This window comes from Ostrea edulis, chromosome 1 (genome assembly GCF_947568905.1).
Source record: "Ostrea edulis chromosome 1, xbOstEdul1.1, whole genome shotgun sequence".
Classification (NCBI taxonomy): domain Eukaryota; kingdom Metazoa; phylum Mollusca; class Bivalvia; order Ostreida; family Ostreidae; genus Ostrea; species Ostrea edulis.
This window is the reverse complement of record NC_079164.1, coordinates 83,027,519-83,171,697: the sequence shown is the minus strand read 5'-3', so window position 1 is coordinate 83,171,697 and position 144,179 is coordinate 83,027,519. Positions and strand designations below refer to the sequence as shown.

Here is a 144,179-nt window from a genome sequence, read left to right as displayed (position 1 = left end):
TGCTACAGCAAAATATATTCTTTCCTTGACTGTAATTTTTGGGTAAAATCTTGCTTTTTTTAATATAATTGTTAAAGATTGAAATTTTAAGAAGAAAACCCACATTTTGTCATACGTTTGAGTCTACCAATAAAAAATTGAAGTTAGGATTTATTTTAAAAACTGCTAAACAAATATTGATCTTATAAATTTAAAAATAAAACATCCAAATGCACAACTAAACTTTTTTGCACCAAAATTTATTTTCCCTTGCCGAATTTTGGGCTGAAATCTTCATTTTCCAACAAAAATCGTTAAAAACTGGATTTTGGAAGAAAATACTTTTTCCTGTCTATTAGGAATATATGAGTTACCACATGAAGAATTATACATTAAAATAAACTGTTAACACAAAAAAGTGCCCCTTCAAAAATGGTCTGTAAAAGATGACCTACATTTTTGCAGTTACTCCCCTTACATCGGAAGTTGGAGGCGCGCTTACCATTCCGGTCCTATATTTCACATAAATACATGTAGTATTTTAAAACAAACAGTGTATAGTAAAGCTTACGTTACCAAATTCTTTATTAAGCTGAGTTTAACAGTTTGTACTACATCTATGACGAAACAAGTTTCAGTTTCTTCGATTTTATATAAAGATATCTTTAATACGTGCACTTCGTCAAGTTCTAGAGTTTGGGAAAGAGGGAGGAGGGGTATAGCCGTATTTGATGTTTATTTCTATCCAAATTATTGTGCAATTAATACCGAAAATTTCAGGAGTTATCTGTTTTAAAAACAATGGACACATAAAATTAAAAGCAAAATGAATCAGGCACGCAGCATCGTAAAAAAAAAGGGGGGGGGGTGAAGATAATTTCACAATATTGCCTGAAAATTGACAAGTAAATTTTAATCCAAAGTTATAAAAATCCTTGATGGTGTGTGGTGGTGGTGGTGCGAGGGGGGGGGGGGTAAGGTTGTTCTCTCAGTTCAATTTTACACTTCCACTGTGTACAGTTTACGAGAATGCTATTTTAAGGGGAAAAAAGAGGAGGGAGGGCAACCAATCTGTCGAAAAATCGACCTCTGTACGTAAAAATTTATCAACTTTGCATGTAATGAGAAAAGGTGTAGAGCCATTGCTACGTGCCTGATAATTATATAAGTGATCATTTGAGTAATTGCAGTACAGTTCAGTCCATGTTTTTACAAGTACAACGGCTAGTGTCACAGTTTGCCTTGCATTTACAGCGAAAAACGTTCAAAAGTTTATCTGGCGCGACTTGTAATTTAGTTTTAACGGATACAAGAATTGCTGAAAAGTGATAAGCCCCAATTCAAAGGATCCAAATTAATCATTTCTTTAGTCCACTCTATGATTTAAAAAATAATTCTTGCAGTGCCCCTTTTCTGCAGCTGTAGTTAGTAGTTTATAGTGGCAATGACTGAACTTATAAAAATGATATTGTGTTAGATAATACTTCACAAAGCAAATCTCCTATAATTGTCTCTATGGTATTCCATCGTACAAAGTCGATATGACATCGACACCAGAATATATCTTTTTGCTCTATGAAATCCTCATATAGGAAGGTGAAGATAACGAACAGTGATCCATCTCGTAACTCGTATAAGCAATACAAAATAGAGAGGTGGGCAAACACGGACCCCTGGATATACCAGAAGTGGGATCAGGTGCCTATGGGCTATAAGGAGTAAGCACCCCCTGTTGACCGGTTACACCCGCCGTGAGCTCTATATCTTAATAAGGCAAACGGAGTTACCCTTATTCAATATCATTGTGCCAAAAACGGCCTAACAATCTATATGAAACAAGTCAGACAGATTTGACCCAATGATAGGTTGTATTGGCAAAGTAGATTGTTATAACGAACATATAATCGTGAAATGCTGACTTTAAACGAAACAGTTGAAACCCTTCACCATCAACTTGTTTGTCAGTAGCCTGCCTCCATTTAAAAACTAATCATATACAGAATTTCTTCGCGATTTGTCTACATTTTGACTATACAGGACCCGTTCCGATGCCGAACATTCTTGACGTTGTGTCGCATCCTGTGAATGCATGTAGAAAGGCAAGGATTGACAAACTTCGTTTCCTAAAAAGACGTCTGGTTTTAACGATATTCTTCACTTAGGGGCAAGATCAAAAAGTCAATGTCTCACAAAAAACTAAGTTCACATAGTTTTCACCAAGAACACCCCCTCCCCCTTTAAAACTTAATATGACAAATGTTGAAACTACATATTTAATCGAATAACAAGAAAAGGAACGTATGAGTATACCTTTTCTACTGTTTATTCACAAATGAAAGTGTACATTAAATCTATTAAATGTTCATTAATATGTTTTAAATATTATGTGGTATTCAACAGTCGCTTGTCTTTTTCCTTTTTCCACTAAAGTGTAATCGATGTCGGATGACAGAAACTTACGGGAGTTTTTATCCCCCCTAACTAATTGAATTTAAATTTTCATCCGACATTGATTTCGTCCCTTAGGGCAGTTATGTTTATTTCAGAGTTCGTTGCTATTTCTGTGCTTTATATATAGAAATTTCAAACACAATGTGCATTTTGTATGATCCTCTAAAATTTACGATAAATAACTGTATCCCATTTCCATTGTCAATGATCGTTTGCCAGCATGGCGAGAATTCCATCGTCATCGAAAACAAGTTTTGTCTTGAATAAATGGCCGGGCGGTCTAGCGCGCTGTTCGCATGCTGCTAGGAGATGTGGTTCCGCAGGTCGTGAGCCCAAGACTAATTAGAAAGAGTAACTACTCGATTTTACACCAAATCATGATACTATGCGCAAGTGTTTATCATTTATATTATCAATGTTTTATTATCATTATTATTACCCATGAATGATTCCCCAAACCTGAATTTGAAAAAGAAAAGCAAAAATACTTTACTTACTTAGTTTTATAAAAGTTTTTAATACAAAGCGCTTGCTCAAATGATGAAGATACAAAATAACTGAAACTTTTAACCCATATGGCTTTCCATACTTTCTTTTTTAACAACCGTAATCCCCCCTTGTAAATTGACACTAATTCTTTAAGATTTCATTTATAATTGATATTTCATAACTTTTAAAGTAAATATTGTGTTTTATAATTAAAATTAATTCAGTAGAGGGTCAAACAAAATATTTTGAAGTTTTATTCGCGAAAGTTCCCCGGGATTGGAGCCGGCAAAGAATATGAGATGCTGAGCAATATTGTATGTATATAGAAGGTCTTAAAATCACCTTTTTAATACAACTGTTTAGCTGTTTAATCGCGTTTTTTATTACATGCACTTTAGATCGTCGTGTATAACTTTATTCCGATGACTGTCACAGTTAAGTTACTCCCCTTTACGTGTACGGCGTGCCGTAAACACCACAAAATATCGATGGTTTACTAAAACATTTAAGTCTAAATTTGAAATATTTCCCATTGTCCGATTTTGTCCGATTTTTTGTATGTTGTTAATCACGCTTTTGTTTATTAAATTCCATCGAGTTTGTTTCTGTTGCAATTACTTTGAGGTGATTTGGAAGATTGACTAGACTACAAGGATAAGAGCTATGCATGAGGGAGATAATCCTTAATTTTGAAATGAATTTCTAAATTTTATAACAGCAATTAAATATACATCCGTATTTTCAAGCTAATAACGAAGTACTTAGCTACTGGGCTGTAGAGACCCTCGGGGACCGTATAAATTTTACATTCAAACACTCAATGGTGTTGTAAAAATGTATATTGCTATAGTGAACTATTTTGAGTTACGAGTAGCGTTAAGCAAGGCGAAAATCTTTCCCTTACACTTTGTAATATATTTATAGATATCTTTTACTCAAGATTTGCAAATTATAACACAATCATGCCAGAACTTTACAATTTTGAGGTTAGTCATTATTTTTGCAGATGATCTCATTCTCCTCTCCACCACACAAGAGGTTTCAAACCTCAATAAACTGTCTTTCAGATTATTGCATTAAAGAAAAAAAATTGCTGACGTTGTATGGTCAAAGAACAAACCACAATTGCATGATTTGGCCCTGTCAATCATTGAAAATCAAACTTTTTAGTTATGAAATAAAACTTTGGCAATATTTTGATAAGACATCATACTATCGAAACAGGAAACAGCCAGAACGTAATTATATGCATTGAAACCAAATGCAATATGGCTGCATTACCCATTTTGAAAATAATTTCTAGACTTTATTCAACAAACCTTTATGGGCGTCATCCTTGAACAACAATGAAATTATATATAAAGTTATATGACTATCTTAGAAATATTTTGTATCAGTTTTGTGTTGGTTCACGAGTGGCGCCATGCTTTATTTGAACCGTTCTTAGCAAAAAAGACCCTTATCTTCTCCAACAATGTTTTTATTTTTAAACACGTCATAATGAAAAAACTCTAGGTCATATTTTACATACCTGTAAAGAAAAAAGTCATGATTACCAATCAGAGTTGGTTGTCACCTTTGATTGACTATAATATTTTAACGACAATGAACATTGCTCAAATATTTTGAGGGATATTCTCTGTAGTTCACACTTTAGCACTAAAATACATAAGCGCCCTTTTTGCTAGGAACGGCTCATTTCAAGATTGTTTATATTATAAAACTTACAAAGCTTTATGGATTATAATTGTAAATGGTGGATTATGTCGTATAGTTTGAAATTATGATTGAATTTTTGTTATAATTGAAATTAAACAGTATTCAAAGTTAATATAGAGTATTATATAATGATATTTCGAATTTGCGTTGAGTTCCGATGGACGGAAATAGGGAATTTGCAATGATAGAAATAGATCGTCATGTAAACAAAAGCACTGTGATGTCAAACTTAAGAAAAAAGATTATAATGGGTCATTTTGAAGAACAAGCTGGAAAATTTTGAGACTTTGGAATGGTAAGTAGATTTCTTATCAGGAAAAACAAAAGATACTAGGCCTAACTGAATGCAATACATTTTAGAGTTACAAGTAGGCCTAAATAATCATAAGTATAACGTCAGGCGTACTCTTATCGTCCGCTGCTTACCCAGTTTATTATGCACACACATACAGCCAGGCCTATACCTGATGATGTATAAATGTAATAAAACACACAAATTGCGTGGCTTGAAAATATATATAATTATATTTAGATTGTTGACTTTCTTGCTTTTGAAGAGTTACCGCTCTTAGAAACACCAATCGGTAACTCTCATATATATTGATCTATATTTAGAATTAACCATCAAGAATATAAAATTATTTAGACCTATATATATATATATATATATATATATATATATATATATATATATATATATATATATATACGTATATATGTACACATATACATGTATATTCCCGATAAGAGAAAGAAACCCTTTTCGTAGACAAAAAGATCACTGGATCAGGGACCTAGGTACTGCATTTTCATACGGATGCAATGGTAATGTATACGATGTTGGAAATTTGACTAGTCCACAAGGAAATAACGTGGATGTGATGAGACATTTCCCAATACTCAAAGACAGAAACATAGTCATGGAAATCGTTCATATAAAAGACGAAGTATAAATGATCTCATGTTTGATTCACTTTTACATTGCATCAACAGACAATTAGGTACATCATGTTCGCACAAAAGTCTACTCTGTTCCATTGAGAGTTTTACATACGTTATTGCAAGAAGTCACAGCTAGTCTATACTTGGATTTTTCAACACCTGAATATAGACTGAACTCTATGATAATGGATGTTGCCAATCACATATTCTTTCAACCACCAATAGTCATGGATGATATTCCTTCCAAATCGTGCCGCCAGTTCCTTAAGCTCAAATTTACAAACAAAGGAATAGATGCCGACAACATTATTAGTCATAAAAAAGTTCAATCGTGTATTCCAACCTATTTCAAGTTCAAGTCTACACCCAGTATTTCCTGCAAATATACCTCTACTATTGCATCCAAACTCTTCAATTATAAACCAACTTTGTAGTTCCTAGATATAGACCATATTATACTTAATCCACCTACGTGTTCTTGTTCTTCATTTTCTTTCAACTATAATTCAGCTGGACATGTCATTACTGGTGATGTTGATATAGTTGAAAATGAGGACCTCAAATCACTTATTCTTAAGGTCCTAAATATAGAGAACCTCAGTCTTTCAATTGGCGACAGAACTTCATTTCTATTATGAGTTCTGGCGAGGATTATGCCAGACGATGGGCTAAATATGAAGGAGAACTTGATACATTGTATTCAGAATGGATCAAAAGTATAAGAGGGATATTAAAAACCCCCATTAGATTGATTTATTGAATGATTTTTTCCGCCACACTAAGCAATTTTTCAGTTACTAGTATCTGGTGGCGCCCAGTCTTTCTTGGTGGAAGAGAGAACCCAGAAACAATGTACCTGGGAAGAGACCACCGATCTTCCGAAAGTAAACTGGGAAACTTTCTCACTTACCGGCGCGAGTGGGATTCGAACCGGCGCCGACCAGATGTGAGAGACCGTGTGATTTTGACATATGCAAACAAAGGTACATACCATCTATCCTTCTGTATTTAGTAAACCAGAAGTGATAAAAGAATTAAAAAGGTTAGATGAGGAATATGTTTTGGTTCCAGCTGACAAAGCTAGTAACAACATTGTCTTTGTTTGTAAGGCTGATTATTACAACTGTATTTTAAAGGAACTTGACATTACTTCCACTTTTGGTAATCGAACCTATACTCCAACTACCCTTTCAAAAGACGAAATCCTTCAAAACCATGCTTCAGTTTTAGACACATTTAATACCCCAGTCAATGCGTCGGAGAAATATGAGTTACCGAACCTATACTGGATTCCTAAACTTCATAAAAACCCTAACAAACAAGATACACTGCAGGATCCAGTAAATGTTCTACCAAGCCCCTATCTTTGCTCCTTACGGAACTATTTACAGCTGTGAAGGAGAAACTTCAGACACACTGTATGACTACAGAAGTGGTGTAAATCGAATGTGGATTCTAAAAAATCTAAAGAACTTTTAGTAAACTTGAAATCACAAGTTTTCTCATATCAACAACATCAAAACTTATGACTTTTTAACTCTTTACACGACCATTCCTCACGATAAATTAAAGACTAGACTTTAGACATCATTGACAGTTGCTTCTTCCACTAAATGGAAAACGCAAATATTCCTATCTAGTGATCAGTCAACCCAAAAATTACTTTGGTAAACGCCATTCTGATTCCATGCACAAGTACTCTGTTGAAATAAAAATATTCTGGAGTTCCTTGTTGACAATATCTTCAATGTCTCTGGTGATTAGGTCTTCCAACTATCTGTTGGAATCCCTATGGACACGAATTGTGCTCCTTTGTTGGCTGATCTGTTTTTATTTTTCCTATGAAGCAGAATTTATTGACTACGGATAACTCCGTTTACCTAATCAAGATATAGGGGTCACGGCGGGTGTGACCGGTCGACAAGGAATGCTTACTCTTCCTGAGCACCTGATACCACCTTGCTTAGGTATATCATGGGGTTCGTGTTTGCCCAACTCTCTGCTTTGTATTGCTTGTGGGAGTTATGAAATTGATCAGTTTGTTATATTCGCCTTTCAGATGTAAGCCGATACCCACCTGCAGGGTAACTATTACTGTCGATACAATTATTAAAGGTGAAGATAAGGAACAGTGATCAATCTCATAACTTCTATAAGCAATACAAAATAGAAAGTTGGGCAAAGAGGAACCTCTGGACACACCATTAAGTTGATAAACAGTCTTCATGTTTTCCCTCATAACAATTATTGCCACAATGCTTATAACTGTGAACTATCCTTGGTATTTACCAAATATTACGGAAATAATGACCACCATAGATCACAGAAGTAGACCATAAAAGGTAAGGTCTGCGCACTTGTTTTCATGAAGATATGCGTCTAGGCTAATCCGTGTACCACCGTAAAATTGTGGTTAAAAGAATGAACAGTTTGCTGCTGAGCTATTAAATACAAAACATTTACTTACTTTGTAATTTGATAAGTATGTCCAGTCAAACAATTAGGGTTAATGCTTCACTTCGTTTGCCTCAAAATGTGCACAAAACAAATGCAGACAATGTTCGCTTAGATCCAAAATTTGAGAAAAGGAAATTACTCCTTCAATTAACTTTTCATTTAAAACTGTATATTACTCTTTGAATATCTAAAATTCAAGGAAAACCATTTTAAAGTTCTATGCATCCTTGTCAATGTAGCTCATGTTAGAAGGTTATGTGAATTTTGACATGGATGCTTTGAATTGCGCACCAAAAGTAAAGTGGTATAATCATATTTAACTAATGTAATATGCAATACTACTTTTCTAAATCCGCATTTGATTAACACCACTTCTGACATATGTAGTGGCACAGCAAGTTTGAAGTCTCTCCTTCACAAATTTCGGAATTCGTTATTTCAAATTGAATTCGTTATTGGAAAATTTGAAATCCTTTATTACAAAGTTTACAAATTCGTTATAACGAATTTCATCCGTTATAACGAATTTTAATGTTTGAAATAACGAATTAAAATCGAAATAACGAATTCTGATAATCGTTTTTTCCAATTAAAAATGTATTTTTGATAGGTCCTAAATGGGCTTCCGTCCCTATGAATTATATAGGTACTGTGAGAACAACATTTTCCTGCTACGAATTAAGACTATGAAATTGATGCGTAGTTTGAGAATAACATTTTTCTGCTTGGAAATAAGACTCTTATGGTTTCAAATAAAACAACAGTTTTGTTAATTTGTTGAATATTACATGAGAAATATCGCGTAGTCTGACAGGTGTTACGCGGGACACAAATTGATCTCTATAACTTCTTAAGTTGTATACCAATTCAACTCTTCCCCAAAACAATGCGGTGGACATGTCTATGGAGCACTTTTGGTTTACTCTTTCCAGCAGCTCTGGTACCTTTTGTGTTAAGCGATGATAACGGCTATTTTCTGGCATCATTATACAAATCTTTGCTTGAAGGTAACTACACATCAGCAATCCGGCCTCATTGTAGCGAAACGGCAGTGAATGTAACAGTCGATGTAGGACTTCGAGAAATAGTAGACCTGTCAGAGAAACAGGAAACCATCAAACTGAAAATCTGGGTTCGCCTCCAGTGGGAAGACTGCAATCTCACGTGGAATACTTCAGACTTCGGTGGAATTTCTAAAATGGTTGTTCCATACGACAAAATATGGATCCCAGATGTGACTTTGCTCGAGGGTATTAATGAGATTGCAAATATGCCAGATATGAAACAATATAGGGCTTTGATATCAAATCTTGGTGAAGTTCATTATCAGTTCCCAACAACAGTGCTAATGTCATGCGGGATGAACATCGCCAAGTTTCCATTTGACTATCAAATATGTACATTGACGTTTGGTTCCTGGATACATACAAAAAGCGAAATAGATATGTTCAGTAAATCTGAAACTGGAGACCTCACTTCCTTCATTGTCGACCAAGAATGGATTGTGGTAAGTCTACAGGCAGCCAAGATTACTGAATTGTTCAATTGCTGTGATGAACCATTCTCTAGTATTTTGTATAAACTGGTGATCAAACGCAAAGCCACTTTCTACATAATCACGATGATTCTGCCTTTCTTTGCCCTCACCATGTTATCTATTGCTGGTTTTGTTTTGCCACTGAACTCCCATGAGAAGATCGCATTCCATATGGACATTGTTTTGACAGTAACTGTGTTTCTGCTGTTGATTCATGACACACTTCCATCCTCCTCCGAATTCTTCCCAACAATTGGAATTTACTTCTCCATCACCCTTCTGTTGATGTGTGTGTCGTGTGTCATGTCTGCCATAGTTCTTTATCTGTTTTACCATGATCGCAGTGATGAGGATGTGCCAGATTGGGTGAGATTATATTTAGCTAAGGGACTGCAACAAAAACCTGTGAATAGCGGGAACACAGAAGCAACAAACAATGTCCCCGAGAACAACGAGGAGGAAGAAAGGAATAGAGCGATGCCAGAATGGATGAGGATATTTCTTGTTCAGGGTGAAGGTGAGAAAGAAGTTCTAGATCAAAATATAATGACTACTGATAAATCCAAAAAGTGGGAAAAGTTAGCCTACCGCCTAGATCGGTTCTTTGCTGTTTTCTACATCTTTGTCACGATCCTCAACACCACCGCCTTTCTCATTGTGCTTAGTCAGAATGATGAACCATAAATGTGTTAAATAGTAGAGTTCATGGAAAATTCAATACAGGATCATTGTGTTTACATATTGGAGATGAATTACATTGACAGAGAGTATAAATTATGTGGGTCTTTTTTGTCCTTTTTCCTTCTGTGACAAGAATGACAAAAGACCTATGATCCACAGTGCTCATTTACAGATACTAATACTTTGAACACTCTGGCTCCAAGGTCATGGTTTGAACAAACTCAATTCCATAACACATGAGGATATTTGCATGCTAATTTCACAAACTCCATCCTTATCGTTTTTAAATATATTGCTAAATCATGGTTCGTAGAGCCCAGCATAACAGTAAAAGCACTTAAATTGCAGAAATATCAAGTACTTTAAGCACTTTCAGATATTACATACAGAATATTTAAGAAATGAACATCACTTTTGAGCTGTTCATGGTCAGTGAGAAGAAAAAATCTCTCGCTGTGACCTTCAATTCGACTTTTAGATATATCGATGACGTTTTGTCTATTAACAATGATAGCTTTCATTCATATGTCGATTTGATATATCCCTGTGAGCTCGAAATAAAGGACACCACAGAGTCGTCCACTTCTGCTTCATACTTAGATATGCTATTGAAAGTAGACATTAACGGCAAACTAACAACTCAACTGTATGACAAACGAGATGATTTCAGCTTCTCCATCGTCAACTTCCCACATTTATGTAGCAATATTCCATTATCACCTGCATATAGTGTTTATATATCTCAACTGATTCGATATGCAAGAGCTTGTTCTGGGTATAGTCAGTTTTTAAATCGAGGTAAACTACTGACAAATAAGTTGATGGTAGAGGGGTTTCAACAGTGAATGAAAGTTATTGTTGATATACAAAATGTCATCGATATATCGAAATGTCGAATTGAAGGCCACAGCAAGAGATTTATTCTTCTCACGTAGAAGTTTTGTTTAATAAACTCTACTTCATATGAATATAGAAACATGTCAGCTAAAAAAGGAGCACAATTCGTGCCTATGGGAATTCCAACAGACTGTTGGAAGACCTGATCACCAAAGACCACGAAGATGTTGTCAATGAGAAACTTTAGCATACTTTTTATTTCAACTTCAGAGTACTTGTGCGTGGAATCAGAGTGGTGTTTATTAAAATAATTTTTGACTGACTGATCACTAGATATGAATATTTCTGTTTTCCATTTTTGTTGAAGAAGCAACTGTCTATGATGTCAAAAAGTCTAGTCTTTAATTTATCGTGAGAAATGGTCGTGTATAATGTTGAAAAGTCATAGGTTTTAACGTTATTGATTTGGGGAAAATTCTGCGATTATAATTAATATAAATATTGCTGCTATTCATATTTTCATTGATGTTTTAAAAGGAAGTCAGCCATCATGACGATGCAGTGTACTTCTTTAATATATTTCTACTTGCAAAATTACTATTTAAACCGTATGTGTGCATACTTTCATTTTAGAGCCTGTTGTTTCAGAAGATTTTGAAAGATATTTCAACAAGTGGACTACCGTATATCATTGTAATGGGAAGCATAAGAAAAGGGTCTGTTTCTGACATTATTATCTAATTCCAAAGTTCCAACTATTTCAAAAAAGGTCAACAAACTCAAACTTAATCTATAACCCATTAATATGAATTTCCTATCTTGTTTTAGATTACACACATTGATTAACCGGGGGTATTCGTAAGACCGTCAATTCAAAGTCTAAAACTCTCGAGAAAAGGTCGACAAAACCCAAACTCAAACTCGATCTGTAATCCACAACGGCTCTGAAATTTATGAGACAGTAATTCAAGAATACAACAATTTGATGCCTCATCCCTGCGCAGTTTTGGTGCGCAGTAAATCGAAGGTCTTTGTAAGGGCTGGATCTGTAGCTCTCTGTTTTGTCACAATATTTTCTGATAGAGCTACAATTCATCAGCTATAGTATTACATACCACGGTAATGAAATGAGAAAGATCCAAACGAATATCATCATGTCTATTGATCATCCGTCTCTTTTATCCCTGTAACGACAAAGATTTTAAGCACCCGGCATCCAGCAAAAAGTAACCGCTCCCGTGCCAAAAAGTAAGGGGGCATTTGAACTTGAGTTTCACTACATCCAAGACACCCCAAAATTAAAATGTCTGCCGTTCAAGTTTCCTTACTTTCAATCTATAACAACTGATTAAAATTCCTTTAAAAATGTGGTTTTTAAAATTGATGCTATTGCCGTTAATATCTACTTTCAATTATCGCGTTATAAATCCTTTGTGTGTATATATTGTCTTTATAATATGGATATATCACAGTTCACATTTTATCTTGTGTCAATATTGTTTGATATGTTTTGTTAAAGGTAGTGTTTAAATGATCAATTGATTCGACAAGGAATATATATAAAAATTCTACAATTATAATAAAGGGTCTTGTTCTTGATTTGACCATATTTATGTACCCTATACCCAAGAATGCTTTCTTGGCAAGTTAAGTTGGAAATGACTTATGGATTATGAGAATTAAATAGATAAAGTGTACAGGACACGAAACATCTAACGACTGACCAAGAAATCCCAAAAACATTTTGGTCAGAAAGGAAAGACAAGCCAACCGAAAACAACGTATCCTGAAAATGTTTCGTAAAATCTTTCAACAGAACAGGGTACATAGGTGATTTAATTGCGAGAAGAAAATGGCGAATACTGAAAACGATAGAGGTTTATCTTTAACAGATTGCTAGAAATCTTAGTCATTATTTTTACAAAGGAAAGCATGCTTTTGCGCAAAATAACGAATGGTTTTTGCGATTATGGAGGTTCGTAAACAACAATTCATGGATATGTATATTGATCAATATTTGACAGTAACAAGCATTTGCTGTTTCATTGTATTTTGCTTCTCAATAAAAAGATGGAGTTTTCAAATGGACATACAAACTAATATGAGTGATTGTGAACTCTGTCAGCAGATCTTGTTATGCACAGTTGCGGCAAATAGGCCACATCAGAACATATTTAACAACAGAAGCAACTAAATCTCTTGTGAACTCCCGAGTTACATCAAAGTTAGATTACTGTAACGCTCTCCTGGTCGGTGTTCCAAAGAAAGTCCTGAGCAGGCTCCAACATATTCAGAACACTGCCGCACGTCTCATATTCCGGACCTCTCGTTACAACCATATCACTCCAATACTAAGAGAACTACACTGGTTACCTGTGCAGTATAGGACACAATATAAGATACTTACAAAGCCTTACATGATGAGTGCCTAACTTATATCAAACAATTACTAGAGGTATATAAGCCTACCCGAAATCTTAGGTCTATAAAACAATCAGTCACCCTAGTTGTTCCAAAAAGTCGAATCGTAATGTACGAGGATCGGTACGGTGTTTCAGAACAATTGCTTCAAAACTGTGGAATGCCCTTCCAGAACATGTAAGGGACTGTAGAACACTGCGTGCTTTCAAGAAGTCACTGAAAAAACATTTTTTTCATCAATATTTCCAGGACTAGTTTTTATCATTTCAGTCATTTGTGTTTGCTGTTTCAGCGCATTATCTGTTTTGACTGTGTATCTTAGTTCTCGAGTACCATTTTGTGATGTTTTATTTTAAAAAAAAGAATTCTATGATTTTATGTATTATACCTGAGACATTATATGCTGTATGCGCGTGTGTGTATTTCATTATTATTATTTTAATACGCCCTGAAACTGATGTTTATTCTTATCTAGCATATTTATGGTATCTTGTGTTTTCATGTTTTATATTTACAGTCGGGATAGGTACAGCTACAGACTGTTTACATGTGATAATGCATTTTAAATCATTGCTTTTTGATGTTTTATTTTCTATGTATTATGAGTATAACATTCTGTTGTAAGGTATATATGCATTGTAAAGCATCCCTGAGCGTACATAGTGTATGAAAAGGGTGCTATATAAATATGGTATTATTAAAATTAATCTGCTAACACAATGTAAATATGAGGGATATTGTGAATGATAATTCATCAGGTTGTTTACAATGGGTGATATAAGAGCAATGGAAAGGTGGGATGATGTGCAGAATTGCTCCTCCACCGAGCTACCTTGACAGAAGGTGTTTCAAATGAGAACTAGTTCTAATTGTAACGGGGACCGTTACAGATGTTCCCCAAACCTCCCCCAATTAAAAAGTGATGTCCTTGTGAATCTATAGGAAAAAATCATTTTATTTTAGCCTTTAATTACATGTAGTACGTTCAATATGGTCATTTCAGTACCAAGAAATGAAAGAAAGCGTTGCATGTGCATACACGCGCACGCGTGTATGATTCCGAATTTTTGTTGATGTCGTTCAACAGGCATTTGTATCATATACCCACAGTATGAATTTCATAACGTTTCCACCAAATATAAGGAAGTTATAGCGATTTTAAAATCGTCCAATCAGAAATCAGCACACGTGCATGCACGTGCTGAGCAGTAATTCTAACCACAGCAATTTGTAAGGAGTACCAAGATACATCTAAACCCCTAATATGAATAGAATTTGATGAAAAACAAAAAAGTTATCGTCCTTTAAAAATTGAACATTTAAAAAACGTTGAACGCGCATGCGCGTGTGCGTTGACATTTTTTGTTACACCAACATATAGATACACATATTGTCTACGTATGCTGTGAATATCATCTCATTCGCTTCATAAATAAGATAGTTACAAACGTTTTAGCATTATCCAATCAAAATGAAGCGCACGTGCATGCGCGTGCAAATTGGTAATTTTGACCATGTAAATCAGTTAAGGGTCTCAATATCTACCTATGATATGAATTTCAAGCCATTTCAATGAACAACAAAAAAGTTAGACTGATTCCAAAGTTAGCGTACAAATTTTGTAATGCGCGTGCACGCGCATGCGTGCGCGTGCTGGCAAAATAACTATTATTTTTCATATGTACAAATGATATACTATCATCCTATTTAGGTTTTATATCGCTTCCTTCAATATTCTGATTTTCCATTTTTTGTACCAAAATTGCAATGCACGTGCGCGCGCGTGCATGCACGTGCAAACAAAATGACTATCACTATGCACATCTACAAACGCTATACTATCATCCTGGAAAGTTTCATATCGATCCCTTTTGTAGTTTCTGAGAACACTACCGGACAAAAAAGTACCGGAGAAAAAGAATAATAATAATAATAAGAAGAAGAAACAGAGTAAAAACAATATGTTCCCAAACTTTGTTTGGGGAACATAATTAGATAATTAAGAGTGAAAATACCATATACAATATTAATGTTCTAAACTTGGTAGAGCAAACTATCAATTCTTATTACAACACTGCATGGAAAGACATAACCAACACTAATTCCGCTTTTACCGATTTCAAGTTTCCTCAACTAGTTGTACATTTAGCACTTCATCTACAGAAATGAAATTAGTTAGCTTCATCGCTAATTTGTGGACTATTGTACCAAAATTGATATCGAACAAGATTGGTAAAGTCAGTAACCATCGACTAGTTATTTAAAACAAAAGAAAAGTTGGCTACTGCTAGTCAGCTTCTTGAACCAGGAAAAGTTAGCTACTAGTAGCCAGTTACTTAAAGTAAGAAACGTTACCTAAAAGTAGCCAGTCACTACAAGATGAAAAGGTTATAATTACTGTTAGCTAGCTACCACATGAATGTTACTAGGTTTGAATATAATCATTTAGATGGTATTACATACGACTAAATAGTCATTGCAAACACGATGCTGAATTTTCCCCAGATACTTAACCTTTGCAATGGAAAATACGAATAAAAGTTTCTAGCTGAGTGTTTCTTTTAAAAATAATGTGGATTGAATTCAGTCTATAAATTTTGATTCGAGATACCCTGAAATTTCAAAACTTGTGCGAACACAATAGGGAACTATGTGTTAAATATCCAACTAATCTATAAATATACACATGACAAGACGTGATATTGGGTATCGCAATATACCATCAATTTTCGGATATTGCGCTGAAGAAAATTACCCACTTATACATTTTGATTCAAAACACCATGCAATTTTTGTGTGTGTGAATACCTCAAGGACATCTTGAGTTTTTTTCATATACATATAACTAATCTACATCTATACATGTGATGAGAAGTAATGTTTGGTATCTTGATATGCCATCAATTTACAGATACCATTAACAAAGATATCATCTATTAATATCTTTTGATTCAAGGTACCCTGTTACACGTATTAAAACATTAACGTTAATGGAATAAGGAAGTATATGTTTGTATTAGATATCTAATTTACGAATAAGCGCATGGCAAGGATTGATATTTGATAAAAAAAATGTATATGCCATGAACTATCAGATATCTCGTTTAAGGAAATCAGCTACTTACACATTTCGATTCAAAGTACTGTACAAGGTTTTAAGTTAACACCCACACATTTTGCCTGTATCTTCATCAATTTTAAGTCGCCTGTCAATCAAACATTTAAAAATAGATCTCATGTGGAGTGACATCTGCAGAAACTGTGGTCTAGAGCTACCCAAGAGAGGTATTTTGATAACAATAACAGGCAGTACCTAAATGTATTCTTTGGATCTTGAGGAAGTCCTGTATTCTAGAGTTTCCATAGCATTAACCTGTCCGCAACGGCTATTTTCTCGTAATTCAATTGTTTTTAAAAGACCCCTGAACAATGCTATTTTAATGTAATTCTAATCATCCCTCTATATAAAAGTATTATAAATTACACAATCAGAAATCAAACAATAATTTGCACATTAATTTCTAAAACTTGTAACTTATTGAAATAATTTATGTCATCAATTTATGATACTTCCATATTGATAACAGAAATTATTCATCGAGTGAATGACTAAGAGAGAGAGAGAGAGAGAGAGAGAGAGAGAGAGAGAGAGAGAGAGAGAAAGAAAGAGAGAGAGAGAGAGAGAGAGAGAGAGAGAGAGAGAGAGAGAGAGGGGTGTAGACCGTATGTCAGCTACCCTTAGGACTATAGTACGGTTTTTTCTGTCGCTCTGTCAGAAATTTTAATTTGGTTCATAACGTATGAATGGTGAGTGATAGGGGTCTCATACTAATATGCAAATTCCTTATTTTCGTACCAACTTTTTTAACCAGGTGTGCTTGGTGCTTAACCTACAGGTGCATTTAAGAAAACCTATTTTATACATCCTGGACTATTTCAAGTAATGTTTTCATAATTGCACATATATTCCTTGTGGACCGCCGCGGTGGCCGAGAGGTTAGAGCGTTCGCCCCGCATGCGGTAGGCCGGGGTTTGAATCCCGGCCGCGACAGACCCAAGTCGTTATTTAAAACGAGTAGTGATAGTTTCATCGCCAAATGCTCGGCATCAGGTGTGAATAGTGTGAATGTCACGGGTCCTCGGAGATGACCTTAAAAACGGATGTCCCGTGTCACAGTAGCTGTGGCACGCTAAAGAACGCTCATTGCTCAATGGCCGTAAGCGCCGAACATAGGCCTAAATTTGAAGCCCTTCACCGGTCTTGGTGACGTTAAGCAAGATACAATCAATTAATCAATATTCCTTGTGGTAAGACCTTAACATTTCATTATAAATGGTCATAGATCATGCATAAAATGTTAAGGGCTTACCACAGGAGAAGATGAACGTAGAAATGGAATAGATCATGGTATTACATCAAAGGTATTGCCATAAGGAATTTATATCCAAAGTATGGAAGCTCTACCTTAAATAGTTAATAAGATATTTGATGGTTTAGGCTTTCTTAGAAATAGGAGGAACTCGAATGATGACCTTCACCTTCTCCAGAAAAATGTTATGTTAGCCATAATGATGTTGAGACATCTTCTGAGAATTCATTTGTGGTTATGACGTGGTCCTTTGAGCCGAAGTTGTGGCCATAATGTGTGAACAAAATTAAGATTACATCAGATGAAAATCAACAGAGCCAAGGTGAGTTAGATGAGCAATGTGACCCATTGACCTCTTGTTTTATAGTAGTAGTGAATGGTAGGAATGTGAGCTTGAACTAAAGAAGTGAACGCATGCTATGAAGGATGAACCATAAAACAAGCCTAATCAATGATATAGGAATTTATTGTTTGGGCAAAAGAGAAATGTTCAGATAGTATTATGTTACACCTGACGAGAATTTTAAACAATTTTGAAGACAACTCCAGCTGCCACCCCCTGAAGTATCAGCGAAGCAAAATATGTGGCCCGTAAAATGTCTTCAAGCTTTTCTCAGCAAGTTTCGAAGTGACATTGACCTTTTGACCCCAAAAGCAATAAACTTGATAATAAAGCTACAAATTTAATTCAATTAGTGACAACTAGCAGTTAAATTAATTGGAGGCCACCAGATAGTAAATAGCGATCGCAAGTTAAAATAAGTAGCGATCACCATAGAAATCAATATCAATTATCTATCCTTTCACTTGCCGCCTTTCTTACAAAATACATAGTGTACTGTAGAATCATTTAAATTCGTGGGGGCCAATTTTCGTGGATTGCTGATTTTTTTACGGGTTCGTGGGGACGTAATTTCGTGAATTTATATATTTGTAAGATTATTGTATGCTAGTTGTCTTTATTCTTTGAGAATGAAAATTCGTGGCTGAAGGGAACCCACGAATTCCACGAAAATTGAGCCACCACGAATTCTAATGATTCTACAGTTGTTGGATTGATTGATTGTTTTGCTGTTTTCCGCCACAGTCAACAATTTGTCAGTTATCTGGTGGCGCCCATTATATTTTATCGGTGGAAGAGAGAATGTTCAAGTTCAGGTGAGCTAAACAATACTTCCGGGTATCCCAGAGCTCTTCTTTACATGACATCGAGTACATCTTAGTATTCTCTGCCTCGATCAATGGATATATTGTCACTGTCTCCTCTCATTTATTAGAAATGGGGACTCGAAATTTATCCCGACCCCCGGGAGCCACCGGGTGGTTACCACTATAGCCCCAATCTGAAAGCGGTAAATGATAGTCCTAGGGATCATCTGTCTTGTCTTGATGTTCCTTCCGCCTTGTCTTCAAAGACAAATGCTCTGAAAGCAGTCTTAAAACCCCCTTTTCATTACGAGATTCGAAAAATGTGAAAGTTCAGGTGAGTTAAACAATACTTCCGGGTATCTCAGAGTTCTTCTTTACATGCCATCGAGTACCTCTTAGCATTCTCTACCTCAATCAATGGATATATTGTTCCTGTCTCCTCTCCTAGAATAGGTATAGAGACTCGAAATTTGTCCGGACCCCCGAAAGCCACTGGGTGGTACCACTACAGCCCCAAACTGAAAGCGGTAAATGATAGTCCTAGGGGTCCTCTACTTTGCCTTGATGTTCCTTCAGCCTTGTCTTCAAAGATTAATGCTCTGAAAGCATTCATAAAACCTCCTTTTTCATTACGAGATACAAAAGAATGTCCAAGTTCAGGTGAGCTAAACAATAATTCCGGGTATCTCAGAGCTCTTCTTTACATGGCATCGAGTACCCCATAGAATTCTCTACCTTAGTCAATGGATACATTGTCCCTTTCTACCCTCATGGAATAGAAATAGAAATGTCCCGACCCCCGGGAGCCACCGGGTGGTACCACTACAGCCCCAAACTGAAAGTGGTGAATGAATGCTGTAGGGGTCCTTTACCTTGCCTTGATGGAACATCAAGCCTTGTCTTCAAAGATTACAGCTCTAAAAGCAGTCATAAAACTCGTGTTATACTGTTTTTAGTAGGTCATGCGCAATGTCAAAATCGGGTTAGCTAATCCACAATTTTTGATAACAGTCGCCGGATGGAAGTATTATTCACCAGATATTACAGAGAAAGTGTTTGTTTCATTATCTAGTTCTTTTTCAATTACACCACTTGCTCAAGATTTCTTTTGTTGATTTGTTTTGTTAAAAAGCAATGGTTATCACTCTTCAGGTGAACTAATTTACAGAAAATGTTTTTGAATGCAGTATGATTTCAAATGGATTGCCACATGAAAATAGGATCAGTCTTGAGATAATAAAGCACCCTACATCATACAGTTTTCCCTATCATATCAATCTATTCATAGGTATTGAATAACTAAGATCGTAATAATCGGGTGAGCTAAATTATCGATGTGCATTTACTTTCGTGCATGGAAGGAGATTTTTCAAAAAGATCAGAAAATGAAAAGTGTGGTCAATTTTATTTCCTTGCATCCTTTCATTACAAACTACTGATATAAATTCATTTCACCATTGATGTACAATCTCTCATGTGAGCTAAGTTGCCCACGAGTGTTGCGATTGACATTTATTAATTCAAAACATGAATTAAATTAAAATTTTCCTTTAAAATAAGTTTCAAATTAAATATTTTTCTCAGTCCATTGATGATTTTCCTTAGTGGCCGCTAGCTTCTACGTGCTTATTGGCTGCTGGTTGGTGGCTGCTAGCTTCAGCCTGGTTTCATAGCACTGTGGAAAAACACTGGATGCAGGAAAAATGTGCGACTGGACATCGCTTTATATAGCAACTCGTTATTCCAACCCAATCACCCCTTACCATGAAATTGATGTGCCTCACAGGATAATAAAAATTACGGGCTATTGCATTGAAACAAAATAATCTCAAAAATGATAATGACAGTGGAATATCTTATTCTGGAATTCATGGAGTTTCGAAAATTCTGACAGCTGTTTATCAGAATTCAAAGTACTGGTCCGTGTTTGCCCAACTCTCTATTTTCATTGCTTGAAGGAGTTTGATCACTGTTCGTTATCTTCACTTTTCAAAGCATAGAGATCAAATAAAATTAAAGATTAATTCGTATATAGGACAAATATGATTATTTAAGGTTGGTTGAATTGTTTAACGTCCCTTTCGAGATGGAGACGTCACCACTGCAGGTAAAGTGCTGCAAAATTTGGCCTATGCTCGGCTTTTGTGGCATTTGAGCAGAGAAGGATTTTATCGTGGCATGCCTACTGTGACACGGGGCCTCAGTTTTTACGGTCTCATCCAAAGGACCAACCCATTTAGTCGCCTCTTACAAGAAAGGGGTTCTGAGGATTTATATATTAAGGAATAAATATCTAGCTTTGCTGATTATGCAAATTACACCATCTTTGGATTGTTTTATACTCTCATAATATAGACAAATTGGATATCTATTTATTGAAAAAATGATATGCATGTTAAGTTGAAACGTCATTGATAAATGAAACGGCGAAACAGCAAAGGTTTATTGCAAATAAAACATAGGGCAGTGTAAATATTTATGATCGTGTAAAGCTATTGCAAAAGTGATCCATATAAAAAAAACAGAAGTTTTAGAGACTGATAAACTCATAAAGTCTGATCGTAGGGTTTTCGGAAGTTACTTTATTTCCTTTAACCCCCCCCCCTCAAAAAAACCCAAGTGTGATCTAAGCTATTCAGAAACAACGTTATCAACACTATTACAGAAAACCAATGTGCAATATTACCGATGTAGTGGGAACACCATAATTCATTAGAACCATATAACAAATAAAATTGTGCATGGTGGCGTTATAGAGCCAGACTTCCCCCATAGTGAGACTCCCCCCCCCCCCGGAAGTATGGCTCTAGAGTGAGCCTTCCCCCTGGTAGTCTCTCTCTAGAGTGAGCCTCCCCTCCCCAGCAGAATTGCTCTAGAATAAACTTTACCCCAAGGGGGGAAGACTCAGTCTAGAGCCATAACACCCTCTTGAAGTCTCGCTCTAGAGGGACATCCCCGCTTTCATACCCTCCTGCGAAAACTATGAAATAAATTTTAGTTTATCGGACAGTGAATTACCTACCTACATATCTACCTACCTACTTCCCTGAAGTTGTACAAGTTTAAAAGCATAACCGATATTTGTACGTAGATGAGAAGACACATAAATTCGAAATTTCCTCATTTCATTTTTCAAACTTTTAAAACTAACCAAGGCATAAGTATTGTGTGGGTTAAAATTCAAGGTCTATGGGTCAAACAAAATGACTTACCGATTCTAATGTGTTTTATTCACTGTTTTCTTCTCTTAAGTTTAAAGAACGACTTTAGAAGGTATGCTACACCAGAGAAATTTGATATGGATGAAAAGTGGAGGATATGTTTAACAATATTTTGAAATTGTAAACTTCAAATTTACTTTATTTAGTCAAAAAATGCAGTTTTAGTAGAAATCAATATGAGAAAAATTTAAAACCCATGCTGGACTCGAACACACGATCTACAGTTCAGCAGTCGACGTGCTTTTTCTCTCTCTTTTATTGCAGTCGAAGTGCTAACCTACTGAGGTACTCATCTAGGTGGGAATCCTTTAAATGATTAGACAAATATTGCTGATATTTATATTTTCACCCATGTTTTAAAAGGAAGTAAGTCGACGATGTAGAGTACTTCCTTAAGCAAAACCATTTAATGCCTGCTGAAATAGGTCCGGTTTTGTAGAATGAGCCTTCCTCCATAATGAGACTTCCCCCGGAAGCCTGGCTCTAGAGTGAACCTTCTCCCTGGGGGATATTCTCGCTAAAACGCGATTATCCCTCTCTAGCGAGAGTAAATATATCCCGTACAACCGAGAAAAACATCCATGGAGTACATCTCTTCGTGTTTCATATGAAAAGAAGAAAAAGTGCTAAAATGTCTGGTACTTCTACAAATATATTGATCAAAACAAAAACACTCACGATGTGCATTGGATTTCAGACTGCATCCCTCTTATGCAGCAACTTTGATATGCAATTTCTTAACTATGTTGTTAATTTCATAGATAAAAATCGCATCATGTTGAATGTGTGTCGCACATATTCAGCGTGGCATGGGATTTGCCATTATTTTCAATAAAGACGACAAAACACCTGTTTATGGTAATGTTTATTTCTCGCTAAATCGCGTTTGAGCGAGAATATCTCGCTATAGGGGAAGTGTTCCCAACCTGCTAAAGTGAGTCTTCCCCCTGAGGATAAGGTTTATTCTAGAGCAAGTCTGCGGGGGGGGGGGGGGGGGGGGGGCTCACACTAGACTACCGGGCTAGAGGGAGACTACCGGGGGCAAGGCTCACTCTAAAACCAGACTTCCGCGGGGGGTGGGGGGGGGCCTGGCTCTGGGGGGAAGTCTGGCTCTATAGTAAGTCTTCCCCCCAGGGTGTAAGGCTCACGTACTCTAGAGGGGGGGGGGGGGTCTGGCTCTATAACATCGGCTCTGTAAAGGCCTTCAAGACCGCTCTACAGAACCCGCACCAGTAATATCACCATCGGCTCTCTCTCTCTCTCTCTCTCTCTCTCTCTCTCTCTCTCTCTCTCTCTCTCGTTGTATAAAAGTCAAGCATTAGACAAAATACACAACTATGTCGATGCTAAACCTGTAGCTTTCATCACTATATGTTAGTAATATCTTGTACATTTGTGGCGAAAAATAAGGCAAGCCTCCTGGCACCTCTAAACCCGTCACTGCAACATACACTGTATACTGGTATGTACATATCTCTTAATTTATCAGTAGAGACACACACACTTCGTCTTCTATCCACTTACTGGACTTCACCCAGAAAATTTCAATCTTTGATTAAATATTTATTTCGTTACATTTTTGGGTATCTCAACTTGGAATCCCACCACATGTTCTTCATTTTCAGATTTTATAGATGAATCGAAACATGAAAGATGGCAATTTAAGGAGGGGAATATAGTGGATTAGAATATATTAACCGTGCATATCGGCCGTGAGAGGTTGGTGGTTAAAACGCCTGACTAGTATTGCAGGGATCAGGGTTAGATTCCCAGTACAGCTATAATTTTTTCTTCTTTCCTATTACATTTGGTGATGTGTTTACCTTTGGACTTGAGGTGAAAGTCTTGCCAGGGACAAGATAACTCGGTTGTATTTTCAAGGTATCTCCAGCTATAATTTTCTCCTTTACTGTTATAGTAATCATAGACAAATTGTATGACACTGTGCTGAACAAGATTACTTTTATAAAAGCAAAGATTAATGCTTCTGAAAAACTTTGAAATCTTGAATTTTATGGGGAACCCAGAAAAGCTGATCTCATACAAAGTCCTTTCATTTTTACTTCCAAGAGAAATAGGTATGCAAGTCACAATTAAAAGATATGAAAAACCTGAACATTTTGAAACTCCACAGTAATTTAATAGTGATGAATAGCTGTGATGATAACATTTTCCTGCTTGGAAATAAGACTATGAAATCTATGAAAGTATGAGAATAAGATGTTTTTGACTGGAAATATGACACTTTTAATGTCATATAACCGTCCTCTCATTTTACTTTAGGAATGTTCAATTTTTTTTAAGTTCAGTAAGTAAGCACAAGGCATGAAATAAAAGAAGAAAAATCACGATTTCTGTTAACTTGCTGAAGAGAACACGAGTGTCCCCTTGTCTGACGGGTGTAAAGCGGGAAAGAAATTGATCTTTATAACATATATAGTTAAATGCCAATTCATCTATTCCCAAGAAGAATGTGGTGGAAATTTCTTTGGAGCACTTTTGGTTTACTCTTTCCAGCAGCTCTGGGATCCGTTGTATCAAGTGATTATAATGGCTATTTTCTGGCATCATTATACAAAAGCTTGCTTGAAGGGAACTACACATCAGCAATCCAGCGTCATTGTAGCGTAAAGGCAGTGAATGTAACAATCGATGTAGGACTTCGAGAAATAGTAGACCTGTCAGAGAAACACGAAACCATCAAACTGAAAATCTGGGTTCGACTCAACTGGGAAGACTGCAATCTCACGTGGAATACTTCAGACTTCGGTGGAATTTCTAAAATGGTAGTTCCATACGACAAAATATGGATCCCAGATGTGACTTTCCTCGAAGGCACCAACGAGGCAAATATGCCAGATATGAAACAATATAGGTCCTTGATAACAAATATTGGTGAAGTTTATTATCAGTTCCCAACAACAGTGCACATGTCATGTGGAATGAACATTGCCAAGTTTCCATTTGATTATCAAATGTGCACAATAACCTTTGCTCCCTGGATACATACACACAGTGAAATAGATATGTTCAGTAAATCTGACACTGGGGATCTCACTTACTTCATTGACGACCAAGAATGGATTTTGGTAAGTCTACAGGCAGCCAAGTTTACTGAATTGTACAATTGCTGTGACGAACCATTCTCTAGCAATTCGTATAAACTGGTGATCAAACGCAAAGCCACTTTCTACATAATCATGATGATCCTGCCTTTCTTTGCCCTCACCATATTATCTATTGCTGGTTTTCTTTTGCCAACGATATCTCACGAGAAGGTCACATTCCATATGAACATTCTTTTGGCAGTAACCGTGTTTCTGCTGTTGATTCAGGACACGTTTCCATCCTCCTCCGAATTCTTCCCAACGATTGGAATCTACTTCACCATCACCCTTCTGTTGACGTGCTTGTCGTGTGTCATGTCTGCCATAGTTCTTTATTTGTTTTACCATGATCTTTGCGGCAAGCAGATGCCAGAATGGGTGAGGAAATTTTCTTACAGATACTTGGCCGCCTTATGTTCATAAAATCAAAAAAACTATTACATGTTAAATCTCACGCAAACTGTCAACAAGACACGGATCAGGAGACTTCTAAAGACGAATTGAAGAAGAGGAGGATTGTCAAAGAAACAGATTTCAAGCTCTCCGATGAGAACTGGGTGAAAGAACTGGGCGAAGTTCCACTACGAGGCCAAAACAGAATGATTAGCGAGTGGAAACTGTTGGCCTACACTTTACTGTTTTCTACATATATGTACATCCTTGTCACAACCCTCAACACTGCTACTTTTATTATTATGCTTAATCAGAATGAACCATAAATGTGTTAGATAGTAGAGTTAATGGAAAAATGTGTTTACATATATGAATGGTGAAACAGTGATCTATCTCATAACTATTACAAGCAATACAGAATAGATAGTTGGGCAAACACGAACCCCTGGATAAACCAGAGGTGAGATCAGGTGCTTAGGAGGAGTAAGCATCCCATGTCGACCGGTCACACCCGCCGTGAGCCCTATATCTTGATTAGGTAAACGGAGTTACCCGCAGTCAAAATGAGTGTGCCAAGAATGGCCTAACAATCGGTATGAAACACGTCAGACATCATTTGACAAAATGTTAGGTTAAAATCAGACCCTATACTCATTATCATTTATCGTTGTTGATTTTAACTGAGACTGGGTTAAAGTGATATCGGTAACTGCAGTTACGGACATCCAAAAAATGGATGACGCTAACTCAGCTTAAAGTCATTATCGTTGATTTTGTCATCATTAATAATTATTCTCTCGTTCTTTATGTTTTCATTGATGTGTCATTGGATATAGAAATAAATCACACATCAGCTTTTTTATACATTGATCCCTAATTGAAGAAATCCACTGTACAAAAATACGAGGTCATGAGTAAATTTTAAAATGATAAGAAAACCTAAATTTATACATAGGTCATTGTTATAGTCATAGATCATAGTCCCCCTAATCCGACACACATTTTTTTTTATTTTAAAAAAGTTATTGAATGACGAAGTGTGACGAAACTGCAGACTGAACTTTATAGAAACCCGTGCTAACATTACTTGTATTTTTTAATGTATCGGAAGGGGTATGTTGCCGGTCAATTTGTGTAAAATTCTTGACAAGCAATAAGATAAAAACAAAAAATGGTGCTTGAATTGTCCTATTAGGAAAACCTTAAATTGTGTACATGTGTGTGTGTTAGTTTTCATCCGCTCTGAAAACTGTCTCATTTCCCCCTTCCGACTTCAATTTTTTAAATCGTGCAGTGGGTAAGTCGCTACAAGGATAAATTCTTAACTTTCAACCTTTCATATTACACACTCTCCGATTCTACGTGCCTGTAATCAATATTTAAGGATGTAATACCTCGGTGTCAAATACAACTAGTTCTTGAATAAAAGACTAATATTAATTTTTGCAAAAATGACTTCAACGATTTGCATTTTAGTTGCTTCTATTCATATACGCTATCGATTATCAAAATATTTCTATATGAAATCATTTTTAATTTAGGTGTATTGAATAATGAAAGCAACATCGAGAGAGAGAGAAAGAGAGAACATCGGTAATTATTGATTATAATATACATCCATGTATGCAGACACGAGAAGTTTAAAAAGTTCAGTATAAATCTTGAAAGTACAATTTCTTTGTGATTAATTATCCATCCCCTTTCATTCAATAATTCTTTTTATTTCCCAATTTGTTTTCTTTACATGTTAAATTTTTCGGCTGGTCCGGGTTAGAATTAATGAAGGAGTCCCCCCTTCTACTGTAAAACGATGTTACGTGCTTAGCTGTTTATCTCCCTCTCAGTCAAAATTAAAATAAATACAAGCTATACTACAATTTCATTGGATTTACTGGATAATTTTTCGATTTAACCTTTATAATATGTTTATGCAAGCGGACTATCTAGACATTTTTCCCATCTTCGCTGACCAAGATTATTCGTCCATGAAGGCACAGTTGACCCAAAACCCATTGCTAGCGGAGATGAGATGAATTTTACCCCCGTATTATGTTATAATTGACCAAAACCTAGTACGTTTATTTTACAACTTTCATTCAGAAGACGGGCAAGATTGTGAGTCACTGAATAAACGAGAAAACGTCTTCATTTTTAATTTAATCGTTGTCAACTCTATACTTTGTGATATTTCAAGACTACATGTAAACATGTATATAGCAGATCTAAATCATCTATTTCTAATTACAATGGAAACCATACGTTAAAGAAACCCCATTGCTTATGGTACACATTTCTTTGAGCTGCTATTTATCAAATTGAAATTACTGGCAAGTGATTGTCGTTGTTCATGACCTTTCTTTTAGTTGGTAAACTTGTGTTGCACGTGCAGTAGAACAATGTACCGATGAGTTTTGGGAATAACACAGGTGTTTGTACACAGGATGTCGAGAATTTTGGCGTTTCATAAAATTAATCTATCATATGTGCTAGAATACGTGTTCTATGTTATGACTTAAATTAAAGCCACTACCATTGGTTACTATTTTTATCGTTCAACCTGTAAAACAGGTATTCAAGCAAAGCACGATCTTCCTCATTCGAAGGCTTTTCTTTGCCGCATTTACACCCCTCTCCCACACACAGTTTGCACAAAGTTACGATGCTTCTGCTAATATGTATTACAGATGAAGTTGAAATGAAAACTAATATGTTTGTACGTTTAATAAATGCGAGCATATAAGCGCTTCTTTGTCCTAACATGTATGTTGTTATATTGTAAATAATTTGTTTGTTTGAGTGGAACGAATTAGAATATAAAAGGTGTGAACGTCTGCAGGGAAGTCTGATAAGTAATGTATTTGGATACGTTTTGCATTTGATTTATATCTCACATTATGTATGTATGTGCAGACGAATTGTGGAATCTTATCATGTTTGTGATATACAGTGAGATATTGAATATCGGAATCGTTATTCTGACTTTTATTACAAGACGCAGAAATACAGAATTGATATGTACAGTGAAACTCTGATATAGCAAATTTCTGTGGACACTCTATAAAAATTCGCTATAAGCGTAATTCGCAATACACTTATAGCGAATTCATAATTTAAATATAACGAATTCGTTATAAAACTGATTTGTTCTACATGTATATCATTTGTACAAGAAAGCACCAATCGATATAATTGTGTTTGTATTGTCTCTAAGAGAAAGTAAGCCAATGTATTTTCGAAAAGAAATATTTTTATACAAAAACTATACACACTGATTTATTTATGATAATTTTTCTTGATGGATTATTAAGTCACGCAAGAACATGTCGACAGACAATATCAACAAAATTATGTGCAATACATACAAACAGTCTATCGCAGTGGTCATTTACTTGTTGCTTTACACAAATAAAGGAGTGCACGATAAAATAAATGCAATCTAACTTCAATTTTAATTAACGAGAATAGTAAACAATACGAACAATATATTTGCTAAAAGTATGTGTAACTATTGTTTTGCGCTAACAACCTCTTTTGAAAAAAAATACAAACAAACATTTCGTAATAAATGTAGGTCCTTTACCAAATTCGCTATAAAAGGTGATTTTTACGTTCATTTTTAATTCAAGGGGAATAGAAATTTACTTCGTTATGTCCGTAAATTCACTTTATCCGTGTTCGTTATAAACGCAGATTTTAATATAGAATATATAAAGAATTTGCCGGGGAAATCAATTTTACTTCGCTATAGCCGCAATTTCGCTATATCCGTGTTTACTATATTCGAGTTTTACTGTACAAAGAAGTTGCTATAAATTAATGAGCTTATATGTGATGAAAATTATCCATAAATCATATATAACCAATTAAGGAAACCCTCCCAGAGCTTCAATTTGAATTGACCGCCTAGAACAACATTCTGATTGGCTAAAATGGACGCCAATGGCGCCGATAAATGCAGTCTGAAATACAAGATATAAAATTATCCATAGCTCATTCAGTTCTCCGTCAATATGAATGACACGTTGTATTTACAGGCATGAACTATCATCCTAGAGGTGTTTTGTTTTTATAATACATTGGTGTTTTCGGTACTTTTTTTGGTGTTTTCAGGAATTATCTGGTGTTTCCGGTAATTCCACGGACCCGTTATATTGGCAAATTAGATCGTTATAATGCGAAATGCCGATTTGAAACAACACTGTTGAAACCCCTGCACCATCAACTTGTTTGTTAGTCGCCTGCCTCGATTTTACAACTGACCATACGCAGAACAAGCTCTTGCGTGTCGAATCAGTTGAGAGATATAAACACCTTATGCAGGTGATAATGGAACATTGTTACAAAAATATGGAAAGTTGACGATGGAGAAACTAAAATCATCTCGTTTGTCATAAAGTTGAGTTGTTAGTTTGCTGTTAATATCTACTTTCAATAAAATATCTAAGTATGAAGCAGAAGTGGACGACTCTGTGGTATCCTTTATTTCGAGGTCACTGGGATATATCAAATCGACATATGAATGAAATTTATTGTTATTAATCATCTAAATGTGGAATTGATGGCCACAGCAAGAGAATTTTCCTTCTCACGCAGAAGTTTTTGAATACATTCTGCTTCATAGGAATATAAAAATAGGTCAGCTAACAAAGAAGTACAATTTGTGAACAAGGGAATTCCAACAGACTGTTGGAAGACCTGATCACTAAAGAGCACGAAAATATTGTCAATGAGGAACTCCAGCATATTTTGTATTTCAACTCAGGGTATTGGTGCGTGGAACATCTTATGTTTGGTAGAAAAGACAAAACAAATAATTACTGTACCATTTATCCCATTGGTGCCTGAGTCAGGTATATTGCACTATAATATAACCTTTATGTAAACAATGGAGGGAATTCGAACCATGAATAAATATTTCTGCCTGATCTATGCATACTTCTCTGTGTCTTCGCTCATAGAGACACTACCAGATACTGCACAACACATACCCATTGGGGATAATTTAAATAAAAAGCATAGAGTTTCATAGATGAATTGAATTTGGAAGGTGCAAAATTGGAGTATATAGAAAGGAAAGTTCAATAAAACATTGTCGGCAATTAGATTTTGGAACATCATTTTTAACAGATGACATCTACTGTTAAATCTGTTTTGAAATGATCTTCTGAAAACCAGCTTGGTATAATACCTCCAAAACAAAAGAAATGATTATTTCATTCGAAAGAGAACCAGATTCTGATTAACTGAACATGAATGGTACAGAAGTAGAGCGTGTGTCCGTGAGTAAACTACTTGGAGTTGTAATAAATGAAGACCTGAAATGGGGACCACACGTGAAATACTTCACAGAAAAGGCCTCAAAGCGTTTATTCTACCTACGCCAACTAAAATACTCTGGATAACGCGAGGGTGACCTTCTTCGAGTTTATAAGTCCCTTATAAGACCGATTGGTGAATACTCATGCCTAGTGTGGTCCACACGCCTCACATCTACTCTATCAGATCAAATCGAATCCATCCAAAAGTGTGCTCACAAGACCATACGACCATTAGACTCCTATCAAAAAGCTTTGAAATATACCCGACTTGAAAACCTATCTGATAGACGCAAAAATATCTTTTTAAAAATGTTCAAGGATATGGAAGACCCATCCCATCCACTCCACTGCCTCCTTCCTGACATTCGCGAAAACCTATATAATTTAAGAAACTCCACAAAGTATTATATACCAAAATTCAAAACAAACCGTTACAAGAATAGTTTTGTACCCTGGTGTATACTAAACCAAAGACATACGTAAACATACAGTGTATTCTGAAAGCTAGTCAGCAGACTTTTAATCCTTATTTCAGACTCATTACTGGTTAATTTGCTTGGTTTTTTTTTTTTTACTTATGTACGTTCGTTTATTTATATTTATCTCCAATTATTTTTATTGTATGTAAATGTTTTTAAAATTATTCCTTGTATTTTCACATACATGTATATTCTTATCACGTTTATATGTTGCTAATATTCTTATGATTTAGTCCCCTACCGACGAAGTCGAAGAGAACTTTAGGTTTGCGTTCCATCCGTTTGTCAGTCTGTCCGTGTCCGTAATTCCAGTTTCCCGCACTTTTTTCTCTGTTTGTGCACATATTTATTTTATAGTTGGTATGTTACAGATCAAAGTTGAATATGGTCCCGGTCCGTGATTGTTCACCATTGGACTTAAAAATATAGCATGAATTATCAGTTTCCCGAACTTTTTGGGTTGTGTTTGCAGGTATTCATTTAATATTTGGTACATTGCTTTGCCATAACAAATTACAGATCAAGTTCGAATTTCGTCTCGGTCCGTTGATTTTTCATTAAATTATGGCTCTTGGACTTAGAAAAATAGCATGAATTGTTAGTTTACATCCAAGTTTCTTATCTCTGTAGATAAAAGTACTATACTCATTAAAATTTCCAGCATAGTAATACAACAATATAGCTAAATTATTCATGATCACCTACATGTCAAAGTTTATTGACTTGGTTAAAGACCTAAACTTGATTATAAATTTGTCTTTTTTCCTGGTCTAGTCTCTACTCCAATAGTAGTTGATTTCCAACCATTCCTATACTGGTTCTCCAATTTTTCCTTTTACCATAACCTACATAATGAGCGTTGAATATTGTTGGGGTACAGTAATTTTTGCAACCGGTAGGGGACTACTCTCAGAATGCTTGTTTAACTTAGTTATTGTACTTTCAACTTTTAAAGTTGCCAATGAATATCTATAGATCTCTGTATCTCTGTATCTATCTCTGTATCTCTGTATCTCTCTATCTATCTATCTAACGCAGTTCGCTATTCGCAATTCGATATTGAACTGCATTCTAAAACGCAGTTCGCAATTTCTATATGCCTAAAAAGAACACCAGACTGGAATTATAAGGATGGGGTGTCAGTTACCAACCCCAAACTCTCTCTCTCTCTCTCTCTCTCTCTCTCTCTCTCTCTCTCTCTCTCTCTCTCTCTCTCTCTCTCTCATTACGGATATCTGCCCCTCTAATTTTTAAACATAACGCTTTACACATAGTGCTTACTCCTCGTAGGCACCCGATTCCACCTCTGGCGTGTCCAGGGTCCGTGTTTGACCAGCTCTCTATTTTGTATTGCTTATAGGAGTTATGAGATTGATCACTGTTCGTCATCTTCACCTTGCACGTAGTGAATAATTATCGGGCTCAGAATCATCGAAGACCTCTACCTCGGGAACTTAAGATTTTGGGGTATGGTATCAATGGTACAATCCCACCACTGTGAAGAAATGTTGATGGTACTCTCTCTAGTTACAGAGATCCACCCTCCAATTTTTATGCATAAAGCATTACACTTAGTGAATACATATCGGGCTCGGAATCATCGAAGATCCCTACCCCAGGGACTGATATTTTAGAGGTAAGGTATTATTGGTCCTCTCCCACCATTGTGAAGAAATGGTTTTGGTACTCTCTCAAGTTACCCAGATCCGCTCCTCCAACTTTTTTTGATAACGCATTACACTTAGTGAATAAACATCGGGCTCGGAATCATCCAAGAACCCTACCCGTAGGACTGAAATTTTGGGGGTAGGTTATTAGTGGTCGTCTCCAACCACTGTGAAGAGATGGTGGTGGTACCCTCTCTAGTTATGGAGATCCGCCCCTCCATGTTTTGTACATAACGCATTACACTTAGTGAATAAACATCGGGCTCAGAATCATCGAAGAACTCTACCTCGGGGGGTCAAATTTTGGGAGTAGGGTATTAGTGGTCGTCTCCCACCTCTGTGAAGAGATGGTGATGGTACTCTCTCTAGTTACAGTGATCCGGTTCTTGAAATTTTTATACATAATGAATCACACTTAGTAAAGAAACATTGATCTCTGAATCATCGAAGACCCCTACCCCGGAGACTAAAATTTTGGGGGTAGGGTATTAGTGGTCCACTTCCACTATTGTGAATAAATGGTGATGGTATTCTCTGTAGTTCCGGAGTTCCGCGCCTCCAACGTTTTTTAATAATGCACTACACTTAGTCAATAAACATCGGGTTCGGAATCATCCAAAAATTCTACCCATGGGACTGACATCTCGGGGGGTAGGGTATTAGTAGCCCTATCCCACCACTGTGAAGAAATGGTTATGGTACTCTTATCTTGTTACGGAGATTTGACCCTCTAAATTTTATACATGACGCATTACACTTTTTGAATAAACATCGGGTACGGAATTTTCGGGGGTAGGATAGAAGTGGTCTACTCCAACAACTGCGAAGAGATGGTCGTGGTTCTTTGTGTAATTACGGAAATCCGCCCTTCAGTTTTTATGCATAATGCATTTCACTTACTGAATAAACATCGGGCTCAGAATCATCGAAGAACCCTACCTCGGGGACTGAAATTTTGGGGTTAAGGTTTTAGTGGTCGATTCCTAACACTGTGAAGAGATGGTGATGGTACTCTCTCTCTAGTTACGGAGATCTTCCCTTCCAATTCTTATGCCCCCTACCCCACGGCCTGAAATTTTGATGGAATGCTAGTAGTGATCCATTCCCACCACTATGAAGAAATGGTAATGGTACTCTCTCGTTATGGAAATCCTCCTACAATTTTTATTCATACCGCATTACACATAGATAATAAACTTCGGGTTCGGAATCATCGAAGACCCCTACTTAATGTTTGAAAAACCCACAAAAGAGTGTAGATACAGGAAAGGGGACCCCTAAGGCTCTCCTTTTCGCCCTGAGTTTGGGACCGAAAGGGTAGTAAATGGGGCCTCGCGAGAGATGGTCAACTTTTCAGACCTCTCTAATAATTGAATATGGGGTGATTGAACAAAATGAATCTGATATACGGATACAGAACAACGAAGCCAAACATACAGAACCCTCGAAAGGGGTCGCATTACTCGCATAGGCTTCTACGGGCAATTGAGCTGAAAGTTCCTAATCATATATGATATGCAGGTGACTCTCGATAACTCAAAGTTCAAGAGACCTTGATAAAACTTCGAGAAATCGAGAGTTCGAGAGATCGAAATTCGGAAATTGAAGGTCCGCCGGTATGGTTAAGATTTTATAGTAACCGGAAATATATACCAACAAGATCATATGATATCTTTTTGACATGTGTTCCTTCATATTCACCAGGTACTTTGATATCAAAATAAAAAAACTTATTTTGAATTAATAAAACATTTCAAAGTTTATGTATTTATTTGTTCTTTAATCATGCTTAGATAGGCATACAAAACCAAGTTCCGATGACACTTTACTATCGCAAACTAAACAGCTGAGCACAATGTTATGTCGCTTTACCCAAAACAAAAATTCTAACGAATGAGTAAAACGCTGTTTTAGAGTAACTTTACACAAAGAACAAACTCGAAAAATTTAACAGTCTGTAGATCTCTAAATTATGTATAAAACTTACTTTCTCGTTGTCACGTCAAAACAAATTATAGATTTTATTCATAATTGGATTATATATAATTTTAATCATCCCGACTCAAATCCCCAGTGCAAGGTGTAAACTTAGCCAATTATATACTCAAGTGTGTCACCTCCACAAAGAAGCACCGGCGATGTTTCACCTATGTAAACACCTAATTACCCCTCCGGCCTTCAACAAAATCCAGGTAAAGCCCAAGCGGAAATTATTACACGCTTGAGTAACAGTGGGTAAATGCTACCACCACTTCGAGAGATCGAGAGTGAAAAACAATGCAATGTGTTTTACGGGACCCAACTTCACTTCGAGAGATCGAGAATTTCGAGAGATCGATAGTAAATTTGGTTTGTTATATAGAGAGAAAAAAATCGGGACCATGATTTTACTTCGAGAGACCGAGAACGTCGAGAGATTGAAGTTTGCGCCATCAAGAGTCACATGTAGGGTCATAACGAAAGAAATAGCAACTTAGCATTTGAAACCTGGACTGTTTTGGCCACAGAGACTTGTGCCTCCTGTTTCTCCCCAGAAAGCCAGAACGGCATGGGTACTTGTCTTCCATGAGTACCACGTTTCAAATCCAGGCGAGCTTTGTGCTGATGCAGGAACTCGATTTTCACATAATCTGATCCTCTAGGGAGCCACATAGATATGAACACTGCATTCCATATTTCCTAAGCGTATATCCACGAGACCTGTGATAAATCCTCTCATCCTTGCGTTTTCGTCACCCTGCACAAGGGTGACAGTCATGTTGCTTTATGGGCGACTTCGGATCAAGTTCCTCATGGACCATTGTGAAAATAACACTGACCTTGGTTCCTGTGTCCACTACTGCTTGTAGCTGCACTCCCTGGATTGTCATTTCTACAATGAATCATTTGGTCCGGCGTAATTGTCCAATTGGTGCAAAGAAATAGTGCCCAGAAGCATGCTGACAGGGTATGTCATCCGTCTCCTCTGCTGCTTAGCCAAAACCCACCTCCAACCCACTTTTCTCCTCTGGCTGAGAAACTTCATGCGTCGCTTCCTTCGGGCATTTCTCAAGCGTCTCATTATCCACGTCCTCCTTCTAAACAGGTGATTCCTCCTGATCTGCTTAATTCTCCAGGTCCCTTGCACCAAACCCTATCAGCTCTGGCTCTGTAATATCCTATGGGAATTAGAACCTGTCTGAGACACATGACTCATCCATGGAGACGGCTTTCAAACTTGTCGTCTTCCTGTCCGATGATTTAGTACCCAGATTTCTCCTGCTCCTCCGATACTTCCAGGAACCGGACTCGGATCCTGTCCTTCTTTAAATGACGCACACAATTGAGAGCATGGATGTCCATTTTTCCCGATGACTAGTCCAATGAACTTTTTTTGCTTTACCAGTGTCCGATACCATTATCATGGGCCTTTGAGGAGAGCACTCCGATGTCAGCATCAATACATCCCCGTGAATAGACCCCTCTTTAGCCAACAGTCGACGGATCGTCGCTCCCCACCCATGAGGCTCAAGGGTCCGTTAATGAACCTCGGAATTCCTTCTAGACTTCACCGTGCCTCTTGCCTTCTGGGTGCATCCTTCCAGTTGAGGTCCGGACAGCCCTTCTTGAAATAGCTAGCATTCCCACACTTGAAGCACCCGAGGGTTTCTGTTCATGTCCCTGCTGTGATGAAAGGTACATCTGAGCTGAGCGATGGAGTCTGTCCCACAGTTCCTTCTCCAGTTCCTCATTTCTCAGACATAAGCTCCTTACATCCTTCTTCAATGACGTTGTTCCCACTGGTTGCTGGACTTCCTTCTAGACCACCATCCTTATTTCCTTAATGGGCTTAAATTGACTTGGTTTATCGGGAATGTTGGTAGTACTTTTCTATTCATACCTTCCTCCCCAGTCTTAGGTCTACCACCCAGGGCGTACAAACCTGCAACTCGATTCTCGACTAAAAACAGCCGAGCAATGAAATATGAATGACAACAGGCACATTTGGGAAAGCATGTATCGCTAAGGTGAAGACCCGGTCCGCTCACTGCGCGGGTATATTAAGGCAGGTCATGCTCCATTCATGCACGTAAACTGCATAATTTTTAAAATTTGCCCTACAAAGACAGAGGGAGCTACTAACTCTTAAAACTATTTTGGTTGTTTACATGAGAAAATTTTGTATCATAACAACATGACAAACATGCGCTTCCGTATGACGTCATTGCATGACTGTTATAAATAGATCGCAGATGTACCTTAATAGACAATGGAAACGTGGCACACTACCTCGGGGTCTAAATATTGGTCTAACTGGCGATAATGACGGTAAAACACCCATAGCATATCAGAATTACTAATAGAATCCTACCACTTTCAGTAAGAAATAATGATTAAACATTTAAACATGAAATCATCTACCCCATACTTTACATTTTGCACTGATGCTATGCAGTTTTCTTTAAAAGTTTTCTGAACAGACGATTCTATCAGTAATTGTCGTGTACATTAGTTTATGACCTTTCATACGGTGAATAAAACGTCTCTAAAAGTATGCAGCGTAGTGTGCTACTTCTGCAGTTTTATTTCAGTGTGTGACAGAGGAAAATCGGATCGACATGCTAAATGGAATGTTTTCCCCGTTAGACAAAATTGTCAATGAATGAACTCAATATACCTTCATGGTATCAATAAATTTTCAGCGTTTCACATATATATTCCATATATCCCATGTCATATATATATGTATCTGAAATACTCCATATTTTTGTCGATATTTGCATGGCACACATTAACAAATTCCTTGCATATGTTAACGTCACTCGATGTATAGTCTTGACGTCAGCAGTTTACTTTCATATTGATCTGACAGAAATTACACGACAGCAGTATAACATTTCGAATTTCTTTGGAGCTGCATGGTTTATTTTATACATAAATAAAACTTACATAAATATAAAATCGGAATTTAATATATACTTAGTGATATACTTATTTCAATTATGACGTCACATTGTTTCGCTGATTTTATCCCAGTAAAGATTTTCGTAACGTACCCGTGTGGTTCAGTGATTCTCCCACACTGAGAAACTGATTGGAAATTCATATGGTGTATGTACTGACGATTCGAAGTTCTTCTCGAAACGTCTTAAGATCTCGGCCAGTGAGAGGTTATTGTTCATCCCTAACAACAACACGTAATAGTCGCTTGAATTGTCATTTAAGGAGAAGTAGAATCGATTGTGATGCTCCATATCTTTAAATTGTTGACTGCAAGCTAGCCGAACAATCTTGTGCAAGAAGGATTTCCAAGTAGATTTCCTATCATACCACAGAACCGTGTACCTAGGAGAATTTCTACCCGTGCCCATCGCATGTTCCCCTGCATAAGAGTACTGGGGACCTGGAAGGAGGTGTTGGGCATTGGGGCTAGCCCCCGGGCGGACCGTCCAGAGAATGGCATATGTGATTCTGGATCACCTAAATGTAACTGGGGCCGAACATTGGCTATTCTACCCCATCTCACTTCCCCTACAAACAGTGGTACCAGGCAGTTCCTGAAAATGAGCAGACGGTTCCTGCTAATGATATGGGACGGTAATGGCAACGATGTGGTGTATATGTGTGCTCGCATAGCCACCAACCATGGGGACACCAAGGATTAGGCGAACTGGGCACTCCCCCAGACCTAGAGTCAAGGAAATGGAATGCGTAGGTTTTGCGATGCTGATCTGCATGGTAAAGGGCCGGAAAATCCTGTGAGGAGATCAGGACAATGGAGGGACTATGGGTTCCAAGGGTAACCCGACTCCAACAATAGGGCAACTTGGAGATACAGCCTTGGAGTAGGGATATGCTGGCAATGGCAAGAACACCTGATGCAAACGTGACCATACTGACCTGGGGATTGGTCATCAACCTATTGGTGAGGGAGTTGTTGGGCTTATCTCTCCGACACTGGAATGAAGGGATGCAGTGACTGGGGTATGATATTCTGGGAGATTCCCAGAACTGGGTATGAAACTCCCGACTGTATAGTCATAGTAGGGTTCATTGGGATAACTGACTCCCTCCCCCATGGGAGACGAGTAGTCGTCAGCCAACCTAAGTTCCTAAATCTTCGAGTATCATGGCTAGAAACTTTCCTTAGGTGAAGCGAAACTAATCAAGTTCTCCGTGCTGTCGAACCTACACTATGGGTCCCCATCTAAACCGTCAACCTCACCCCTACAATTGCCACCCTGAACCTTTCACCCCTACCCTACCTCAAACAAAAAGATAAGGACGAACTGAAATAATCACCACCCAGTTCCCCGAGAAACTCTAACTTAGGGCATATCATACCGCCATGGGCACTTTCACTGTTTGTCTGAACTAAAGCTAACATTGTCTCCCAGCCCACTCATGTGTAAGTACCGGGACACGGAGTTATGTCGCGCTATCGCCGGGGTATCCGGGGAGGGGTACAAGCCCAACAAATCAATCACCTTTATACAGAAAAATATACAAAACTACTAAATCTTGATTACAAAATGTCTAAATAATTGATTCTGTATATCTAAAAACAATTACTAAACCTCAATTCAATTCAAATTGAAAAAACATTAACTAAATTGAAAGACCCAACAAAATTGCGGCAGACCAGCATACTGCAGGGAAACAAAGACGTTGCAATAACCCATGAAGTCCTTGGCCTGGAGTTAGACGCTGATAAAGTACCTCAAAATCAATCATTAAAGAGGTCTAAAAAATGGACCGAGACTCGGAAGGCCCCAGGTGGGACCCTAGCAGCCCCAAACTGAGGGCGGAAATGATATTCCTTGGGTTTCCCCTTCATACCGCCATACCCATTTTGTGGACACTTCAAAGATTAAGTTGTTATTAGTCTTCCATATACATGTATATCATCATACATAATGTAAAATCATGAACTTTCAGGGTAGCTCAATTACCCTTAAAGGCATATTTGACCCCTTTAAAGAGTTCTATATGTTTGACTTCGTTGCTCTCTATCCTTAAATCAAAATTGTTTTCTTTCATCACCCAATATTCAAACATAAAAGAAGTCTATAATGTTGTTCCACCCTTGAGATCGAGGCCCAAGGTTGTAGCCCTATAGTCCAAAACGGAGGGCGTAAAATGATAGTCCTAGGGATCCCCTTCCTTGCCGGTATACTCCTTTTGCGTACTCTTCAAACATTTATTTGTAATTACATGTAACCTTCAATTTGACCTTTCACGATGTAAGCTCCAAACTGATGGCGAAAAATGATAGCCCTCGGGTTCCCTTTCCTTGCCTGTATACTCCTTTTATGGGCTCTACAAAGATTGAAAAGTGATTTAATAGCTTTCAGTATGACTCTACATGATGTAGAATAAGGAATTTTCACGTGAGCTCAATTGTACTTTAAAGCCCATGCGACCTTTTTTAAGGTTCTATGTGTTTTACCTTGTTGTTCCCCACCTGTCTATCCAGTTTCTTTTCTTTTATTACCCAATATTGAATTATTAATAATAATTAGGACTTAAAAGTGGCCCCACCCAAGGGAGTCCCAAGGGGGTACTACTACAGCCCAAAACAGAGAACGGAAAATGATAGCGCTAGGGATCGCCTTCCTTGTCTGCATATTCTTTTTGTGGACTTTTGAAAGATTAAGTTGCTATTGGCCACCATTATGACCCTACATGAAATTATCACCCTACATGTAAATTCATGAACTTTCAGATGAGCTCAATATTGCCTTTAAATGCCTATGTGACTCCTTTTAAAGGTTTTATATATTTGACTTCATTGTTTTCTAGTCCCCAGAGTTGGAGGTCTTCGATGATTCCGAACCCGATGTTTATTCACTAAGTGTGATTCACACCCAAAGTCAATAAAAGCGTGCAATTGAGGGTTTCAAAATCATGGTTTATCGACCATTCAAAATATATATGATAACATGCCTTTATTAATGGTAAATATCTGTTGAACACTCACCTCAAATTGTTTCAAGTTAAGTATGACAGATTTTTTTTTACAGTAGGTCAAAGTATGGTATATTTTTCGAGATTTTTCTCACATGTAACCCTCGTTACCGAGTCCTTCACATGATAATATGTAAGATAAACATTAATTTTCCATGTATTATTCCATAACTTGTATTGGAATTGACTGAGCATATATTTTTCTAATTTGCGAAAGACAATAAATACAGGGTTTGAAAGAAAATATTTAATCAACACAACAAGAAATTATCTGCTGTAAAAATCAGCAATAAGATTTTAAGAGCGCAAAATAAACGACTAGATATCACTTTCAATATCTTTGAAATGGCAGAAAATAAAATTGATTAACAAATATTCTCGAACAGTTCAATATGTATGAAACATGAAAACAAAAGACTAGCAATAGATATAGAACGATAGCTTTTATGTATGTAAATGAAGTAGCGCTATAATTATGTAACGTATGTTTCAACACTTACACAACAGTACATCCATGAAAATATTATGCCAAAACGATGTCATCATCAGTTATTCTTTACGATTGATGTTGCTAAATCATAACGACATCACTTAATTCAATGGAAATACCAATTTTAATAGAAATATAACGTAGACAAGCAACAAAAATTACCAGATGTGTCTTTTCTTCTGAATTTGTTAATTTGCAATAAATATGCTATTAAAACAAAAGTAAAAGATTGATGTTTCGCTATTCAAATGCTCATGATTCTTATAGAAATAACAGACACATGTTTTGAAACCTGGATTGCTCTTTGTTATAATAAACAATGAAAGTAACGTATGTTTCTAATTTTTCCTTTCATTACCGTAAACACATCATTTCCATTCAAAAAATGGAAAGAAACATATTTACCCATTTCTAACAATCTGTTTACAATAATAATATAAAGAAAATGTTTAATTTTCCAACATTTTGATTAAATGTATACCGAATCTTATGTTTTTGTTGGTTATTTTGGAATACCTTTCCATAGAAACTGTCAGTATAATCCACCTCGCGGTGTTATGAATGAATATTTAACGTGAACCTTAAGACATAGATGTCCCCTATTGATTTTGAGGTCAAAAGGACAACGGTTAAACTACTCTGGACATACGCTATTGTCCGTTGAGAAGTCTTTCCTTGATAGACATCAAACTTGAAACACTGGTGCCCCCTTATGAATAGATGACCCCCATTGGATTTCAAGTCACAAGGTCAAAGGTCATACAAAATTACTCAAATGACCAGTTGCTTATAAGTATTTTGAGAGACAAAACTTACATGTATCATTATGGTAGCCTTTGACCGGTAGTTAAACCTTTATTTTCACTGTCTATACAGACATTCTACCTTTTCAGTATTGCCACAAGGGGAGCATATAATATTATTTCTAAAACATTTTTTCATGGTTGTTCTTATATTTTAATGCATTTTTTTTTTCATGGTAGTTATTCTGTACTTCTGCTCTCACAAGCGCCATTTCTGAAAAAATAAATAAAAAATTAAGAACAAGTAGAATAATATTACGTAACGGAATTCCTGGTAACATACGTTACACTCAGATAAAATATTTTTTAATGATTTCTCTATAAGATTGCATAGAACAATCATCAGAGATTAATCCCTTCATTTCTAAGGTATATTATGAAAAGATGCTGAATTCTAGCAAATTGATAAATGTAGAGTTGCATAGTTACATGTATCATAAATAGGACAGTAGCAGAGAAAAACATGGTCTGTATTTCTTGCAGAGGATATCTGTATATGCTGGTGAATACGGGAACAATAACACATTTGTTTCTTCATAACATAGTTGATATTCAACAAACATATCGTTAATGATGATATTTTGTCAATATGTTGTTCAATATTTGATGTCTAATCAAGCATTTCATTAAGTAGCATACTTTACTTTGAAAAACGTATGTTACCAGCGTTCTACTCAATGTAATTCTTACACCAGAGGAATTTCGAGATATTTGGAATACGATATACATTCTTTGATATCAGAAGAACAAATTCAGACCAAAACATTCCATCTGCTTAATCAATATTGTATATCAAACATTGCAGTTGTTGTAACAGTACTTACCGTAAGAGAAAATTAATCCTAATTCTCAAAGTTTAACACGTATTGACTTTCAAACTCAAATGTTCATAGTAGACTTTCATGTCGTATACCACATCATGCAGACAGAGAGCAAAAATACGCGGGAAATTGTGATATCATTCCTTTTAATTAATTTCTCGGTAACGAATGTTACATCACGAATGTTACATCTTGACACGTTTGTCAAATTTCAGACCAACCAATGACTTCTGCAAAAGAAATGTTTATATTTTCATTCTCTGTACACTACGAGATTTTCATAAAAGGGGTAACATTTGCTCTGCAAATACGTTTTCATAAAAAAAATTAGTGTATCGTATGTTACATTTCTAAAATCAGAATGCAAAATTTTGAGAATAATGATGACTTCTTCTCAATGCCACATTCAAATATCGCTTGATGAATATTTTCCCAAAGTTTTTGAATATTTTAGCGCCAAAATAGATCAAAAACATAAAGATAATACGAAATCTTTGTTCATACATTGGGTGTTTATTGACCCTATGATCACATAATATAATCTGGCGACATGGAGTAATATATACACCACTGCTTAAAATCATACGCAAAATGTGTTAAACTTTTATTGAATGAAAATTTAGGAAATACAACTGATATAAACGCAAAGAAAATTAAAAAACACGCTCTCAGATTTTTATATTTGCTTGTTCAATTTTAAAAATTGAGTCGGCGACAGTCACGTATGTTACAAAATTAGGGTATCTACGCTTCCTACCAAGTTTATAAGTAAAGGAGAAATAAAAAGTATACCATGCCTAGGGAGGCTATGGGTCCATGAATGTATAGCACACAAAATATATGATTTGATATAGCTTATTTTCTAATAAAGTGCCGGCGACATCGATTGCACGCTTTTATTGACTTTGAGTGTTCATCATGTATAAAGATTAGAAATGGGAGATCTCCGTAATTATAGAGTACCATCACCATTTCTTAAAGTTGTTGGGATGTAACATTAATACCTTACGCACAAAATTTCAGTCACCAGGGTAGAGGTTTTCGACGATTCCGAGCGGATGTTTTTATTCACTACGTGTAATGCGTTATGCATAAACATTGGAGGTGCGGATCTCCATAACTAGAGAGGTACTCTCTCTATATAATGTGACCATTTCTTCACGATGGTGGGAGTGGACCACTAATATCCTACCTCCAAAATTTCAGTCCCCGGGGTAGGGGGATCTTCGATGATTCCGAGCCCGATGTTTATTCACTAAGTGTAATGCTTTATGCAAAAAAATTGGAGGCGTGGATCTTCGTAACTAGAGAGAGTACCATCACTATCTCTTCACAGTGGTGGGAGACGACCACTAATAGCCTACCTCCAAAATTTCAGTCTTGGTAGGACACCTCAAATACTGGGTTTATATGTCATATAATTAAAGAATGAGTTATTGTTACGTAATATTATATAACATATATAGATATTCATAATGTACAGTGGATTCGAAAAGGGGCTAAATCCTCACCTAGGACGCCATAGACTGGATACATTTATATGATATAAGTTCTAGTCATGATTAAGAAAGTGTTTGAGAAAAGGAAATTTACTTTCACAAGAAGTGTAATACAAGCAGATTAAAAATTATAAACAGTTTTAAAAAGTACAAGAAACACTATGTAAAAATCTAAGTGGGATTAATTCGATTTAACATTTCTTTAGAATATGAGATGCATTGAGATTATACAGTGTGATTTAGATAATGAGGTATACTTTTGAGATTTCATCAGGCAAATGAAAATACCTTGTTGACGTGAAATCTGAGTTTGAAATTTTGACAAGTTGGTGGCCCCGAAGCCTGATATGACATTTCTGCAAGTTATCTATCAGATTCTCGTAAATCATGCATAAACACATCTCTCTGTCTTTTACTTTTTCTTCACAGTGTTTGGGGTTGGTAACTGGCACCCCATCCTTACAATTCCAGTCTGGTGTTCTTTTTATGCATACAGAAAGTTGAATAGCGAACTGTTATTATTGTGTATAATTAGAAACAGAGAAAAGTATTGGCTGCGATATTAATTTTAAATTTAGAAATTTGATTAAGCAAAAATCACGGAAAGAGAGGAATCACCCCCCCCCACCCCCCCCCCCCCACCCCCCCCCCGGAACTTTCGGGATGTGCCGGAACGACCGATTATATTTGACGTTTATACACCACGGCCACGTGATAATAACCAATTGTAGGGAAAGTTGACATCGATACGTATTATGCCGATCTAAGTTAATCTCGGCTGAGATTCGGCTTGGCTGAATATTTGGACTGACGCCTTCACCGAATCTAGGAACAGTCCTTCATAATTCATGTCTGGAAAATTACTTTCAGCTTGGTCGGTTCTAGCAATTGGTGTGCACTTAGGTGATACTGCTGTTCGCTTCAAATAAGTGATTTGACTGTTGAACTATCTCTCTATCACTATTAATGCTGCATTACTTACCGTCTAACAATGAAAATCCGAAAATGAAAATAGTCACTAAATTTTCCGTTCAAACGATGACTTCCATGGCACAATATTTTACCTCCTGAAATTGAAGAGTTCTTATAGTCTGTATTATCTAGTTATTGATATATTGTATCTCCACATACCGTCTTGTATATCGCTAATCTAAAAACAACAACAACAAAAAAACCAAAGTATTGGAATTCTTCAATTTCGGGAGATAAAATATATTGCGCCATGGAAGTCATCATTTGAACGGAAAATTTAATGATAGTTTAGTTTATGGAATTAACATACTTAGACCGAAAGTAATACACAATTAATAGTGATACAGATTTGTTTTAATGGTCAAGTAACTTATTTGAAGCGAACATCAGTGTCACCAAAGTGCACACATCTTCGCGAGCCAAGTGTCCGATTCGCTGAGAGTAAGCGAATCGGACACTTGGCTTGCGAAGATGAAGTGCACATTAATTGCCAGAACCGGCCGAAGCTGGAAGTAAATTCCCAGACATGATTTATGAAGGATTGCTCTGAGATTCAGTGAAGGCGTCTGTCCGAATATTTAGCCAAGCCGAATCTCAGCGGAGATTAAATCTAAGTCACTATTGGTGCTTAGTACCTGGGTGTAAATTAGATGAAAGGGAAAAGGCACATTTAAACGCGTATCATTGGATGCAAGGCGTAACATTTTAATGATATCCTCAAGATATTCCCTAGATTTATTTTCCTCGCAAACTCGCATAATTTAATCAACTGCATTTTCCTTTAAAATGGTTGTAGTGAATCCTTTCTTTCAAAGATATCATTTAAATGCAGGAATTTAATAGCAATTGAAGAATTTCATGTTTGTTTACTTAGTTGTTATTGTAATCCGGAAGTGACATGACCTACAAATTCATTCTCTACCCAGAGTTCCGTGCGCTCCTCGCACTACACATTCTCTACCCAGAGTTCTGTGCGTTCCTCGCACTACACCTCTCAATATCTCACCAGAGGGCGTTACGCTATGCTCCACAACACGTGAAGCTTGCGTAGCGCGCCCTCTTGTGAGAGAATGCTACACCTCTGTCAACGGCTTTTTACAGAAATCTTGTAATAGTTTCTAATATTCAACATTTATGTTTTGGACTAAATATTTAGTCATATTATGAAATGTTTGTGGTGCAATTTGTGACAGCTGTGACCTGTCGTTATATATTGCATAGCATTATTTTACAAGCTGCAGTACGGAGAATATTTCAATGGCTGTTTCCCATTGTATTCAATTGCCGCTATGATTTGCAACGTATTTAGTTCGTGTACGGCACATGTGCACGTTTCTTTGAATAACACGTGGTCGGGATCGATATCCGACATGTTTTGTTTACATTGATATGTAGTTACGCTGATTTACCGATTTATGCAGTTGTTCGCCATTAAATTGAACACCACTTACCTCCGTATACTTATTGGTGTCGTCTATATAATAAGTTGTTATACCCGTTAGAAGCGATGATGCCCACTTTATTCCACTTTAAATTCATTGTTCCCGTTTTCCTACACTTTATGATTGGGGATGCACTATTTCCGGTTTGGGGAAGTTACCAATGTGACGTCAGATTGATTACGACGTCATTGGTGCCCTACTAGATCCGCCCTAAAGGCTATATAAACAGCGACAATCTGTCATTCGGGGTCCTTTGAGCTTGATGCACGGACGCATTATTCTGAGGAATCCAGTGCCACAGTAAGTGGAGATTGCAACTGATTGGAATTGTCAGAGTTCCATATAAATATCTTATATACGTAGTTAATTTGGGTGCCAGTCATTGCCAGTATGATTTAACACCCCCACTTTATTCTATATATAATAATACATAGGCTAGTTCTTGTCAATTCAAGTAACAACACAAGACGACAAGGATTTGTGTGAGTTTATTTAAAATTGTTAGAATATCTACTAAATGTTATAATAAATTGTTGTTGAACTTTTACTCATTGTTACGTTTTCTCTCTCTCACTCGTCTCCCCCGCGACGACACGGAAGCTCGTTATTGATTACAAATTCACTGCCTTGCAAATAAATATTAAATTCATAACCTCCCGCCCGGGTACGTTACAGAATTAAATTAAGCTTACTGTAAATTGTTTAAAATCGCCGTTTTCTGATCCTAAATTTGGAACTACTTCGTAATATGCGTATGAATGTAGGACATTCACGTGGTGGAGATTTAAATGTAAACATGGAATCAAAAGTAAGAAAGGCTGTAAAATTACGATAAAACTTGTAAATTAAGAGACAACTAAATGGTAAATATGTATTTATTAAAGTGCCAGTGGGTTATGAAAAGAGCCCGATGTATCACCTGTTGCCAGAAATTTTACAGTGAAAGGAAACCGAGAATGATTGTTTATATCATGTGATTATATTGTCTCGTGATTCCAAGCGTTGAGAGAGCAAACTTCCACTCTTCCACTTAGGCATTATGGGATAGCGATTTCTTAGGCCGCTTATACTGTGACATCACTCAGAATGACGAAAAAACATAACGTCAAACGTAAACAACTTTCAAAACAAGAACGTAAACATCAAGTTCATTACTTTACACAATAATTTGAACAGAGTCTCCCTACTTTTTAATGATCTTTTGATCATATATGTTTAAAATAAAATCCATACTTTTATATTAATGCTCTTTATCATTATCTTCAAACTTTTAACTGCGAACTACTTCTTTAGTGTTATTTGCCTGCGTGATAATCGCGGACTCACAATATACAAATCTGTATATTGTGCTGCGTCACATAGGAGATGAGAGAGGTGGAGAGACAATATCAACCCAGAGTTATCGTTCCCGCTACGCTCCACTAATACCTCTGTCAACGTCTAAAAAGTTATATCAAAATGTACAAAAACTAACTTAGCATATCGAACTGTAATGATAATATCTGAGCAAATCAAACACTTCTCTGAATTTTCTAAAATCAAAAGATGGTAAATATGAGACACCTGAGCGAATTAGAAGGTTTATATAAATATTCATTCATTCAATAATACTAGTATATAATCATGGAATTCGTTGTTTTTGTGAACCTACTTTAAGATTTAAAGCATAAAACTTAAACTTATAAAATTATTATCCATGATGCTATAGGTATAGGTAAGTTTTGCCAAGAATCTTGACATTTAGATGTTGACAGAGGTGTTGTAGCGCAGCGTAATACGCTCTCTGGTGAGAGATTGGTGGAGAGAATGCTACAAATTACGTTCAACGCGCGATAAAAGTCAGAGTGGATCCGCATTTCGAAAGTCCAATCGAAACACGCTCGGCCTTTTAAAAAAAAATAATAACACACTCAGCCTTTAAAAAAAGAACGTTATTTGTCGATTACGGAATTGACCGAGTGTATTACGATTGCTCGAAAGTCCCGTATTTGGGACTTTCGGCTTTTAGCCGTACTACATTTACCACTTGCTGTAAATGGTTTTCGCTTTTATGTTCCGTTGACGGACTTCCTATTGTTTTTACACAAGCCAGGATAATTTGGACGGGTAACAACAACTAGCAAGTTATGTAAACTGCTTTAGTGATTAGGCCTAATCATTGTTTTGGATTGCTACAAGTGTCATTGATTTAGAATTACTGCAACTGAATATTTCGATACAATTTGCACCATTGATATTATGCGTCGTTCTGGGGTTCACCTTCAAAAATGGATGTCTCAACGGGCGGGACACTCAAATGGCCTTGGTTATCAAGTTGGGATCTGCAGTTTCCACACATCATGCAAACGCCAAAAGGTGTTAACTATGGATACCATGAATCCATTTGTGAAGAATATGGAATATGCAGTTCGAGGTCCTATTGTAATTCGCGCAGGAGAAATTGAGGCTGAGTTAAATAAGGTATGATACACACCAACAGATCAAAGGTCTACTTTCTGGTGGTGGTGGGGTGTAAACACATTTGTATGCTCAGCTTAGCCGATTTGTCACATGTTGCTTAGATAGCATCTAGTCTTTTTCTTTAACAGACCTATTAAATTAATATGTTTTACGGCGTGACTGTGTTTGAGGGCGAAGCAAACAAATTTTGGCATTGGTATCTATATCCAAAACAGAACAAAGACAACCCGAAGTTAGCACGAGGACGGAACTGTATCAAAGCATCCTAATTTTGGATATTTGATCCGCCTACATATTGAACGCGGGAAATATAACGCAATTGATGTCAACAGTACATTGTGACGTCATATTCAGCGTCGTTATTTAGGAAATTTACAAACATAGCGTTTGAACCACAACAACAAACATGGCGTTAATCGTGGAGTGATTATACATGATTAAGAAAATAAGATTTACATGCTTTTACGAATTTTATGTAACATCTCAGAACGACGTGAACTAGGGTAGACGAGATTCAAAATGGAGAAATACATGTCCACGCGATAATATTCGAATCGACGCCATTAGTACCAAACTTTTCAAGTTCCATAGGTATGGTTTAATTTTTCATTATATTCCTATATTTTCCTTTTAAACATGTATATACGCGTTACCTATAGGGAGAGCTCCGCTCTCACGGCCCTTCGGGCCGTGAGAGGGCTTCGCCCTCTAATAAATATTTTTATTCACAGGCCACTTGGGTTATCAACATAAATTTTTACTGGTCAATTGATAACTTTTTCTGTCCCTTTGGACAAGTGGATACAAAAACAACTGGCCTAATTTAAACATATTCAATAATAATGAAACATTTTCATCATTAAGCCTCGCTTCTTGTTTATGCAAACTAGTATCAACAGCGGGTTTTAAAAAAAAAACAACTGCTTTAATCGCACTATCCTTGACCATGTTTTTCACTTAAACTTAGAAAATAGTCGGTGTCATCTTTACCTTCTTAGTCATTTTTGAAAGTGTACTGTGTGACTGTCTGGATTACGAAATCTTCACAGTTTACTTTAAAAAACAGCAGCTGAAGACATACATGTACCTAGATAACTCGAAACACCTCCTGTTGCTTGTACCTTTTTTTTTTTTTAAATGTTTAGAAGAATCATCCAAGGACCGCTGATTGTATACGTCACTTTAAAAGACAACTCGTTCTTAGAAACATTCATGAATTTATCTGCATTGTTTTACTTCATTGTAAATTTACTTAATTATAGAGAAATCAAGAAATTGTTTTGCATGTGATAAAAACCGGGATGCACATACGTTTAAAATTTACTTATTTGATTGTTGAGGAATTTTGATAAGTATTTAAATCAACTAGCCATAAGGGTGCATGCTCTTAACAGAGCTTTATATAGACCAAAACCATAATTTACTGACCCCAGACCAAACAGGCCATCAATTATTTCGAGGCCCGTTTAATCATTACATTGATTATGGAATATTATTATCAGGTCCAGCATAATTTCTGTATTAAGCTATCTAGTTTCATAAAGCTATTTGAAATAGCTAGGTTAAGCTAGTTTAGATTGAATTAGATTGAATTTCTTAAGTACAATGATGTAGCCAAACAGTCACATAATTTTCGAACATGTTTACACTTTGAAGTAACCACCATACTGTGGTACATCATTAGAATTCATAACAATACTATGTTATTTTAAGAATCATAAAAAGAGAATTTCTTTTGTGTTGTAAACAGTTCACTACCCTAGCGCAGTGCTTTGAAGAAAGATGACTTTACATTGATGTGGAATCTGATCGCCAATTCATTATATTTTTGATCCTCATTGACTTTATTCTATGCTGACTATTGGATAACTGCTGCTTAATAACTTAATGATCCTATACATGCATTTGACAATTTTGAATTAAAATTCTTCCGTAAAGGATGTATTTTTGTTTCATATATGAGATTAATTATTTCAGGGCATTTCAAAGGATTTTAAAGATGTTATAAGAGCCAACATTGGGGACTGCCATGCGACTGGCCAAAAGCCATTAACTTTCCTGCGACAGGTGATCTAGTAATTAAACCATTTGATTCATTGAGATGTGAAGTACATATACAGTAAAATATCTCTATCTCGAAGTCCGAGGGACCTCGAAAAAACTTCGAGATATCCGGGGGTTGGAGATATCCAAAATCGATCTTGGATATATTTTTTTTGAAGGAGGATTTTTGATGTATAGTATGGGATTTGCATTGTAAACAAAACCTGGTTAACCCCCGTTGCCATTTCTTATAGTTTAATACAAGTTGATAAATTAATATTGTGGAATTTCAAAGACAAACATTTCGGTTTTTTTAATATATATATATATATATATATATAAACAAAAAAGACGGATTAAAAAAAACTTTTAAATGTTTATTAAATAAATTTTTGTGTTTTCTCTGTACTAGTTTTAATGATGAAGCGTGTATTATTAAATGCATTATCGTTATTAAGAGCGTTACCTTCAAGCGTATTTCGACGATTTTGTGCGTTTATCTAACCCACATGTTAATGATAGAGCGTGTCATTCAAAACACCATCCCTGGAATCGGGTGTGTTAGTTCATAACTGACGGTGAACTTTAGCCATAATGTTGGAAGGCTTCACCAATCACCCAAGCTGTTGAACCATTTATTGCGACCTGGGTCTACTCGGGAAAAGGCGAGCGTGGATTAGCGGTCATTACTTATAATTGATGTAGCCGCGGTTGTGAATGTGTGACTTTACGACGCCAGGTATGGTAAGCAGAGCGGAAAATTGACTGCACTTCGAGATAAACCAGGTGAATTTAGGGTATGGGACTTTGAACGTACTTCGACATAAGCGGAGTATTCGAGATTACCGTGTTATAAATATCAGAAGTTTTTATAATCATTTATATAGGGAAAACGGTCGGGACTGGCGGTCGACTTCGACTCAAGCGGGGTATTCGAGATAAACCATATTCGAGATACAGATATTTTACTGTAATATATACTAAAATTATATTTCATATGGTAATACAGTATCCTTTGTGATAAAATCTATCTAATGGGACATGCTTTGTCCATCTGAGAAACATTGTAATTAATGATGGATAAAAGACCATTGAGAATGAAAATTATTATTGAAATGGAGAGTGAGACAGACAGGTATCTGATCAGAAAGTTTTTTTCTGTATGTACTGTTCTGTAATGTAGGTAGTAGCCCTGTGTACGGATCCGGACCACTTAATGAAAAGTCCATATTATCCAGACGATGCTAAAGACAGAGCCAGAAGAATTTTAGATAGCTGTGGGGGTCACAGCATCGGTAATCCAAATCCATTAACAATTGCATGTACTTAACCAATCTAAACTTAAATCATTTTAAGAAATTTAAGAAGGAACAAGAATAGTATTTTGAAGCCACTTTTAGGTGCATACAGTGACAGTGCAGGAGTGAGGGTGATTCGTGAGGACATTGCTCGGTACATTGAAGAAAGAGATGGACACCCCTCTAATCCTGACGACATATTCTTGTGTACAGGAGCAAGCGATGGTATAAAGGTCAGCATATCTTGGATTTGATGAGTAGGGAATGCTGTGCTCTGAACACTGCTGAGATCATAAGAAAAGAATATGTTTAGTTGTTGGGAGATTTGTATCAGTAATGGCAGACTCATGTATAAAGGCTGTGCTGCCTTCAGATAAGCAGTGGTGGATCTGATGAGGGATATGGAGGTGGCAGCACTCCTTTTTGATTGAACATATTTTAAAAAAAAAAATGGTCATTGAGACATGGGCAATCCCCACTTCTTTGACAAAAACGGTACAAACTTGGGTACCTCCTCTCCTATTTTATTTTTCTTTAAATTGAATCTGACCCTAAAATATAATAACTCTATCAGTCTGATTTGCAATAAAAATGTTTTGTTCTCTTATTTGAAAATCATGATTTTATTCTAGAACTATTGTATTTAATCCAGACCATCATGAAGATGTTGATGACTGGTCGAGATGGAGCAGAGAGAGCTGGAGTTATGATTCCCATCCCTCAGTATCCCCTGTACACCGCCACAATAGCTGAATACAATGCCTACCCAGTGAGTATATACAATAGCTGAATACAATGCCTACCCAGTGAGTATACACGTACCGTGTTGTTCATACACATACAATATAACACTCGGGGTTTATGCAGACCAGGAAAAGTACTTAAATTTTGACCCAGTCCTTGAAAAGTGCTTGAATTTTGACCCAGTCCTTGAATTTTGACCCAGTACTTTAAAAGTGCTTGAAAATGCGTAAACATACAAAGTCATTGATAAGTGCTTAAATTTGCAATTTAAGTGCGCAAGTTCTTTTAAATGGTGCTTGAATTCTGATCGCATTCTACTTTCAATTTTTATAGTTAAGACCTTGCATACCAATTATATCTATTTAGGGGAGATATGTGTTTTTTTGTTTGTTTTTGGTAAACACAATACTCACATTTCATTTATGACATTGTAAAGTAATAAAAAAAAAACTATCTAGCCAAGCAACCATTGATTTTTTAAAAAGAGGTTAAATGAGCTAAAGAAAGAATTAGAAAATTCCATCAGTTGTGTCAGCTTTTTGAATCATGGACGTGATTGTAATGTCTAATGTCAGCTTTTAAATCATAGACATGATTGTAATGTTTAAAAGTGCTGGAAAAAATGGTCCAGTGCTGTACAAACCCAGACACTGAATGTTAAGATAAAAATTGTTAGCAAATTTTTTTTGTAGTACTGTAATGTTTGTGTTAATTCAGCAATATATATATTTTAGAAATATTTTGAACATATTTTCAATAAGTGTATGTTTTATTTATACGGACTCTTTGTTTTCTGCATGAATGAAGCTAGGTGATGGGTTGATATGTGTTTCTTTTTTGTCAGATCAGTTACTATCTGGACGAAGACAATGCTTGGTCTCTACATGCCTCAGAACTCAGGAGGGCACTGAATGAAGCTCGTAAACACTGCTTACCAAGGGCTTTAGTGATCATCAACCCAGGCAATCCCACAGGTGTGGTCTAATATCTTCTTTTAACAAAGATACATTTGTGATGGTGTGGTGTCTGCGTTTGTGAGTTCCTCTGTTTCGCCTTTTTGTACATGTACTGAACAAGAGTTGTGGTTTTTGTTTGGTTTTACATACCCCTGCAATGAAGTTACTGGAATCACAATGTCTGTTATCCTGTATGTCTGTAGACATGGGGTTAAAGGTCAGGGTTCAGGTCTTCAACTTATTGTAAGTGCAATACAATCCAGACTTTCTCATGAATTCTTTTTTATGCTTCTTCCTACATGTGATCCGGAAGCTGCATCTTTTACCATTTTGTGCTTTACCAACTTTGGTTAAGGGCAACTTCTATACCTTTTGAAAGCTTATTATTAGAGAAATATCAACAAAACTGTCCATGGCTATAGATGCTCTTTTTGATGCATTTATAACCATTAGTGTAAAATAGAATGAACACAAAGGTCTTTTGATTAGGTGTGTCAAGTAATTTATAATATTTAGGACACAATATTGGAGATTGTAAAATGTGGTATAAGCAATGATTTTGTAGGTGTTTATCACTTTTATAAAGCTGGATCAAATAATATTGTGTCCAGCCACCTGAGCCAAAGGCTTATGTATTCTTATGTGATTAAGATTTGTCTGGCATATATAAACATTTCATGTTTTCAACTTCTTTTCAAGAAACACTTGGCTAATTTCAACCAAACTCGCCACAAAGCATCCATGGTTAAGGGGTTTGAAGTTTAATTCAAGGATGGGTCATGCCCTGTTCCAAGGGGAGATAATTAAAAAAATAGCAAATATTCCTACAAAAAAATATATAGAAATATTCCTCATATACTGAAGATTTATGTTTGTTCATACCATGCACTCTGGGGCAAAGGTGGGGGTGCAATAAGGGTTCAAAGTTTAGAATTGGTATTGTATTTGAAAATCTGAAGGTTTTTTTCTCAAAAAACCATAAGGGAATGGATTTTTAAATTAATATTTAAGCACCCTTATATAGTGTTGCTTCAGATTCGTTCATACCATGGCACATGAGGGTCAGGTCAGGGTTACAAAAGGAATAGATTGCCAAATCAATATGCAAGTGTCCTTGTGTATTGAACTTTTAGGTTTCACACTGTAACTGCTGGTGCTATGAAGGGGTGATAGTATTATTCAAAATTCTTTAAGATGTAGTTAGGATACTTATTGTTCAGTTCATATTTATTAAAGCAATATATGTAGCATTGATAAATTTGATTGCTCATTACCTCTTTGTGCTTGCACAATGTGGCCCATGGGCCTCATGTTCAGATAGGTGTATCCAGCAGTGTGTATTAGTCCATCTGAACAGCTCTAGTTTAATTTTTTTTTTTATAATTTTTCACATTTTATCAAATTTGTTGCAATGCTACCTTGGATAAAGACAATAGAAGTTTCTATTGATTTTCAAGGTTAAAAGATACATGTAAGGTCACAGAGGGATAGGGGTTACCAAAATTCTTTACATGGGTGTACAAGATTTGTATCTGATTGACTCTTGCATATGCCATACGAATTATGCTGTCTTACACAAATGTTTGAATTCCTATAGATTTTGAAGATAAGGGTCCCTTCCTTGTGTATAATATTTGAGTGTCATTGCTAATCCATTTTTTATCAAATTTGCTTAAATGATACTTTTGAAAAAAGATAATGGCTCGCAGTGTAATGCATGTAAAGGTGAAGATTATTAGAGGAGAAATCCTGAATGTCCACATGGAGGTTCCATGCTTTGTAGGGCCCTTATTATAAGGTTTGTTTGAAATAACCGTCAATCATTTTCTCATGCATGCTTGACTTATCACTTCTGATGCTTGGTTTTATTTGTAATGTATTAAATGTGAAATATAATTTTACAGGTCAAGTTTTATCGAGACCAAATATCGAGGAGATCATCAAGTTTGCCAAGGAGGAGAATCTCTTTTTACTAGCAGATGAGGTAATAGAATAAAACCAATTTATTTCTATAAATGCATGCATTATCATATACAAGCATTTCTTATTTAATTATTAGTCACATGAATACATTTTGGTCATTACTCAAGTAGAGAAATACATGTACACACTAATTTGATATAATGAAATTCAGGGGACACAAATCCTTGTACACATTACTTCCGATATAATGAAATTCAGGAGACATAAATTCATGTACACACTACTACAGGGGACCAACCTGAATTGTTCATTAATATATCCAAAGTTCAATATAACAAATTTTAACTATATAAATAATGTTACTGGGGATTTATTCTTACTTCAATATAACATAACTTCAATATAAGGAAGTTCAATATAAATGGAGTTAACTGTATTTACATTCCCTTCATTTTCCGCTTGATATTCTTATATACTAAGGGCTATTCCAGAAATAAATACATGGGGGGGTCGGGAGGCACCTTTTGTATATACCAAGCACCCATAAAAAAAAAAAAAAAATTACCCCATGACCCATCAAATTAATAAACTCATTTTACAATGACCCATCTAATAAAATAAAAAAAATAACCAGACCCACCACAAAAATATTTTTAAAAATGAAAACGGTACAAATCTCGCGAGGTTTTCGGGACAAACATTCTAGTCAATGATGCGGTAATGCCTGTGCGACATTGTATCACATTAGTTCTGAAGAAACGATGTCACATCAACAATCAAAGGCATCTATGGCGGGAATGTTGGAAAGAGTGGGAGTCCAAACGATGCTATTATCATGAAATGGGTATGGATATGTTTTTCCACGAATCGTTCGTCTTCTAATGGAGCCCGCGCCCGGAGGCCTCTATCACCATCACACCGACTGATAAATATAACGTATCGGTACCCTCGTATAAATCAACTAAGGTTTGCCTATTTTTATTAGAAAACGGAATACCTATTGGTTTCAAAATATTCCCAAAATCGATGCACTGTAAACTGTAATAATCTACAGAACAGAGTTCGCCGCCATCACGTCCAAAGGGACCCTACTAAACGCGCCTCTAATTTGAAGAGTGCCGTAATGGAAAGTTATGCGCTGCAAAGAGCGACAACTCGAATAGTTCTATGTTACTTCCGATTTCGAAAGCACGTTTTCAATTTTCCCTCCGACGTTTTGTAAGCAACACGACAAGAGCGACAATAAAAATATTCTGAAAACTCAACACCCACGTGGCACAAAATAAAACAATAGAAACTACCCACTACCCATAATAAATATTTTTTTAACAGTCCAACCACGGACCAATTAAAATATGAAAAAATACGACCACCCACACAAAAAAATATCGTTTGCCGCCCGGCCCCCCCCCCCATTTGATCATTTCTGGAACAGCCCTAACCGAAACTGAAAGTTAATATCTCATAAACTTTATAAATAGGCTATTCCCTTTGTATGAATACATTTGACCTGAGGAGTATAACTCAGGTTTATCATCAAAGTGGAATTAAAATAATTAAAATGTAAATATAAGAAAAGTGTTTCAGTTATTGAGAGTATATATGAAATGGTACACCTTCATTCTCTTCACAAAGGCATATTGAATGGGGTATATTAGACCATTTAATAAAGGGGCATTAGCTGGGAAAGAGATGTCCACCATTTATTTTCTAGAATTCTCTCAATGGCATAGAAATTTATTTTGTACAAGTACAAGAGAAACTTCATAAATCTATGTAAATAACCACTTTTAGTGTAACGAAATATATAAGGAAGAATTGTTGTCTCGGAAGACAGTGATTATCTAATCACCAAAATTACATATTCATGTGCTTGTTTTGAGGTAAAAGTGTTTGAAATTATTAAATACTGGTATTATTACTGAAATATGTAACATAGATCAATTTTCATTGAATTCAATTTTTGGTGACAAAATGACAGCTACTGCCCTTTTAAGAACATCATATATACAACAGTCAATTGCAGGTTTTCATTTTCAAATGATATGATAAATAGTAGCTTTTAACTCAATAGTTAAAATTCCTATTGAGGGAAAGAATATATTCAAGACATGCAGATTTTGACAGGTATACCAACACAATATTTATGCGGAGGGGTCTGCTTTCCACTCCTTTAAAAAAGTGATGATGGAGATGGGACCAGAATATCGAGAGATGGAGCTCGCATCATTTATGTCCACCTCAAAAGGATACATGGGGGAGTAAGTTGTCAAATATTGGACTGTATAGAGAATTAGTAAATTAATGGAATACATTTTTTGTAAAAGGATTAGGAACGATGTGTTAAATATTTGCATACTTAAAGTCAAAATAGGGTCACTGTTCACAGGCACTGGACGTTTTAAATATTTATATCTATATATCAGGGGTGTGATTTTTCCTCTGATTTGCTAAATTTTCGAAAAAATGAAACACTCTGGATTTGATCTAAATTGGCAGAAAATGATATTTTTCCAGGTAGGGTGAGGTGTTTTCCTCCCTTTATGATCAGTTTTCCTCTGATTTCTGAGGAATTTAGTCACATCCCTGATATATCTATATTAAAAATATATTATCATATCATATATAAACAAAATTTTCATCAAAAATTGCAATTGATGTATAGCGGTAAAGAAGAAAACCAAGATGGCGGCGTGATACACCTAGTGAATATTTTGTTTATAGGAAGACAAATTTTTTTATTATAGATATTTAAAATGTCGAGTGCCTGTGTCACTGTTATGTAAGATGAACATTCCTTAGCCAAGTGTTAATTCCCAAAGAAAAATTTCCTTTTGTACATGTATTTCATACGAAAGCATATTTTTATGTCCCCGTAATTGAAGATTACATATACCGGTGGTATCTGGTCTGTCTTTTTGTGTACAAAAACGTAATGTATTGAAAACATTTTCGTTCCATTTGGAATTTACTTAGAGCTATTTCACTACTTTATTTTAGAATCATTTAATTTTACATGTTACACACTTTTTCATTGGTTGAAAAATTATTGGAATGTCATATCCAACGAAAAAAAAAAAATGACCAGAACTACTGTCTATTGCAATGTTGGAGATTCCTCTGGATGCTTCTTATTTACATGTATATATAGATTAGGAAACCCTGAAAAGAAAAACTTAACAATTCTATTGATCTATATAAATTTATTAAACAAAACCAAACAAATATCAAATATAAATAATAGTTAATTATGCAAAATGAAGTAAACATGGCTATTTGAGGACCCCCCCCCCCCCCCATATAACAACACATGTCTGCTTCTGCAATTCTGGGACGAGAGTTAAATGTATTCAACTGGGGATGACAATAGTCCAGTTTGCACCTTGTGACAACTTCCTTCATGTCACAAACCCAAATACCAGATACACGACACACTGCCTCAGAGATACTGCAATGTCATAGCCCTTAATGACTATGGTTTCGAACTCTGGCATAATATGTTTATGAGTGGGCACCGAACGGGGCTTCCATATGACGTTACAACAGCTGTGATGCCTTAAAAATTCACTGATAACACTCGAAAAACCCTTTGTAACACTCACTTGTCCACCTGGAAACCGTGATAACCCTCAAGAGAACCCTACCTGGCATCCCACATCAGATTATGCATGTGTCCCACGCCACGCTTTCCGTTAGTACCGACATCGAACTTTGCACTTAATTCCAGTTCCACTCAACAAAATTCTAGCAATTTTCTAACTCATCCTTTTAAAACGACATTCTTCAGTCCACAAGAAACGCGTTTGCTCAACAGTAAACAACAGTTCATGGAAGTCGCTATTAGGCCTAATGGATTTAGGTTTTTTTTTTAAAGTTGTGTATTCACAAATTACTATGCCCATCTCGAAATGACATAGAATGTAGTCCAAGAATAACTCGTTAATTCAACCCAAATCATATAATGTTTTATCATATAAACTCAATGTTTTAAAATATTAAATGATAAGGAATAAATTCATTATTTTTTCATTGGATGGAGGTATACCATAAAAAAAACGACGGAAAACTTTTGCTTCATGCACTATGTGCAATGATGCAGTTTTCTGTCTTTTCTTTTTTCGTGGTATACCTCCATCCAACAAAAAAAATATACTAAATTCATTCCTTAAATACTTGGGAGTTTTGGTGAAACGTTTTGTTGAATTCTCTCTCAAAGGATTTAAGTGAAATGGGCAAAAATAATGCAAACAGCACAGTGATATAAATGATCTATGTTTGTTGTGTCAGATGTGGATTCAGGGGAGGTTACTGCGAGGTCATCAATCTGGAACCTGCTGTTAAGGCAATGCAGGTCAAGTCCATATCAGCCAAGCTGTGTTCCTCAGTCTCTGGACAGGTGTGGTATTTCTCCTGCTTACCTAAACTCAGTGTACATTAAGAGTATTACATGCTAAAATCCTTATCTGACATGTCATATCCCATGTTTGCGTAGCTCAGTCTCTATTTTGTTTTGCATATAGGAGTTATGAGATTGATCACTGTTTGTTATCTTCACCTTTCATTTAACATCGAGCATGTATGTCTGCTGGTGGACAGTCTGTCCCCGAGGATAATTGTCACCCGATATATGTTCTTTCATGAAATAAACAATGATACAATACTGGCTGACATGTTGTTCAGTATAAAATGTCACTCTATGGAGTCTATAAGGGGCACAGGCTCTACAGAATGGTTGGTGTCCATCGGATTACTCCTCCTAGGCACCTGATCCCACCTCTGGTGTGTCCAGGGGTCCGTGTTTGCCCAACTCTCTATTTTGTATTGCCTATAGGAGTTATGAGATTGATCACTGTTCGTTATCTTCACCTTTCATCAGCCTGATTGACCCCATATCTAGGGTTGATATGAGAGCTGATATGACATGATATGGATTTTGGCATGTAATATTCTATTTATCATGTACTGCACTTTTTCATGCTTAGATATTGTATGTGATGGTATAATGTCTATAATTTTTAAAAATTGATACAAAATCTGGGAGCTGATTTTATAGATTGTTATTCTTTTGATGACATGCGGGTTATTGTTTTTTGCATTTTCAAGTTACATCAAGGAATATTTGGTACATTACATTACTTTGGTACGGTAAAAACCTTGATACAATGGTTTACTCAAAACTGAGGTGCATTGATTTACTATAATAGTGAATTATTGATGCATTGATTAACTATGGTAAAAAAATTCTTAAATTAACTATGGTAAAAAACTCTCATACATTGATTTACTACAGTAAAAACTTTGATACGGTGATTGTTATGAGCGAATACATAATTTCTGGCTTCTTTTGCATTTTTGCACGCCGTCATGATTTGTGATATATGGATTTTTGGACTGGTCATTGGTATCAGTTATTGTGACGTCACCTGTATTGTGCAGTGCAAAATTGGCATAATAATTACCAAGTACATGTATATGATAAACTGCAGTATAAGAAGCATGTTAACTCAACCTATATCAATTTTTCAAGGTTATTCGTTACGTAAGCAATATTGAGAAATACTACGATATACTATTGTGGAAACTTTAATGTCATTGCATATTTCTGAGGTAACACAAAAGAAAGGTAAAAGGTTTAAGTTTTATGAGGACAATAAAAATTCATTTGATGTAGCTGTATGATAGACTGAGCTTCTGTACTGTCGGCAAAACACACTTAAAGCAAAATGTAGGGGATGAACAATTTTGATTTGTTATAAATGTAGTTTATTATATCCAATAAGTTCAATTATAATATGTGTTTTAAAATTACAGGGAATGAAAATCATTTTTGCTGCAAATACGAATTCATTGTTAGCGTATTTGTAGTAAATGTGGTTTGCTGTAAAAATGTTGAAGCAAGTTTATGGACAAATGATATATAAATGATCTTGTCATTAGATAACTCGCAACTTTTGAAAATGGCATACAGTTATGTACTGGGAATTTACAACAAAAACAACTTTTTTATTTGTATGTGCTTAAATGAAAAACTACATCTAGCTACATGTAGTTATGCTGGTTTTTATGAGTATTTGAAAGATGTTTCTTGTCGGTCTTTACAGACTGCCATGGATGTTGTGGTTAACCCCCCACGACCAGGAGAACCATCTTATGATCTCTTTATGAAAGTAAGCAGCCTTTTTAATTCCCGACATATTTAGATATTTAAATAGTGTTTTAGCAATATTGATGTCTTAACAAATCTATGATATTTTCAGTTATGTTGTTGATATAGAATATTACTTAATACTGTACATGTAATCTTAATAGGAGAAAAATGAAGTGTTGGGTCAGCTGAAGCAGAAGGCTGAACTGGTGGCAGAAACCTTCAACTCTGTGGAGAGAATGTCCTGTAATCCTGTACAGGGAGCAATGTATGCCTTTCCTCAAATTTATCTGCCAGAGGCTGCTGTTGAAACGGCAAAGGTAAGACTTTGAATGGTGTAGAAGACGTTAACCTATTAATGTTCCAAGTATCAATGGTTGTAAAACCCTTGATCAGATTTATGCAATAAAATATCATTTAAATATTTATCTAATGCTTTCCTCATAACAATAATAAAAACTGCTGTCTGTCATCAGCATGCTTATTTTACCTCAGTCTAAAATATATCCTACTGAGCAAATCAAGCAGTCTAAAATGATTTCTATATTGGAGCATCGGAAGTGTGGCCAGGGAGTTTCACTGTAATTTTTTTTTCAGAAAAAGGGAATAGGAGCAGATGCAATGTATTGCTTTGAACTGTTGGAAAGTACTGGGATATGTGTGGTGCCAGGCTCAGGGTTCGGACAGAAACCAGGAACATACCACTTTCGGTAATTTTCGAAACAAATCAACTTGGTTCTTGGCACACTGATTTTGACTATGAATTACTCTGTGTACTTAATCAAGATAAAGGGTTCATGGTTGGTGTGACCAGTCGACAGGGGATGCTTTCTCCTCCTAGTCACCTGATCCCAGTGTATCTAGGGGTCCTTGTTTGCCCAACTCTCTCTTTTGTATTGCTTATAGGAGTTATGAGATTGATCATTGTTCGCTATCTTCACCTTTCATTATGTAGACAGTCTGGGAAGTTGCATCTTTCATAACTTTTTTTCCATATTTAATTATTATTGTAAATGATTAATCAATAGTTACATGTAAGAACAATTCTCTGAATTTTGCTTTATGTTTCAGGACAACAATATTACCACCAGTTGACAAGCTTAAAGAAATGATGGAGCGTTTCAAGAAATTTCATGTTGGTTTTATGCAGAAGTATAAATAAGGTTTATTGTTGAAAAATATTGTTAAGGTTGTTCTCTGCTGATGGACATGTACAAGGTTTTAAAAAAGGAAATTGCTCAAAATAGGAATAGTTGTATATATATTATTGTATCATGAAGTTAAAGTACATATGTATCAATACTGGACAATTTTTGCATATGAAATCTGTTGAATATGCATTAACCTCGCAACACATGTGCAGTGTACTCGCTCATATATTAATAACACCAGGTCTGATTGAAAATCATTTGTCTAAGTTTAGCAGTCTTGAAAGTTTGAATATTGGATGTCATTTGAAAACCCCACTTTTACATCTGTGTTAAATTAACTGTTCAGATATACATGTAGGCCTGTCTTGATTTGAACCTCTGAGTACCTATATGGCATTTTTGATAATTATCTTTCAAAACAAGCTGTTTTTGGATTTTTGGTTTGTTTTCAATTGTACTAGTTGAGTTTTTGAAAGTGACAGATATGTTTTCTGGTGCACATTAATGCAGCATACAATGATACATGTAACTGTATAAATATTTATCTCTTGATCAGGGTCATTCATTAATGACCAGTTTCCAACAATATGAACATAGCATGAATTAGAGATCTATATACATGCATTATATGTCTTAAATTGATCCTTTAAAAACATGAAAATTCATTTGAAGGTTATAAAATTTCAACAAAAATAGAAATTGAAGTTGTTTTGTGACAAAAATCTTGATGAAAATTCAAATTATAGCATGATCAGCCTTTGTTTAAGTCCCATTAAACCTCTTGAAGTAAAAAAAAAAATCGTTGTTTTTGTAGTTTTATTTTTAGATTTGATGGCAAGACATGACAGCACATCTCCTAGAGAATGAATATACTCTGAGCATGTTATAAACTTCATCTTAGGAAAATAGAAATAATTACCTTGTTCTTGGAATTGTTGAACAGCTAATTTAAAGTAGCAACAATAAAACTCTTTTTCACAAAGTTTGTGAAAATTTCAAAGCAGCATCGATGGTAGTATTAAATAATGATTGCGACTTGGGCAATTGAGGTTGATGATGCAATTGTACATGTACATGTATGTAGCATGTTTTTTCTAGTTCTAACATCATAGCTTACCACTCAGCAACCTAGAGTGCACTATAGTGCAGGTACATTCTGTACATAAAAATGTAAGTCTCACTAGTAGGGGAAGATTTTTCAACTGTACCAGCTCTGTATTTTTTGTAGAATGCATACATGTATTGAATACTGTGCAATTGATTGCGATATATGCTTTGACTGTCAGATGTTTTAAGGGGAAACTACTTTGATGTCAGAACGTGGTTACTTGGGTGCTTTATTTTGAAATCTCGGATGAATCTTTTATTCCCTTATTCAGTAGTGCTATATATACAGAATATTTGCATAATTATTTATTATAAAATGTATCTTTGCTCTTTACAAGATAAATACTATGATCTTGTCATTACCTTTGAAATCATTAAAGTTAATCAATTAGTGAAGCTTAACCTAATACTTTAAAATATTGCCATTAAGATGTACGTGTGCAGATGTAGTGGAACTTCACTTGTTATACATTGTATAGTTACGTCTATTTTGTGATTGTGATAGATCTTTCAGTCATTTTCAGTATATATGTACACTGTATATATCACGGCTTGCTTTGACACTTACTATGTTTAATGCTCTTGTAAGTGCAAGAAGCATTTTTTTAAATTGAGATTATTGTTAATTAAATGAGTCTTATGAAACTACTGTAACTTTAATTTATTTGTCAGTGACCTGTTTTGATTAAAAAATTGATCATATGCAAAACATACTCTAAATGTAAAACAGGTGAGAGACATAAACTGCATAATTCGTCACTGCGCTTCCAAAACCTTCTAAGTCGAAATATGCATAAAATGCGTTTCTTTCCATTTTAGAAATAACAACGCAGTATCTGTATTCCCTAAAATATCGTACGTCTACGATTGATTGATTGATGTTTTCCGCCACATACAAGAATTTTTCAGTTATTTGGTGGGGCCCAGTTTTTATTGGTGGAAGAGAGAACGCAGATACAATGTACATTGTACCTGGGAAGAGACCACCGACCTTTCCACAAGTAAACTGGGAAACTTTCTCACTTACCGGCGCGAGCGGGATTCTAACCAGAGGTGAGAGGCCTTGTGATTTTGAGTGTGATGCTCTGACCACTCGGCCACGCCAATTAGAAGTAAAAAAAAAATGCACTTTATGCATGTGACAAAACTTCGTAGATGAATTCGTTACACAATTTATTTCTAAACCTGTATGTTAAAAACAGGAACTCCAACAAGCTTGCATGAAGATGCAGGTCTAATGGAATAAAAGTTACGCATAATTTTATGCTTCATTTAACAAAGGAATTTTTTGATGTAATTATTGCACATTAATTTTAACAAATACACAATAAAACGAAGGATTCGAAAGTGTAAGAATATAATAAAACTTGTAATGTCTATTTTAATTTCTATCTTAGTAACTTTATTAAATTGAAGGTGATTTTGATCGTTTCTAGTTTCAATACGATTTTTTATATATGAATTCTGCATTAAGTGTATTAGAGTTGCGACAATTTTAAAGTTAAATTGCTTTAATTTTATGGGGGAATGGTGTAAAGAACTATACTATCAATGGTTCATACCATTTGACCTCGTCAGTGTGTAGTAAACTGGTTTTGATTTCTACATGTATATGCTCTTGTTGTTTATGCGTTAGCCTTAATAATCAACAAATATAGAACTTCTTATGGGGAACTTTCATGTAGAATTCTGTAAATTAAATATTGCAAATATCAAATTTAGAGGAATAGCCCCAGTTAAATGTTATAAATTTCACCGTTTTGCTGTTGACTCGCAATGCCTTTATATTCAAATGATTGCTAAAGAAAATGCTGTTTTACTTATGTCGGTAGAGAGGAATGGGTGGTATGTGTGATAGACCATTCCACTTGAATTGAACGACTAATCTTTCAGGGAATGTGAAGGAATCGGACTAAAAAAAATTTTTTTTTTTCGAACAAGTGATCATTGACGATGGTTTCTGACGGGAGCATCCGCGCAAAATGTAAATGAATTAAAATGATAACACTGACCGCAAAACAAAAGTACCTTCAGTTTGACGTTTTGCACCGCTTTTACATAACAGAAAGGGTATTTCAGCAGAAGGACCAGTCTTCTCATTTAGTAAAGTTTGTTCTCGAAACACACCCTGCATCAACGGTTATTGAATGACTCCGTTATTCAAATCAAATTTATCCCAAACTTCCGAAATGGCTGTAAATGTTGCCAATACACCGTACCTTTACAATTAGCACTGAACAAAACAGTAAAAGCAATAAAAATAACAAACACAAGTTTTCAAATTCACGGATTTATGATAAAGAAAGCTGGCGATCAGTTCTGTGTTATGAAAACAACTTATAAACTGATCAAGAATTGCAGGAAAATTCTTAAGGTTAATTTTTCCATCTCTGTAGCTCAAAGCAAGTTCTATATATTATAAAACCAAATTAGGATCCGATAATATCGCAATATCTATATACATATGCATTTGCGTCTTGTATCATTGGGTACTTGGAAAAATCTGATGATGAAAGGTGAAGATAACGAACAGTGATCAATCTCATAACTCCTGTAATCAATACAAAATAGAGAGTTGGGCAAACATGAACCCCTGGGTACGATGAAGAATGCGGTTTGTTAAGTGATGGTTGCCCTTTCCCAAACAGGGATAATGCTTTGCTATAGGTGTCGCATGATAAAAGGCTTCCGACTATTTGGAAGGTTTTGGAGAAGGACATACACAAATGCTGAATAGAAGTAATGTTATTGATGATAGTAATACGATCCGCAAAAACTCATGATTCATTAGAAAAGGATTAGTCAAAATAGATCGAATTGAATTGATAGCCATCTTTTCTGAGAATATGAAAAGAAATCGACATAGTACAATACATACATGTAGTTTTCGAGAAATCCCAATTGAAAATAACAAAAGATGCTCTGCATTGAAGATAACACACCTCAATAACAGGTCTGATTTTTGAAAGTATGCCAAGATTGATCCGGAGATATATCTTAGGACAAATCTTGAGACTATCTTAGGACAACTATGAATTAGAATGTCTTAGGATTGTCCTTCAACGTGGGACATAGGATTGTCATAAGAGTATCATATTTAAAAAAACATTTTACAGATGAAAAGTATTATAACAATTTTCAAACAAAAAAGTGAAGTCACCTTTAGCATAGAAATGCATAGAAATGGGGGGGGGGGGATCTAATTCTAATTTAATTCCGGAAAATAATAATCATTTATATCAATTATTTTACAAGGTAATCCATCAACTTCAGTTGCGTGGAATTTTAAAAATGATCAATTATCATAATATGAGGTGAAAATAAATAATTATATTTTTCTTCTTGAATTTAGAAGTAAGACAAACAATATGTTCAACTAAAATAAATAAACTGAAATGAAAATACCATTATTGTGTGTTAATAATTGTTTGGCGTTTGTTTTTACGTAAGCACATTTACCCTTTCTATTATTTGCTTGTTTACATGTGAATAAAGACGCACAGATGGGAACGTACACGAATATCGTTATATTAATGACAATTCATGGACAATGGTTAAAAAATAAACCCGACAAACATTATTCGTGCTTTTCCGGAATTACTTTAAGCATGTCCTAAGACCATTCTAAGACATGTCTCAGTCCTAAGACACTTTCGAAAACCAGGACTCGGGAGTCCTCCCTAGATAAAGAAACTTTTTAAAATGATTAGAAATAAAGTAAGATTTTGTTTTAAGGTATACATCGCTAGATCCTTGACACAGAAATTGCACAAGACACATTTTGCAAAGAAAATAAACATCAATGGATGCTTAACTAAACAATAAATCGCAAATGTTCACAAAGTTTTGCAAGGACAAAATACGCAAACGATACTTTAAAATATTAAGAAAACTATGAAAGCATATTAGGGACACTTCACAGGTAACTTGAAAAGACCCGCACAACATCCAGTTTATACCTGAAAGATAAAAATAAAAAGCACCTTTATATCAATTCTGAGTTACCCCGTTATGATACGAGTTTTATAAAAACGAATGATCAGCGGTACCAACATGACATGAGGTCTGAGACCTTTCCAGCCCAGTAGTTTTAATCCCTTCTAAAATGTGTATCAGTTCTTTATATTTTTGACGCAGTGTTTAGTTGTTTTATTTTGTAATTTCAAAATATCAAAGCCAAGAAATTTTCGTAGTCTAAAAAGGAACATACATGTAAAATCAACTTCCTAAAGTATTGGAATGGGACTGGTAACTTTCATTGGAAACTATTTCTTACTGTTATCAGGCCCCGATTTCGCGAAATGTTCACGCACAGAAATTTTCCTGTTCATAATTTTAAAGATACGAAATCGTCAAGGAAGTAATTCACATAGATATTTAAAAAAGCGCAAAATGTTTTAACACAAGCTACATGTATATATCGTATTGATTAAATACAATTAGTTACGTTTTTTTTTTTTAAATATAATACTTCTTAGTAATTGATATGATTTATAGCAAGATGAAGATACACATTTCATTTAACGCTAATTGGTATTTTTAACAACGAGCTGAAAATCTTTCCTTTGGTTTACGTCAAGTCTAGCCATAACGCAGTAACTTCATGTTTATATTATAAACCACATGCACACATCATACAATACCATAAGAATTTTTCACAACAAAGCATAACAATCTTAGCAAAGTACGAGTACATATAGATATCTTATATGAATAGCTGTAGAATCATTTCATGTTTTAGGATCATTGTGATATTTTTCATTTAAACTACGTACATTTGCATAAATACATTAAGGCTGGCGTACGCCAAAGGATATACTTGGTCCTATACTTTTTCTTGTATATAAATTACTTGGTCATAGATATTGCATGTGTGGTCAAACTGTTTGCTATTGATACACAATCTGATTAAAATCAGTTCCTCGATCCGCTCCTTTATTTCTATTGATTTGTCGCAACTCGAGTAGCGACAAATCAAAAGAAATAAAGGAGCGGATCAAGGAGCTGATTTTAATCAGATTGTATTGATACATTACTTTATATTGTTGTGGATAATGCAGACATTTCAACATCTACATGTATGCTTAATGATGATATCGAAACAATTAACAAATATTTTGGCTTGTTTCTCAATCTCTTATGATGTATTATTTGTAAACATTAATATCAACTTATTTCTGAATACAATATTGTTTAAACCATAGACATATATCTGTTATATGTCTATTTTTAAACTAAACAACTTAAAATTCATTACTTTTTATGACGAAAACCTAAGGTTTATGTTCACCATACGGGTTCCCAAAAATATATACTCGAATTTCCAATCGAAGCAATGTACATGTAAATATTACTATTTACTTTCTGACAAAATTTCACTATCTACAATTCAACTTCAGAAACAAGTCATCAATGATTTGCAATTGATTTGGAATTTCATATCAACCGAATGTACATAAAATTTTAAAAGGCTATAGATAGGTACATATGCTGGTAAAGTTTACATCTTTCTAGCCTTTGTTGTTTTTGTTTTTTTTGACGAATGCAAATATAATTTTAGATTTCGTGTTAACTAGCAAATACTATGATCAGTAGAAATGAGGCACTTCACATTCAGCTGTCGTGCCCACATTGGAATGAGTGCAGACTTCTCGATTGGACGTAAAGCTTAAAAAATGAATGAAAGATAGAAAAAAAGAAAAGCAAGACGAAAAGCCTAAGCCAGACAATAGTTATATATCAAAATCACTCCTACAATTGTCGTATGATGTGTATTGATACGGTATAAATCATGTTAATGGACTGTAAACCAATTAATCAAAGTTTATATTGTTATAAAACTAAAGGCGTTTCAACATCCTATTTTCCTTTTCAAATGTTATCCTTAGGGGTTGATATACATAATTCTACAATGATATGCGAGTTCAACTTTGAGCTTGAAGATACACTTAAAACAAATCAGACCACATACATTTCAATATGTTCTAATATTATCATTAGAAAGCATTATAGATATCTGAACTATGTCATGCAAGTCGTTGGTTGGTTTTACGTCACGTCCAAAATATTTCGCTCATAATGAGACGTAACACGTTGTAGGTGAAGTATCATGACTTTAGACATATTCTTTGCACTTAAAGCCCGATCAGTGACGGTTCTTTAACGTGAAAACACATGTCGAGACATGGAACCTCGGTTTTTAAGGTTTTATACGGCTCATATGAACAGAAAATTCGTCGTTGAAAAAACAGCGAGTATGATAGTAACGGAAGTTTTATGTTACTATCATCATTCATTTCCGTTACTATCATCCTCGCTATTTTTTCAACGACGACTTTTCTGTTCATATGAGCCGTATAAAAGATAAAATAACACCTGATCGTAATTGTTGCTAGTGTACGATATTTCTTACCTACATATCATTCGCAAATAAACAATAAAAATAGATATAATCGAGATTATTTGAGTTTATATCAAATAGTCCGTATTAATTTTGATACACCCTGTAGGTCGGGTCTACGTGACTTTAGCGGCTAGATGGTACAAGTTAATTTGTATGCACTACGTCACACTCGGTACTCCCTGTGATCGAACCCATTCATTACACTTTTTCCAACCGAAGCAGCAACGTGGTTCTTGTATTAGAGGCGGAAACCAAGCACGTGGCCGAAGTTTTTCTCTCCCCTTTTTGGATTTATTCCCTACACATAGCTTTTTGACAATTTTTTCCTGCATTAGGAATGCCACCTATAAAACGAGCAGCGACCCAGAGATCCCCGGCCAGGGGGGTCGGGATGAAACGTAATCGTCGGACAACAGCTCAACTCCGGGAACGAAGTCCAAATCACACGGCCACACCTTGGACGGATCGACTAGCCCCTGCAGAGGGGCAGCCACAGCCCCCTGAGGAGGTCCCTCGATTCCCAATCGATAATTCATGTACACCGGATAACCCGGGTGAGTCTTGCAATTTTTTGTTGAACCAAGCGGCATATTTACCCTTGGCTTTACCTTGTCAAATTACATCTGCATGCGATGATATCGGCAGTCATGTCTCGCTTAAACTCAAGCAAAAAATATGGGAGGGGGGATTTATTGATCTGTCTGTCCTACTCAAAATCTGCTACGGAATTGGAGCAGTTTGAGTCCCACGGGGATTTACAACTTGTCAATGGCAAGCTATGCGTAGTCAAGCGCCAACTTAACTCCTTTTTGAGCATTGAAAAGCGGACATCAGCCTTCATGATTTACATGAGCATTGTACTTCAACATAGTCAAACGGCCCAAGAAATGCGAGATATAAAGCTTGCAGCTAATCGTTCACAAAATTGGCAAAAGTATGACGACCAATTCCGACTCCGTAAGGCCTCCAACCCCGCTATGTCTTGGGGCAAAATTCACAGCGAATTCTGGTGGATGTACATAAACAACCAATCAAATTTCTCTCATCCCTAGAAGGTGTCAAGCGGTTTATAGGTGTCTCAATATATCAAGACTTCCTATATCTTATTTTTTTTTCAGCAGCCTTTTCATTGGCATTTTTACGGTTTGCGCAGTCAGTAAGTTTTGTCATCGTCGATTCCACAAGTTTCTCAAACCTAGCTAGGTCAAGCGTTGGTATTTTCACATAGGTCCAAGACCAACCAAACCGGCAAACCCCTAGTTCGTCAAATTATCTGCCCAACACTACCAATTAAGGCATATTTATAGCCCCCCTCCCCCTCCCATTACTTATATATTGCTCTTTGCATGCGGATGGGTCTCCTACGACACGTTTTCAGTACCTAGAACATATTGGCATGATAAAAATTCGTGGCTAACCAGGTTAGAGGTTTGTACATTGGACACAACCATGACATCAAGGCTACTGAGATTGAGTTGTTCCGAACAGATGGTACTCGTCTGTATGTCGGTGCTGGGAAATGAATTATTTCTCAACAATATCAAGCGGCCTTGGAATTTTTCTTTTTTTTTTCTTTCTTTCTTTTTCTTCAAATGTCAAGGTTTTTCTTACCCGCCGCACAAGTAATTATCATTTCGTGCTTGTTGCTGTTTGCCAATTGTGCGTTTACTGTAATTTTTGTGCAACTCCAGTTTCAAGTACTGTGGTTTGGTCAACTGACTTATTCTTATCCATGTAATTATTATGCCCCCCTTTGAAAAAGAGGGGGCATATTGTTTTGCACCTGTCGGTCGGTCGGTCTGTAGACCACGTGTTGTCCGCTCAATATCTTGAGAACCATTCACTTGATGATAATGATATTTCATATGTGGGTTAGTTATGAGTAGAAGAGGATCCCTATTGTTTTTCAGGTCAAAGGTCAAGGGTCAATCTACTCTGGACATAGGAATATAATGTCCGCTCAATATCTTGAGAACCCTTTGCTTGAAAGACATCAAACTTGGCACACTGGTACATCCTAAGGAGTAGATGACCCCTATTGATTTTGAGGTCACATGGTCAAAGGTCAAGGGTCAAACTGGGCATAGGAATATACTGACCATTCAATGTCTAGAGAACCCTTTACTTGACAGACATCAAACTTGGTACGCCAGTACATCTTCAGAAGAAGATGACCCCCATTGATTTTGAGGTCACATGGTCAAAGGTCAAGGGTCAAACTGGACTTAAGAATATAATTTCTGCTAAATAGCTTGAGAACCCTTTGCTTGACAGACATCAAACTTAGTACACTGGTATATTTTCAGGGGAAGATGACCAGTGTTTTCCATTCATTTCATTTGAACAGGCCCATTTAGAATTGTAACAGGCCGGGGGGGGGGGGGGGTATGGAAATTTTGGAAAATTAGACGCAAAATCCTGCATTCTGAGGCATTTCAGGGGGCAAAATGACCCTTGTTCATATGCCACTTTTTAACCTACATTTTTAAATATATACCAAAGGGTTGAACATTTTTACCTCAGACAAGTTAGTCACAGTGGTGTTAAATACACACCTTTGCGATGTTTTGACTGGAAGAAATCATGTAATGTATTCGTTCGACGCTTCATTATTTTTCACTGCCATGTGCTTCTCACGCGCAAGGTGAGAGTTTAAAATATCGTCCAATCAAAATCGCCGTTTCAAAAAGCTCTCGATAAAAACATAAACAAGGAAGAAATATGAAAGATATTTATAGCCAACCAATTGCTACCGAATACATTCTTTGCAAAGATCGATGGTGTAAATCAACATCACTGAAATTGACAACATATTATTTTTTATATTTGAACCGGCCAGAAAATCGTTTGAAACGGTCAATTTGGCCGGCGGCCGGTTCTTAGGGAAAACACTGGATGACTCCTATTGATTTTGAGGTCACATGATCAAAGGTCAAGGGTCAAACTAGACATGGAAATATACTGTCCGCTCAATATCTTGAGAACCCTTTGCTTGACAGACATCAAACTTGGTACACTGGTACATCTTCAAGAGAAGATGACCCCTATTGATTTTGAGGTCACATGGTCAAAGGTCAAGGGTCAAACTGGACATAGGAATATACTGTCCGCTCAATATCTTGAGAACCCTTTGCTTGACAGACATCAAACTAAGTACAGTGGTGTATATTCAGGAGGAGATGACTCCTATTGATTTTGAGGTCACATGGTCAAAGATCAAACTGAACATAGTAATATACTGTCCACTCAATATCTTGATAACCTTTTTGCTTGACGGACATCAAACTTAGTACACTGGTACATTTTCAGGAGAAGACGACCCATATTGATTTTGAGGTCAAAAAGTCAATTGTTGAACTGGACATAGTAATATCTTGTTTCCTATATTTTAAGAATTGTTTGCTTGATTGACACCAAACTTGGTACACTGGTACAGCATAAGGAGTAGATGACCCATATTGTTATTTAGGTCACATGGTCAATTCACTCTTGACATAGGAAGATATTGTCTGCTCAATATTTTGAATTGATGATACTACTATCAATTAAATGATGTGTGTGTGTGTGTATAACCCTTTTCAATTTTGCACCATGGGGGGGGGGGGGGTATATGTGTTTTACAAACATCTCTTGTTGTATTTTGAGTTTCACTCAGTTTTTAATCGTACAAGTTTTTTGTGGGGGACATTGTTCCAATGTCTGTGGCCGAACTGGGGAGTCGGTAATGGTATGTGGTGACTGTTTCTGCTCCAAAACCTGGTTGTTTCCCCCACCTGCTTCTAAAGCAGGGGGCAATTTACAGTACTAAAAGTCGTACAAGTTAAAACAAGTAAACTAATAGTGGGGCCACCACCGGGGACGGTTGGGCCCACATCCACCTCACTTCAGTGAGGGGATGCTACAGTCTGATGCATGTTTGGGGCTTATGTCCAACATGATAATGTACATACCAGGTAGCACTGCAGGAGACAGGGTGAGAAGGGCGGGTCTCGCTTGCCTCCTTAGAACGCTGGCGTCCGTTCAGGTCTGGGCACTGAATGCTTTACTCGGGCCCCCAGCGTACCCCTTACAAGTTAAGTTAAACTGGCTCACTGGGCGACTCCCCAGTTACCCCACAAAAGTTTCACATGCGGCCGATATTGTCCATTTCAGTATATCCCGGATGTGTCATTGCTGTTATATGAATAAATTGGTAAACGTTGCTTGTGTCTGTTATTCACTGCAATGAGTCATGGACTGTTATTACAGCCAGTTTTTTGGTTTTATCTATCAGGCGGATTCTTTAATTAATAAGTAAACGTGGTCTTTCCGGAATTTCCTTCCGTCATCTTGGGATGATAGTAATGATTGTTATTATCATCAGTTTAATACCAATGTGGTTACAAAGCAAATGATCTACCATTGAGTGCCATGCAAGTGATGTATACCGTATTTGAAAAGTTGGTGATTCCAGTTCGTATGTCTCCCCATCTAGTTGTGCTATTCTCTTTGTCATTGACACATCCTGATCTGCGTCTTCTTGATTTTCAGATAATTCCACACTGAGTTCTCGGGCATGTAAAACATCCATCACACTACTTAAATCGTCCTGAAAATATAAGTAAAATAAACTAAACATTGACATGTAGACTGTCTTATATAGACTTTCTCTGTATCAATATGGACCGTGACAAATAAATACAATACACACAACACATTTACGTGAGGTATGTTTGGTCGCTGGCGACGAAACGTACGGCATTAATGTGCGTCGGCGACCAAATGTGCCGCAAGTATCGTTTCCCGGCGACCGAACGTGCCAAGGCGACCAAACGTGCTGTAAAAGTACTGCAGTAATGGATGGTCGTTTATGTGCCAAAGCCGTTCTAAAGGTCATAACCGAAAAACCTGCGAGTCTCACTTCTAAATGTCGAGAGGTTAGGGAAGGAGGAATAACTACCTATACGAAAGACGACGATAACGAACAGTGACCAATCCCATAACTCCTATAAGTAATTCAAAATAGATAGTTGGGCAAACACGGACCCCCAGACATTCTAGGACGGGACCAGGTGCCCAGGAGGACCAAGCATTCCATGTAAACCGGTCATACCCGCCGTGAGCCCTATATATATGAAAGGTGACGAAAACCAACAGTGATCAATCGTGTAACGATAAGCAACACAAAGATAGAGAGTTGAGAAACACAGAACCCTGGATACACCAGTGGTGGGATCAGGTGCCTAGGAGGAGTAAGCATCCCCTATCGACCGGTCACACTCGCCGTGAGCCCTATATCCTGATCAGGTAAACGGAGTTACCCGTAGTCAAAGTCAGTGTGCCAAGTAAAGCCTAACAATCGGTATGAAACACGTCACACAACATTTGACCCAATGATAGATTGTATTGGTAAACTAAACTAGATCGTTATAATAACGACCATAGGATGCTGACTTTAAACGAGACTGTTGAAACCCCTGAAACATCATCGTGTTTGTCAGTAGTTTGTTTCGATTTAAAAACGTATCATATACAGAACAAGGTCTTGCGTATCCAATATCAGTTGTGAGACATAAACACAATATCCAGATGATAATTGAAGATTGCTACATAAAAATGGGAGGCAGAGGATGGAGAATCTGAAATCATACCATTTGTCATAAAGTTGAGTTGTTAATTTGCCCTCGATATCTATTTTCTATGAAATCTTTAAGTACAAAGCAGATGTGGATGACCATTATTTATTTGAAATCTGTTCCAATATTTTTTTTAATTAATTGACCCCTTAGTATCCCCGACATGAATTAAGCCAGATAGGCTACACTCAATGTCGTAGACAACGTTAAAAGATTTACAGGTCAAATTCTCAAGAATAACATATAGCGGTTTCTTTTTGTGTTAATACATTACACCCTCTCTCAGACCACTCACATAGCATAATCACGAATGGAGTAATTTATATGATGTGTTTAACCTGCGTCAACGTATCCGCATTAAAGACATTGTCATCTTCATGAATACTATCATTTAGAACATTTATTTCATCTAACTTGTCTTCCTCTGTCTCCTCCACAAATAGCAATTTTTTGCTCTATAAGCTTTGCAACATTTTCTCGACACATATTCACGTTAGGAAAAAGCACTTTATTCCAACTAACTGTCTCAATGTTTGTATTCTTGTATTGCATGTTGATCTCCCGTATGCGTTCATTCATGTGCACTGGTGTTTGTGGTGTGATGTAAAACGTACTTTTCTCCCTTTTTTCGTTTTCCCACGCAAAACTTTTTGAGCCGCAAGAACCCGATTCATGTCATTGAAGTTTTGCAGTTTTCCAGTTATGGTTCTAGTTTATCACCTGACTGGCGAGGTACGTTGTTTATTACCTGACTGGCGAGGTACGTTGTTTATTACCTGACTGGCGAGGTACGTTGTTTATTACCTGACTGGCGAGGTACGTTGTTTATTACCTGACTGGCGAGGTACGTTGTTTATTACCTGACTGGTGAGGTACGTTGTTTATTACCTGACTGGCGAGGTACGTTGTTTATTACCTGACTGGTGAGGTACGTTGTTTATTACCTGACCAACGAGGTACGTTGTTTATTACCTGACCGGCGAGGTACGTTGTTTATTACCTGACTGGTGAGGTACGTTGTTTATTACCTGACCGGCGAGGTACGTTGTTTATTACCTGACCGGCGAGGTACGTTGCGATGAATTCTGACTGAATTGACTTTAAACTTTAGGCAATCACCAATAAGCTACCGAAGTTTTTTTTAATCAAGATTCTTGTTTTCCTCTTCCACCAAATTATAGAATCAAATGCTATCTTTCATATATCTTCCTCTTGTTGTGTCACTTTCCTACCCGCTACGATTGAATTTAACAGTTGGAATTCATTACGGAGAGTAACAGTTTTCAATTTTAGAGATTCGGTTTGATGTAAGTTACCATCGGTAATTTTTCGACCATTGATACGACAGTGGTACCAATATTTGCCAATAGATTTTACCAATAATAAACATCCTTTGTTAGCGTTGGTGACTTATCTATGACCTAGTCAAAATGGCGGGTATCGCATACACGCTGAAAGCATTACGTCTTTCCCTGTTAAATCTTCGTAGACATAATCTAAAGACAATTTGAAATATGTTGCTTCAAGCGTGTCCTTGCATAGACGGAAATGGGTTTTAGAACATCAAGTGTACCTCTGGTATATCCGGGGGTCCGTATTTGCATCTCTATTTTGTATTGTTTAAAGGAGTTATGAGATTGATCATTGTTCGTTATCGTCACCTTTCATGGTATATTATTTTCCTTTAACCGTTTTGTCCAATGATCTTTAAAGAAATGAACAGTACTTTTGAGCTGTTCATGGTCAATATGAACGGGTTTGGATTTGCGACAAATTTTGTGAATCGCGTTAGCGATTCGCAGAGAATTTGCCTTAAATCCAAATGCGTTCATATTGACCACGAACAGCTCAAAAGTGCTGTTCAAGTCTTATATTTATATTCATTTACCAAAACCATTTGCTTACATTGCTTCTATTTTGTTGCATAAAACAAACTTCTAGCCTCTGTCACAGTCGTAATTGTGACGTACGTCAACCCATAGACATGACGTCAGACTTCGTCTCACCCTGCCTTTTATCAACATTGCAAGGGGGTTGGAGACCGCAAGATTGGGATGATAATCCACGTAAGATCACAATCTTAATCCAAAAGTGTGACTTGCAAGATCTTTGTAACAGATGTTATTTTTCTTTTTCAAATTATTACGCTCTCTCAGTCGCATCCTTTAAACTAGTTCATAATCCGTTCATTGTCAATATGAACGGATTGTGTCGGTGTTGATATTGGTTGCTTCATAAAGGAAAATGCGATTTGTAATATAAATATCTATATAGTATACAAGAGAAAATACATCTTCGCCAGCCAAGGGTTTTCGGTCCACTCTGCTCCGTATTTATGTACCGAAAACTCTTGACTAGTGAAAATGGAGAAAACAATCTCCATGAGAAAGTAATTAACAGTATTAAAAAGTTAAAAACTCATTTTCTAAACGTATTCTCTTGGTGAAAACTATTCACGAAAATAAATATGAGCTTATATCTTTGACATTTCGTGCTAACTGATCAGCTAGTGGTATACTAATGGTACCATCTTTGGATTTCTCACCATTTGTAACCCAAACTCGTTCAGAGTATACAAGGATCCAATGATACCAATGATATATACTTATATCACATATTTGCCATTGGCAAATATGTAATGGTACCATTGTGATTACTCTGAAAGCACCCATTGATTGTCTTCATGTTGTCGAACCTTATATCTTATTTATCATCTAGACCATCTTCATTCTACATATCCTTCTGCATGTTATTTACCTATTCTTACAGTGTATTGAAAGTGTCCATCTTTGCCGCTATTGACCGTAGGCTGGTGTCAATTACAGACATGTGGTTTAACTCACTAATGACTGCTGACGGCAGGGAGGTTAAACCAAGGTTTCATACGTGTTATGAGTTTTAATCTCTCATCATGAGACAATAGTCAATACCAACAAGTCGATTTTGTAACACAAATGACTGAAATCGCAATGTCACGTGCAAATATAGATATATTCACCTGTGCAAATATTTCATATATCCCAAAATCGGCTAATTACTCTTTTCGATCTATAATACGATCATCACGGTCAGTGGACATGTGATTTTTTTTCTTTGAACTTTGTGATTCTTGATAAAATCGAAAATACAAATTGATAACTTGAAATCGACAATAGATAGACATAAAGATGACGGACAGATTTCGACTAGAAAAATTCAACTACACTTTCAATGCAAGCAGACTAAATGAAATGCAATGTCACAGTGCAGTATAGAACACAAACTTCAGACTAAATGAAATGCAATGTCACAGTGCAGTATAGAACACAAACTTCAGACTAAATGAAATGGTATGTCACAGTGCAGTATAGAACACAAATTCAGACTAAATGAAATGGTATGTCACAGTGCAGTATAGAACACAAACTTCAGACTAAATGAAATGGTATGTCACAGTGCAGTATAGAACACAAACTTCAGACTAAATGAAATGGTATGTCACAGTGCAGTATAGAACACAAACTTCAGACTAAATGAAATGGTATGTCACAGTGCAGTATAGAACACAAACTTCAGAAACGGAGTGTTACCATATACGTCGCTCCAAAAAAATGCTTCAAATACTGTCGTACAGATGCGGGTTGAATCGTGTCGAATAAAAGAAAACAAGAAAACATTGTTGGTTTTGGAACAAACATTCTGGAGGCGTCTACCAGGACCTTCCCATTATAGATGCTATGACCGTTGAGCAACAACATATCCCAGAACTTCCGGTTATAGACCACTGTAATTCATAAAAAGTTTATTAAACAAGATGTGTTTGTGAGACACAAATGCCCTCGATAATGACTAATTACAGAGATGACCAATTTTCACAAGGACAAATATCATGTACCAGTAGAAAGATCTTGTCACAAGAAATAGTGATGTGAAATATCAAAGCTCTAATATAAACCATTTAGAAGTTATGACCAATGTCAATTTTTTAAAAGTAGGCCAAAATCCAAGGTAATGGGGTCATGTTGGTTCCCACGGAAAGGTCTTGTCACAAGAAATACTCACTCACTGTTCAAAAGTTATAAGCAAAGGTAAAGTTTCAGACAGAATGAGAGACATGACAAAAACAATATGCCCTCGATCTTGGATCTCGGGGGCATAAAAATATACTTTGAAAATAGTATGTTCCGTTTAAAGAGTTACCTCGATGGTAGATAAAATCAAACATGCGTTGTCTGTGCAATATTTAGAAGAACTGGAAATGTTCAATACAGCAAAACTTTAAAAAAGATTGCCAAATACAGCCTTTGTACTTGGCATATGTTTAAGTCAAATTATTTGACATCAGAATGACTTTAGCGCGGACGACCTTGAAAAGAATCATTTAAAATTGTAGTTTGTAAAGCGAAATTTAATCCACTGTGCAACCATATTGTGTAATGTGTAGATAGTGCTGCCGTTAGGTAAAGCACAGATACGTATTCGTTAGAGAATCCGGAATCTTTCCAGGCCGTGATTCTCTGTAACACTTAATATTCTACAGCTGGAAGTACAGAAGGCAAGGCAAATGTATCTATTTTCTCCCAAGATCGGAAGTGGGTTAGGTCGGACCTCACATTCTTTCCATAATCACGGCTAACATAGCCTTTGCCAATGAAATATAAATTCTTAATTATAAGCACTACACAGAAGAACTCCGTTGTAAATTGAATATCGTACAATAGAATAAAAAAATCTCTCTCAATCTCTCTCAAGATGGATATAATTTATGTAATAATTCCCTTGTATTTTTCATAGAGAAAATTAAAACGATATCATATTACATAGAATTTTAATCTGTAGTCCACTAATTATTTCAACGTTTGTATCTTGTAATTGAAAATCTTTAATATAATGTAGATTAAGGTTTACTAATTACACCCCTCCTCATCTACAACTTCTTATTGGTAGAAACACATCGAAACCCATTCAAAGACGTATGATTTATGAAGGTGATAATGAAAATTTCATGTCAAACTAATGTTTTATCTCTTCATAAAAGTAAACACCAAATTGCTGTTATCGTGGGTAAGGTTTCGTGGTTGAAAATGTACACCTTGTTGATGTATGACACACGAAACTTATCCTAGAATAGGAGGCGAGAGGAGGTAACCACATTTCACATCTAACTGCCGGGCATACCAAGGTTTTGAAGCTGGAAACGTAACGTTTGCGATTGCTTGTTTTAAATGCAAAAAAAAAAAAATCAAAGGTTTTGTATTTTCTATTCCATAGAAACGAACTCCTTATTTAGACCCGTCACTTCTTCCGTTGTATCATACATGTCCCTCCAAGAAATCTTTCGTTTTGCCGCTCTTACCATTGAGGGATGAACTCAAGATCCTCGATTTAGCATAGAAACTAAATTTGCTTAAAATCCGACAAATGTGATTTTTGAGTAGTCATTTTGTAATTGCGGCCATTTTGAAACATTTGAAAATTCACTGGAATGAAATACTAATGCTAGAAATAAGGTACTGACTAAAACCCGGTCTCGGTCCCGGTCTTCGGTCTCGGTCCCGTAACTAAAACCCGGTCTTCGGTCCCGGTCCCAGATTTTTTTATTCGATAAAAACAGAATACATCAGAATATTTTAGCCCCAATTTCTCGTTAATTTAGATATGACATATCATGCCTACATTCTGATAGTTGATTGATAATATTATTGTCGTCTTTCGTAAAATAATATGTGAAAACTCCGGGACCGGTGGGACCGAGAAGTAAAAACAGTGCTAAAAGCCGGTCCCGGTCTCGATATTTTTTATTTTTCCTAAATAGCCGCTTGAATCTACTTTTTTATTTAAAAAAAGATAAGAGTGTTATATTCAATGACATTCCTTTGTATGCACATGTATGTTTCTGATTTATTGTATGTTTGTGTTTTATTCAATTTTCCTTCTTATGTCAAATTTGAACTCAACTACGTGATTTTTTCTCTCCCAATTGAACGCGTTACATTACATTTTCATAAAAATAATATATATGTACTTCTCCTGGTGTATTTGTTTGTAATTTACTGTTGGATGTAATTTTTACAAATTTAATTCTTCTTTTTTCATTTAGGTCAAAAATTGATAAAATTTTCAAATTCAATGTTGGTGTATTCCGAACCGGGTCTCTGTACATGTTATATGTATACGCGGGTTACTGTTCTTTCTCTCTCTCATTTACGAGTGTATCGTGAGAATCACATTAATTTGTTAAAGTATGATGTTATATTAGCTGTTTTAATCAGGGAAGAAAAGCCTCTATGTAAATATTAGAATAATATTAAATTTTATTATAATTTTTGAAACATGATGAATAATTGTTGTTGATAGCGAAACAAAATTAATGTGCACTCTTGTCAACAACCCCCTCCCCCGCCCCTTTCCAGAAAGATTCTGAATACAAGAATGATGCTTTTGAAAAGCAAATGTTATATCCCCGTAATCGGATATTCGAGGCGCATTTATATAGTTTTGGGTCCATCCGTCTGTTTGTCAGTAAAAACGTGAACCTTCGGCAAAACTTTTGAATGCATGTTGATAGGGTTTTCATATTTCACATGTGTACTCCTTGTGACAAGACCTTTCTTTACATGCAGTTCTTCACCTTTCATATTTGACCTACTTTTGAAAATCTTTAACCTTAGCCATAACTTTTGAATGGTTAGTAAAAATACACGAGGGTATAAAATGTCTCAGGCAGGCATACTTTTCTTGAAGCGCTAAAAGTAGGCAAAACTGAAATTTATTTCTTAAATGAATTTACATGTATGTCATGCATATTTATAAATGTAGATTTCATTGTTTATGTCAAATTTATGCAGTTTGAAATATAAGATATTTTGAAAATAGGAAACAAACAGTTTTTGTGCAGCATAATTAATACATGTATGTTTGTACTTATACGTATATAACTATTCACAATAAATATACATGCAGTTACCACATAATATTACAGTAAAAACATACCATAGATTATTTGAAGATCATCTAAAGTCAGAGGGTATCTTCTGTATAAGTATACAGAATCTGACATTTTTGGTGAGCATACATGTGCTCTATGTATGACACACTTTCATAGATACTATAAATATATTATTAGGTGGATTTTTTTAAAGCATTGTATCTAAAAGAACCACAACTGAAAAAAGAAAACTAAGTATCAAATAAGAAAGGAAGAAATATTTTATAGTTATTATTCATTGGTTATATACCCATATAAAGAGATCGGGTTCGGAATACAAAACATGAATCTTTGAAAACTGATTTTGACTGGAATAGAAGAAATAAAATAAATGAACAAATAAACTAACTGTGAATTACAAACAAATACACCAGGATAAGTACATATATATCATTTTCCTTCTACATCCTTATCTTCTTATGAAAAGGTAGTGTAAAGCGATCATTTGGGACAAAATGTCACGTACATGTAGTTGAGTTCGATTCTGACATAAATATAAAGAATATTGGAATAAAAAAAAAACCCCACACACAATAAATCAGAAATATATGTATACAAAGGGATGCCATTGAGTATCACGTCCTTATCTTTTTTCATGAAAAGGTAGATTAAAGCGGCTATTGAGGAAAAATGTCGAGACCGTGACCGGCTTTTAGCATTGTTTTTATTTCTCGGTCCCACCGGTCCCGGAGTTTTCACATATTATTTTACGAAAGAAGAAAATAATATGATCAATTTGTTATCAGAATGCAGGCATGAGATGTCATACCTAGTTATTGAGAAATGGGGCTCAAATATCCTGATATATTCTGTTTTTATCGAATAAAAGTATCTGGGACCGGGACCAAAGACCGGGTTTTAGTCACGGGACCGAGACCGAAGACCGGGACCGAGACCGGGTTTTAGTCAGTACCTAGAAATAAACTTTGGACTCTGGACTGCCCCAGAACCGAAACGCCATAGAGATTTTAACATATCTGAGGAATCATTATGCAGGACACAGGTGTAAATATATTATTCCAAATGAAATTAAAATAAATTTCTAAAGTTGAATAGGTGACTGGTTATTACCTGTATCAGAAGTATAAGAAGTGTATCCAGTGAGTTTTCTATCAGCAACAAAGATCTCTGTCTCATTGGTCTCAGTGTTACGTCGCTCGGTGACTCTGATATAGGAATTAATATATAACTATATATATATATATATATATATATATATATATATATATATATGTAAGTATGTATGTATGTATGTATGTATGTATGTGTGTGTGTGTGTATGTGTGTGTGTGTGTGTGTGTGGAAAATGTTGAACATATTTGCTAAAACATATGGAATGTTGATTTCCTGTTTCAAAAAAATTCTCTTATAAATTTATTAATTTAATTAGAAAAGTGCTCTATACTTATGAATTCCACAGGATGTCCATACCTTCACAACGTATAATGAGTATTGTGGATATTTTTCAATCCCCAAAATGGTAATACTTACGATGTGTGGAAGGTGAGTTTGGCATTGTAATGGTATTGTGCAAGAGTTTCAAACAGGAGCACCCACGATGCAACAACTTCAAACCATGAAAGAGAGGAAAATTACCTTCATTGAATATTAAACACCCCTTGTGCCAGTCTTGACAGACGGCTGTAGGATCAGATATTGTCAAACGTATTGAATAAGCTGAATGTGGTATTCTGCACGTACATACTTAATGCATACATTTTGAAAATGTTTTGATTATTTTTCCCGCCCCATTGTCAGTTGTAGGTCGCATTTACTCATTTCATTGGTATTTGTAGCGAATAGCGGTTGGTTTTATTAGTGGTTTACTACAATTTGTATGTCTTAAAGATACCTTATATATCTAGTAATTTTGGCGTCGAGAATATTTGTCGGATTTCTTTGGGGTTAAAAATGTATCATCGGTATGAAGAAACCTTTTAGCGGTTTTCATGTTGACAAATATTCCTCATCCGCGAAGAACCCCAAACATCACCAGCTCGCCAAAATTGTCCAATATACGGTATCAAAGCAGAATTAGCGAACACTGTCACATTCTATAAATATTTCATCCATTCTTCTAATGCGCAAAACTCTTATTTCGGATATTGTTCTTGTGTCAATAGCAACTGTAGACCACAATCACTCATGTCAGCATTATTCATAGCAGCGATTAATTGCCTCTACGAGTGGTTTATCACAGCATCTACATGAAAGGTGAAGATAACGAAAAGTGATCAATCTCATAACTCCTATAAAGGTGAAGATAACGAACAGTGATCAATCTCATAACTCCTATAAAGGTGAAGATAACGAACAGTGATCAATCTCATAACTCCTATAAAGGTGAAGATAACGAACAGTGATCAATTTCATAACTCCTATAAAGGTGAAGATAACGAACAGTGATCAATCTCATAACTCCTATAAAGGTGAAGATAACGAACAGTGATCAATCTCATAACTGCTATAAAGGTGAAGATAACGAACAGTGATCAATCTCATAACTACTATAAAGGTGAAGATAACGAACAGTGATCAATCTCATAACTCCTATAAAGGTGAAGATAACGAACAGCGATCAATCTCATAACTCCTATAAGCTATATATCATTATTCATATTTGTTTGTTTGTTTGTTTCGATGTTTTCTGCCAAACTCAAAATTTTTTCAGTTATATGGTGGCGCCCAGTTTTTATTGGTGTATGAGAGAACCCATATACAATGTACCTGGGAAGAGACCACCGACCTTCCGAAAGTCAACTGGGAAACTTTCTCACTTACCGGCGCGAGCGGGATTGGAACTCGCGCCGACAGAGGTGAGAGGCCGTGTGATTTTGAGCGCAATGCTCTAACCACTCGGCCACGGAGCCGCCCTTCCCCCCATTATTCATATAATAAAGAATCAACTGTATATTCTATGAGAGTTCACTGATAAGTCTGATATCGGTTATATTTTACGCTGTAATAACTATTTCTTCCATTTTGTTGAAGCTTATGAACCTCTGATCTGTGTTTGTACTACGGCTAGTTCACAAATATCATGCACATTTGATACAGTTGTTTCTATGTCAATCAAAACGTATTCCCATTGTTCTCAAAATATCGTTATGACTATTGCAATTGATGATATAACGTGAAATTTTATGATAGTGAAACATTCATGTTACCAACGCCATCAAGAATAAAAATGATGGCTCTATAACTTATATAACGTTTAAAACCTATGAGCAAATACACATTTGGTACATATCTCTCCTGCATTCTGAAAATAATTCATCCTTAACAGAGCGTATTTGACACTTACTTGTGTATCGGGATCGTCCTAGCCAGCGAAAATTCCTATCACAGCGATATACAACATTGGGAAGGAATCCATAGCCAACTCCTGCACACCCGAAACCAACACATTTACCATTGTTATGTACAGCCATAAGGGGGGAGGTCACGGTTCTACCTGATGAGAATTTGAACAAAATTGACATTTTCACAATACGAAACAACACTTATACCCGACGACTTGCTAAGTAAAACCTTCATCACAAACCATATTCTATTTCATAAACTGCTTCGCGGAAAATGAAAGCGTAAACTAACCCACCTTACATTATATTGTATAAAATGAGAAGAAATGACTTTCATTCCTGAAATTTTTTCATTGTTTTTCCATTATTTTTGTGATGATTATCTACATTCATTGTGAAACCAGATGAATGAAAGTTAAATATTGGTGTCTTCTGTTTGCACAGTCTCTGTCGGTATATATACCACATCATTCAGCTGCTGCAAATGAACAATAGTAAGATGGCAAGATGACATTTAACGGAAGACGGTAGACATACTCTGCAGAAAAATTTTGAATGCGTGACTTTCACCATCTAGCAGAAAGATCACCAGTATTTATTTTAAATTGATGACCGTGTAGTGACGGTTTTTGGAATGTGTTATACACGGAACACATCTCATCTAAATCTTTGAAATATTATATCTGTGAAAATACTAAATGACCTTATGAAGTCTGTAAATAGCCTACAAATCAAGAAATTCAGTAACAATTAAAGCACATCTTGTATCTCCTATTCATCTAGAACAATCGATTATTAGGAGGAATGTGTTTCGGGAATTAAATTTGCAAGCAATCATAATTATTTCACTGATTTCTCTATCAAGTTAAACACAAATAATCCCCATCACAATTTTAAACATAGATCGATATTACTAGTATTGTAACACACTGTATATAATATGATATCTTTGATGATACCATTGAAATTTTCAGAAAATGTAAAGATCTTTAAACATTTACTAACGTCTTGAGGACCTTACCTTGAATTACGTGAAGAGCGGTCGTTAGAACATCCCGCGAACCTGTGCAATTTCTCGACCAATGACTTGCCGATCCTTTTTTGATATTGTAAGAATATTGTAATATTAATTGGCAGTTCGTTACGTAAATGCTGCATGCAGAAATACCAAATCCAGAATATAATCATCATAACAGGAAAACACTTTTACCAGTTGGGATCAAGCCGAATGGAATGTTTAAGGGAGATAATGCTGCATTTGGGTCGTTAATATCAACGCCTTGTTCCTCCTGTCTCTTTCGCATCAATACGTTTAGCACTTCGTTGTATGTCCCGTCACCTCCAAGTAGTACGATCCTAAAGTTAAGGTATGGCATTTTCTGATTGACTGATGGGCAATTTATCACGATGCTTTTACTTGCGTTATGCAAAATTAGAAATCCAACAGTGATCAATCTGATACAATGCATGACGAATACCAATCGGATCAGATGAGAGACATTAACACAATATGCAGGTGGTAATGGGGAATTACTTCATAAAAATGGGATGTTCACGATCGAGAATCTGAAATCATTCCTTTTATCATAATGTTGAGTTGTAAGTGTGCTATTAAAGTTTATGTTCAACATTCACAGCTTTTGTCATATTTTTGACTGCAAACTTATCTCTCATTTACATTGTTGCTGTGGCATACAACCAGACGTTTAGATATATCGATGACGTTTTATCTATTAACAATCATCCTTTTCATTGAAATGTCGATTCGATATACCCCTGTGAACTCGAATTAAAAGGCACTACAAAGTGTTCCACATCTGCTTTGTACTTAGATATTTCATTGAACATAGATGGTAATGGAAAACTAACAACTCAACTTGGTGACAAACGGGATTGATTTCAGCTTCTCCATCGTTCATTTTCCATTTGTATGTAGTAATATTCCATTATCATCTGCATTTAGTGTTTATGTCTCTCAACTGATTCGATACGCACGAACTTGTTCTGTGTATAATCCGTTTTTAAGTCGAAGCAGGCTACTGTCACACAAGTTGATGTTACATGGGTGTCCACAATCCCATTTAAAATTAGCATTGTGCAGAATTTATGGTCGATATATGGATCTAATTTGCCTATCATAGGATAAAACTTATACGGTACCAATTTTGATGCACCAGATGCGCATTTCGACAAATAATGTCTCTTCAGTGATGCTCAACCGAAATGTTTGAAATCCGAAATAACTATGAAGTTTTAGATCTAAATATAGCCAATAACAGCGTGCCAAACAAGTGGCACCAAATTCGTCCAAGGATAAGAGCTATGCATGAGGGAGATAATCCTTAATTTTGAAATGAATTTCTAAATTTTATAACAGCAATTAAATATACATCCGTATTTTCAAGCTAGTAACGAAGTACTTAGCTACTGGGCTGTAGAGACCCTCGGGGACTAACAGTCCACCAGCAGAGGCCTCGACCCAGGGGTCATAATGTAAAACTTATACGGTACCAATTTTGATGCACCAGATGCGCATTTCGACAAATAATGTCTCTTCAGTGATGCTCAACCGAAATGTTTGAAATCCGAAATAACTATGAAGTTTTAGATCTAGATATAGCCAATAACAGCGTGCCAAACAAGTGGAGCCAAATTCGTCCAAGGATAAGAGGTCAAATACTAGATGACATGTTTCATTTCTAATATTAGGCCGTTCTTTACATACTCATTTCCACTACGGATTACTCCGTTTACCTGATCAAGACGTAGGGCTCACGGCGGATGTGACCGGTCGACAGGGAATGCTTACTTCTCCTAGGCACCTGATCCCACCTCTGTAATATACAGGAGTTTGTGTTTGCCCAACTCTCTATTTTGTATTTCTTATAGAGGTTATGAGACAAGCTCCGGTCAGCTCAGTATATTCCGTTACGCTACAACTCCAATATCATTATTCGTAGGGGATTGTAGACCCGGAGAATTGATTCTGCACGGAGTTTGTTTATGAGATTGTTTAATGTTCATTGACTTACCATTTTCACTGTATGCAATAATGTTGGGTTTTTCCTTTGTATCTAGGTCATATTGATATTGCCATTGTTAGTTGGGAGTCCCTATTTCAATTCATACTCAATAATGTAATACGTTCTTTAACTGTATAATCCTTTTGCTACTCTCTCTCTCTCTCTCTCTCTCTCTCTCTCTCTCTCTCTCTCTCTCTCTGACTTTTTAAAAAAATATAATTTAATTGAATCAGTTTAGATCTATATCTATCCGTTGCATTTAACGTATTTTTAATTCATCATATTTGTGTACTCCTATAAGCAGTACAAAATAAATACTTGAGCAAATACGGACCCCTGGACACACCAGAGGTGTGCTTAGGAGGAGTAACCATCCCCTGTCGACCGGTCACACCCGCCGTGAGCCTTATGTGCATGCGAAATGCGCATCTGGTGCATCAAAATTGGTACCGTATAAGTTTTACATTATGACCCCTGGGTCGAGGCCTCTGCTGGTGGACTGTTAGTCCCCGAGGGTCTCTACAGCCCAGTAGCTAAGTACTTCGTTACTAGCTTGAAAATACGGATGTATATTTTTAAAATTGCTGTTATAAAATTTAGAAATTCATTTCAAAATTAAGGATTATCTCCCTCATGCATAACTCTTATCCTTGGACGAATTTGGCTCCACTTTTTTGGCACGCTGTTTTTGGCTATATTTAGTTCTAAAACTTCATAGTTATTTCGGATTTCAAACATTTCGGTTGAGCATCACTGAAGAGACATTATTTGTCGAAATGCGCATCTGGTGCATCAAAATTGGTACCGTATAAGTTTTACATCCTGATCAGGATTATATCATTACACTCAAAATATCTGTATACAGAAAGTAAGATAGACTCACGCATCAGTGTTGGTAAAGTCATAGTTCTTAGTAATATCAATTAAATGCCCAGGATGTTTGGAGACTAGAAATAAAAGAAAGAATGATATGATAATCTACAGAGTAGGTCATCAGTATTTGATACAGTATAAATATCCATTAATAAAAGTCAAGAAGCACAAAACTCGAATAATTATTTAATGCTATTGATAATAAATATATAATGTGCGAGTTTTGTGTTTCTTGACCTTTTTCATTGGATATATATATATATATATATATATATATATATATATATATAATAGAGCTAATCAGCAGCAATGTAAACATGACAAGTCACGAACAGTTAAGTTTGGAGCCGTATAGATTTTAGCCCATCCTTTCGCAAGAAGAAATTGAGAAAAGAAGACGTTCAGTCGAGTCGCAGACCAGGCAGACGATACACGTTTCTGTATGCAAATGTCTCGAACCCCAACTTGTCATTTAAAAAATGATGGAACCACAGTTTACATAGTCTTATTTTTCCAGATGACTTGGTCGGGTCAGAAATTGCACCCCCCTCCCCCACATATATCCTTCGCATTAATGTAATTAACTGCATGACAAGAAGGCATCAACTTATATATTCGTAAAACCTACCATATGCACATCTTTGAAGATCTTAGAACCTCATCAAAACCGGAACAGACGGTGGGACGTCAAAATTATTGATTTTTGTGATCTTGAAAACAAAAGAGTTCCACACCATGACAGCCTCTATAGATGGCGGGAAATTCAATTTTTAACGTTTTCAAATTAGTACTGAAGCTTATCTAGGTCGTATACCAACAGAATAATATGACACATTTTTATCATATAATTAATACTATGATTTATCATGTAAAAACACTTGCGTTCCCTCCCCCTTTAACGCTGTTTTACTTGAATATAAACGTGTCTTCATAAAATCCTAAGATCGGTCCCTGTAACTATCGATTGTTGCAAGTTCCTAATACAAGTGAATGAGGGTTCAGTGGTCCATGAAATGCACGAGCCACGATGTTTGATTGCGTTGTAATCAAATATAACCGCGTTTTGAGAATACTGTGTCTGAATGATGCTTAACGCAAAAATGCAATTGGATGACTGGAAGCAGGTCTGCCATGATTTGTATTTACAAGAGATTTCAATGTAGCACAAAACACCATATCCACCTTTGGAGCGGATATCAACAGAATGTGTTAAGAAATGACCGTTACAGACCAGGTAAACCAAGCATGATGTCAGTAGCACAGGATCGCTATATGTGTTCATACAGATTGTTAGGCCGTTCTTTATTAACTGATTTTCACTATGGATTACTCCAATTACCTCACCAAGATATTGGGATCACGGCGGGTGTGACCGGTCAACAGGGGATTCTTAGTCATCCTGGGTCTCCTATCCCACCTCTGGTAAATTCAGGGGTCTGTGTTTATCCAACTCTTAATTTTGTATTCCTGTATAAAAGTTCGTTATCTTCAACTTCCCATTGACTATTGACACGAAACCGTCTATGATACATCCAAATCATTAAATATATTGAATGCATACTTCCTGCTGACTTAAAAACGATATAAAAGTTGACATGATTTCTCAATCTTGGACGTATCCAAATAATTTGATGTTGCATGCATTTAAGGTGGACCTGTATTTGAATTCGAGGCCATATGTGACCTTATTTAGTAGCTTGGGGAATTTCAATGTACTAAAATGATTACACTTACAAATTATATCCATGGACATTCCAGAAAGTCTGAACACCGGCTCGACTATATCTCTGAAATCCTTCGTGGCTGTACGATTGCCCCCATTTGGGTTGATCATTACCAACATTCTTTTGGGACGCTTTGTTTCTGTAAATGTTTCAGAACTGATATTTGCTTATATATTACGGATAGAAGTAAATGTTTCATCAGAACCAAACTTTAAATGTTTCGGAGTAAACAATTTTACCTTTTACTATCTTCTCTGTTAGATCGTGTTGGAAACGTTTTCTTTGGTCCCCAGACACAACCCTCGATTGCTTCAGTAATGCGTTGGAAGATCCATCTTCGATTAGCCAAACCCGCGTCACTTCCGTTCTCCAAAACCATCCCGTGATTTCCTCTTCACATCCTATGACATCATCGAATCGGTAACTAACTGAAAATAAAATGACAAGGTAGGATAATAACACCCGAGTCATGTCTGTCCTCCAAACCAATCCTGTCACTTCTCATACTATAACATCATGGAACTGGTAACTGACTGTAAATGGGATTTCTTAATGTTATGCTTCAGTAAATGCACCTCATCTATTTTCTGTTTGACTTTGGATTCATGTAATGTACAGTGTATATGATATTGCATATTATTGAGGGTACCATTATGTTTCACCATCTCCACCAAAGGATGATAATAATAAAACCCACTGTCTATAGCTACCGAGGTAAATATCTTTCAGTTGTGTACGTTCATATATCTTACTTGAATTTAACAAGAAAGTATTGTAAGATAAATGTCAACAATATACATATGAACAGCTTATAGAAATTAAGATCTACACAGGTACATTTTTTTGTAGGTTGAAAAAAGAAAGGTTAATTGTTTATTGTTTAACTTCCTTCGGATGAGACTGCAAAAACCGAGGCCCCGTGTCACAGCAGGTGTGGCGCGATAAAGATCCATCGTTCCTCAAAGGCCGTAAGCGCAGAGTATAGGCCCAAAATTTCAGCCCTTCGCCGGCAATAGTGACGTCTGCATATAGGTGAAAGATTCTTGAGTGGGACGTTAAACAATATACAATCAATCAAGACAATCTAATTGTATTGTTATAATAACGTGTCCGACTTTAAATAAAGATTATTTAATTTAATTTGATTTGATCCTGTGTATAAAAGTATAGGTAGTGAATCTTCCTTCGCCAAGCGCGCGGCATTAGACAAGAAACGTAAGATATGACACAAAAGTCCCATGTAGGTATAAGTGTTAAATATAAGACACTTACCAAACACTGCGGTGTCTGAGTGACGTAAGAGTTCGATACTGAAGATTGATTGTTTGTTTTCCGCCCCTTCGAGAATATTTCACTTATTGAGACGTCACCAGTTGTAGGGGAAGTGCACAGATGATCTCTGCTTATGGTCGTACCAGTGAAGGTTCTTCGTCGTGCCAACGCCTACCGCGAACACAGGTACTTACTCTTTTTGTTTAGGTCATATCAGAGAGACCCGTGATTATGGTGCATGGAAATTGGTACCATATACGTTTTACATTATAAATGCCGAGCGTTTGGCGAAGAAACAATCACTAGTACCTATGTAAAAGTCTTAGGTTTGGCGCTACCATGGTACTAGCGGGGCTCGAACTCACTACCTCCCGGTTATGAAGCAAACGCTCTACCACTGAGCTACCGAGATCAGTCAAATAATTGCGATCAACCACTCGAGCACGTTCGCCTTCTCCGAGTACACGGTTTTACTTTCGCATTATATTCGCACTTACATTATATATGTATATCCAAACCGACAAAAAGCATTGGTATAGTTTGTAGAATTTTTTTTTATTCATCGTCGTGAAATAACTAAAACTAAGATGGTGACGTTTCCGAGTGAAAAAAGTCTTAAATGAAATGTTAAACAAACAAACAAAATCGAACCGCGTAATGTTTCAAATTTACATTGACAAAAATCGATCAGCGCAATGTTTCATATTTACATTGACAAAAGTCGGTCAGCATAATGTTTCATATTTTCATTGACAAATATCGGTCAGCGTAATGTTTCAAATTTACATTGACAGGAATCGGTCGTCGTAATGTTTTATACATGTATTTACATTGACAAAAATCTATCGGCGTAATGTTTCAAATTAACATTGACAAAAACATTGCTGCAGGCGTGCTTGAATACTTTTTTTACTGATTCAAATTACACGATCTGTCTAAAGCGATTTAAACATAACAAAAATTTACGACTTTGACTTGTCACATTGTGTATACATGTATTCTTTAAAATGATTCATGAGATTTATCAGTTTCATCTATAAACACCTACTCCCTCACCCCCTTTTAAAGTAAAGCTCTACATGTACTGTCGTCAATACTTGTCTTATTTTTTTTAGGTTATCGATAAGGTTTTAAGTTATCTCGTTCTAGATAAAATTATAGAGAACTTTATTGGGGTCATATATATATGGGGCATCTACAAAGTTCTCAGCAAGTTTCTAAAATCCATTACCTCGAACTACGAAATAGAGTTTGTATTGTCTCAATGCAGTCAATATAATCTAAGAAGTGATTGTATTCGACCACATCCCTTATTCCCCGTAAATCGCCTTTGTAATTATGCACAGAGATGAGAGATATGCATATCGATGTGCTTCATACACATACCTCTACATTAATTTAAAACGAATTCAATCACCAATGCATCATGGAATTCCGTATTTTGTAGGCATAAAGAAAGATTATAACGTCCCGTACGGGAATTTTTCACTCAAAAGGAGACGTCACCAATGTCGGTGAAGCGCTCCACAATTGAGAGTTATGCCCGGCGCTTACGACCTTCGAGCAGGGAGTGATCTTTAACATGCCACACCTGCTGTGCGCTGGGTTTCATCTTATATATATGAAAGGTGAAGTTAACGAACAGTGATCAATCTCATAACTCCTATAAGCAATACAAAATAGATAGTTGGGCAAACACAGACCCCTGGACACACCAGAGGTGGGATCAGGTGTCTAGGAGGAGTAAGCCTCCCCTGTCGACTGGTCAAATATATTGGATACTAGTCATATATTAATGCATTGCCTATTCAGTCCACCCTTTTCATCTTATGTTCAGATATTTTCACATATTCCATTATATATTCAACATCAAATGTTTACATACATCAAGTTCAATTTAATTTAATATTCATTCCACCCACTACGTCTAATACTTAGCAATATCCACATATACAGTTCACCTTCTACGTCTAATACTTAGCAATCTCCACATATACAATTCCACCTTCTACGTCTAATACTACTAATCCCGTCAGGATCCGGGTTAGAATAGGTCCTCAGTACCCCTTGCTTGTCGTAGAAGGCGACTACATGGGGCGGTCCTTCGGATGAGACAGCAAGAATCGAGATCCCATGTCACAACAGGTGTGGAACGATAAATATCCCTCCCTGCTCAAAGGCCATAAGCGCCGAACATAGGTCTCAATTTTGCAGCCTTTCACCGGCAGTTGTGACGTCTCCATGTGAATGAAATATTCTCGAGAGGGACGTTAAACAACATACAATCAATCCATCAATCTACATGTAATACTAATACTTAGCAATCTCCATATATTACAGTTCTACCCTCTACGGCTAATACTTGGCAATCTCCACACATTCAGTTTACCTCTACGTCTAATTTCTAGATACATGTATCTCCATATATTCAATTTCACCCTCCACATATCACCATGTTCATTTATTCAGTTCTATGTTCTACACGTAATAAGTAGATATCTCCACATAAATGTATTTAGCTTTACAATTTAAATATGATATTTAGATATCTCCACATTTCAATTCCCCCTCAACATATCGCCACATATCTAGTTCAACCTTTTATCTCTAATAAGTAGACAGCTCCACATTTTCCGTTCCATCCTCTACAACTTATATTCTAAGAGCGGTGCTTGAAGCTTGTAAATATAAAGCGCATACACTTTGATTTTAAAAATTTCGTTGATAATTTATTTCGTGGATACTAATCTGCATAAGTAAAAACAATAATATTATATCGTTGTCCACTTCATTATTTCATTACGAGCTCTGTAGAAACCACAAAAACAGCAACAATTTGTATTCTATTAATGAATTCAAGTTGGGAAAACATACTTACTATCGACATCGCCATTTGATTCAAACCTCAAACTTTCTTCGGTGATCGTCACTTTGGTATCTACACCATCCACAACCAAATTATACAACATCTTTCAGCACCTTCTGTGCAAGAATGAATCAGTTTAAGATCAACACATCGTTATATAACTTTCGTGATCTTATCAGTATGTGTGACGTGCAGTACTCGTTATAAGTAGCGACGCAAGTAGTATAAGGCCTCCCGATAGGGAGTTCAACTGAGTGCACTTTTTATGCAAATGAGGTCAAGCAAGGGCGTTTTTGATTGGTCAAGCGGTGTCGGGGTCAACGGAGTGGTTCAATATCTAGGACGGGGTCAACCCCAGCAGGGATTGTAGAGCGGGTGAATAGACTGGCCTATGGCCGCTGGTCTAATTTTAGCATGCGGTACTTTCGCTTTGAGTTCCTGGAATGAGTTCCTGCTATTTTTCTGCAAAATCGGTATAAAATCCTGTGTATTAAATCCTGTGTATTAAATCTAAAAGAATAACACAAGGTTTTAAGTTGACATGTTTATTAAAGAACAATGGTACAATCCCCAGAGCTGGCACGGTCCCTAGTTTTACCCAGCGCTGTCTACAGGTAATATATAAAGCGGCGCGCGGTGCATTGGGTGTCACTTTCGACATCATGTCAGACAAGTTACCTACTGGACTTCCACGGAGTTATATTGAACAGCGATTGAGATTTTTGAATGATCAGCTGAACAGACAACGGCAGCGTGAATTACAACTCCGCAGAGAGAATCAACGGCGACTACAGTATTTACAGCGGGGAGGGGGGAAAAAGAAACTCATTTCGGATTATTACAAAATTCAACTGGAACGAGGACGTCAATCACGGAAATTTAAAGTCAAGGAAAATGTCTACAATGTTGCCTTCAAACCTATTCCAGAGAAAGAAAATACAGCCTTCATTCGTCGGCTCTTCCGGGATATGTTAAAAAATGTGAAACAGGAAATGCAGTGCAATCCCAATGATTATCTACGTTTAAATATTCGGCACCCGTCTCTGGATTCAGCTATTTGGTACGAATTTACGCAGTCCAATCAGCTCAACGAGGACAAAATTCTGAACAAAATAGAATCCGTCCAGCAATCTAAAAAGGAATTCCTAATCACCGACGGGGCAGTGCAGATGGATTTTTTCCATGTCAAATATCCACAAGGCAGCGGGTGCACTAAGAAAAAACATCTGCATGTGGAAAAGGAAAAATTCAAAAACTCCAAGAGAGCGATCGTTCGCATTCAAAATCCTGAGGATTCTCTCTGCTTGTCCCGGGCTATTGTGGTAGCACGTCTACACAGCCAGAAATCAAACGACCCGGCATGGGAAACGAAATGGTTACGCATGAGAAAAGGGGATTTCAAAACTCTCGACCAGAAACGAGAAGCGATAGCCTTGATGGAACAAGCTGGGTGTGTTATGAACCAGCCGTGTGGGCCACGTGAATGGGAGCAATTACAGCACGCGCTCGCCCCACAGTATCGATTGAAAATATTTCAATTCAAAACGAATACAACTCGTTTACGACTGGAACCTATTTACAAAGGACCGGGGCACGGGACTTGTTTGAATATCCTGCTGGATAACGAGCATTACGATGCCATTGTGTCTATGCCTGGAGTGACGGAAAACAAATACTATTGCGATTATTGCGATGTTGGCTACAGTCACATTGAAGATCATCGGACCGTCTGTCCTCATCGATGCTCATTTTGTTTAGCCGATACCCCCTGTACCCCGGACGGGACTCAGACGAATTGCCCTCATTGTAAGGGATTTTTCAGAAATGCAGCTTGTTACCAGAACCATTTAAAACCCTACAGCAGTAATACAACGACCACGGTCTGCAGTTTAATGGGGCGTTGTAACCAGTGTCAGAAATGGATGTCCAAGAAATTATTAAAACGCCACGCGTGTGGGGGTCAAACCGAATGCCGCATCTGTCACAAAGTCGTCACCATGCCTCATCACTGCTTTGTACAGACGAAACCCAAACCTAAGAAAGAAAAAGAAGAAGAAGAGGAGTTGAAAATATACATTTATTACGATTTCGAATGCAGTCAGGAAAACGGTATTCACATTCCCAATTTATGCGTGGCAGAACGTGTGTGTCAACATTGCGACAGTGTGGATATCGACAAGCCCTGTTCTCATTGTGAAGGATTCGGATCACAACGCCGCTTCCTATTTCAAGGACCCGACACGTTAAAACAGTTTATGGAATGGCTCTTACAGAGCGAGACCGATGAGCAAGGCCATGTGGAACTCAAACACGATGAAGCCACCATCATTGCCCACAATTTCAAAGGATACGATGGGCAGTTTATTTTGAATTACCTGGTGCACACGGCGTGTATCAAACCCACCGTCATCCTGAACGGCAGTAAAATCTTATCCATGCAAGTCTTGGGGTTGAGATTCATCGATTCTTACAACTTTCTACCCTTTGCTCTTGCCAAGATGCCCTCTGCTTTCGGATTAACGGAATTGAAAAAAGGATATTTCCCGCACTTTTTCAACACGACAGAGAACCAGCAGTATGTGGGTCCTTACCCGGCCGCTCATTTCTACAATCCTGACGATATGTCCACCGCCAATCGTGAAGCCTTCTATACTTGGTACCATCAACAAGAGGGCAAAGTCTTTGATTTCCAGAAAGAATTCTTAGCTTACTGCATCTCGGATGTGGATATTTTACGCCGGTGTTGTGCCCATTTCAAATCCACCCTGTTTGATCTGGTGGAAGTAGACCCCTTTCAAGAATCCATCACGTTTGCCAGCACGGCTAATTTAGCCTACCGACGAGGATTCATGGTTGAAAATACCATCGCCATCATTCCCAATATGGGCTACCGGCCAGCACGACGATATTCAGCTAAAGCTTGTCGATGGTTCGCCTGGCTAGAACATCAACATCACTGCATACGACATGCTAGAAATGGGGGCGAAGTCACGCTTGGACCCTATACAGTAGATGGGTATGATGAGGAATCTCGTATCGTGTACGAATTCTATGGCTGTTACTGGCACGGCTGTCCCACCTGTTTCCCGAATCTGTTGACTGACATGCATCCTCATCGTGTTCAGCATACGTATCAAGACCTCTACCTGGACACCTTAAAACGAGCCAGTGCTTTAGAAGACCAAGGCTATACAGTCGTGAGCATATGGGAACACGAGTTTGATCGTCAGACCCAGACCAATTCCGACTTGCAGGAATTTTTACAAGGAGTCGATATACAAGATCCTTTGAATCCCCGTGACGCTTTGTACGGAGGCCGGACCAATGCTACACGACTGTATTGTGAGGAGGGTGACATGCGATACGTGGATGTCTGTTCCCTGTACCCGTACGTGTTGAAATACAAGCCATTTCCCGTCCAACATCCCCAAGTCATCACCAGCCATTTCACCGATGTCAGAGACTATTTCGGGCTCATTCGTTGTCGTGTCCTCCCACCCCGAGAGCTGTATCACCCCGTATTACCTTACAAGACCGGGGGTAAATTACTCTTTCCCTTATGCCGCACCTGTGCGGAACAGCGCAACTTAGGACCCGACGAGCGGTGCCAGCACACCGATTCTGAACGCAGTCTCACGGGCACCTGGGTGACCACCGAACTTCACAAAGCATTAGATCTAGGCTATCGTCTCGACCGCATTTACGAAGTTTGGCATTTTGAGAAAACCAGTGACCACTTATTTCGAGCGTATATCAACACCTTTTTGAAAATTAAACAAGAAGCTTCCGGATTCCCCGAGGATTGTCAAACAGTCCAACAGCAGCAACATTACATTGAGGAAATTCAGCAACGAGAAGGCATTGCCATGAATCCGGCCGACATCCAGAAAAATCCGGTCCGAAGAACCATTGCCAAACTCTTTTTAAATTGTTTGTGGGGAAAATTTGCTCAACGATTACAATTACCCAAATCCCTGTATCTCACGGAAGAAGAAGAATTACAACAGAAATTACAAGATGCCACTTTAGAAGTCAAAGGCATCGAACTCTTAGAAAATCGTGAACGCCCCGAATGTGATATGATGCTGATCAATTATCAGGAGAAAGAAGAATTTTTAGAAGACTGCCCCTTTGGAAACGTGGTGCTGGCGTGTTTTACAACAGCTCATGCTCGTTTACATTTGTACGAGACGTTACAGCCTTTGGGAGAGCGTGTCTTATACTTTGACACGGATAGTATCATCTATCAGCACGACGAGACCCAGTTCAACCCGACCATTATCAACAGTTTAGGCGGCTGGACCGATGAATTGGGTGGAGATCGTATCATCAAGTACATGTCGGGCGGGCCCAAAAATTATGCATACGAGACCCAGAATGGAAAATCTGTCTGCAAAGTCAAAGGATTGACACTCAATTATCGTGCCTCTAGAGTCGTGTCTCTCGATACGTTGGAAAAAATGTTAAAAGGAGAAGAAGAAGAAGTCCATGTCAGCTATCCGCACTTTATTCAACGAACCCGCCAACATGATGTGCGAACCATTCCTCTGGTGAAGAAATACCGCATGGTGTATGATAAACGTCATCGTATTCATGACTATGACACGCTGCCTTACGGGTATTAAAAAGGACATGCTAGAGAAAACCATCAGTCGGCAAAATGACGGACTACGAATCACTACATAACCCGGGTACACCACGTTATGCTCTACTGTCAGATCGAGTAGCGTCGTTTGAAAATGCTCCCGAACACTTGCAGAACCTATTACCTACCATTGCAGAAGCGGGATACTTTTACAAAGGGTACGGGGATAACACGTGCTGTTTTTATTGCAACTTTGGACTTCACCATTGGGGAGCTGTCGACAATCCTTGGATACAACATGCTTATTGGTATCCTCACTGTCCTTACCTGAAGTGTAATAAGGGTAAACAATGGGTACGACAAGCCTTCAATGCCTATGCCCGCGCTAAAGACACTGGTTGCGATTGGGAAGGTTTACCCTTAGACGCGGCAGGGAATCCAATGTGTACCCAGAAATGTCACATTTGTTTAGAACGAGACTTGAGAATTGCTTTTTTACCTTGTGGTCATTTATGTACTTGTGCTATATGTGCTACGGGACTGAAACAATGTCCTATTTGTAGACATGGTGTTGAGCAAGCTGTACGTATTTTTATTTGTTAATAAATAGATATGATTTTCCTGAACTTGTGTCATTTATCAAGATGTATACCTACGAGACACTTGAGCCTTTTCAGTTGAAACATGAATTTACCATGGTGGTGGCCGGACCCTCTAAATCGGGTAAAACAGAATTTGTCAAACAGCTGGTGCAAAATACGCAGTGGATTGCACCGCCTCCCGAAAAGATAGTATGGTGTTATCGAGAATGGCAGGCCGCGTACGAATCCTTACAGGACAAGGTCACTTTTATCCGCAATATACCTCAAGACGATGAGCAGATAGTGGCGGATCTCAGTACGCGCCATCTACTCATTTTTGATGATATGATGGGAGGTAAAGCCATCGAATCGATTGTCGACTGGTTTACGCGCAAAGCGCATCATCGAAATACCAGTGTCATTTATATCACACAAAATCTGTTTGATCGAGCAGTACAACATCGTACCATCAGTCTGAATGCTCACTATCTTGTGCTGTTTAAAAATCCTCGAGATAAATCTCAGATTGGGGTGTTAAGTCGGCAATTACAAATGCCGCATTTACTTCCAGCCTATGAGGACGCCACCCGTGTACCTCACGGGTATTTACTAGTGGACTTGAGTCCTCAGACGTCGGACGAATTAAGATTAAGAAGTCAACTCTTTACCAACTTGGCTGTGCACATGCCCCCGAGAGTATAAATAATGTCACATCATGGGCAGGTGTATCATTCGAAAGACAGTCTTCATCATGGGTAGACCTTCCGCGAAGAGTAAATTAGTCAAAACGTTACGCCGTTTACAACGGGAACGGGATCCCGTTCAACGGAGCCATCTCATTGAATTAGGACGTAGAGCCTTACTCAACTGGTTTGCGATGGGAGCTCGAAATTTATTGCGAGGGGTCTTACCAGGCAATAAAATCACTCAGCGGTTCATTCAATCCCATCGGCAAGACTTGAGTGTCATTGCCGATAAGAAGTCCAATGAAGAAGAGCGTAAAAAAGCCATTTTGAAACGAGGAGGCGCCGGATTCTTAGGAGGGACCATTATTCGTCATTTATTCAAATGGGAAACAGGCCGTAAGCCCCGTGGGGGACAACCCAAGAAAACCAAGAAACCACGGGCTAAGAAAGCTAAAAAATTGCCTCAGAGAATTCCTAAACTCATTATTCGCTTACCTAAGAAGACACCTAAGAAGTCCCCTAAGAAGTCCCCTAAGAAGACACCTCTCAGGATGAAGAATCCGTTTCCCAATTGGGCTCCAAAGAAAACCCCTCTCATTGTGAAGATGCCGTTTCCCAAGGCCACTCCCCCCAAGGCCACTAAAACGTTAGCCAATCTGAAAGCCGGATTAGCTCAAAAGAAAATGGAACGACCCATGCATGGGCCTATAGGAAGTTCCAGAACCAGTGATACTGCTCTACCGAGTTTTGCTCATACCTTTGGAAGCATGAAATTTCAACCCTTAACCGCCTCAACACCGGTTCAGGTGCAAAAGAAATATAAATGTAAATTTTGCCCTCTGGTCTTCAATGCGAGAGAGAACCGCAATCGTCACGAAGAGACCGTCCATCACAAACGTTTTGATCCTAAACATCCGAGTGCCATTGTCCTGGACTAGGTATAAAAAGGAGGGGGAAGGAGCCCCACCCTTCATTACCATGGCTCATACGAAGAAGTGTGAATGTCGATTACGACCTCATTTACCGCTCTTGCAGACGTTAGCGGCTCCTCACTATTCCAGCAAATTAAAGACAGAGGTGTTGAAACATTGTTCCAATGACTGCATTTTAAAGATTTGTGAGATTGTGTACAATCTATTAAAAGGGGTGATTCCTCTCACTCCTACTCAGAAGCGACAACTGGGTCGAAAGAAACACATCTTAAGACGCTTAGTCCACCCTCAACCCGTGAAAAAACGACGAGGTATACTCATCCACCAAAAAGGATTGGGTTCGTTTGTGTGTGGCAAGATTTGTAAGAAATCATGAGTCGAAAAATGGTGTTGGTACCGGAAGCGATGCTCAACGAATTAAAAGGCAAATTACCTAAACCTCCCGAATTTACCTCGACTATTGGTTTACGCAGTGATTTGGACGAGATTGAACATCGAGATGATTTAACCGAGAAAGAAAAAGTGGGGTTGTACGGGCATCAACTTCATCGCTATCGTCAATATTTACAACAAGCTCGACATCCCACCCCATCCACTCGGCCCTCCCCAACCAGTGCACCCAGTGCCGCCTCACCACCCTCAGCTGCCGCAGCACCCGATGACTTGGAGGAACAGATTATCAAAAGCGTCAATAAACCGGGTCAAAAGAAAGCAGGTTTATTACTCGATCATCTCAAGAAATCCAAAGTGGTGAGTTGGAATAAAGAAGGAGAAATCAGCTATAGAGGACGCAGGGTTCCCGATTCCAATATCGTGGATTTAATGACCGAAGCCCAGCGACAAAGACCCTTAAGACATCGTGACCCCCCTGCGGGATTAGAGGAATTTGCTCAAGCGTTAAAAGAGACTCATGCTCCCAAAGGATATGTGACCAATCGGGATGTTATAAAAGCCATGGACAAGCCCGGAAAAATCAGTACGCCTAAACCTATAGAAGAAGAAGATGAGAGCGGATTTCAAGAAATCTCGGGTTTTGACCAATCTTTCTATGAAACTCCCAGACGAATGATGACCCCTAAAAATATCAGGGAGGCTGGTAAAAAGACATCACGTGAAATTGGAAAATGGTTAAATCTGCCATGAAACCAGAACAGATCTTACAGCGACTGTATTACGATCCCAAGACAGGGTATGGGGGAGTCCAGGCGTTGTATCGTCAAGTGCGTCAATTAGGACACAAGATTACTCTGTCTCAAATTCGAGAATGGGTGAAAGCTCAAGATACCTATACCTTGCATAAACCGATACGGAGGAAATTCAAGCGACGACAAACACGAGTGACGGATATGGATGAACAATGGCAATTAGATTTAGCCGATGTCTCCAGCTTGAAACAAGACAATAATGGGTATACGTTTTTATTATGTGCCATTGACGTGCTGTCTAAATATGCCTGGGTCGTGCCTTTAAAACAGAAAACGGGGAAAGAAATGATACGAGGCTTACGACGGATTTTTCGAGAGGGACGTCGCCCCGTGCGCATTCAGTCCGATCAAGGAAAAGAATTTACCAATAAAGAATTTCGTCAAGCCTTCAAATCCATTCATTTCTTTACGACCCGTAATGCCGAAACCAAAGCCAGTATTGTGGAACGTTTTCAACGCACGCTGAAAGCACGTATGTGGCGGTATTTTACACGTCATAAAACACGACGATATGTGGATGTCTTGGCCGATCTGGTGTATGGTTACAATCATACCTATCATCGCAGTATCCGGCGAGCTCCTGCTCAAGTCAATGCCAAGAATGTCTTGACCGTATGGAAAACCTTGTATGGAAAACAGAGTGCCGATACCACGAGTCGTTTGCAAGTGGGGGATCGTGTACGCATTAGTAAAGCCAAACGTACGTTTGAAAAAGGATATTTACCGAATTGGACCAAAGAACTGTTTACCATCTCTAGAAAAGTGCCAGGACGCAACGTCTATCGCATTCAAGATGATCACGGGGAAGAATTAGAAGGAACCTTTTACGAGAAGGAATTACAACAAGTGATTAAAGACGATGATGTCTACGAAGTGGAGGAAATCTTAGGGTATAAAAACCGGCGTGTGGGAAAAAAAGTCATTTCAGAAGTCAAAGTGCGTTGGAAAGGATATCCTCCCAGTTTTGATTCATGGATTCCGCAAGCGGATCTCATTCGACCATGACCACCCAGTGGACTTTCTTGGGTGAAAAAGTCCCTCGAGCAGAAATTGTGTATTTTGCACAATTATTCCTCTGTTTAACCATCATTATTACGTCGGTCGTCATGTTAGCCTTAGGCGATCCCAATCGCGATTTTTGGATGGTGACCTTAAGTTCTCTCGTAGGCTACGTCATGCCTAGTCCACAAATGACGTTAGCGAGCCCGAGTATAAAACAGGAGTCCCCTTCACCTGAGAGATCAGTTCACCATGGCTAACACACAGTACGCCTGGAAACAAGAGGGAAAGAAAACGGCATGGTTTGCAGATAAGCAAATGTGTTTGATGCATTGTAAACAACACAAAACGTCCACGCATCCTGTGTACTTGTACAAACGGATACTGATACCTCACGGATGGTCAGCCTTTATCATGAAGACTAAATATCAAGAGTTTCGTTGGAAAGTCAAAGCCTTCTGGGGATTGATGGGACGACAAGACGAATCCGATTGGACCTTAAATGAGAGTCCTTGGTTTGACCATTCCGAGGACTGTCTCCGACATTTCAAAGACATGATCAATGAAGGTTATGATGTGGCCGATTGCTGGGGAACCCGACACTATCTGGTGATGCGACGACGCTTAGTCCCGAGACGAACACTAGAGTTGGAAGACTCGGAAGCGTTGATGTGGGGTGGTGGTGGTCGCGATCAAGAAGAATGACATGTAAAATTGTGTATTAACATTATGTTGTATGTTCAATAAAATATGAAAATGTTCATTGTGTTATGAGTATAAATAGAGAAGGAAACAGAGACAGGGTCTCATTTAAGACATCATGGCTGGAGGAGAAGGGTTTTACATGACTCTGTTGAGTGATGGGTCGATGGAATCGTTTCCGACGAATACGACGGCTCAATTTAAAACGTTATTGCCACACACCATGGACTTAACGGATGGAGAATGGGAAGTCGGATTGACCGAAATGATGTACTCGGCCAACTTACAAAACGTATCGGATAGCGAGGCTTATGTGGACGTTCTCATTCCAGATCCGTATACGCAATATGTCCAAGATCCCAACACTTATAAATGGGAAAGATTTAAGACAGAGAATATGGGCAAAGTCACGATGGCCGGGTGTGAGGTGGTGGTCCCCTGGGATCTGACGCCATGGTCCCATCTCTTTGCGGGAGGGGATAGTTTATTTCCCTTCGATATCATTCGCATTCACTTCCGACCCGGAGCTTATACACAACCTTTGGCGTTAATCAATGAAATCAACGCAGCCTTAAGGAGAACCCTGTGGAAAGTATGGAGGGAGTTAGGGAATCCTAACGACGAGGGGAACAACCAGATCTTAGTGTATCACCCCGAGTACGATCGTGTCGAGTATCAGTTTAATGGGAAAGCACTGAGATCTACCCCCATGTGCATTCGTTTCCCTACGCCCTTAGCGTACAAGCTAGGTCTGGATAGTGACAAAATGATCCTGGGCGATGAAACCATGACGAAATGGATCAACGTGAATTACTTGGGGAACACGACCATGGATGTCTACGACAATCTGAAAGCCATGTATGTGTATTGTGACATTGTGGATCCTCAAGTGGTGGGCACCAACAAATTGAAATTATTGAGAGTCGTCCCCTGTACGGGTCAATACGACGATCGACAACAAGCCCGTTGGGAACCGATTCGAGCCGAATATTTGAAACTGAGTAAGAAATATTTCGATACCATTGAGGTACACATCATGAATTCTTTAGGGCGTCCTATGGGGTTTTTAAATGGGCGCTCCTTAGTCAAACTTCATTTCCGCAAAGTGTATTGAAAGATGAAGTACCATCGAGGAGTCAGACGCCAGAAAGGACACGGAATCTGGTTTCTCATTCCGTGGATTGCCAATGCCATTGTGGGTCAAGCGGGGCAAGGAAAGAAGAGAAAGAGACGGCGTAAAAAGTATAAAAAGCGGGTGTAACCCCTAACGAAGTTCATTTACATCAAGATGCACTACCATAAAGGTTTAATACGACAGCAGGGTCACGGGCTTGGAGCCCTGCTGGGAATAGCCAGCAAAGTGGCGGGTCCCCTGATCAGCGGATTATTAGGTGGAGCCCCCGCACAACAGCAACAACAACAACGTCCTGTCTATCAAGAGAGATATTATGATTACGACCGCCCTTATCGCTCTTATCAGAGGAGACGACGTAGAAGCCATCCAACAGAAGAATATGATCCAGAATCTGAAAAGCAGAAGGGAAAAGGATTTTTCACCGATTTACTCAAATCGGGGGCTAAAAGTGCCTTAAAGGCTGCTGCTAAAACAGGGATGGATGTGTTAGATAATAAACGATCACTCAAAGACGCTCTCAAGACACACGGTGCCCAAGCCCTGAAAGAGACAGCAGGGTATGCCCGTAGGCGAATATCTCGAAAAGCCCCATCCAAACGAGGAAGAAAACCACGCACAGGAATACTCAGGAAGCCTGGAACCACGACCCTCAAAAGAAAACAGGTGGGAAAACAGGTGGGAATACAGGAAGGAAAAGGATTTGTTAAAAGAAAACAACGTATCTTAGCTCGGGGTGGGCCTCATAAGAGACCTAGGAAGCAGCCTAGGAAGCGATCTAGGAAGGGAGGTAGGAAGCTAGTGAAAAGGGGTAAGCCAAAACGCTCTCTGGATATTTTCGACTGAGAACCCTATAAAAAGGGGGTGAGAAGGAGCCCAGAACACATTTGATGCCAGTTCACGCTGAGTAACACATCGTTCCAATATGATGCACCGAGAATCTTGCGCTTGTGGCACCAGCAGTTTAGAACTGTTTAAAGTGCCCCCGACCAACGTCACTTTAGAAGATTCGAAATGGATGGAATATTACCCCATTTCCAGTACCCTCAACTCGGATACGGCTCCGATTGAATTTGAAATCAAAGGACAAGGAGATGAATATCTGGATTTATCCCAAACTTATCTCCAGATGGTATGTAAATTCACGAAAGCCAATGGAACGAATCTCGCAGGAGGCAATTCGACCTCGACCCCCGTGAATAACATTCTCCATTCCTTGTTCAGTGAAATCGATGTCAGTCTCAATGGAAAAGTCATTACCCCGGGGACGGATACTTATCCCTACAAAGCGTATCTGGAGAAATTGTTGTCTTATGCACCCAAGACTCTGGAAACCCAGATGAGAGCCTGTAGCTTGTGGGAAAAAGATACGGCAGGACATATGGATGAGGTCAAATTAGAAGCTCTGGCTCAAACTCCTGTGGAATTTGCAGTAGTGAATAACAAAGTCAACATCGCGGCCGTCATCCCGACTCCCGAGTATCCGGATGATTCCAAGAATGTAGGGTTGAGAAAACGTCACGAGAAGATTACAGACAGTAAGGAGATCGTGTTGATGGATCGATTACATCTGGATTTGTTTGAGCAAGAGAAATGTCTCCCTAATGGCTTGGATGTCCGTCTCCGATTCAATCGCGCTCGACCCCAGTTCTACATGATGACCGCTGCCGGGAGTAGTGGGAAAGTGGTCATTCAAAGTATGATCTTGTGGGTGAGAAAAGTCAAACCTGTGCCGAGTATCATTAATCTCATCAATCAGCAACTGAGTACTCAAACGGCGAAATATCCATTGAGACGAGTGGAAGTGAAAACCTTCACCATTCCTAGTGGCACCCAATCTAAAATCACCGATCATCTGTTTCAAGGACAGATGCCTAAACTGATCGTGTTGGGTTTTGTGGACAATGCGGCTTTTAATGGGGATAATACCCGAAACCCCTTTCATTTCCAAAATGAGAGAGTCAAGAAATTAGAAATCAGTATCAATGGAGAAATGATGGAAACCCGCCCTTTGGAACCTAATTTCACCGACGATCAGTACCTGAGATCGTATTTGAGTCTGTACAAAGGCTTGGGAAAATTAGGCCAGGACTGGGCTCCGGACATTACCCTGGAAGAGTATAAAAACGGTTACACCCTCTGGTGTGTGGATTTCACGAAAGATCAAGAAGCCCAGACGGATAAATTTCATCTCATACAGACGGGGAACTTGAGAGTGGAAGTGCAATTTGCCGCCAACGTAGCCAGGACCTTAAACTGTGTGGTGTATGCCGTGTTCGACAATCTGCTAGAAATCAACAAACAACGAGAAGTCAGCATCGATTACTAAGAGAGAGATGGATACTCAGCAATTGAGAGATGTTTTACAACGAGATTTAGGACCGGCGTTTGCCGGTGTGTATCCTCGAGATGTCATACCTGAGCTGTTACCTCATCACAAAGCCATCGTGGTGAATACAGACCCTCACGATCGCCCTGGAGCGCATTGGGTCTGTTTGTATTTGAGTAGCCCTACCGTCGAATATTTTGATTCTTACGGATTACCTCCCAGCCATAAAGACATCCAAGACTTTATTCAACGCCACGGAGAGACTTGGATTCATAACACCCATTGTTATCAAGATTTGAATACGGATGTCTGTGGACAATACTGTGTGTATTTTTTACATCAACGCCATCGCCATAGAAGCACCGTACGAGAATGGTTACTTCCCTGGAAAGGCACGGCCTTACAACGCGATCGTTTTGTGGCGGATTGGTTTAAAGAGACCTTCCGAAAACCGAGAACCCATCAAGGACAAACTTGTCAATGTCAAAGACTGAATGTATTGTAAACTATGTTATTGTTATTGTTTATAGTTGGAGTTTAATAAAACGTTGGAAAAAAAAAAAATTCTTGTCATTGTAATCAACCATGTCTTTTCAAAAAGAATGGGTAGCCCTGAAAAGGGCTGTTTTCTTTCTCTCTCTCTGTTCTTGGTCTTTTCTCTTCTTCTTCTCTCTTCTCTTCTCCTTCTCTTCTTCTTCTTTTCTTCTCCGTCCCCCTCACTGTCTGTTCTTCTTCTTCTTTCTTCTCTTCTTTTTCTGCTCCTCCGGGGGTTGCTCGTGGTCAAACACAAAAACGGGCAACCAGCCGTGTTTAAAAAACAATCTCCCCGGAGGCCGCTGCACCACTTCTAACTCTGCGTCCCAGTTTTCCTCAGGCGGGGGCAGATCCTGGCTCATGGGCGGTGGGGGAAGAGCCTCCCGTGAGGCCGGCGGAGCAATCTCTTGCTCCCAATCCTCCTCCCATTTGATACAATAATCATTCACTGTAGGGTCTGGTCCTACTCTACGGCTCATGGTTCTGGTTCCTTTAAAAAATCGGAATGCCAGATTTTGACGTTGCGCTCGGTTTAAAAAGGCGAGAGCGCGGACGTCCTCGAAAACATCCCCTACCTCAGATGGCTGACGTCATGTTGATGACTCCTCAAAAAACACTATATACATAGGTCACTTGTTACCATTTTTCTCAATCATGTCGTTTGAACGGTACGCGGATGATGAGAAAGATGTACTAGTGTGTGGGTATTGCCGAGGACATTGGTCAACTTGTGGGTGTTTTCATTATAAAAAAGAAAACATCCTGGCCAAACAGAAGTGGATAGAGAGATTGGCAGAGCTGAATTATTATCCCTTTGTCTATAAATGTTGTAGTCACACTAGAGAACCCTGGCTAGAGTGTAAGTGTCCGCAGCATTGTACCATCACCCCTGAAGAAGAAATAGCACATAAGGACTGTACCTGTGAGATCTGTCAGGAGTTTAGAGAGCGCTGGACTCAGAGAAAGTTTGATCCCCGGCTGTTTCAACATTGTCCTTACAGTCAAGAACCCTGGTCAACGTGTACCTGTGAGACCTGTCAACCAGCATGGCGGTGACGGATCTACGAGGAGATGTATTATCTCTACCTTGGGTGGATGCTATTGTACAACAATGTAACTGTTTAACGGTGAAACCTCATGGATTAAGTCAACGTATTGCCGACCGATTTCCTTGGGCTAATCTGTATGCGACCCGACAACCTTTAGGACGGAGAAATTTAGCTATAGAAGCGGATCGAGGAATACCGGGTACTGTGTGTATTATGCCTCATTCTACTCATCCTGATGTGATCTGTTTGTTAGCGCAATGGGATTACGGGAGAGGCACTCAACGCTTACCCTTGTATGCCGATACCCCCGAACAACGTGAACTTTGGTTTCAACAATGTTTACAGGAATTAGGCACTTTGTCTTACCAGACTTTAGCGTTTCCTTATCGTATTGGATGTGGATTAGCCGGAGGCAATTGGACTCATTATAGACAATGGATTTGTGACTTTGCTTATCAGTATCATAAACATGTGTACATTGTCAAGAAAATGTAACTTTATTATAGCTTTATTCTAGCTATTACTTGTGTTAATAAAACTTTTTTAAAACAAACTTGTGTGTTTCTTGATTTTTGCCATAAAAAGTGTCTTTTCAAAAAAGTTGGTAGCCCTGAAAAGGGCCGTTTGGTCCTAAGGACCGACTTTTCATTCCCTGCTTCCGGTAAACCGGCATAACGGGCACCGTCCCCGGGTGTGTCGCCGCTCCTGTAACTCTTCCACGCACGAGCAGCAAGCTGGGCGCTGCCCACATCCCCCTACACGTAATTCCAGAGTGTACCCTGTCTTGCCAGCAGACAGGACACTTAAACCAGATGGGAACCGCCCTATCTGCCCAGCCAGGGACAGTCATAGGGTGGTTCCTCGGGGGATGAGTTGCCACCGGTGCGTGGGTTGGTCTCGGTGGTGGCGGAGTCCTCCCTGCAAACCGGATGGTAGGTGGTGGGGGTCTTGCAGGGGCTGCTGGTCTCGGTGGTGATGACGTGTCGGCCACCAGCAGCGACGGACTCTGACGTGGGCTGGGAGGTGGTGCGGGGGACGGTGACCTCGGTGAATACTCCACCGGTGACGCTGGTGAGTCGCTCATCGGCACCGGGCTGTATTCCACTGGTGCCGATGGGATCGCTGGTGGTGGTGTTGTAGGCGTCGCCGGGGAGTAAGGTGGTGGTGGTGAGGGTGGCTGTGGGGCCCGTCGGCGCGGTCTCGTACCCGTGGAGATTCGAGCGGTGCGGCGGCGGCGGCGTCCACTCCCTTCATACTCTGCCCGCACCCGGCAGATGATCTCACGGACCCCACTCTGGTCGAAAGGGGAGAAGGTGCTCAGGTCGTTCTCAGAACGCACGACCCAATTCTCCCCTACCCGTTCCTCAGCCACCACTACCAGCCGGTACCGAAAGCCAGGCAAGGTCTGGAAATTGTAGAGCGGGTCTCTTCTTGCAGCCATTCTTCTTCTTCTTTCTTCTTAAATAATCTTCAAAAATCTTCTACAACTGTGCTGGATCACCAGTGAAGCGAACTGGCGAGTGCGCCGGTATATATCGGGAAAGCGCGGACCTCCTCGAAAACATCCCTCGCTTCGGAGACGAAGCCAAGATGGTGGCCGTCAAAATGGCGGATTTGTGCTTTCGAGTAGCGAGTTTTTTCTCATTGTCTTTTTCTAGACATTCGATATCTGTGCATGGTAGATTTAATCTGATAGATTCTGAGACGGCGAATGCGTTAAACTTATTTTTATTTTGCTACGTCGCATAGTTTTCAAAGAAACAGCGGTTAAAGAGGTCGAGTCGAGGTTCAATGTTTCTTCACCCCCTCTTTAAAAATTTATTTCTCGACCATGTACATCCCTAAAAACATCTCATAAGGTCTATTCGATAGAAAACACCTTATTTGATTCGATTTTCACTCTACCTTTAGGATTTTCTGGATTCCTCAACAAATAAACCCTTCTCTGAGAGACTCAACCAAACACAGCTTTCGTGTAAACAATTTTATTCATGTCACATATTTCAAATACATAACTCCCACACACAACACCAATGCACATGTCTTTTTAAAATAGGGTCCAACATTTTTTCCATTTCTCGAATCCTGCGTTGAAATCGATAGCGATCAGCAGCTACAGTCATCCAGATACTTGTCCGGTCTTCTTCGGGTAACAGATACACTTCATTATGATCCAGATTAAAAGTCACACGTTTAACTTGATGTACATCTCTCGAAGACATCGTAGTCTGATTTTCTCGATTTCTGCTCTGTCTGTGGGTCGCATTCGTTTCAATTCCTGGCCCATTAAATGAATCAATACTAAGGCTTGCGGGTTGACCCGGTTCTCGATCAAATACTGACAGAGACATGGATAGTCCTTTAAGTAGATGGGAAATAATTCTTCTCGCATATAGTGTAACACAAATTCAAACTGCCCAGAATGAATGTCTGTGAGATAATCCAATACATAAGTTATCGCTTTCTCTGTGATGTGGTCACTGCTGGCCATCCTCCGGGAATAAATGAAATGAATTAAGTTCTTCACACTTTATGTATACTTCTCGAAGCCAGTCCTTGGTGATACTTTCAATCTCGGTGGTTTTTTCAGGCATGCGTTTCTTGAATTCCTCCCCCAGGACATAAATTAACATCAATCCCGCATCGTTATAGACATTGATGTACACATGGTTCCGTAGATCTGTATATTCGTCCAGAGTCATTGGAAACACTCCCGCTATCAGAAAATGTTTAACAGCTTGAAACACCGTATCGTCTTGCATTTTCTCCACCCATTCTAATGCATGGTTATGCGCTTTTTCTGCGATGTTGTCACTGCTGGCCATCCTCCACGAATAAAGGAAAAGAAAAACGGTTAGGTTTTTTTATACACCTTTTCCAACCAGTGATCGGTAATCGCTACAATCGCCCCAGTCTTCTCAGGTTCCCGTCGTCTAAATTCTTGGTCCATGGTATAAATCATGATCAATCCAGACTCTCTGTTCAGGTTGTCGGCTATATGCTTGCAAACGCTGGAATATTCATATAAGGTCATAGGAAATTCCCAAAAGATCAACAACTTCATGGCGAATTTATATCTCAACGGCTGTTTTTCTTTCCAGTCCTTGATACACTGTAATGCAGCGCTACGAGCGTTGTTCACCGATTCTTTGTAGTCCTCGAAATGCTGTAATACAGCGGTAAGAACGTTGTTGGTCAATTCAGCCATGATGATCAAAATGAAAAAATTCCAAAACGTTCTTGTTTTATAACAGGGCAGCCATTCCTTTCATACGAATCAGTTCCACGAATCCTTTTTGTAAACAATCGCGTAAGATCCGATCAATGTCACTCATCTGGTCTGGAAGATTCTGTTTCAATTCCTCAGCATACAAATAAATCATGAGTAAACGTCCCGTATTGGTATTCTCCGCTAATGAATCAGCAATCCGTTGAAAACTATGTACATTTCTGACCTCCGGTGACATCTGTTGTACAAATTGACGAGCATTTTGAATGAGAGGGTTATGTAAGGCCACGTTCATACATTGTAGTACATAACTATATCCATTTATTCTAGTAGTAGCACTGCCGCCCATAGTAAATAACGAACGTTCAGAAAACACCTGTATTTATAGGTAAAGGTTATGCATCACGTGATCAAACACCTGCACCACGTGATCAAACACCTGTACGTCAGCTGGTTTTTCTACAGTCATTCTTGTCTGACCTTCAGTCATGGATACACGGAGAATTTTAAGAGCGAGACGCTGCCGCCAGGGAATACAACCAGTGGAGAATTTAACCATAGTAGAAGATTATGTAGACGAGATGGAGATCTGGGACAATTTAGTACAGAGATGTCGCCATCGATTACGCTGGGGGCGATCTAAAAATTGGTGTTTTGACTATGTATTGCGGTCACATGAAACAGTGGAGGATATTTACCTGCGATTAAGTGACATGTACCTGAAAAATTCCCCCCTCATACAGTACATGATTTACCAGTTTTACACGTTATTGAACGGCACTCAAAAAGTATCGGGATTTATTCGACTGGAGAAACCACGTCACCGAAGAAGTGTATGGGTATTGTTTTGGGATGCACACTGGATGTGGGAAACCGTCGAAGAGATACGTTTCCCCGGGAGAAGAGCTCGACAATTAGTACAACACATTATATCCGAAGATCATGACTTACACGTGTATATAGAAGAACCTGCGTATGAAGCCGGGCATTTTTAAAAATAAAAACTTCATGCACAGCCCTTTTTAGGGCTACTTTAAACACCAATATAAGTTCCATTCCACTAAAAGTCAATGTGTACCAATGTGCACTAGCACGCGCTGGTCGCGAGAAACCGGCTTTTCAAGTTCAATTAGGGCACTAGCACGCGCTGGTCGCGCGATGTTCTAGCTGAAACCGGTTTTTCCAGAAAAAGATGATGCAACCACGTGCTCCCCACGTGCCCCCACGAGACAGAATAGTCTAGACATTTTGCTGGCTATAAAAGCGGAGCCCCAGTGTCAGTCCTCATTCGATCTTCAATCACCTTCCAGAAGACATGGCTCAGAAACAACTAGAATTTGTGGACAAAGCTCAGAAGAAAATAGATCAGCTGGTACAGAAGCAGATGGGACCACAGAAAGACTACATTGAACTGAAGAAAGCTAAGACTGACGATCAGAAGACTGAACTGGGGAAGACCTCGAACTTCTTGCTCACGTCTCCAGACTACCTTCCTCAAAGAAGAAGAGAAGAGAAGAAGATGGCCCAGACCTCGAACCAGACCACGAGCTTCAATCTCACACCTTCAGACCACGTTGCTCGACAAGAGAAGATGGCCCAGACCTCGGATTACCTCCCTAGCCAGAATCCGGCAGACCCCGGCTTGGGATTTTTTTCCCCGGACATCCCAGAGTCACAAGATGTCACGGGATTGGAACTGGGCCTCTACAACGCTCAGAATGAGCCTCCGACCATGAACAAAGAAGACTTTGCGATCATTACCACGACACTAGACGGGATCGTTAACCGCATTAATGTGCTGAGTAATGAGATTGGAAATCATACCACAATCCTACTGAAGAAGCTGGAAGAGCTGACTTCTAAAAAACCTAGGAAGGAATACACTCCAGATTACACTGCTGACCCGTGCTACACGTGTGGAGAAACAGGACATTGGTCGCCGAATTGCCCACAGAAAACAGATTATCCGCAGACCAGTAAGAAATCGAGGTCAGCAGATTCTCAACAGACCAGCAAGAAAACCAAACAAAAGGATCCTTGCTTCAAATGCGGAAAAATAGGACACTGGATTAGTGAGTGTCCAGAAGAACAACTGGAAATAGATGCGATGATTGGGTCCGTACCAGGCTCAAAATCCCCTGTGAAGAGAGAATACACACCGTTAGAGATGTGGAATCCAACCGCACCTACTGAAGAACGGCCAAAAAAGAAGAAGAAACTCAGCAGAAAGTAATGGACTGTGCTTGAACTGTTATGCTTATTGAACTGTTTTTATGCTTATTGAACTGTTTTTATGTTTATTGAATTGTTTTGCATTGTTCTATGCTTGTACCATTGTTCTTTAATAAACATGTCAACTTAAAACCTTGTGTTATTCTTTTAGATTTAATACACAGGATTTAATACACAGGATTTTATACCGATTTTGCAGAAAAATAGCAGGAACTCATTCCAGGAACTCAAAGCGAAAGTACCGCATGCTAAAATTAGACCAGCGGCCATAGGCCAGTCTATTCACCCGCTCTACAATCCCTGCTGGGGTTGACCCCGTCCTAGATATTGAACCACTCCGTTGACCCCGACACCGCTTGACCAATCAAAAACGCCCTTGCTTGACCTCATTTGCATAAAAAGTGCACTCAGTTGAACTCCCTATCGGGAGGCCTTATACTACTGACGCATAACAGACATCAGTTCATTAAACACAAAACCACAGGTAAATTTTTCTACCGTTTGCAGTTAGATCGTTTGACAGACTTTGTAACTTCATTTTGGACGGCATGTGGAATTACTGGGCCATAAAAAAACAGGATAACCCACGTTATCAATATTTCTCTTAAAAGAGACGACATCCACACTAACATAACACGTATTATGAGTTATATTCAGAAAGTTGAAATTGTTAAAAATCCACAGGCACCTCAGGGGAGTTAATGCCCCTAATAGGAGTAAATACTCCTGGAAGTTCACAAGTTTCCCTAAAAACTGAAAACCGTTTTTTTTAAATTGTTCATAAACCTACAAGACCAATGGGATACAATTTTCACAATACTGAGTGTTATTTCCCCCTGAATACAGAGGGCGGGTACTATGTAGCACATTGTGGTCTTCAATGGATGGTGTCCTATAAGGAATGAATAGAGAATTTAGTAATTCTAATTAATTGCCAGTTATAGAATTTTTCTAAAAATTAAGTGTAATGACTAAAACCATGCATGATTGAACAGTGATATTTTAGTCTTGTATGAATTTTTCGCAGGCAATGTAGGATCTTGATGTAAGAAAGTGTCTAGATATTAACTAGTTCTAGACTTCTTTAGCTCAGTATAATGGTGTCTTTAAGATATTAGAAACTCTTCATTATTAAATCTAATTAATATTTTCGACAAACTAAACACAATTAGATATACCTGAAGTTACATGTGCAAATCACCGCATGCACATGATTAACTTATTCTTTCCCGCTGGACACAACTGCTTGTTGGTGTGTTTACATAAGGTGCCAATAAACAGAACATTCTAATAATCCCGAACATTGGTATCTATATTGTAATAGTTCTGTAGAAATATGTTTTTCGCGTGTGATTCAATCTTGTGAAAACTAAATTTCGTGTAAATCAATTTACAGCTAGTCTTGCACTGGAGGTGCACAAACTTGATTATGAGGCACGTAGCTACAATGGGTCTGCCCCCTTTTATTATTTAATACAAGGTTGCATTTGTTTTTACTTGCAGAGTTCAATCTATAGATAGGCTACCCCCTCTTTTTTTTTTTTTTTTTTTTTTTTTTTTTTTTTTTTTAGATATAGCATTATCGTGAATTGCAGTAATACTGTAACTGAAATGAACTGAAATATTAACCCATGTCCTTCCTTCCCCCAATTTAGGATTTAGAGCTTTGGGTTGTTTTATTTTGCTTGACAAAATTTTCAGGCGATATTATGAAGGCATACCTCCCCCCCCCTGTTTTAAAAAATGCTACGTGCCTGAGTAATGTCACATGCTTTCATTGTGTTTTAATACTGAGCGTATGTTGTCGTTTAAAACAGATTACTTCTGAAATTATCGGTACTAACTGCATTAAAATTTTTCCTTCGGATGAGACCACAAAAACCCATGCCCTGTGTAACAGGAGGCGTGAAACAATAAAGATTCCTCCCTGCTCGAAGGCCTTGAGCGCCGAGCATAGACCTAAATTTTGCAAACCTTCAGAAATTCATAAAGACACGAGACCAACTGCAGGATGTTCACTGCTGTTTGTCCTTTAAAAGAAAGTCAAGGTCAAAAGTGATTGAAGAATAACAAAAAATTAGCATTTTAACAGGTATCCACAAAGTATATGCAGAAGTATTGACGTCCTTAATGATTTCATTACTAGCGGATCGTGTTGCGACTCTGAACACTACTCCTTCTCGGAATTGCGTAGAAAACCTTAATTTTGGTACTCTTACTAAACCCAAAGTCATTGAAAGACGAAGATAAGATTACATTAGAATGATTCTTCCGTGCTACTTTAAAGGATCCGAGGACTCTAATAAAGGTTATAGACCCTTAATATTTCAAGTATCTTTTACTCGCAGTGACCTTACTGTTCCAGTCTCATTGAATTTACTTTTGTATGTGATTTCTACCAAAAGTATGGGCTCTCTGCAAAAAGCTATGATATTCAAATACTGAGTTACAGGGGTTTCAACAGTCTCGTTTAAAGTGAGAATTTCGCAAATGCATTGTTCGTTATTATAATCTAGTTTGCCAATACAATCTATCATTGGGTCAAATGCTGTTTGACGTGTTTCATGCCGATTGCACACTGATTTTGACTACGGATTCCTCCGTTTATCTGATCAAGATATAGGGCTCATGGCGGGATAGACCGGTCAACAGGGGATGCTTACTTCTCCTAGGCATTTGATCCCACCTCTGGTATATCCAGGGGTCCGTGTTTGCCCAAATTTCTATTTTGTATTGCTTATAGAATTTATGAGATTGATCACTGTTCGTTGTCTTCACCTTTCAGTATGTGCATGATTACATAAAAAAAATCAAGAGGATTGAATGAAATTCAATATGAAGATAAAGGGCTTAAAGAATATTCATAAACCGCCCCTCTTTTTATCTCCCTTTCCCCCTTTTCATTTTCATATTTCGTTAGGCCCATCGCTTTTTTGCTTGCCTTTATTTTCCTTGAATCAATTTGTAATCATATTTAATCTGTTTGCCATTACATAAATATTGATGTCTCTACTGATGTTATGTCCCACCTCTAGTGTGTCGAGGGGTTCCTGTTTGCCCAACTATCTATTTTGTATTGCTTATGGAATTTATGAGATTGATCGTTGTTCGTCATCTTTCATCTGTATACATGCAATAATGCTACAACTATATCCATTCTTAAAATCTTTATGGGGCGACTTAATACCTTGGGAGAAGGGTTATAAAGATTCTACCTGCTGCCTTATCCTATTATGATTATAAAACACACATATGTATCCTGCTATTGTAATTCTTACTAAACTGAAGGTCATGTATCAATCAAAGCCGTCAGTCTAAAAAGCCAATGTACCTAATGACCTAGAGCTGAAACAGGATGCGATACAGAAATGGCATTTCATTTATCAAATGTTCATGCAACAATTACTTAGCATTTGTGATGTCGTATGTTTTCATTAACAAACTTGACAACGCTTATACATAGATAATCTTAAACAGGGGCGGATCCAGGAATTGCAGTTAGGGGGCGACACTTTGTTAGGCAGGGGACCGTCTTGAGGCCCCCAGTGGGTCCAGGGCGAAGCCCTGGTACGGGCCCAGGGGATGAAGCTCCTCGATTTTACAGAATGTATAGGGCTTGAAATATGTCTTCTATTTAGTCATTTGTACTATTTTCTATCATTTTTTATAAGGTGAAATTAATAAAACTGGCGCCCCTCATAAATCCGTCACTGTTAAACAAACCTCTCCTACATGTTCTTATTCTTCTTTCTACTATATTCGAGTTGGGCACGTCTTTACTGTTGATGTAAATATAATTAAAAGTGATGAAATGGAATTAACAATTGTAATACATAGTCTGAAATTCAGAGAGAGTCGTACTTTCAATTGGCGCCAAATATTCAGCTCTCTTCTGAACTCTGTCGAAAATTATCCCAGACGACGGGTTAAAGGGACCTGGCCACGATTTGACCTGAAAGTTTGAATTTTTTAATGTTTAGAATGCTTAACTGAGGTATTACTAATCATAAGCAAAAATTTGAATATCAGTAGTCAAGTAGCACGGGAGATACAGAGGTCACAAGTTCTTGTAACGTAAACAAGGCTCGTGCCATGCTTTTGTTTACAGAGGGTAAATAAACTAATAAGTTTCGTTTAAAAGTAGATTTGTTTTAATTTCCAAGTGAATTCTTAACACATTTAAATAGTTTCTATTGTTTGGCATATCTCATTGTGTTTTAAATACGCCATTTTCTACCAAACAGTCAAATGTAAACAAGGACATGGCACGGGCCTTGTTTACTTAACAAAGAATTGCGAGTGTTGTATCTCACTTATAACTCAACAACTGATATTAAAATTTTGGTTGACCATTAGAAATACTTTAGTTAAGCATTGTAAACAATAAAAATGGAAAATAAAATTTGAAGCTCAAATCGTGTCCATGCCCCTTCAGATGTTAGGAGGAAGACTGCTTGCGTGCTTGTTTTACGTCTCGTCGAGAATTTCTCACTTATATTGAGACGTCGCCAAAACGTGCTGTTTTTCGCCACACTCAACAATTTTTCAGTTATATGGTGGCCCCCAGTTTTTATTAGTGGAAGAGAGAACCCAGATACAATGTACCAGGGAAGAGACCACCGACCTTCCGAAAGTAAACTGGGTAACTTTCTCACTTACCGACGCGAGTAGGATTTGAACCCACGCCTACAGAGGTGAGAGGCCGTGTGATTATGAGCGCGATGCTCTAACCACCCGGCCACGGAGGCCCCTATTGCTGGGGGAGTACCACAAGTTCAGACGTATGTTTACCGCCCAGGGCCGTAGCAGTGAGGGCTCTTAAGCGTGCCAAAACCGACTGCGACATGGGACTTCCGTTGTTAGGTCATACCAGAGGGACCCGTGGTTCTCACTTCTAAATGCCGAGCGTTTGGCGAAGGAGCAATCACTATCAATGTCTACATCTTAGTTTGACGACCTCCCGGTTGCGAAGTGAATGCAATATCACTGAGCTACTGCGCTTAGAGATTACTACGCTTAGATATGTAACGCCCGCCGACACAAAAAAGGTTGAAGAGCAAAAGTCCCATAACCCCATCAAAATTGCGTTATCAAATAATCAACTATATATATTATGATTAACGGTCCTGCAATTTTTTGAAACAAAATCCATACAGTGGTATCCTAGGAGTTGCGTCCCCAAAGTGTACCTATAGTGTAGCTTCTACAAATTCAACAAACACCAATAACTCCTGTAAAATTTGTCACAGTTTAAGAAACAGTAGCTGAAGACATACATACCTAGATAACTCGGAACACCTCCTGTTGCTCGTACCTTTTTTTTTTTTTTAAATGTTTAGAAGAATCATCCAAGGACCGCTGATTGTATACGTCATTTTAAAAGACAACTCGTTCTTAGAAACATTCATGAATTTATCTACCTTGTTTTACATCATAAATCAACTTAATAAAAGAAAATCAAGACATTGTTTTGCATGTGATAAAAACTGGGATGCACATACGTTTAAAATTCACTTACTTGATTGTTGAGGAATTTTGATAAGTATTTAAATCAACTAGCCATAAGGGTGCATGCTCTTAACAGAGCTTTATATAGACCAAAACCATAATTTACTGGCCTCTGACCAAACGGGCCATCAATTATTTCGAGGCCCGTTTAATCATTACATTGATTATGGAATGTTATTATCAGGTCCAGCATAATCTCTGTATTAAGCTATATAGCTTAATAAAGCTATTTGAAATAGCTGGGTTAAGCTAGTTTAGATTGAATTAGATTTAATTTCTTAAGTGCAATGACGTAGCCAAACAGTTACATAATTTTTGAACATGTTTACACTTTGAAGTAACCACCATACTGTGGTACATAATCAGAGTTCATAACAATATTATGTTATTTTAAGAATCTTAAAACGAGAATGTCTTTTGTGTTGTAAACAGTTCACTACCCTAGCGCAGTGCTTTGAAGAAAGATTACTTTACATTGATGTGGAATCTGATTGCTAATTCATTATTCTTTTGATCCTCGTTGACTTTATTCGATGCTGACAATTGGATAACTGCTGCTTAATAACTTAATGACCCTTAACATTTGACACTTTTTAATCAAAATTCTTCCTAAATTAAGGGATGTATTTTTGTTTCATATATGAGATTAATTATTTCAGGGCATTTCAAAGGATTTTAAAGATGTTATAATAGCCGACATTGGGGACTGCCATGCGACTGTCCAAAAACCGGTAACTTTCCTGCGACAGGTGATTTAGTAATTAAACCATTAGATTTATATTTCATATGGTAATACAGTATCCTTTATGATAAAATATATCTAATGGGACATGCTTTGTCCATCTGAGAAACATTGTAATTAATGATGGATAAGAGACCATTGAGAATGAAAATTATTTTTGAAATGGAGAGTGAGACAGACATGTATCTGTATGTACTGTTGTGTAATGTAGGTAGTAGCCCTGTGTACGGATCCGGACCACTTAATGAAAAGTCCAAATTATCCAGACGATGCTAAAGAGAGAGTCATAATAATTTTAGATAGCTGTAGGGGTCACAGCATCGGTAATCCAAATCCTTTAACAATTGTATGTGCTAAACCAATTTAAAATCAAATTATCTCAAGAAATTTAAGAAGGAACAAGAATGGTATTTTGAAACGACTTTTAGGTGCATACAGTGACAGTGCAGGAGTGAGGGTGATTCGTGAGGACATTGCTCGGTACATTGAAGAAAGAGATGGACATTCCTCTAATCCTGACGACATTGTCTTGTGTACAGGAGCAAGCGATGGTATGAAGGTCAGCATATCTTGGATTTGATGAGTAGGGAATGCTGTGTTCTGAACACTGCTGAGATCGTAAGAAAAGAATAGGTTTAGTTGTTGGGAGATTTGTATAAGTAATGGCAGACTCATGTATAAAGGCTGTGCTGCCTTCAGATAAGCAGTGGTGGATCTGATGAGGGATATGGAGGTTGCAGCACTCTTTTTTGATTGAACATATTTTTTTTTTTAAAAAATGGGCATTGGGTCATGGGCCATCCCCTTCTTGGACAAAAATGGTACAAACTTGGGTACCCCCCATTTTATTTTTATTTTGGAACTGGACCCTAAAAAATGATAACTTGATCAGTCTGATTTGCAATAAATATGTTTTGTTCTCTTATTTGAAAATCACGATTTTGTTCTAGAACTATTGTATTTAATCCAGACCATCATGAAGATGTTGATGACTGGTCGAGATGGAGCAGAGAGAGCTGGAGTTATGATTCCCATCCCTCAGTATCCTCTGTACACCACCACAATAGCTGAATACAATGCCTACCCAGTGAGTATACATGTACTGTACACCGCGACAATAGCTGTGTAGCGGTCAGCCGGGTTCAGTCGCCGGTGACCAGTTAGCTCAGTTGGTAGAGCACCTGACTAGAGATTCAGTGGGCCCGGGTTCGAATCCCGGTCTGGTCAGTTGCATTTTCTCCCTTTCTGTTACATTTGGTGTCGTAGACCAGCCCCTGGAACTGACAGGTGAAAATGCTTGCCAGGAGATTAAGATCCTGGGTTGATGTTTTCAGAATGTGAAGACATTTGATGAGGGAGGAATGTAGCGGTGAGCCGGGTTCGATCGCCGGTGGCCAGGTAGCTCAGTTGGTAGATCACCTGACTGGAGATTCAGGGGGCCCGGGTTCGAATCCCGGTGTGGTCCGTTGCATTTTCTCCCTTCCTGTTACATAGTTATTTCGGATTTCAAACATTTCGGTTGAGCATCACTGAAGAGACATTATTTGTCGAAATGCGCATCTGGTGCATCAAAATTGGTACCGTATAAGTTTTACAGCTGAATACAATGCCTACCCAATGAGTATACATTTACTGTATACCGCCCCAATAGCTGAATAGGCGACTAAATGGGGCGGTCCTTCGGATGAGACCGCTAAAACTGAGGTCCCGTATCACAGCAAGTGTCGCACGATAATGATCCCTCCCTGTTCAAAGGCCATAAGCGCCGAGCATAGGCCGAAATTTTGCAGCCCTTCACCGGCAGTGTTGGCGTCTCCATATGAGTGAAATATTCTCGAGAGGGACGTTAAAACATATTTAATCAATCAATATTTTTACTTCATTATAACAGATAACTTCATTATAAGTAACTTCAATATAAATGGAATTAACTGTATTTACATACACTTCATTTTCCTCTTGACATTCTTATATACTAACCGAAACTGAAAGTTAATATCTCATAAACTTTATAAATAGGCTAATCCCTTTGTATGAATACACTTGACCCGAGGATTATAACACAGGTTTATCATCAAATTGGAATTAAAATAATTAAAATGCAAATATAAGAAAAGTGTTTCAGTTATAGAGTATATATGAAATGGTACACCTTTATTCTCTTCACAAAGGCATATTGAATGGAGTATATTAGAGCATTTATTGAAGGGGTATTAGCTGTGAAAGTGATGTCCACCATTTATTTTGTAGAATTCTCTCAATAGCATAGAAATGTATATTAATGAGTAATAAAACATTTATTTTGTTCAAAAACAAGAGCAACTTAATAAAAGTATGTAAATAATCACTTTTAGTGTAAAGAAATATATAAGGAAGAATTAATGTGTCTTGGAAGACAATAATTATCTAATCACCAAAATTACATATTCATGTGCTTGCTCATTGTCGGAAACTCACGGTCGGTCGCTCTGCGTTTACCAACCGTGGGACACAAGGCCAGTATTTTCGCTGGTAGGGGTGTCTCGGCTTCTATATGCGATTGGTCGCTTTACCATTTCGTATTGTAATATTCAATCAATGAAAAGGCCCCTTATTTCCTGTCCTCGGTAGCATAGAAAAACATGCTTTCGAAGCCAAGATTTTGACTACGTTTAAATTGGACAAGTTACAAAACTTTCAGCGAGATGCTTTATCTGCATTATTGAAGCGGATAGTGTAATTGTGTCTATACAGACAGGGGAAGAAAAAGCCTGTGTTACCAATCATTTATTATCGTACTGTGTACAAGTCTATGTAGAGGTCTACATGTTCAACACGAGTTCGTAGTTCCATCATACGGGAACAATGTGTTTTTTTTTTAACAGACTTGGTATTTTATCGGTTTCTATAGGTATGTTAAACTTACTTGCTTATTAAGTACTGCCGTGATTTGTTCCAGTTGTGTTGTCGGCACAATATGAGCCAGTAATTGTGACCTTCTTTACACACCTCTCTCGTGTAAACACAATTGATGTCACACCTACACTAATTACAAAATGACATGTGAACGGGATTGTTAGACCATATTTTAATTATTTGCATCTAATTTTTAAAATATATCATGCAAGACTGATTTTATTTACGTGCCATTAAGCAGTGATGATAATAATTATACCAGAGGCGGATCCAGGATTTCTGAAAGAGGGGGGAGGGACACATGTAAAAGTGAAGTATTAGTTAAAAGAATTAACCATTTTGGGTGCCAAATCTGGAGTTTTCATCTATATATCTTTGATAGTGGCACAACAAAACACACCCACTTTCATGGGCGCCGCCATTACAGTTGACGCTTTGAGTACCGGGAATATTTACGGCGATTCCCATTGGTCCTTGATAGTGCTCCTAAAGTCATGCATTTGAATGAGTTATGCAACACTATCGGCGTTGTGTCCCACGGGAGGTATACGTAGAGCGACCGACCGTGGGTTTCCGACGAAGTTGCTTGCTTTGAGGTAAAAAAGTGTTTGAAATAATTAAATACTGGTGTTGTTACTGAAATATATAGCAATTTTCATTGAATTCAATTTTTTCTGATAAAATGACAGCTTTGAAAAAAATCGTATATACAACAGCCGATTGGTTTTCATTTCCAAATGATATGATAAATAGTAGCTTTTAACTCAACAGCTAAACATCCTATTGAGGGAAAGAATATATTTAAGACATGTAGATTTTGACAGGTATACCAACACAATATTTATGCAGAGGAGTCTGCTTTCCACTCCTTTAAGAAAGTGATGATGGAGATGGGACCAGAATATCGAGAGATGGAGCTAGCATCATTTATGTCCACCTCAAAAGGATACACGGGGGAGTAAGTTGTCAAATATTGGACTATATAGAGAATTAGTAAATTATTGGAATATATTTTTTGTAAAATGTTTAGAAACTATGTGTCAAATATTTGCAGATACAATGTATTTGTTAATACTTAAAGTCAAAATAGAGTCACTCTTCACAGGCACTCGACGTTTTAAATATCTATAATAAAATAAATTTATCTTCCTACAAACAAAATATTCTCAAGGTATATCACGCTGCCATCTGGTTTTCTTTTTTATGACCTACATCCCTTTCAATGTTTGGCAAAAAGTTCCATATGATATGATAATTTGACCCCTGCCTTTTAGAAACAACTCTGTCAAGGTCTTACCTCTCACATCGTCGTGGTGAACTAGAAATAAAGTCCATTTATAAGTTATAATCAACTGTCAAGCATCGTCCACTGCTTCTCAAATGCGAAAAATCGATCATGTTATATCGAACTTTTCACCAAAAATTGTAATGGATGTAGCGGTAAAATAGAAAACCAAGATGGCGGCGTGATACATCTTGTGAATATTTGGTTTATAGGAAGACAAATGAATGTTTTTATTATAGATATTTAAAACGTCGAGTGCCCGTGTCACTGTTATGTAAGATGTACATTCCTTAGCCAAGAATTCCCAAAGAAAAATTTCCTTTTGTACATGTATTTGATACGAAAGCATATTTTTATGTCCCCGTAATTGGAGATTACATATACCGGTAGTATCTGGTCTGTCTTTTTGTGTACAAAAACGTAATGTATTGAAAACATTTTCGTTCCATTTGGAATTAGCTTTGAACGATTTGTTGAATTATCTCTCAAAGGATTCAAGTGAAATGGGCCAAAATAATGCAAACAGCACAGTGATATAAATGGTATATGTTTGTTGTGTCAGATGTGAATTCAGGGGAGGTTACTGCGAGGTCATCAATCTGGAACTTGCTGTTAAGGCAATGCAGGTCAAGTCCATATCAGCCAAACTGTGTTCCTCAGTCTCTGGACAGGTGTGAAATGTCTCCTGCTTACCTAAACTCAGTGTATATTAAGAACATTACATGCTAAAATCCTTATCTGACATATGTCATATCATATGTTTGCCTTGCTCAGTCTCTATTTTGTTTTGCCTATAGGAGTTATGAGTTTAATCACTGTTCATTATCTACATCTTTCAATTAACCATCGGGCATGTGTCTCTGCTGGTGGACAGTCTGTCCCCCGAGGATACTTGTCGCTCGATATATGTTCTTTCAAGAATATAAACAATAATGATACAATACTGACTGACACGTTGCTCAGTATAAAATGTGTCACTCTGTGGAGTTATAAGGGGTACGGGCTCTAACAGAATGGTTGGTGTCCATCGGATTACTCCTCCTAGGCACATGATCCCACATCTGGTGTGTCCAGGGGTCTTTGTTTGCCCAACTCTCTATTTTGTATTGCACATAGGAGTTATGAGATTGATCACTGTTTGTTATCTTCACCTTTCATCAGCCTGATCGACCATATGAGAGCTGATATGACATGTGATATGGCTTTTGGCATGTAATATTCTATTTATCATATACTGTACTTTTTCATACTTAGATATTGTATGCGAACGGTATAATGTTTATGATGGTTTTTTTTAAAAATTTGATACAGAATCTGGGAGCTGATTTTTTTTTAGATTGTTATTCTTTTGATGAAATGCGGGTTATTGTTTTTGTTGTTTTTGCATTTTCAAGTTATATCAAGGAATATTGTGTACATTACATTACTTTGGTACAGTAAAAACCTTGATGCAATGGTTTACTCTGATAAAACCCGAGGTGCATTGATTTACTATAATAGTAAATTATTGATACATTGATTAACTATGGTAAAACATTTTTTATAATTTATCTGGAATGTTGCCTATGGACTCAATATTGTAAATTGGTACAGCATACTGTTTCCGCACTTTCTGTATAACGACAATTATACAATCCACATAACCTGTATCACCCAAAAGAGAATTATTAAATTTCCAATAGCCTCTTCCTTTCCTAAAATCATTGAAAGAAACTGTGGACCCCATGAGTTCTGCAGGAGGATGAGGTAATGAAAATATGACCTGTATCAGGAACGGAAACCAAACCCGGGACCCCTGCATAACTGTTACTATGTAGGTGCTCTACCAATCTAATTAATTCATTATAAGATCATTTCTACTTGCTCCTGATCTATGCTGAAAAAGATTATGTAGAGTAAGTAGAAAAGAAGATGTGTTTGTGAAACACAAATGCCCCCGATAATGGCCAATTCCAAAGATGACCAAGGTCACAAGGACAAATATCTTGGTACCAGTAGAAAGGTCTTGTCACAAGGAACACTCACGTGAAATATCAAAGCTCTATCACTTACTGTTCAAAAGTTATTAGCAAGGTTAAAGTTTCAGACAGAATGACAGAATTATGGACAGGACAAAAACAATATGGTAAAAAAAACCTCTCATACATTGATTTACTACAGTAAAAACTTTGATATGTTGATTGATATGAGCGAATACATAATTTATGGCTTGCTATGCAATTTTGCACGCTGGCATGGTTTGTGATATATGAATTTTCGGACCGGTCGTTGGTATTGGTTATTGTGACGTTACCTGTATCGCGCAGTGCAGAATTGGCATAATCATTACCAAGTATATGATTAACTGCAGTAGAAGAAGGATGTTGACCCAACCCATATCAATATTTCAAGGTTATTTGTTAAGTAATATTGAGAAATACTACGATATACTATTGTGGAAACTTTAATGTCAGTGCATATTTCTGAGGTAACACAAAAGAAAGGTAAAATGTAGGGGATGAACAATTTTTATTTGTTATAAATGTAGTTCATTATATCCAATAAATTCAATTATAATATGTTTTAAAACTACAGGGAATGAAAATCACTTTTGCTGCAAATACGAATTCGTTATAAGCGTATGTGTAGTAAATGTGGTTTGCTGTAAAAATGTTGAAGCAAGTGTTATGGACAAATGATATATAACTGATTCTTGTCATTAGATAATCCTCAACTTTTCAAAATGGCATACAGTTATGTACTGGGAATTTACAGCAAAAACAACTCTTTTATTTGTATGTGCTTAAATGAAAAACTACATCTAGCTACCTGTAGTTATGCTGGTTTTTATGAGTACATGCATTTGAAAGATGTTTCTTGTCGTTCTTTACAGACTGCCATGTATGTTGTGGTTAACCCCCCCCCCCCCACGACCAGGAGAACCATCTTATGATCTCTTTATGAAAGTAAGCAGCCTTTTAAATTCCTGACATATTTAGATATTTAAATTGGGTTTTAGCAATATCGATGTCTTTTAACAACTCTATGATATTTTCAGGTATGCTGTTGATATAAAAATATCACTTTATACTTATACATGTAATCTTAATAGGAGAAAAATGAAGTGTTGGGTCAGCTGAAGCAGAAGGCTGAACTGGTGGCAGGAACCTTCAACTCTGTGGAGAGGATGTCCTGTAATCCTGTACAGGGAGCAATGTATGCCTTTCCTCAAATTTATCTGCCAGAGGCTGCTGTTGAGACGGCAAAAGTACGACTTTCAATGTTGTAGAAGACGTTAACCTTTTAATGTTCCAGATTTCAATGATTGTAAAACCCTTGATCATTTTTATGCAATAAAATATCTTATAGATATTTATCTAATGCCTTCCTCATAACAATAAAGAAACTGCTGTCTGTCATTAGCTTGCTTATTTTACTTCAGTCTAACATATATCCCACTGAGCAAATCAAGCAGTCTAAAATGAATTTTATATTGGAGCATCAGAAATGTTTGTGGCCAGAGAGTTTCACTGTATCCCCCCCCCAGAAAATGGGAATAGCAGCAGATGCAGTGTATTGCTTTGAACTGTTGGAGAGTACTGGAATATGTGTGGTGCCAGACTCAGGGTTCGGACAGAAACCAGGAACATACCCCTTTCAGTAATTTTCGAAACAAATCAACTCGGTTCTTGGCACACTGATTTTGACTACGAATTACTCCGTGTACTTGATCAAGATAGAGGGTTCACAGTGGGTGTGACCAGTCGACAGGGGATGGTTACTCCTCCTAGTCACCTGATCTCACCTCTAGTGTATCCAGGGGTTCGTGTTTGCCCAACTATCTATTTTGTATTGCTTATAGGAGTTATGAGATTGATCACTGTTCGTTATTTTCACCATTCATTATGTAGGCATTATGGGAAGTTGCATCTTTCATAACTATTTTTCCACATGTAATTATTATTATAGATGTCAATGATTAATCAATAGTTACATGTACGAATAATGACTGGAAACGTACTTTTTTCCACGGGTTCATAAGTCCGCGGAATCATAATTCTGTTTATTCCGCGGGTAGAAAAATGGGCGGATTTCTTAGATTGCCACTTAATGTTTTTCATTTACTTTAAGTACCCTGGGATAAATTTCCGCGGAAAATTTGTGACCGTGTACATAGCGTAAATTAATACCGCGCGGAAAAAAGTACTTCTACAGTATCTGAATTTTGCTTTATGTTTCAGGACAACAATATTACCACCTGTTGACAAGCTTAAAGAAATGATGGAGCGTTTCAAGATATTTCATGTTGGTTTTATGCAGAAGTATAAATAAGGTTTATAGTTGAAAAACATTGTTAAGATTGTTCTCTGCTGATGGACATGTACAAGGTTTTAAAAAAAGGAATTGCTCAAAATAGGAATAGTTGTATATATTATTGTATCATGAAGTTAAAGTACATGTGTATCAATACTGGACAATTTTGAAGGTTTTTCAACTGTACCAGCTCTGTTTTTCTTGTAGAATGCAAGGATGTATTGAATACTGTGCAATTGATTGCGATATATTCTTTGATTGTTAGATGTTTTAAGGGGAAACTACTTTGATGTCAGAACGTGGTGACTTGGGTGCTTTATTTTGAAATCTCGGATGAATTTTTTATTCCCTTATTCAGTAGTGCTATATATACAGAATATTTGCATAATTATTATTTATAAAATGTATCTTTGCTCTTTACAAAATAAATACTATGGTCTTATCATTGCCTTTGAAATCATTAAAGTTAATCCATTAGTGAACCTTAACCCAATACTTTAAAATATTGCCATTAAGATGTACGTGTGCAGATGTAGTGGAACTTCACTTGTTATACATTGTATAGTTACGTCTATTTTGTGATTGTGATAGCTCTTTCAGTCATTTTCAGTACACATGTACACTGTATATATCACTGCTTGCTTTGACACATAATATGTTTAATGTTCTTGTAAGCGCAAGAAGCATTTTTTAAAAATTGAGATTATTGTTAATTAAATGAGTCTTATGAAACTACTGTAACTTTAACTTATTTGTCAGTGGCCTGTTTTGATTTAAAAATTGATCATATGCAAAACATACTCTAAATGTAAAACAGGTGAGAGACATAAACTGCATAATTCGTCACTGCGCTTCCAAAACCTTCTAAGTCGAAATATGCGTAAAATGCGTTTCTTTCAATTTTAGAAATAACAATGCAGTATCCGTATTCCCTGAAATATCGTACGTCTACGCCAACTAGATTGATTGATTTATGTTTTCCGCCCCACTCAACAATTTTTCAGTTATCTGGTCGCTCCCAGTTTTTATTGGTGGAAGAGAGAACCCAGATACAAGGTACCTGGGACGAGACCACCGACCTTCCAAAAGTAAACTAGGAAACTTTCTCACTTACCGGCGAAAGCGGGATTCGAACCCACGCCGACCATAGGTGAGAGGCCGTGTGATTTTGAGCGCGATGCTCTGACCACTCACCCACGCCAAATAGAAGTAAATAAAAAATGTACTTTATGCATATGACAAAACCTCGTATATCAATTCGCTACACAATTTCTAAACCTGCATATCAAAAACAGGAACTCCAACAAGCTTGCATGAAGATGCAGGTCTAATGGAATAAAAGTAACGCATAATTTTATGCTTCATTTAACAAAGGAATTTTTTGATGTAATTATTGCACATTAATTTTGACAAATACACAATAAAACGAAGGATTCGAACGTGTAAGAATATAATAAAACATGTAATGTCTATTTTAATTTCTATCTTAGTAACTTTATTAAATTGAAGGTGATTTTGATCATTTCTGGTTTCAATACTGTATTTTATTGAGTAGAAGGTTTCTCAAGTTTAATTTGGGATACGATTATTTATATATGAATTTTGCATGAAGTGTATTAGAGTTGCGACAATTTGAAAGTTGAATTGCTTTCATTTTAGGGGGAAATGGTATAAAGAAGTATAATATCAATGGTTCATAACATTTGACCTCGTCAGTGTATAGTAAATTGGTTCTGATTTCTACATGTATATATTTTTTATTCGTTAGTCATAATACATCAACAAATATAGAACTTCTTATGGGGAACTTTCATGTAAAATTCTGTAAATTAAATATTGCAAATATCAAATTCAGAGGAATAGCCCCAGTCAAATGTTATAAATGTCACCATTTTGCTCTTGACTCGCAATGTCTTTATATTCAAATGATTGCTAAAGAAAATGCTGTTTTACTTATGTCGGTAGAGAGGAATGGGTGGTATGTGTGATAGACCATTCCACTTGAATTGAACGACTAATTTTTCAGAAAATGTGAAGGAATCGGACTTAAAAATATTTTTTTGTTTCAAATAAGTGATTACTGACGATGGCTTCTGACGGGAGAATCCGACGCAAAATGTAAATGAATTAAAATTATACTACTGACCGCAAAACAAAGGTACCTTCTGTTTGACGCTTTGCATCACTTTTACATAACAGAAAGGGTATTTCAACAGAAGTATCAGTCTTTTCATTTAGTAAATTTTGTTTTCGAAACAACCCCTACATCGATGGTTATTGAATGACTCCGTTATTCGAATCAAATTTCCCCCAAACTTCCGAAATGGCTGTAAATGTTGCCACTTTAAGGGGGCAACTACACCGTACCTTCACAATTAGCACTGAACAAAAACAATACAAGCAATAAAAATTACCAACACAAGTTTTGAAATTCACGGATTTATGATAAAGAAAGCTGGCAAACAGTTCTGTGTTATGAAAACAACTTATAACGTGATCAAGAATTGCAGGAAAAGTCTTAAGGTTAATTTGTCTATCTCCGTGGCTCAAAGCAAGTTCTATATAGTATAAAACCAAATTAGGATCCCATGATATCGCAATATCTATATACATATGCATTTGCGTTTTGTACCATTGGGTACTTGGAAAATTCTGATGATGACAGATTAAGATAACGAACAGTGATCAATCTCATAACTCCTGTAAGCAATAAAAAATAGAGAGTTGGGCAAACATGGACCCCTGAGTACGATGAAGAATGCATTTTGTTAAGTGATGGTTGCCCTTTCCCAAACAGGGATAATGCTTTGCTATAGGTGTCGCATGATAAAAGGCTTCCGATTATCTGTAAAATTTTGGAGAAGGGACATACACAAATGCTAGATAGAAGTAATGTTATTGATGATAGTAATACGATCCGCAGAAAACCGATAGTAATCACCGCAATAATCCTTGTCCAGGTGATAAACCAACTGATTGGCGTAGAAACGTCCGTAATAAAGTTTCTGAAGACTGACCCGGACAAATTGCTTACTAGAAAGATTGCAAAAATTAGCAAAAACTCATGATTCATTAGAAAAAGATTCGTCAAAATAGATCGAATTGAATTGATAACCATCTTTTCTGAGAATATGAAAAGAAATCGACATAGTACAATACACACATGTAGTTTTCAAAAAGCATCAATTAAAAATAACAAAAGATGCTCTGCATTGAAGATAACACACCTCAATAACGGGCCTGATTTTTGAAAGTATGCCAAGATTGATCTGAAGATATATCTTAGGACAAATCTTAGGAAAACTGTAAATCAAAATGTCTTAGGATTGTCCTTTGAAAATGGGACAGGATTGTCACAAGATTATCATATTTTTAAAACCATTTTACAGATGAAAAAGTATTATGACATTAATTTTCAAACAAAAAAGTGAAGTTACCTTTAGTTTAATAAATAGAAATGGGGAAAAAATCCAATTCTAATTTAATTCCGGAAAACAATAATCATTTATATCAATTATCTTACATGGTAATCTACTTCAGTTGCATGGGATTTTAAAAATGATCAATTATTACACTGTGAGGTGAAAATAAATAGTTATAGTTTTCTTCTTGAATTTAGAAGTAAGACAAACAATATCTTCAACTAAAATTAATTAACTAAAATGAATATACCATTATTGTGTGTTAATAATTGTTTGGCGTTTGTTTTTACGTAAGCACATTTACCCTTTCTATTATTTGCTTGTTTACATGTGAATAAAGACGCACAGATGGGAACGTACACGAATATCGTTATATCAATGACAATTCATGGACAATGGTTAAAAATTAAACCCGACAAACATTATTCGTGCTTTTCCGGAATTACTTTAAGCATGTCCTAAGACCATTCTAAGACACTACTCAGTCCTAAGACACTTCCGACAATGGATACTTAACTAAACAATAAAGCGCAAATGTTCACAAAGTTTTGCAAGAACAAAATACACAAACGATACTTTAAGATATCAAGAAAACTATGAAAGCATATTAGGGCCACTTCACAGGTAACTTGAAAAGACCCGCACAACATCCAGTTTGTACCTGAAAGATAGAAATAGAAAGCACCTTTATATCAATTCTGAGTTATCCCGTTATGATACGAGTTTTATAAAAACGAATGATCAGCGGTACCATTATGACATGAGTTCTGAGACCTTAACAGCCCAGTTTTAATCCCTTCTAAAATGTGAATCAGTTCTTTATATTTTTGACGCAGTGTTTAGTTGTTTTATTTTATAATATCAAAGGCAAGAAACTTTGATATTCTAAAAAGTAAAATACATGTAAAATCAAATTCCTAAAGTATTGGAATGGGATTGGTAACTTTCATTGGAAACTATTTCTTGCTGTTATCAGGCCCCGATTTCACGAAATGTTCACGCTCAGAAATTTTCCTGTTCATAATTTCAAAGATACGAAATCGTCAAGGAAGTAATTCACGTTGATATAAAAAAAGCGCGAAATGTTTTAACACAAGCTATTTACCGTATTGATTAAATAAAATAAGCTACGTATTTTATTATAATTCCTAGTAATTGATATGATTTATAGCAAGATAAAGATATAAATTTAACGTAATGCTAATTGATATTTTTTAACAACGAGCTGAAAATCCTTCGTTTGGTTAAGGTCAAGTCTAGCCATAACGCAGTAACTTGATGCTTACATTATAAACCACAAATCAATCAATACTATAAGAAATGTTCACAACAAAGCATAACAATCTTAGTAATATACGAGTACATATAGATATGTTATATGAATAGCCATATAATCATATCATTTCATGTTTAAGGATCATTGTCATATTATTCATTTAAACTACTTATATACATTAAGGCTGGAATTATTTGGTCATAGATATGTCAAATGCTGTCTGACATGTTTCATACCGATTGTTAGGCCGTTCTTGGCACACTGATTTTGACTACGGATAATTCCGTTAACCTGATCAGGATATAGGGCTCACGGCGGGTGTGACCGGTGGACAGGGGATGCTTACTCCTCCTAGGCACCTGATCCCACCTCAGGTGTGTCCAGGGGTCCGCGTTTGACCAACTCTCTATTTTTTTATTGCTGATAGGAGTTATGAGATTGGTCACTGTTTGTTATCTTCACCTTTCATACTGCATGTGTGGTCAAACTGGATGCTAATAATACATTACTTTATCTTGTCGATAATACAGAAACTTCAACAATGTATTATCATGCATTATTTGTAAACATCAATATTAACTTATTTCTGAATAAAATATTGTTTAAATTAAACTACTTCAAATTAATTACTTTTTTATGACGAACACCTAAGGTTTATGTTCACCATACGGGTTCCCAAAATATATACTCGTATTTCCAATCGAAGCAATGTACATGTAAATATTACTATTTACTTTCTGACAATATTCAATAAACATTCACTTCAGAAACAAGTCATTAATGTTTTGCAATTGATTTGGAATCTCATATAAACCGAATGTACAGACAATTTTAAAAGGCAATAGAAATGTACATATGCTTGTAAAATTTACATCTATCTAGCCTGTGGTGTTTGTTTTTTTTTGACGAATGCAAATGTAATTTTAGATTTCATGTTAGCAAATAGTGGGATCAATAGAAATGAGGCACTTCACATGCAGCTGTCGTGCTCACATTGGAACGAGTGCAGAATTCTCGACTGGACGTAAAGCTTAAAAAATGAAAGAAAGATAGAAAAAAGAATAGCAAGACGAAAAGACCAAGCTAGACAATTGTTATACATTGTATATTAAAATCACCTACAATTGTCGTATGATGTGTATTAATACGGTATAAATCATGTTAATGGACTGTAAACCAATTCATCAGAGTTTGTTATAAAATTAAAGGCGTATCAACATCCTATTTTCCTTTTGAAATGTTATCTTTAGAGGTTGATATACATAATTCTACAATGATTTGCGAGTTCAGCTTTGAGCTTGAAGATTCATTTAAAACAAATCAGTCCACATGCATTTCAATTTGTTGCAATATTACCATTAGAAAGGATTGTAGATATCTGAACTATGTCATGCAAGTCGTTGGTTGGTATTACGTCACATCCAAAATATTTCACTCATAATGAGACGTCACATGTTGTAGGCGAAGTCCTAAAAATTTAGACATAAGCTTTGCACTTAAAGCCCGAGCAGTGACGGTTCTTTAACGTGAAAAACACCTGTCGTGACATGGAACTTCTGTTTTTAAGGTCATGTCCGACAGACCCGTGATTCTCACTTCCGATGCCGAGTGTTTAGCAAAGAAACAATCACCACCTATGCTTATATTGACGCGGTCATGGCACGGACGGGGCTCGAACTCATGACCTGCAGGTTACAAAGCAAACGATCTACCATTGAGTGCTATGTAAGTGATGTATACCGTATTTGAAAATTTGGTGACTCCAGTTCGTATATCTCCCCATCTAGTTGCGCTATTCTCTTTGTCATTGACACATCCTGATCTGCGTCTTCTTGATTTTCAGATAATTCCACACTGAGTTCTCGGGCATGTAAAACATCCATCACACTACTTAAATCGTCCTGAAAATATAAGTAAAACAAACTAAACAATGACATGTAGACTGTTTTATATAGACTTTCTCTGTATTAATATGGACCGTGACAAATAAATGAGCGTAATTTGAAATGTTGAATTATATGACATGTCAATTGTTGCAATATCTGAACTTTTGCATTTGTACTGCATAATTTTCCATTTGCACTGCATGATTTTTCATTTGTATTGTACAAATTCTTTGATAACTTTCCATTTCTATTTTATATTTTCCAATTTGTATTGTTTATTTTCTATTCATATTGTATAATTTTCCATTTGCATTCTATAATTTTCCATTTGCATTCTCTCTCTCTCTCTCTCTCTCTCTCTCTCTCTCTCTCTCTCTCTCTCTATATATATATATATATATATTTCATTTGTATTGTAAATGTTGTCATTTGTTTTGTATTTGAGGGATTCTTTATTTAGATTTGTTACGAAGGATTTCATTAGTCAACGTCCCTTTGAAAACATTTCACCGAGACGTCACCAGCTGTACATATACTTTAGGTGAAGTTTCAGAAATCTAGGCCAATGCTTAGCGCACAGTCCGGCAGTAATGGATGTTCGTTAATGTGCCAAAGGTCACAAGCAAAAAACCTGTGAGTCTCACTTCCAAATGCCGAGAGTTTAGCGAAGGAGCAATCACTACCTATATATGAAAGGTGAGAAAAACCAACAGGGATCAATCTCATAACTCCTATAAGCAATACAAAATAAAGAGGCAAACACAGACCCCTGGATATACTAGAGGTGGGATCAGGTGCCTAAGAGGAGTAAGTATCCCCTGTCGACCGGTCACACCTGCCGTAAGCCCTATATCCTGATCAGGTAAACGCAGTTATCCGTAGTCAAAATCGGTGTGCCAGGAACAGTCTAACAATCGGTATGAAACACGTCAAACAGCATTTGATCCAATGATAGGTTGTATTTGCAACCTAGATCGTTATAATAACGACCATAGAATTTGTAAAATGCTGACTTTAAACGAGACTGTTGAAACCCCTGAAACATCATCTTGTTTGTCAGTAGCCTGTCTCGATTTAAAACGTTATCATACGCAGAACAAACTCTTGCGTATCGAATATCAGTTGTGAGACATAAACACCATATCCAGATGGTAATTGAAGATTGCTACATACAAATGGGAGGTAAAGGATGGAGAATCTGAAATCGGACCGTTTGTGGTTGAGTTGAGTTGTTAGTTTGCCCTTGATATGAAATATCTAAACAAGTACAAAGCAGATGTGGATGAACATTATTTGAAATCTGTCCAAATATTTTTTTATTAAGTGACCCCTTAGTTTCCCCGACATAAATTAAGTCACAGAGGCTACACTCAATAACGTAAACAACGTTAGAAGATTTACAGGTCAAATTCTCAAGTCAAGAATAAAAAAAAATAACATATAGCGGTTTCTTTTTGTGTTAATACATTCACACCCTCTCTCAGACCACTCACACAGCATCATCACGAATGAAGTAATTTATATGATACAGGTGTTTAACCTGTGTCTACGTGTCTATGTATCCGCAGTGAAGACATTGTCATCTTCATGAATACTATCACTTAGAACATCATCTATTTCGTCTAACGTTTCCTCCACAAATAGCAAATCGTTTGCTCTAAGCGTTTTAACCTTTTCTCGAAACACATTTACTTTAGGAAAAAGCACTTTATTCCCAACTATCTTTGTCTTAATGTTTGTATTCTTGTATTGCGGGTTGATCTCCCGCATGCTTTCATTCATTTGCACTGGTGTTTGTGGTGTGATGTAAAATGGCAAGGTGCTTTTCTCCTTTTTCTCGTTTTTCCCGCAAAGCTCTTTAAGCCGCAAGAACACGATTGATGTCACTGAAGTTTTGCAGTTTTCCAGTGATGGTTCTAGGTTTATTACCTGACCGGCGAGGTCCGTTGCAATAGATTCTGACTTCAAGCTATAGGCGATCACTAACAAGCTACCGAAGTTTTGTATCAAGATTATCGTTTTCCTCTTCTACCAAATTATGGAATCAAATATTATCTTTCATAGATTTTCCTCTTTCTTGTTGTGTCAATTTCCTACCTAAATTACTACGACTGAATTTAACAATTGGAATTCATTATATTTTTCAATTTTAAAGATTCGGTTTCATATAAGTTACCATCGATAATTTTATTTACCATTGTTACGACAGTGGTATCAATGTTTGCCAGTATATTTCACCAATGGTAAACATTATCTTTTTGCGTTGGTGACTCTATCTACGACGTAATCAAAATGGCGGGTATCGCATACACTGTGAAAGCAACTGATTTTGTATCACATTTTTTCCCGTTAAGTCGTCGTAGACATAATCTAAAGACAATTTCAAACATGTTGCTTCAAACATGTTCTTGCATAGACGGAAATGGGTTTTAGGACATCAAGTGTACCTCTGGTATATCCGGGGGTCCGTATTTGCCCAACTATATATTTTGTATTGTTTAAAGGAGTTATGAGATTTATTACTGTTCGTTATCGTCACCTTTCATGGTATAGTAATCTCCTCTAACTATTTTGTCCAATGATCTATATACACATGGTGTTTTACAAGAGAATATACATCTTCGCTAGCCAAGGGTTTTCGGTCCACTCCGCTCCGTATTTATGGTCCGAAAACTCTTGACTAGCGAAAATGGAGACAATGATCTTTAGAAGAAAGTAATTAACAGTACTTAAAAGTGAAAAACATGTTTTTAAACGCATCCTCTTGGTGCAAAATTATTCACAAAGATAAATATGAACGTGTATCTTCGACATTTCGTACTAACTGATCAGCTAGTGGTATACTAATGGTACCATTGTTGGATTTCTCACCATTTGTAACCCAAGCTCGCTCAGAGTATACAAGGATCCAATGGTACCAATGATATATACTTATATCACATATTTGCCATTGGCAAATCAGTGATGGTACCATTGTGTTTAGTCTGAAAGCACCCATTGATTGTCTTCATGTTGTCGAGCCTTATATCTCACTTTATCATCTAGACCATCTTCATTCTACAAATCCTTCTGCATGTTATTTACCTATTCTTACAGTGTATTGAAAGTGTCCATCTTTGCCGCTATTGACCGTAGGCTGGTGTCAATTACAGACATGCGGTTTAACTCACCAATCACTGCCTACGGCAGAGAGGTTAAACCAAGATTTCATGCGTGTGATGAGTTTTAATCTTTCATCATGGGAGAATAATTAATGCCACAAAGTCGATTATGCAACACAAATGACTGAAATTGCACTGTCACGTGCAAATATAAATATACTCACCTGTGCAAATATTTCATATATCCCAAAATCGACAAATTACCTTTTTCGATCTATAACACGAACATCACGGTCAGTTACCATGTGATTTTTTTTTCTTTGAACTTGTGATTCTTGATAAAATCGAAAATACAAAATGATACTTTGAAATCAACAATAGATAGATAAAGGATGACGGACAAATTTCGACTGAAAAAATTCAATTGCACTTTCAATGCAAGCAGATTAAATGAAATGCTATGTGACAGTGCAGTATAGAACACAAACTTCAGACTAAATGAAATGGTATGTCACAGTGCAGTATAGAACACAAACTTCAAAAACGGAGTGTTACCATATACGTCGCTCCAAAAAAATGCTTCAAAAACTCTCGTACAGATACGGATTGAATCGTGTCGAATAAAAGAAGACAAGAAAACATTGTTGGTTTGGGAACAAACATTCTGGAGGCGTCTACCAGGACCTTCCCATTATAGATGCTATGACCGTTGAGCAACAACATGTCCAAGAACTTCCGGTTATAGATCACTGTAATTCATAAAAGGTTTATTAAACAAGATGTGTTTGTGAAACACAAATGTCCCCAATAATAGCCAGCTCCAGAGATGGCCAATGTCACTAGGACAAATATCTTGGTACCAGTAGAAAGATCTTGTCAAAAGAAATACTCATGTGAAATATCAAAGCTCTAATATTTACAATTTAGAAGTTATGGCCAATGTCTATTCTTTAAAAGTAGATCAAACTCCAAGGTCAAGGTCACAGGGTAAAAAATATTGATACCCACGGAAAGGTATTGTCACAAGGAATACTCATGTGAAATATCAAAGCTCTAGCACTTACTGTTTAAAAACTATTAGCAAGGTTAAAGTTTCAGACAGAATGACAGACAGGACAAAAACAATATGCCCCCTGATCTTCGATCTCGGGGGGCATAAAAATATACTTTGAAAATAGTATGTTCTGTTTAAAATGTTATCAATATCTCTATGGTAGCTAAAATCAAACATTTTTATGTCTGCAATATTTAGAAGAACTGGACAAGTTTAATACCGCAAAGCTTTAGAAAGATTGACAAAATACAGCGTTTGTGATTGGCATATGTTAGAGTCAAATTATTTGACATCAGAATGAATCTAAGTGCGGACGACTTTGAAAACAATTATTTAAAATTTTAGTTTTTAAAGTGAAGTTTAATGCGCTGTGCAACCATATGTAATATGTAGATGGTGCTACCGTTAGGTAAAGCGCAGGTACGTATTCATTAGAGAATCTGGAATCTTTCCAAGCCGTTATTCTCTGTAACACTTAATATTGTATATCTTGAAGTACAGAAGACAAGACAAACGTATCTATGGGTTAGGTCGGACCACACATTCTTTCGATAATCCCGCCAACATAGCCTTTGCTAATAAAATGTAAATTCTTAATTAAAAGAACTACAAAAGAAGAACTCTGTTGTAAAATGAAGATCGTACAATAGAATTAAAAACTCTCTCTCATTCCCTGTCAAGATGGATATAATGTATGTGATAATTCCCTTGTATTTTTCATAGAGAAAATTAAAACAATATCACATCACATAGAATTTTAATTTTTAGCCCACTAATAATTCCAACGTTTGCATCTTAGTAATTGAAAAATTGAAAATATTTTATTATAATGTAGATTGAGGTTGACTAATTACACCCCTCCTCACCTACAACTTTTTATTGGTAGCAACACATCGAAACTCATTCAAAGACCGGTGATTAATGAAGGTGATCATGAAAATTTGGTGTCAAACTAATATTATATCTCTTCATTAAAGTAAATACCAATTTGATGTTTGGTGGTTGAATCTGTCCACCTTATCGATGTATGACACACGAACCTTATCCTAAAATAGGAGGCAATAGGGGGTCACAAGATTTCAAGGCCGGGTATACCAAGGTTTTGAAACTGGAAACTTACCGTTTGCAATTGCTTGTTTTAAATACGGAAAAATCAAAGGTTTTGTATTTTCTGTTCCACAAAAACGAACTCCCTATTTAAATCCGTCACTTCTTCCGTATCATACATGTACCTTCAAGGCATAGACTGTGACGTCACACATTTTTCGTTTTGCCACTGTTACGATTGATTATACATTGGGTCTAATGTGGCGCACTTTCTGAAGACCACATGACTAGGATGAAACAGAAATAATCTACAAAAGTCATAATCCCAGATGAATGAGATGTAGCTCTGAGAGATTAAAAGAAGACAGTCGTTACGATTATGGAATTTATTCTATTTTGAGGATAAAAATCA

The 144,179-nt window shown here is 37.3% G+C and overlaps 5 protein-coding genes, 1 non-coding gene and 1 pseudogene across 6 annotated transcripts in view; 5 read left to right on the top strand and 2 right to left on the bottom strand.

Annotated features, from left to right (window-relative positions):
• The first annotated feature begins 8,923 nt into the window (after positions 1 to 8,923).
• On the top strand, positions 8,924 to 10,344 carry LOC125670315 (neuronal acetylcholine receptor subunit alpha-9-like). Its single transcript, XM_048905444.2, has one exon. It carries the CDS (start codon positions 8,924 to 8,926, stop codon positions 10,256 to 10,258), a length of 1,335 nt encoding a protein of 444 aa, XP_048761401.1. The 3' UTR covers positions 10,259 to 10,344.
• Positions 10,345 to 49,185: 38,841 nt separating this feature from the next.
• Positions 49,186 to 65,667, top strand: LOC125678278 (alanine aminotransferase 1-like). Its single transcript, XM_048916605.2, has 13 exons — positions 49,186 to 49,651; positions 51,629 to 51,718; positions 52,878 to 52,989; positions 53,095 to 53,225; positions 53,645 to 53,761; positions 54,581 to 54,710; positions 56,597 to 56,676; positions 58,743 to 58,876; positions 60,903 to 61,011; positions 62,717 to 62,782; positions 62,925 to 63,080; positions 63,358 to 63,470; positions 63,832 to 65,667. The coding sequence occupies exons 1-13, from the start codon at positions 49,430 to 49,432 to the stop codon at positions 63,920 to 63,922; spliced, it is 1,551 nt and encodes a 516-aa protein (XP_048772562.2). The 5' UTR covers positions 49,186 to 49,429; the 3' UTR covers positions 63,923 to 65,667.
• Positions 65,668 to 67,298: 1,631 nt separating this feature from the next.
• On the bottom strand, positions 67,299 to 97,196 carry LOC130054247 (uncharacterized). Its single transcript, XM_056163386.1, has 12 exons — positions 97,076 to 97,196; positions 93,165 to 93,353; positions 92,936 to 93,064; positions 91,212 to 91,275; positions 88,516 to 88,661; positions 88,327 to 88,401; positions 87,308 to 87,457; positions 85,495 to 85,570; positions 85,075 to 85,169; positions 80,606 to 80,799; positions 75,849 to 76,009; positions 67,299 to 68,977 (listed from the first exon to the last, which is right to left on the bottom strand). The coding sequence occupies exons 1-12, from the start codon at positions 97,164 to 97,166 to the stop codon at positions 68,935 to 68,937; spliced, it is 1,413 nt and encodes a 470-aa protein (XP_056019361.1). The 5' UTR covers positions 97,167 to 97,196; the 3' UTR covers positions 67,299 to 68,934.
• Positions 97,197 to 108,810: 11,614 nt separating this feature from the next.
• LOC130048238 (uncharacterized protein F54H12.2-like) lies at positions 108,811 to 110,214 on the top strand. The gene is made up of 2 exons (XM_056144689.1): positions 108,811 to 109,777; positions 109,970 to 110,214. Exons 1-2 carry the CDS (start codon positions 108,811 to 108,813, stop codon positions 110,212 to 110,214), a joined length of 1,212 nt encoding a protein of 403 aa, XP_056000664.1.
• A 6,127-nt stretch (positions 110,215 to 116,341) lies between these two features.
• On the top strand, positions 116,342 to 132,139 carry LOC130048234 (alanine aminotransferase 1-like; annotated as a pseudogene).
• Trnas-gga (transfer RNA serine (anticodon GGA)) lies at positions 124,901 to 124,973 on the top strand. Its single transcript has one exon. It is a non-coding gene; the product is annotated as a tRNA-Ser (tRNA).
• A 2,265-nt stretch (positions 132,140 to 134,404) lies between the features above and the next one.
• The window catches only part of LOC125678327 (uncharacterized), a 27,652-nt gene continuing 17,877 nt past the window's right edge, over positions 134,405 to 144,179 (bottom strand). Inside the window, exons 10-12 of the mRNA XM_056163372.1 lie at positions 142,222 to 142,415; positions 138,420 to 138,580; positions 134,405 to 136,064 (exon numbers count right to left, since the gene is read on the bottom strand). Coding sequence (XP_056019347.1) covers positions 136,022 to 136,064; positions 138,420 to 138,580; positions 142,222 to 142,415 — 398 coding nt within the window. The 3' untranslated portion in view covers positions 134,405 to 136,021. The remainder of the gene's footprint in view (positions 136,065 to 138,419; positions 138,581 to 142,221; positions 142,416 to 144,179) is intronic.

Bases quoted from the DNA above. Each gene is read 5' to 3' on its own strand.
- LOC130048238 (XM_056144689.1), top strand. From the start codon at position 108,811: ATGATGCACCGAGAATCTTGCGCTTGTGGCACCAGCAGTTTAGAACTG. The intron at 109,778-109,969 runs GTTTTGTGGACA...TGGGAAAATTAG, and splicing joins GCCTAAACTGATCGTGTTGG to GCCAGGACTGGGCTCCGGAC.
- LOC125678278 (XM_048916605.2), top strand. From the start codon at position 49,430: ATGCGTCGTTCTGGGGTTCACCTTCAAAAATGGATGTCTCAACGGGCG. The intron at 53,226-53,644 runs GTCAGCATATCT...TATTTAATCCAG, and splicing joins GAGCAAGCGATGGTATAAAG to ACCATCATGAAGATGTTGAT. The intron at 63,081-63,357 runs GTAAGACTTTGA...TTTTTTTTTCAG, and splicing joins CTGCTGTTGAAACGGCAAAG to AAAAAGGGAATAGGAGCAGA.
- LOC130054247 (XM_056163386.1), bottom strand. From the start codon at position 97,166: ATGTTGTATAATTTGGTTGTGGATGGTGTAGATACCAAAGTGACGATC. The intron at 85,170-85,494 runs GTAAGTATTACC...TTCCTATATCAG, and splicing joins AAACTCACCTTCCACACATC to AGTCACCGAGCGACGTAACA. The intron at 68,978-75,848 runs GTATACATCACT...TTTATCTTTCAG, and splicing joins TCACCAACTTTTCAAATACG to GTATAAACTGGATGTTGTGC.
- LOC125670315 (XM_048905444.2), top strand. From the start codon at position 8,924: ATGCGGTGGACATGTCTATGGAGCACTTTTGGTTTACTCTTTCCAGCA.